Source organism: Polyodon spathula, chromosome 7, assembly GCF_017654505.1.
Source record: "Polyodon spathula isolate WHYD16114869_AA chromosome 7, ASM1765450v1, whole genome shotgun sequence".
NCBI classification, from domain to species: Eukaryota; Metazoa; Chordata; class Actinopteri; order Acipenseriformes; family Polyodontidae; genus Polyodon; species Polyodon spathula.
Window position 1 is genome coordinate 14,423,419 of NC_054540.1, and position 144,179 is coordinate 14,567,597.

The 144,179-nt window shown below is 36.7% G+C and overlaps 4 protein-coding genes across 13 annotated transcripts in view; 2 read left to right on the forward strand and 2 right to left on the reverse strand.

The window, feature by feature from the left end:
* Positions 1–1,646: 1,646 nt before the first annotated feature.
* LOC121318212 (C-Jun-amino-terminal kinase-interacting protein 2-like) lies at positions 1,647–38,447 on the forward strand. 4 transcript variants are annotated; one of them, XM_041254648.1, is made up of 13 exons: positions 1,647–2,033; positions 17,691–17,796; positions 27,206–27,436; positions 28,529–28,607; positions 29,017–29,211; positions 29,338–31,767; positions 32,682–32,757; positions 34,856–35,028; positions 35,185–35,294; positions 35,576–35,695; positions 36,092–36,162; positions 37,110–37,208; positions 37,751–38,447. In XM_041254648.1, exons 1-13 carry the CDS (start codon positions 1,969–1,971, stop codon positions 37,821–37,823), a joined length of 3,828 nt encoding a protein of 1,275 aa, XP_041110582.1. In that variant the 5' UTR covers positions 1,647–1,968; the 3' UTR covers positions 37,824–38,447. The 4 variants fall into 4 exon arrangements, with proteins under 4 accessions (XP_041110582.1, XP_041110583.1, XP_041110581.1 ...); XM_041254649.1 differs by having other exon boundaries at positions 1,648–2,033; positions 29,017–29,109; XM_041254647.1 differs by having other exon boundaries at positions 1,648–2,033; positions 29,017–31,767.
* A 1,381-nt stretch (positions 38,448–39,828) lies between these two features.
* On the reverse strand, positions 39,829–47,303 carry LOC121318214 (acrosin-like). 2 transcript variants are annotated; one of them, XM_041254651.1, is made up of 4 exons: positions 46,731–47,303; positions 45,725–45,990; positions 44,578–44,723; positions 39,829–44,478 (listed from the first exon to the last, which is right to left on the reverse strand). In XM_041254651.1, the coding sequence occupies exons 1-4, from the start codon at positions 46,910–46,912 to the stop codon at positions 44,137–44,139; spliced, it is 936 nt and encodes a 311-aa protein (XP_041110585.1). In that variant the 5' UTR covers positions 46,913–47,303; the 3' UTR covers positions 39,829–44,136. The 2 variants fall into 2 exon arrangements, with proteins under 2 accessions (XP_041110585.1, XP_041110586.1); XM_041254652.1 differs by lacking the exon at positions 46,731–47,303 and adding an exon at positions 46,586–46,721.
* Positions 47,304–48,169: 866 nt separating this feature from the next.
* Positions 48,170–54,741, reverse strand: arsa (arylsulfatase A). Its single transcript, XM_041254653.1, has 8 exons — positions 54,230–54,741; positions 53,230–53,470; positions 52,534–52,752; positions 51,848–52,017; positions 51,245–51,369; positions 50,869–50,996; positions 50,284–50,386; positions 48,170–49,497 (listed from the first exon to the last, which is right to left on the reverse strand). Exons 1-8 carry the CDS (start codon positions 54,457–54,459, stop codon positions 49,193–49,195), a joined length of 1,521 nt encoding a protein of 506 aa, XP_041110587.1. The 5' UTR covers positions 54,460–54,741; the 3' UTR covers positions 48,170–49,192.
* Positions 54,742–121,789: 67,048 nt separating this feature from the next.
* LOC121318216 (SH3 and multiple ankyrin repeat domains protein 3-like) overlaps positions 121,790–144,179 on the forward strand; it is a 281,025-nt gene continuing 258,635 nt past the window's right edge. For 5 of the 6 annotated variants that reach the window (XR_005950583.1, XM_041254654.1, XM_041254657.1 and 2 more), the window contains exon 1: positions 121,790–121,932. The gene's annotated coding sequence lies outside the window, so the exon portion shown is untranslated. Of the gene's footprint in view, positions 121,933–135,121; positions 135,140–144,179 lie in introns of those variants that run through there. The other variant, XM_041254656.1, reaches the window with a different exon arrangement.

Genomic DNA, 144,179 nt, shown 5'->3' on the forward strand with positions numbered 1-144,179 from the left:
TTAAGCAAAATGTGTTTACAGCCCATTAACGAAAACGGAATAATCACCGCGCATGTGACCAGGTAAACGATAGGTGGAACTAGCTGAACAAATTCAGCACTTCTGTTACTGGACAGCTCCTGACTACTCCATACATTTTCAATTTGGTTTGTCAAATTACTAATTTAAACATTTACAAATGCTATATTATTATAAACGAGTGTATCTGAACTCTGATAACAAATGTGCCTACAGAGTCACGATAATATTCGGACAGTAGTCTATACAAGTAAACATAGGTTAAGTACTTTAGTTTTACGAAATATCCAAACACCTATTATAATATATAGGGCTGGCATGAAGTCAGCCAGATAAATGGATGTTTGGTACTAGCAAAGGCGAGCACAATGAAAAAATCCACACACACACACACACACACACACACACACACACACACACACACACACACACATTGCACTTATGGGGCGCTGTAGAAGCCAATAGCACACGCGCTCCCTATATGACTTATTATTTCATCATGCTCCCTATGACTTGTTATGTGACACTACCAGCATTCTGTTCTCACGTCGGAAACGTAAGCCACGGAGTATGGCTAGTCCCCGAGCCAAGCAACCTCATATTCAGTATAAGTATGGCTATAAAAACTTAGGTTAACTGTCTGAATCATTTTTGTGCCACTGTTACTGCGGATAGATAGACACAGTGTCCTCGCTGTCGATGTCATTGCTGTAACAAATTCTGGCGTCATTAAACCAAGTCGCTTATGTTCCTGTTTGTTTCCTATGAGGAGTGGCCGATGCACATTTCATCTTAGAAATGAAGACTTTACGCTAAACTAATTCAAAGCATGTTATCGGTGGTTTGGAAGCTGGTGCAGCTAGAATCCTCTGCTGCTAAGCTTTAATGGAAAAAGCAGTTAAAAGCACAATAAAACATTGTCTTGGCAACTGTTTAGCATGTATGTGAATGTGTTCCTATGGTCGGTATTATTATTATTAGAGCTTTATCCTATAAATACACAATACAATTATTAGTTATATTCAATCATATACCATTATTAAGACTACATACATCTATTTTGAATTAGCTGCAGTCTATACTAAAATCTTGTTACAGTAGATTATGTTTTTTATGAAGACACACATGTTCAGAAATGTATTGGTTGAATTCCCATTTCTCTGGATTTTCTGATTCTGTTTCGACTCCAACTCAGATTAGATCAGTCGGCCATGTTCACTTTAATAGGTGTGACAACGTGTTAGGTCCCTCTAGGTAAGTCACGTGGACTAGCTTGCTGTCCTTGACATTTTGTGTTTGTGGACTAAAGTATTATATTCCAAAATAAAAATACTTGGGATAACTTAGAACTTTCAATGAAAATAAATAAAAATACGTGAGATAACTTAGAACTTTCAATAAAAATTAATAATCGTCAAGGTATAACAATGTCACTACGAGACAGATGACGGGTGTGTAGCCTACTATCTGTAATATGATTTTCCGCAATGCTGTTTACTGAACCCAGTTGCAATGCTTTAGCAGCTCTGTAACGCTACTTGCTGTACGTCTTGCCAGAGGACCTGTGTGTTTCGACTGTGCGTCCTTTTCAGACAAAAAAGGATGCGCTTGCGTTTTTCTGCCAGTGTTGCTATATGCATTCCGAAGCTCTGGTACCATGTAGCTCAAGATCATTGCAGGTGTGTCTATGTGCTGGGCATCGTTCCTTGACACCAGGGGGAGAAAAAAACACATTGTCTTTAAAATTCTTTATCTTGTATTGTAACTGTAGCTTCTCTGGATTGTGATATGTTTTAGTTCATTTTGCTAGTGACATCCGCAGTGTCGCCACAGAAAAAAAAGCAATTGCTGCTCATCATCCCCTGATCCCGTTTGCCTGCACCCTCTAGCTGTGAATGGGCTGTGCTTTGTGATTATCTGCAGTCACTTTAGAGTCATTTCTGGAAGAAGATGGCGGACAGGGCTGAGATGTTTTCTCTCTCCACCTTCCATTCCCTCTCTCCTCCGAGCTGCAGGTAAGAAGAAAGAAACACAGAATGATGTCCAATATACAAAGGGCTTAAGATAATTGAACGCGGTTTCTGCTGAGGCCAGAGTCGCCAGACCTACCAAAGAGGAGTCTAGATAATGTTATTTGCTGGCGATCCCAGGTACCGTTATGACAGGTCTCCTTAGTGTAGTAGTGCATAGAGAGCTTAAAGACTAAAGCATGTATCATGCAAAAAATAACTAACTTTCATAAAAAAATATGCGTATTTAGTTTATACAAGCAGTCAAGAAACGACTGAAAAGTAGCTATATGAACAATAAAGACTGTATTTATGTGGAATGTTAGCGGAGATTGAAAATCATGTTTGTTTTGTGTTTCTACAATTCTGCGATGTTGCATTGCTACTGGAGTTTTAGAGGTGCTTGCTTCATTGAGGCCCACGCCCTGCTGGATACAAACATGAACCCTCCAGTGCGGATGTATTTATTCATTTCGTGAAGGAGAATAATCCGATGCTGGCGAAAACGATTTTTCCATCTCATCAGTATTGCTCTATATATTTATACATTCTTGATTACATTTATTATGGAAATTAATACAGCATTTCGTTATAATTAGGTAAGACTGAATTGACAGTCTTATTAAAGTAAGCAATAGCAACTCCACATATGGAATTAACATTTCCAGTGCTTAAAGATATTACATATTTTATTATACTTTATAAGGAAAGTTAATGCTTTTTTAAAATTAACTAAAGTTTACTATTCAAATATAATATATATATATATATATATATATGTGATCTATATATATATATTATATGTAATATATACATGTATACATGTATGTTGTGTGTGTGTGTGTGTGTGTGTGTGTGTGTGTGTGTGTGTGTGTGTGTGTGTGTGTGTATATATATATATGTTTGTGTTTGTTTCCATGGTCCATGTGTCGTTCTGGATCAAGTAGTGAACTATTAGGTCTTGGGGATTCCTAGACAGGATAAAAGCAGAGGACTTACAGGCATCTCAACCAAGAATCAAATCACTCAGGGTCAACAATATACTGATTTACCTCAGTGTCCTGACAAAAAAAAGACTTCAATCAAGCAAGTCTGACAGCACAGCTCAGAGGGGAAGCTAAAGGGCAGAGAGGCCATGAAGGGCATTAGATAAGTCAACAAGGTCACATTAAATACATTACAGAGTTAGACTGCAAGTCAGAAATAGAGGCATCCTTCGTTACCTTCCCGCTGACTTATTTGTCTATCAGAAGCAGATGTCATCTCTGATTTACCTGACTGTTAGACTGCTTTTACGGTTTCAGAAACCATTAGCTCAAGATCAGAGAGGGCTACCCAGACTAATAGGTTAGATGCAGAATTTCAAGATGATTTAAAGAAATATAATTGTTTTGGGAATTCATGGCACTTATTTTTATATTCAGTTCAGAAATAAGAATATATGTAATTTCATTATATTTTCATAGAGCAGAGCCATTATGTCATAAGCAGTCACCTTGCTAGCTTCTCCCTTGCCAAAGTCCTTCAGCCCTGCCATAGAGTAGCCACTTTGTATGGAGTAATCCATTGTGCAAAATAATATTGTATTATAATTATGGTTGTTGTTTGTGGACACAATTCCACCAGGAAATAGAATGAGGACAACAGACCTAATTTCACAATATTTAGATGGAAATGTTTTTCAGTAACTAACAACCTGTGCTGGTGTAGGTGACCCAAAAGTGAAGGGGCACATATCCAAATTCAATGAGCCACCCAACACGTGTTTTGTAATTACTGTGTGTGTTTGCTCTTCTGGGAACAGGCCTTCGGGGGACCTCCAATATATTGAATGAAAGATTGTGAAGGGAAATAAGCTCACTACTGGATGATGTAATTGTTTAAGGCATTAAATAACGGATTTGCTCTATAAATCAAGGGTTTGAAGTATCCATCTTAGTGCTGTACTTCATATGGAAATGCATTTAAAATATTGTAACTTTGGTGAGATTGTGAGATGATCAAATATGAGGCAGTTTAAATGTGCATCTCTCATATACAATATAATGTGGTATAACGGAGATGAGCTCTATTTTGACATATTTCCTCTGTGCAGTTTTTGGCAGCTGGCTGGTGGTGACAAAATACAGCTTAAATAATATGGTGGACACAGATAATTTTGCATTGAAAAATATAAATAAATAAGTAAATATAATAGATAACTGCCGCTCAGCCCTTCCTCTCACAGGAGTAATCTGTTCTCTCTGTCACCAAGGAACATTTCCATTAGACACAGCTGACATATGGCAACTCTCCACTGCTATCCTTACATGTACATGAGTGTACATCTAACTGATCTAAATACAGAGGCTCTGAAAATAGTTATAAAAAAAGAAATATTTCATTTTAAAATTGTGTTTATTCTAAAAAAAACAAGAAAAACAAACATAAAATCTGTAAATATAAAAAGCCTGCTGAAGAAGGTACATATGCTACTTATCAGAATAATCAATTAATCAAAGTTATAATTGATTGATTATTTAACAGACTTGACAATTGGATTGTGCAGCTGTACAGTAGTTGTATGTGTTTTTCATGACTTTGATATTTTATTTATCTAAGTGAAGCAATCGATTAACTTTTCCATTTCCAATGTGTGTTGGTGAGATGTATACCTCCATGGGAAAGGGTTCCTCTTAGAAACTTAGAAAAGGGCCACAGCAAAGTTATTTTCTGAAGATGACTTGTGATTGTAGATGAGTTATTTTTATATTTACAAAGTTGTTTAAATTAAATATTTTAAAAACACCTTGATCAGTAAATACTAACATAATATATATTTTTTTCAAGTTGCATGCAAGATGTAGTTCAACTTCATGAAATTATTATTTTTTTTGTCCTTGAAATGACTGCTTCTGTGGTACCAGTTGTCCTTCTCTCCCTCCCCCATTTAATTAGATTGAAATCTGTTGGTAAATGGTTAATTTGTATTATTATTAATGGGGAGCTTGGTGTCATATTTCTCAGCAGCTGTTTCAGCTATAACTTAGATGAGTCTATTAGTGTTCAAGAAAACTGACCATCTGTGATCAAATTTGAAATAGAGTATTGCAACTGTAACGCTGAACTGCTGGAGGGTTTTCTTGGGTAAGCGTATTCCTGGCAGCATATTCCATCAGAGCAATTGGCAAAACTTTCACTTTACAGAAGAAGAAGAAAAAAACTGTTATGTACAAACATGTTGGAATGGTGAATGCGTGACATCATCTTTAAAAAAAAAAATCTCTACACATATTGTGGGATGACTTGTAGGATGCAGAATAGGATGCTGCCAGTGTGACCAGGTTCAATAGCAAAGGCAGAAATAAAAAACGGCAGCACTGAAAGCAGTATATGTCAAGGAGAGCTGTGCTGGTAGTGGACATCATATTAATTAAGAAGGGGATCAAAACCACACAAGTGATAGCAACAGACTGCAGTTAAACATTTGTTTAAATTGCATACCCAGTTTATTTAATTAAAAATACAGTATAAAACACGTTTTATTTCACTTTAGATTTATTATGAAGTGATGGCAGATGGTATGTGTTTGCATGTATGAGATTCAAGTCTAAATCGCTTTGAGCCAGTGATTGAGTTTGAACCTGGGTTTCCTTTTTCTTTCCTATACTCATTATATTATAATAGTGTAACTACAATAATAAAACAGTATTTCCTTTGTTAAAAGAATATTCATTTTACAAAAGTAGAACCTAACAGCTAAGCGATTTTATTAAAGAACCCTCAAGTTGTTATTTTGTAACATTAACATTCATTTTTATCTTTTCAAAAACCATGACCAACTTATATATGTGAGGGAGTGCTTTGGAAATATGGCCCTTATATTTCACAGTATTGTATGGTGTAAACCTTTGCATTAAATTGATAATCTAATTAGATTTCTTCTGTTTCTCTTTAGGGTATGAAGTCATTGATTATAGCTGTGCAGACCTGGTTTACACCCTTGCAATAGGATTGTGCATTATTAAACCCTGTCTGTTTACATGACCTTGAGCTCAACACTGAACATGTTTATACTGTAATTCGAATAATTTCTAAATAACTAATTCAATTGTAAAATCTAACTACATGCGGCCATGACTACAATCAAGTTTCTGCACGTGCCATGATGAGAACTTCCCTTGCCACAATGTGAGCTTACCTTTTGTAAATTAATCAAAGCTCTGGTTCAGGCTTTGATCTCACTTAACTTTAGATCAAACCTTAGGTCGTAAACATCAGTCATATTTTAGTAGCTTCCAATACACAAATCATTCAGTCGACAAGCTAGTATCTTATTTTTCTTTTGGTAAACAATACATCCAGTGATCGGCAAGGAAGGGATTTATATCTTCCCTCATCTATTACGCCCGTGCTGTGCGCCAGAGTTTGCCACCTCATCCCCTGTCTCCACCTGCTTTTTGGCTTTGTCTAAGGAGGGAAGCTATCCTGCCCACGGCTTCTCTACGGTCAACCTCTCCACTTATCTGCAAGCTAATTTATGGGCAAGGGTACCTCTAAAAGGTGAAAAATGTCATGTGAAAATATGTATGATGTAGTAAAGCATCTAGTCTACGCTTTAATAAATAATATATTCCTGACAGAACCCAAATGATCCCTGCCATTCTGGGTCTTCCTTAAACAAATGATGGCTAAAACCCACTTGGCCTGACAACCGAACTCGACAAGATTCAAACTCAGGTCCCATTAAGTGACTTGCATGAGAAGCTTCAATGAGCCCCTGCAGCATAAATCTCCTCTTGTTTTTTAATGTTTTTTTTTTTTTTTAAATATAATTACAAAGTTATTAAGAATATAGCTGAAGTACACTGTTTTAATGGTGGCTACTTTAAAAATATAGAGATATTCCTTTTAAAAGTATTGCAATCATTAGTTATATTTGCATGACACATGGAGTGTTTTGAAAGTGGTAGAACTGTGCAACTGTAATGTTTGCATCGATAATTGGCTTTACTTAGATCTAATAATGTGAGACCAATAGCATTTTTTGATCTTTCTAATGTATACCTTAGCAGACACATGATTGCCCTCAATGAGTTCAAAGTGCTGCAAAAATCAATAAGATTGTGTTAGTAATTAAAGATGAAGTGCTGTGGGGATGACAGTTGGACAAAAGTCAATTAAATTATTGTAGAAAAAGATGTGCCCAGTTTTACATGTAAGTGGCGCAGTCCAATCACGTACTGCAGTTAAGCGTAAATGACAGCAATGTCATGACATGACTGGAAAACTAGGGGCCAAGGTAAAAGAAGTTGCTCCCAATCTATGAGTCAACAAAGTACAACAATTAAGTTACAAATAATTATATAGCATAGATACGTGAAACATTACAGATAATAATATAAAAACATATTAACAGCTTTATTTAATAAACATTGAGCCTGTTTAATGTACATTGTTATGCTGCAGTTTACCATATATTCCAGTTTGTAGTTCACAGCACCAGTCTTTAGCAGATGCTTTGTCACTCCTGTATTAACCGATCATAACTGTCTTTTTTTATGTTTTCAGTTTCATTTTTTGAAACCTTGCTATGATGTTACAATGCTGTACTTGTCAGAATTGCTTATAGTTATCTGGATAGTGCCAAATATTTGAATGGAGCAATATTATTGAATTGTCCATGTCTTGGTTTGGTTGTTGAAAGATGCTGAGACTGTGATTGGCTGATTCGGCAGTTACGGGTACAGGACTGGTTCCTTTTGATCTGTGAAAAGTATTGATTGTCTGGTTCTGGTGGATAATGAAATACATTTAGACCAATTGTGTCTTTGTGTGGTATTTGCTGTCAAATAGAAGTGAGTTGTCGTTATGGCAAGTCAAAAGTTGGATTGGTTTTAAGTTTGATTCGTAATGGATGCTGCAACGTTCCAGCATCTACTGTCTGATAGAAGCCCATTTGAGCTGGAAGGTGATTGGCTGATGGTACTGAATTGTCTTCTTATACCAAATATTACACTAATTCTTAAATACAGTAAAACAGAATTTGACCCTGAATGTGGGACAGTCTTCAAAATCTCATGCTTACTGCATACCTTCAAATATGGTTGCCAGCCTGTAACTCAAAATGTTCTTTCTGTCAAAGTTGTGTAGCATCTAATAAATAAAGACATTTGCTGTATTTAAGTGTTAATTAAAATGTTAATTAAAGTGAATTTTATTTGCTCCTGTTTTGCCGTTCACCTCAGATTCATATTAAGGAAATTTTTCTGCAGTAGGAAATCTTTTTGAAAAAAGAATTGGCCTCTGGAATATAAAATACAGGCAGTGAGTACAGAGGCAGAACATGGGTTTATCAGGAATATATCCTGCATCTTGAAAACATAGTATGTGTGAAACAGGGGTTCCAGAATTTAAATGACAGCATTTATCACACATACAGAGACATATACAATAAGGGACTAGGACAAGTGTGTTTTACATTTATTGAGGTATTGCATGGAAAAAGCAAAGCAAAACTGTAGTATGTTAGAGTAGAGCACAGTAAAATCATTGTAAAGCATCTTTAAGCTTACATGCATTATAAAGCACTGTAGAAGATGATCAATACACAGTAAAAACAAGTATAGTAAACTACAAAATGACCATGTGAATTTGCAGTTTTGAAAAGAAAAAAGATTAGAAAAGAAAAACAATGCTATATTTTGTATGATTAATACAGTTCATCCTGAATGATAGTAATGATTTATTTTATTTAAATGATTTATCACTTGTCCCCTTAATGTTATGATCAAGATTTGTATGTTCTCAGTTTGTTTTTTGTGATGTTGTTATTTTTAATTTAATCAGGGATATGCAAGTTTCATTAATATCATGCTAAAGATTTATAAAGATTAAATACTGCTTCCTGGTACATTTACACTTCCATGGGCCATGGGAAAAACTGCTGTTAAACTTTTTAAATCAAGCATCATATCCCTATAGTTAGAGTAAAAAAAAAAACAACGGAAAAACAAAATGAAGATAATGTTTTTGATTCTGATTCTCTGCCTGGTAAAGGCACGACAGTGGGTTGTGCAGGTGAGTCATGCAATCAGGGTAGAGCAGGTTTGCACCTTGGCTGTGCGAAGTTGCTGGTATTTGCTGGGGATTTCACAGGGAGTGTCGCATTGGCACGTCTGTGGGTTAGGGAGACAAAATCGGCAGGGAGTGTTTCTCCTCACCACAATATAGTGGATCCTCCCTGCCAGGAACCCAACGAGGTGAAAGTAGGACACATGCAGGGCTGTTCTCCAAAGACCGGTAGCTCGTCAGGCATCCGCTGTGGAACGTCTGTGTGTAATCAGTCCTTTAAAATGACTGTTAAAATCCAAAAAAGATTTAGGATAGTTGCGACTTTTGACTTACAGTGGGAAAGTGTAGGGAGCAATACCCAACTCTTAACTAGATGACCATCTGTAATGTTTTGGACAGGCATAAGCAATAGTAGACCAGTGATCTACAAGAGCAGTGTGATTTTGAAAATATATGGATGTGATCCTTTATGGATTTTTGACAGCTAGTGCTATTGGCTCTGACTGTATGCCTATAGATATTATGTTCTCACAAGGTTGCATGTTCTCACAATCTGGAGGATGAGCACATGAGATGGCCATCAGGCTCACCAGACCTAAACCCTATCCAACCTGTATGGGATGTACTGGAAAGATGTGTTTCCAGATGAAATCCTCAACCATCATATTTGCACATCTCATGACAAGCTTTACACGACATTGTCGTGGTGTTATTGAAGCATAGAGGATAAACGCATTATGAAGAGTCCTTGAAGCAAGCCATACTCGGCAAACCAAAAACATTCAGTACCAGCATTCACTTTACTTTAAGAGACGACCACCTGTTGACATCATTAAACATAGCAGTGATAGCCTAATAAGCAATGTTAATACAGTTCCTGCCAATAAATGTGCTTACAGTAGTCTGTTTAATAACAACACATGGGGACACTTTTGCTATAAAAAAGCATTTTTTTTTTGTTTTTTAATATGTGTTTGATTGTTTTCTTTTTCTTCTTATCTGTTGTTTTTCTTGGCTACCACTTTAAAAATGCAGCTTTATTTACTGTATATACTGTACAAATAATGCACCCAGCTGGTTTATAACTTACTTTTTACAGTCACTGGGTTCAACTAGAAAATCTATTTCAGTACATCGGTGACAGAATAATTGTGGTCCTGGATACTGTGTAGTGGTGCAGGAGCAATGACAGTTTTAAAAGGTTGACTGTACCAGTTCAGCAATTAGGTATACCTCAAAGCCATTTGTTGGTAAGCTTGAAATTTTCACACAGTTGTAAGAAAAATAAGCATGTGCTGTCCAAATGATGACAATGATGTTTTAACCCATGTCAGTTTTCCTACAGTTAAGTGTCCACAACACAGCTGACCTGAAAATAAATATTAAAATATTGAAATTGGCACATGCCACTTTTCAACACTGAAAAATGTAACGATGCTTAAAGATCTGGAGCCACTGCATCCATGTGTAAGCACAGTAAGATGTTATTTGGGTACCACAGTCTGCCTTAATGCTTTTAGCTGCCATGGAAACAAGGATGCCAGCTGCGGTGATTTTCCATCACATTTACACAAATCCCTCCCCCTCTGTGTTCTTCCTAAAAACGTACATTAAAGGGTAATTAGCCTTCAGGTTAAAACAGGCTGACCCTGTGGGGTGTATTATTTTTTTTTGCACAGAAATCACATAATACAATAATAGGCACTGCTCAGAGTGCGAGCTGTTGGTGAATTAAGTCTTCAAATAAGGGCTGCCACTGTGCAATTGCAAATGTCATTAAGGAGAGTTCAATGGTCAATAGGGCGAGGCTATTGGTTCAGATCAGGTTATGTCTTTCATATCATATTTATCAAGAAACCGTCTCTAATTCTCTGCTTTTAAAGGCTCCAGATCATGGGATTCATGCAACCCTAATATATATTGTAATACTAGGAATGGACAAGCTAGTTATTCTGTGATGACAGAAAATACTGATTAAAATGAGTCCCAGACCAGAAAATAGCTATAATCCTATTTAAGAAATAGAAATGCTAAAATGTCAATCTTAATTTTTTTTTTCCTAAATTCAAGCGTAAAATTTTAAATATATGTAAATATTAAATCAGTGTAAAAGTGTAATGAATGTATTTATTTTATTTCCCGAAGTCAGTTATCTAACTAACACTAAAATTGAAGTCCCAGTCTTAAAAAAGCAAGTCTTATTTTAATAGTTGTGTGTTTTTTAAAGACAAATAACTAAACATACATTTTCTTGAACCCACATACCTGCTGGTTTAAATCAAACACATTTATATGTTCCAACATTAACAGCACACTGTAACTTTAACAACAAATGTTAATGTGTATTATCTTTTTATCAATATGTATTTCATATTTCAAACGAAGCTTCTTTAAAGACCCTCATCATTAAATGTTGTTTTGTATCTGAAATATCAAAGCTCATATTGTTCATTCTGGCTCCCTTACCTCATCACAGTGATTAGACATAAAGTACAAGCTGTCTTTTCACTCTTTAGAAACATATACAGGATGTTTTTCTTTGATGTTTACAGGGCTGACTATCGCTTATTTGGTCTTTTATTTTGTTCTGCCAAATGATCTTAAATAAAAAACCACAACCTATAAGTCAATTTTCTTAATGTTACTGAGTCTGTAATGTTCTGCTCTTTAGTTGGAATATATGATGAAACTGTTATAATTCTGTATATATGGACTGAACAGTGCATGGCTCAGCAGTTTATCATCTTCTCTCGCGCAGATCAGTGCATCCACTCACACCCTCTTCCTAGTCAACCCCAGCATAACTGTAATATTGGCTGTCCTGTAGGAAACATGAAAAACCCAGCAGTTTATTTTATTTTTTAAAACAAGTCATATATCACTTGCTTATTAAATGCTGGTATCCTGAGTAGATAATTGTCCACTCTTCGTCTTTATCAGGAATGATGAACGACTGGAGGTGGAATAGTTATTACCCATTGTTGTCCAAGTCGCTGATGGCTCTAATTTTGTATTTATAGCTGTGTTTGGTACTGTACGTTTCATGTCTTAGTATTCATGTCACTGTATGTTGGATAGTTCCATTGGTGTTGGAAAAGTGGTATTGACTTCCTGTCACAGTAGTTGGCCTTCACACATACAATTTGTCCAAAAGTAATTTAGAATAAGTCTTATTTTGGACCCAAAAGAATTACCTTTCAGGTCCATGTGGGTACATGAGTCTCACTCTAACACCCCCTCATAGTGGTCTATCTTTTCCACCATGTCAATATAGCATTATGAATCATGTATTCATAAGAGTGTGGACAGCTGAGATTTTAGTGGCAGTTCGCTATCAAAAAAAAAAAAAAAAATCAAAGATGATGTACTATGCATCATCAGTTCTTGGACATCCTTGGAAGGTTGAGGGGAATGTGTACATTTTGGTAAATCCAGTCAGTCCGTCAATGATTCAGATCCGTTTAACATATCCATTTTACATTGTACTCACTGAGATGCTTGTCTTCACAGGACAAAGTCTTTTAATTTGGTCACGTTTAATTTCTTATCAACTATACATAACACTACTATTTTTTGTATTTGTTTTTACATACAATTAAGCTTAAAAACATTCACAACTAAATCTTTATTATACAGTACATTGACCACATGGTGACATTTGACCTTACATTTTATATACTGGTTAAAGTGCATAATAGTTTTTTTTTTTAGTTACATCCATTTCATGTTGAGTTTTTATATTCATGGCTTTTGCTGTCTAAAAAATGTGTCCAACTGTGAATGGTCCAAACTCCTCCCGAGGAGAACTTATATTAGGGCATTTAAAGTGGTTGAATACAAGTCAAGATTTGTGCATGTAGGTAACGGGAAACAAATTGCATCACTAATATAGAAATCCATACAGTACCGATACACCTCAATAAGATATGGTAAAATATATAGTATTACTTAACAAGGCAAAATACATTAAAAATTGTCAATATTTTAAATAATTAACATTTTCTGTCAGGTAGACTAAAGCCATAATTGTGTTCTAGCAACCCTTGCAAATGTAGATACCTTGTTAAAACTATAACAGAGAACAGACAGTTCACTTCAGTATTACTTCTAAAAACATTTCTTAGTACATCTATGAAGTACAGTACAATTACTGTTTTACTGGAGCATCAGGCAGTAGAAATACAATAACAACTCCAGAGAAAATGGAGCTGACTGCCTCCCCCTGAGATTTAAGTGTTTTCACTGAATGCAGCCTGCAGCCCAGTAATAATAGCGTGGGGGAGGGGGTCTGGGGCACTGTAATGCACCAGAACGTGTTTGGCTATTTCCAGGTCAAGAGCATACTTTGTGATCAGGGCAAACCACATTTGAAGTTAAATATTAACCAAAATAGCAAGAAACTAGGGATTACAGGTCTATGTGAAATGCTTACAACATGTCTCATGTGTGCCACTTCACCAGCTTTATGATACAAAGTCTTTCCTATCTGAAAAAAACACAGTGACTATTGTCCCTTGTTTACTTCAGTTCTTTTCATCTTGAAATACCCTGCTGCCATCTGGGAAGATGTGTGATTGCTTTGACGAGAGGATTGTTTACAGCTGTGCTTCCACAGAGCACAGTGCTGCTGGATCACGTTAAATGTGTAATTTCAGAAAAACCCTTGCTCTTGTGCAGCTCATGCCTATAATAATTCTGATAATATAGAACATATATTTTTACAATTCAAAATGTCACTGCACTTCCAGCATCAAATTCAAGATGTATATGTAATGAGTAAACATCTGACATTCTACATTTAAGGTGAACAGAGTCAGCCTGCTCAGACTGTCATTATGACTTTCATTTGTAAGATGAAGAAAAGGAAATGCCAGGGATGCAGGCCAGGTTACAGGTAACAGATTAATAACAGACAGCCACCCACATCCAATAGAATATTGTTTTATTATAAAATGTTAAAATGCTCTAATCTGATTGGTGAAAATCACTGGTAGATATCCATACTCCACTAGAATTGGTATTTATCACAATAAACACGAATGACGAGATTTATGTAAATGTTGGCCTTTTTGGAAACCGAAGTGTACATGAGATATTGAGTGATTCTGAATTGGACACCAATGTAAAAGTATTCAAATCTCGCCATTCTGATTGCTCAGCTCCTTCTCCCTGAACTACAGTGTTTCCATATCCTGTTTTGAAAATACATAGTTTAAAAATGTATCTTAAACTTTCTGGTTTTTACTAAAGATTTGAGTCACTCTTAAGAGGCTTTGGAGGTTAAATTGATGTTTTGTTTCTGTTGCTCCCGGTCTGTCTGTTCTTCTCCTCTGGTCAGTCTGCCTCCTTGCCACTGGTCCCAACCCCTGCACAGCTGTGTGATCTGATGCAGAATATTTATAACTGCTTCGCGACAATTCCTGCCATACCTTTCTCTAAACATAAATTTGTCCAGATACGGTGGTATCATCTCTTCTGCTGTGCCCTGCATTGTTTTAAATTGATTCTTAACGCCGGACCAGTAGTTCTCCGTGTTGTCCAGTCGTAAACTGCAAAGTCAGTTTGATAAGTAAACAGGTATTCCATACAACGTCTTTCTCGCCACTGTGAAGCTATAGCTCAAATCTGGTATGGATGCCTCCTGTTACTACCCCGGATAACAAAGGACGATTTAAATAATAATAATAATAATAATAATAATAATAATAATAATAATAATAATAATAATAACAAAACTTTCACCTGATGCTGTTGCAGGTCTTGTGAGGAATGGTCTGCGTGGTTTAAAGGCAGACTAATTTGTGCAGTGTCATGATGAAAATGGACAGTGATAGTTGACTGAGCATCGCCCGGGTGGGGAAGGCGTAGGATAGATCAGCGTGTCCTTGGCTCACTGCGCACTAGTGACCCCTATAGACTGGCCAGGTGCCTGTGGGCTTGCCTGCAAGCTGCCCAGAGCTGCGTTGTCCTTCAATGTTGCACCTCTGAGGTGGCTGCATGGCTGGCCTGCAGAGTGAAAAGAAGCAGTTGGCTGACAGCACACATTTCAAAGGGCAGTGTGTGTTCATCTTCACGACTCCTGGGTCAGTGAGGGGGTGGTAGCAGTGAGCTGAGCTTAAAATAATATAATTGGCTATTTCAAATTTGGAGAAAAATTGGGTAAAAATCAATTGTCGACTACTAAGTTTAAAATATAAATATGTAATGAAGAAACTAAGAATTACAAGAAGTGTAACAAATCAAATATAGAAAAACTTCAATTCATCATCTATAAATCACTTTTTTTTTTAATTAATGCAGTTTTGGTTATTTTTTTGTAGTTACTGTATGTGGAACTATTTTTTCTTAGCTCAGCTTTAAAAAACAAAATTCTTCTTTTTTCAATGTAGTTAGTATACCCATTTTATAAGTGCAATACGGCACTTCAGAGTGTGTGATATACTCTAATATCACAAACCCTATTATGCTGTATTGCTTTCATATAGGCTATTGAAGAGTGCCATGGAATAATGAAAGCCCACCATTCTGGGAGCCTTTGAAATAGAGAATGATAATATAGTACAGTAATGTGAAGTTTTACATGTCTATTGGACATATCATTCAGATAACATTAGAAGTTATAAATCAGGCTTTCAGTGTCACACAGTTCCTATTTTCCTCCAAGGCATATCATTGATTAATTGAATGTGTTTTACAGTTTGATTACTATATTATACAGTTTCATTTTACTTTTTAATGTGGCATTTTGAAAATAAATATTGAGACAAAGTTAAGTAAAAACTAAGGCAAAAGGTTTACATAAAAAATGTACCATTAAGTGTTTGAAGTTGTGGATAAAGTCACAAGCTATAACATTTGTTTCCTTGACTGGATTATGGTGCTATACAGTGAGCAATCAGGTTAACTTTTGGATAACAGTCAGTGACAGTGCATGTAAAGCTGGACAGGAGAATAAAGCACCACAGCTGTAGTGAATGGCGAACACCAATGGAAAGTTGAGCATGAGAAGACTGATTTGCAGATTGAGGCTAGTCCTTGCTGGTGCACCACCAACTGCATTGTAGTTAAACACACTATTCTCTCTCTGCTTCTTTTGCTGATTCTATTCCTGGCTTGTTATAGCTTCTTTCTGTCTTGGCAGGGAATCTGTACGGTACCTTAAAGTACAAACAAGTCAATTGGGTTGCTATTGACATAAGTAGTGACATCTCTTTGAAAATCAGAAACATTACTGTTTTTCTTCCATACTGTTAGATTCTTTTCAGATTGGCAAAGTTTAGGAAGAACATTCTCTGGCAGGCAGGGTTGTTTATATTGTCAGTAATACTTGAAAGACATGTACTACGACTTCCTAAAGGATGTGGCTACGTTATCAGAACTTTGAGCAAATCCAGTCTGTATAAACTCCCACAATTGTATTTGGTCAGTGAAGCTTGCTTGCTAACTGAAATCAGTATTTTGACTTATTGTGCATATTACAGGTAGCTGAAGGTTTGTCGTGATAGACAGTTTGTGGGAAATTCATCTTTAATAAAATATACTACAGGGCTTAAATTTGAATTTAACCTTGTAAACATACAGCCAATGTCGGGGGATTCCTAAAATTTTAAATTCCCCACCCCACCCCCTCCCCCGCCACCGGTTTTTTTCACGTATTGATATAACTATATATTATATATATATATATATATATATATATATATATATATATATATATATATATATATATATTATTATCATTCACACTGGTGTTGCTTTAAAATAAGCTGCTTTCAGGAGACCTAACAGCTGTTCATCACTGTGAGAGCACCCTCCATTGCTTTTGCATTGGCTGGCGTGAAGTTTCTACCATACGTTTGTTTTTTAAAGCTGCATTGTGTGTACTGCCACTAGAATGTCTCTAATGTAGACATTTTGTAACAGTGGCTAGTAAACTTCACAGTTGCATAGAGACTGCAGATTGAACAGCTAATTTCACCGTTATTAAACTCCAGTCATGGGCACATCTTCAGCCAAACTGGCCGTTAAAAGCTGTTTTCATTTAATGGCTCCGGCAAACTTTTTTTGCCTGCAGCAAAATAATAAGCTGCATTTCTTTTTAACCAGTGTTCAATTGCTTTTTTTTTTTTTTTTAAACGTGAAATTCACCTAAAACACACCTAGATAGATTTAATATTGTATTGTTTTTTTCAAAACTGTTTACTTACTGCAGTGTATTGCGTTTTTATAATGCTTAAAGATTGTAAATCTAGGTTTTAAGATATTTTTTTAAAGAAAACAATGGTAACAGTAAACAGTGCCCTCTCGATAATGGCTCTAACCATGTGATAGTTGACCTTGACTTTCGTTAATGCCCTCGCCTTCGACTCCGGATGCTTATCTCCCGTCGCGGTCAACTATCAAATTGTAGAGCCATCATCGACGGTTGCTAAAGTAGCCACACTGTATGCTTAAAAAAGCTGGAAGTAATATTTCAAGTCTTGGATTTCTATGCCACATCAATAGTAACAACAAGAGTAACATAGTCCTTCAGGTAAGCCTTTATAGAAAACCTCTAATAGACTGTGTATTTTATATAATGTGTGTAATTTTCCCTTCTTATTACTATAGGCCAGCTCATGACATCAGCCTGGAGGAATTTGATGATGAGGATTTATCAGAAATTACAGATGACTGCGGAATTGGGCTAAACTATGATTCAGATCCTTATGAGAAGGTAAGAAAAGGTTTTGACCAAATTCTATGTAAGGGGTCAACTACTGTCCAACTTTGCACAGTGGATCTCAGGATTTGAAGTTGCCACAACTGCCTCTAAAACAAGGATGCTATCAGGTGAAACTATGGTCCTCCTACCAGACAAACTGGTAGATAAGGGCGTAGATAAGGTCAAGTCCTCCAATGAAGTGAATTTGACAAATCTCTGGCTGATGAAGCAAAAGCATTGTCACTCAGACTGGGCTCTCAGTGCAAGTATAGACCCTGGAGGTTTTAAAACTATCCAGAGAGAAGATGTTCTTCCATTACTTATAGCATAAAACATATGCAACAATAAAGTCTTGTTTGGGAGCTCACACAGGGACAGTAAATTACTGCTTGATCTTTAAGTTATAGCGTTGTCTATGTATATTGGTTTTAAAATGTTGACAGGGCTGCAGAGAGCTGCTTGAACTTCTTTCTTGTATCTGCCTGTGACAACTTCCTGCTGTTCAAGGATATGAAGTCAATAATAAAGCCAATAATTTTTCCTAACAGGCCAAATGCTTGTATTAAGGGGTTGTGCCCCCCTTCAGTGATTCATTGTTCATTTTTAAGGGTGCCTCATGAGTTACGAGCTACAAATTGAACTTTGGTTTCGTTCTGGTGGTGTCTCTTGGGATGTTAATTTGGTTTCTCCCAGGTTTGATTTGTTCAAACATTTGGGAGGAGAGTGCTATTTCTTTTGTGATATTATTTTGGTGCACCTGGGATGCTTATGTAATGTCAGGACTTTGTACATCATTGCACACTATGTCTAAATTAAAGCTGTCCCTAACATTTTGAGTATGCAGTGGGTAGATGATAATGTATAGCTGTGCCACTCCATAACCTCTATAACACAATTAAAGGCCTAAGGAAATGTTTATAGAGTGTTTCAGGCTCCTGCTTTATGCCTTATGTGCACACTGTTTATACAGTGAAGGAAGCTATCAGCACTTTGCTTTTCTGTCTGAGCAATGTAAATGTTTTATTGCAGTGGCGCAGTGCCACATCTGCGGTGGAGGATTTATGACCCACAGGAGTTGCTGCTATGCAGAGCTTAGCTTAGAAATGAAGCATAGCTATAGTATTTGGCAGGAAGCTAGAAAACAATAGACATAGCTTATTGCAGTGTAAATATAGTTACATTATAGAGAAAATATTATTATTTTTTTATCCTAAAAAGCTCAGAAAGAATTCTCAATATCTGACAAATATTGCAAAATGAAACATTACAAGAATAGAGACTGCATTAGTGGGCTGCAGATATCAGCTATTAACTCCAAGGGTTCCAGAAGGGACTTAATTTGATTTAAAAACATGTATGAAGCTGAAATACTAAGCACATGATTGGAGTCAGGGTCTTTTTTGTAATAGGAGTCAGCCTAAATGCATGCTATTTGGTTTATTGCACAACAATAGTAGGTTTTCGTATAAAAATTAACCTACGTGTAACATATAATAGCCAACAGACTCTTTCTGATTTACATCTTACTAGCACATACAGTTATCTGATCAGTAGGCGCTGTACTCCAACAGGTATGTGCGTTGGTGTATTGATCCATTACATCATGAATCTGGATCTTGAAGTGTATCTAGAGACACACATAATAGGATTAAATATTTTTTGTCGCTTTGATGAAAGTGATAATGGAAAAACAGTGAAGGAATAACCAATCCATCATTGTAGAGATGGAAATGATCTCCATCTGTCACTGGTGTCACACAAGTTACATCACCGGAAATGTCGAATGACATCACATACTAATCTAGTTGCATAAAAATTTCAAAGAAAACTAAGAGAAAACCATATTGCTGGCTTCTGATCAGGCGTGGGCACCTTTAACTGAACCAAGTTACGTTCTCACAACTGACAAACTTAACCGCTAACATTAGGTCACTGCACAAAAAAATAATAGTAACTACAATTGTTATAATGTATTGTTTGTTATGTAATTACCTTCAAAGCTGTGAAACGCTGACAGAGGTTTTCCAGTAGTGTTGTATAAAGCACTTTACTGTTCCTATTTTCAAGCCTGATTCAGATCTTCATCTGATTTGTAACAGCTATGATTTGGAACAATTGTTTTGTGTCTGTATTCAGAACATACTTGTTTTAAATAGCATCCTGATGTCTGTCCTGAAGTTCAGAACTGACCTGCTGCTGTGCAGTCAGCCAAGTTAATTCCAGGAGAAGTGAAGCAGTGTGATGCAGTGATGGGAGAAGGTTTTGCACCTAAGTCTGCACCAGAGGGTTTGCTACCTCATTTAGCCGTTTGGGTAATTACAGGAATGAGAACAAAAAAGGCATGTGAGGATGTATAAAAAATAAAAAATCTTCCAGCTTAAATTAAAATGGATGAGTAAGCTCTTAGTCATACCACACTCCCCCTCAGTGAACTACTGTCATACAAATACATCATTTTATTTTTATTTTTTAAAGTCCACCTACAGGTATCATCTGTAATTTCAATACATTTTCTGTCGCTTGCGTGAGAGTGCTGCACACATCTAATACCTGTACATGCTAATTTTAATCAAAATGTAACACCAGCTCAGGAGATATACTGTAAAAACATACAGCTGAGCAAGTATAGATATTGAAGTTTTCAACCACCCTTCCTTACAGAATGACTTCAAAATTTAATGTTCAAGTTGATTACAAAAACAATCTTTCAAGTTTTATTTTTGTATTCTGATTGGATAAACAAATAAATGAAGCCAAAATTACTGTTACATTGTTACATGCAGATTGTCTTAAATAAATGCTGCATGCATTGATTCAGATTGAAAAAGGATTTTGTGTTATTGAAAAGGAATGCAAAATGAATCTACTTTAGTTACTAAATGAATGCTTCTTGGAATGTTTCACTGACCTTTTTCAACTAGACACAATGAAGGTTGTTTTGTTTGATTGATCTTTGCACTGACTTATACAAATAACGATGACACTTTTCCTTTGATGGAAGAAAGATTTGCAGTTATTTTTCTTCTCAATATTGATTCATCTTAGAGCTCGGGGCTACAGTATTTTTATTCTCTCTTCTGAAATGCAAGGCTTCTTAAAGCTGGAACTGAAAAAGTCCATTCATCATGTTAATCCTTGCGCCTTCCTAAAGATCAGAGACATCTTGTCTTGTATATTGCTGTTGAGCTTTCAGACCACTCAATGAGTATTTAATGTCAGAATCTTAAGCATCCTCATCCATTAAAAGGCATCCATTAATATATTTATGTACAAAAACATGCTTTGTATTGTAAAGTTTTTTACCCACTTGATATATGTGGTCATAGCTGATTTTCACCAGTAAAAATGTATGGAGAATTAGCTTTCGCTATGACAAAATGAGTCTTGAGTTGACTCTTGGCAAGCTGACCCCCGCTTTATTAGTTATATAATGTGCATTCCATGAATCAACCTAATATAAATGAATCTGCATTCCCCTTGGCTGAGGTGTTCCATGTTCCATTCTTCTCCCATTCTTATCTAAAGAGATTTGCAAAACAGCAGTATTTAGTTACTTTAATATTAGGACATCAACTTTCAAATATATACTGATACGGACTATATATTCTGATATACAGTACTATATTATTGAGTGAGGTCTTTGAAATTAAATATGAATTAATTTTGTTACTATAAACCAAATTATGTCATTTATTGCATAATGTCTATCACATTAACATACACTGTTATTTCGGGATTACCAGATTCCAGGGTCAGAACTGGAATGCATTTGCCATGCTGATACAGTACAAACAACAACCACAAGGACTGTACAATGGACTGTTCATGAATCAATGTCATATTCATTTGAACCACTGCCTGATGTGTATTAGCAGACTACAGGGCTTTATTTAACCATTTCCAAAGGTGGTCCTGCAACAAAAAGAGCAAACTTGTTGCTTACGTCTGCAGAATAGCAACGTTCTGAAACAAGTAACTGTTTGCTGTCCACTTTGTAGAACCAGTAAAAATCCCATCTATATTAGCCTTATTTTTTAACAGGATTTGGACCCTTGACAGATACATCTCTTGTAACTGTCACAGTATTGGAAAGTTAGTCCCTCACAACTCACAACTGGGAATGAATTGTCAGGCCATCCAGGGCACTCTGTTCCCTTTACACAGCGATCATGTTCTCCACCCAGTACAGTAAACCAAACTAACTACCCCTCCAGCATGTGATTCTCACAGCAGTGTACTGCAGTCATGAATAATATAACTTGAAGGTAATGCAGAAAAAGAGTGACATGATTTAGAAGCTATAGCTATTACTTTGTGACATAACGATGTAGTGAAAGAAGACATGGATTGATGTTGGTAATGTCAGTACAAAATAAAAACTATGTGGGTGTTTCCCTAATGATTACTGTATATTCAGAGATCCAATAATGGGCGGGGTTTTGGGATGTTTTTGGACAATGGTCTGTTATCTAACTTCGCCAGTTCTTTTCACTTCACAAGCTTTTAGAGAAATAAACATGCAAACATAAAAACAACAATATGAGCATTGCACTCACATGCACGAAATAGATGTTATTCTGCTTTTGAAATACACATGCTCTGAATGTGAGCAAAGAAAATGTTGCTTTTCTGACTGTTTCTAAGACAAAATGTTTTTTTAGCAACAGTGGTCATTTCTAAAACGTATGTTTGGACAAATCAGAATCTCACTGGGGTCAGAAGCTCATTCAAACTGAAAGCTTGCATGATGCTTTTAGAGCCTTTTGTATTATTATTTCAACATACATCTTATTTTTAAGCAGTACAAAGTCTTTTGACATACATCCTATTCTATGGCTGTGAATACAAAATTAGAGCTATCAGTAGATCACCATGGATTTGACAAGCAGGACAGACTCACAGTCAGACAGACAGCCTTCATATAACCCCAGATTCTAAAACACTGAATAACCTGTACTAAAAAATATCCCTAGTAATGATCAATTGGCCAAGTGGATATCTTGATATAAAATCAGTCACAAGGGGTAATTATTTATACAAAAACAGCATCATAACAGTCAGTCAACATTGATCCTGTCTGACTAGCCTCCAAGAGTTACTGCAATGCTAATAAATGTAAAATGTTGCATGCCAGTCATAATGTGGCATTCAAATATAAATAGGTGGTACTGAACTAGAACAGTCCAGAACCAAAACGACTCATCTCTGTCAGCAACCTGGCATTGTGATTGTGGGGAGGCAATTAAAAAAAGCTTGGTTATTTCATTAAAAATATTGATTACAACATCTGGAGAGGTTATTATGAGGTTATAAAGGAGAGACAACACTTAGAATGTGGTTCAAATTGAGTCACAGCATTGGAAATGGATATTGTGGCTTTAGAGATTCCAGAGAATAGGAAGTGCTACTGCTGCTTATTCCTTGTGTCTACTCTGTACGCTGCATGTACAGTATGTGGTTCAAAACAAAAATAAACAGAACTAAAACTGGGATAGATAAACGCATGAAATTTCAGATGCAAAACCTGCCTTCCACCTAAAAAGTAAAAGGAGAAAATCCTACCTAGCTTCAAATATTACAGGATACACAGCAGCTTGTGTGATATAATCTGTAAAAGACCCCAGGGCAAAAGCCCATTCAGACTGTTAAACCAATCACCAGATGCACTTGCAAATGACTCCCTCTCATTTTAGCATTGCAACAGCCTAGCTTATACCAGCAGAAACCTAATCCAAATATCGCTGCGTGTGTCTTCTGGACTCTCCATATATGAGTTGATCAAGTTTCTCTCATTAGACCTGTCTGATTACTAGTATACGTCAAATTATTTTGTGCCAGAAATAGGCTAGTAGTCATATAGTTTGCATGTCATTGTAGATGTACTTTACAGAATGTTTTCTCGGTGAATAGATTAATATAGGAATGCTCTTTTTAAGGATTGGTTGGCCCTTTACTGGCACATGTCCTGTGATCATGTTTTTCATACGTACCTATCGGTTGTGTTTGATATGCTCAGCCCATACACATATATGGAAATTGGGAGCCAAGTCCTCACCAAACAGAGCTCTAGTCAAAATAACTTCTACAGGAGCTCAGGTGGTAGGTCTCATCAGCAGATTAGAATCGTATTCACTTGGGAAATACATCTCCCAAGGAGCTCTATGCTTTCAAGCACGCAGCGTCATCTTTAAAAAATCTTCATATGCACTTAAAATCATATATCTGGCTATAAGAAGTCCCTGTACGAGTCTTTGGTGTGTTTCAAGCACTGCTAAAGACAAAACTAATACAGTTAAAAGAGAAGTGTGAAATAACAGGTTTGTGAGTTTTAGAGCACCATTTTTAAGATCTGCATCTTTTAGAGTCTTAAAAAAAAAATTCAAGACAATTTATTAGGGAAAAAAAACATTGACAGGTGTTTCATGAGAATTACAGTTAGAATCTCACACTAAGTCCTGGGTTTTAGAACTCCTCTTGTTTTGTAATATTATTGAACTGGCCTGTCATGTAAGCAGTCAGGCAGTTATCTCTGGGTGCTCTCAGTAGTGCATACTGTGAGGGCAGAATAACTGGACTCGAAAGTGCAATGCCATATTGAACTATAAGTTGCAGCAATGTGTAACAGTACTCTGATCACTTGAGGGGGGTTCACAACTTTATAAGCGTAAAAATACTCTTTTATAGGTATAAATCTTAATGCACGTCTCTCCAGGGAAACGTTGTTCACCTCAGTCTTTTCATAAAGATTTGAGCTGCCTATATAATGCACAGCATGCAGTTAGTCACCCATAAATTAAGAGTGAATGGCAAGAATTGCAGCATGGAGTTTACTCTGAGATGAAGATGTATGTGGGTTTGGTAGGCGATACTGTTAGGTTATGGTAATGAATGTAGACTCTAAATCAATCACTGTCCTTAAGTGTTAGTTTATGTGCACTGGAAAACGATAAATGTTTAAAACAAACATTCAGTTCCTGTTTCAAACAAAAACTAGACTGCTGGATGTTCTTGAGGACTAGGGCTGTATTAATTCTTGCATCATTTTTTTAAATTTTATTTTGCACAAAGTTATTTGTACATCTATGAGTATATTTTTTGTACATAGTAAGTGTCAGGTGTGTTTTTCATATAGAGTAATGTTTATGTAATAAAGAGGTATTAGAAGAGAAATGGTTGTACCTGCTCGTTTTTTTTATCTGTTTACTGAACATAAGTGTTGCTTTTAAGTACATTTCTTGTGTTTTATAAACTTTCCAAATGCAATACAAATAATTACTAATTTTAAGTCTTGGGATGTAACTGTAAACAAAACAGCGCTGTCAGCATTTTTTTTTTTTTTTTGCTGAACCAAGAGTGTCCCATTATAGTTACAGCTCCTCCTAACTCATGATGTGCCATCCTGCTGTGGGACTCCCAACTGCAGTAGCACTGTGCTGGTCATATTCGATTGTGACCTGTCTTCTCCTTTCCTGTAAACCTGCTGAAACCTGAGATGCGATACTGATTTTTTTGCTCTTGATCTGTAGCTCCTCTGGCTACATTGACTGCCCTCTTTAAGATGGAATGTTTTCCATGAAATATTCATGCACTGGGAGTTAATTTATCAGCTAGGAGACTAGCTTGGCCTATCACTGGAGGTTTATTAGCAAATTAGACTGGGTCTCTGAGACTTAGTGGATGGAAAAAAAACATTTCCTTCCTGTATTTATGCTGACTTACAGTTATGTAGCTGAAAAGGGATACCTTACAATTTGATCACTGTTAGAAAAAGAGGAGCTAGCTGGGCAGAGTGTGTTTTTCATGTGCATGTTTCATATTTTGGTAAAGTTCACCTCAGTGTTTTTGTTATATATCTGGTATATGTTGTACCTGCTATGGATTATTTATAAATGCACTTCAATAAATTGCTTACTTACAGTACCTGTTAAAACCCAAAGGCAGTATTTTATACCTGTAAGATATAACAAAAGATACTAGCAATACTACCAAATAGAAAAGGGGACCTTTATGAAATATATATTGAAAACGTACAATATTTCATTTTGAAAGTGACACCCCTCTACCCAATTGCAAATACATTTTTAGTTAAACAGATAGGCATTTAAGCAGCAGGTAAATGTCTGTGAGTCTTATGTAAGAGACCAGGCGACCTCTAAAGAATCTGCACAGTCACAGAACAATCCAGTCTCCAGCTGTTGTAATAAGGATTGCTGCATTCCTCTGCAGAACACTAAGGTCAGTTCTGACAACTTTGATGTATTTTATTAACCTCTTACCAGATATATATGGAATGTAGGAGCTTGTATCCAAATGGTTTGTGTAACAGCGGATTGATTATATGGCAGAGGAGAACAATTCAAGGTCACTCCACTTGTTAAGAAAGGCTAGACTACCTGTTGGAGCGTAATTAAAGTGCCCAGATAAACTGTGGCATAAAGCTAAAATGCTCTCATAAGCATGCGGAACCTAAAGGTTACCATCACCAATGGCATGGTGTACAGTAACAGGGCTTTGTATAAATCCAGTTTGATGGAGGCAGCAGCTAAATGATCTAAAAGAAGGATTTAAAATGTAAAATATCATTATGTGAGATCAAACGGAAAGCACAATCCTGTTTCATGCTTTGTGGATGCTATGAATTGTGTGAAACGAGAACAAAATGAAAACAAATGGTGTTTTTATACACCAGAGGAGGTTATAATGGAGAGTAAGACCTGTTTTTTCAAATTGCTTCCTGAACGGACACCTGAGCCTCACCGTTGTACTTTGATGGTGGTTAATCCACATCCTGGTGTTCAGTCTTCTGCATGTGTGCACTAATTTACTATATTTACTGTGGAGAGTGATCCACTGCCTTTCATCTGAAAATGATGTCTGTATGGTCCACTGTTTTTATATTGTACTAATTCTAATTTATAATGTTTGTGTCATTTAATTAATAGGATAAAGCTTGCTCAGAATTGGAAAAATTGTTTATATCTGCAGCATTTTATACAATACAGTATGTATAGTATGAGATGCCATTGTAGTTGAAAGCACAGCAGAATGATATCAGTGGGGATTGCACAGGGACTCTGACAGCATGAGATTGGATTAGGTACTGAGAGAATTTGCTCTAGTGTTGGAAGTGATGCAGATGACTCACCGTGACGTAGCTAGACTCAGAGGGTCCAAAATAGAATAAAAACATGATAAGTATAACACTTATCACTTTAAAGTAACTAAAAAATATTTATTGCATTCATTCAAATAAAATGACAGAATTACCAAAGTTTATAACGTTGTTCCAAATTACACCATTACCTTGCTGATCCTCCAAATTCAGCTGACAACCCACTTGACCCCTTTGTAAACATTTATGTGCATATTGAATTGAATGTTATAATTCCTAAACACATTGCTGTTGTTGTTTCTTTTCTAGGACTGTCTTATCCTGGAGAAGAATGACCTCCATCACCCAGTGTGCTCCTTCCAAGATGACTTCCAGGAGTTTGAGATGATTGATGATAATGATGATGAGGAGGAAGAAGAGGAGGAAGAAGTTGACCCTGAGGCCCCGCCTTCCCCCTCTGCCTCTCCTCCTGCCTCACCCTTGGGCACAACGCAGAAGAGTCGACCGACCACACTGAACCTCCAAGCGCCAGTCTCTCAGGTAACTGTCTATCAAAAAACTAAACTTCATTCTCTGGTAGCTTATCCTAAAAACCTGTGTCCTTCAAGTAACTAAACTTATTTGCTACCTGGTTTGTCAGGTAATGCAATTTCTCTCTGGTAAGTGGCACTGTTAATGGGAACAAGGATGGTCAGGTTTATTCTGCCTTTGTGGCATCATATGTGGGGCATGTTGTGGGCTGTTTTATTCTGAAGAGATGCTCTGTTTCTGTAAACTACCTTGATCTTAGTTTTTGTACTCCAGGTAATATCACTATTTTTTTTCTTTAAGTGACACACTTACTAATTTCTGTCAGACTTCTTTAGTATGCTATCTGTCTGTGTTAGTTCTTCCTCTCGCATGTATTAGCTTATTATCCCCTGTGCTTGAGTTAACATGGAAGCTGATTTATTGAATTTGTTATATTGAAAACTCTGGGGCAGTATGTATGTTTTTTTAACCTTTTTAATAGAAGTACAGTAATATCTTGTTAACTTTCCCTCTAAACAAGTATCAGAAGCTAGACTTAGTTATTTTATATTAGGATAATACATATTTTATTTGTTTATCTAAGCATTTTTTATATATTTTATGTGCTGTGCTGTAAAGTTTTTTTAGGTTTATGCCAGGGGAGTGCTATTACAGTAAGTACTTTGCCTGGGTTTTATATGTCCATTTATTTTCAATATCCTGAGTTGTCACTTAATATATAATGAGCTTCCTCCTGGCTTGAGGGATACTTTAATATACGCATTTAAAATGATGTTAAAAAAAAAAAAAAAAAAAAAAGATGGGATCAGATGTCACAAGTTTAATGCACATACAGTTTTTGTATTTTTTTTTTTTAATATAATATTTTATAATATTATTAAAAATAATGGAACATTGCAATTTTTAAATGTGATGCCTAAAACATAAGCATTTTCTGACGGAGTTGTACTGGGCAGCTTCAGGGACTGCATTGTTTTATTTTCAGTAGCAGTTTGCTTGTGTATTTAGTTAAACACATGTGGTTCAGATTGGCTGTCCAGCTTCCATTGGAGCTGCATTCTTGCTATGCTGTGATTCACTCTGGCCCCTTTCTTTTCCCAGGATTCTCTGAATAATAATGGCAGTTTTTCTCCACTGAAAGCCAACTGGCAGGAAGCTCTTTGTCATTCATCTTCATGTGGTAAGCTCAGTTTATAAAGTGCAGAATGTTGGCAGCTTGCCTTATGGAGTTCAAAAGAGTTCACAAAAATATCAGTAATATTCCGGACAAAAGTCTGCACTATGGTTGACCATACCCTTAATGAGGATGAGCGAGCCCTGGAAAAGGTTGACTATGGAGGTGAATAACATCTTTTCACCTTTTAATTTGATTTGAAAATAGCTCGTAGTTACCCACACTAGCTTCTAATTTATTTTCTGAAGCAAATTTATACCTTGAAGCTTGGTTTAAAGGGTGTAATTACTTCTTGCTGACAGTAAATAAAACATTTGAAGACTTAAGTCTAAAGTCTTCACAAAAGGCTTAAGTGTTTTCCTTTATACATTACCTGAGGCCTATTAATACAACACTTAATTTACTTTTTTCTTAGGACATTTGTCTCCTTCCCATTCTTGCTTTGAAGACAGTACCCATCTGAATGGCCATTGTACTGCAGCACCAAGTGCTGGTTCTCAATGCAAAGGTACACCCACAAAACACTCAGGGGACACTGAACAGACACAATCGCCACTCAGGCCCCTCCTGTACGATTTTGAGGGCAACAAACGGGAAACCCTGGAATACGGTAAAAAAATGTCTGACCCTCCCATGGAAGATTATAATATGAACATAACCTCTTCACCGCCATCTCCACTATATTCTCCATTCCATGACAGACAGATGTCTCCTAAACAATATCTCTCTTCAACAGGGTCTTTTGGTCAACACAAAATGTCCACCAGTTCAGACACTGGAGTAGAACCCAACACGGATAGTACCAGCCCAGTTACAACCATACCGGTGATAGATGAAGATTCACAGAGCTCTGATACTGAGGTTGACCATGACCTGACCACTGACTGTGCCAAAAAATGGATGTGCCAATATAGACAGGCCAATGATACTTACACTGTCACCTCAGAGTCAGTGGCAGATCCAGAAGTGGAGTATGACCTTACATTAGATGGCACCAGTACATGTCAGTCTCCTACCAACCCAGTAGTTAATGATGCTGGTACTCCAATATCAGATGATGAACTAGATAAGGTCTTTGACATTGATTATATGGGAATACAAAGCAAGGACTGTGTCTCAAAAGAACCAGAGTGTTCATCGTATGTTGAGTTTCCTCCAATTGAGCCTACTTCATTCTGCATTTACAGTTCCCCTACAAGTCAATCAAATGCAGAATTAGACAGGCCACACAGTACCAGTGATGCTAATGAACATAGTCACCCACCTTCTTCATCCAATGACACAGCCTCTCCTTCTTCCGACCCAGGCATTGAAGCAGATCTCAGGAGTAAAGGAAGGTACATGCCATCCGGTAATCACACTGACGATCTTAGCTCTCCAGGTTCTGATTCTGACATTGAAGGAGAAATAGAGGCTGCCTTTGCCTGTGGAGACCACTTGGTCAGTAACATGATCTCATCTATCTCTGAGACAGAGTTGGACCTCACCAGTGAGAGCAGCAGTGGCCGGTCCTCACACCTCACCAACTCTATTGAAGAAGCAAGCTCTCCCGCCTCTGACCAAGAGCTTGAGACAGAGTTAGAGGCAGACAGTGGTATAATTGGCATCAAGGCCTCCTTGCTTCTTGGGCAGTCCGATCCTTATGAAGTTACTTCACCAACGTTAGAACTGGAAGTCAAACCACAACTTGATGAAGATCAAGCATTAATGGGTCTTCATAATGTTGATGGACTTACATATGAACACATCGCAGACCCAGATGAAACCTTGCCACCAACAGACCGCAGCGAAGACCACCTCATGAGAGAATTAGTTCTTAAGATTGAACCTGACCACAGCTTAGAGAGTTTCAAGAGGTCATTTTACCTGCCGATAGGGCCCAAACTGATGCCTGATATGGACAATGAAGAAGGTAATAGTGAGTATGATTCAGAGTCGGATTCAGAAGCTGACCTGAGTGAAGACGCTGACTCCCCCTGGCTCCTGAGTAACCTTGTAAATAAAATGATTTCAGAAGGCTCTTATCCCATAAGCTGTCCAGAGGAGTGCTTCAAGAGGTCTGGCTCAGTATCTGACACTATTTCACCAATGTCAGATTTGGAAACAGATGCTTTTAATGAACCCCTAGACAGCCAAGCTCACCAGTTGAGTTCAAGTAGTGATGTATGGACAAAAAACTCTAAGGAAGGCCTCTTAGATACAGATACTAACAAACAAAGTTTTTCAAATAAGGAACCAGATGGCAGTGAAGGTTGCAATACGTCAGACTCCAGAAGCAAAGCCAAAGATAAGATGATAAACTCTGAATGTAAACTAAATTCAGCTGGCACCTTTGAAATTTCAGGCCTTTGTTTATACATGAGTAACCCTACCAATGATACAATCACTCCAGTCTTTGTTGATCAATATAATAGTGCAGTCAGTGCACACAATATGAAAAGCCCAGGGATGGATGCATCTGATACAGATAAAGCCTATAGGCATGTCAAGGATTCATCTGTTAGCCCTACAGTTGCCAAGTCAAAGACAAAGAACCTTGAAGAGGACACAGTGGAGCCTAATAATGATCTGTCTATGAATTCACATGGATCAGTATCTCCATCTGCAAGTGAGCAGCTAGACACTGACAAAGATGAAGGGAGAGAAGACACAAGTGTGTTTGATCGTATTAAAGAGGTTAAGAACAGTTTGACTCTTGATATTCCTATTCCTAAAACAAACAGATGCTTCAATTTGACCTACTCCACTGACAAAGAAGAAGAATCATTTCTTGAGAGCATCAAGAAGTCTCCATATCATGATCACTGCTTGGACAACTCCCCTTCTATAGATGATAACTTAGATGAACTCCCTCCTTTAAATGTGTTGGCACCCAAGCAGAGAGATGAATCCCTGGCTTATGACTCCATTAAGTACACTCTGGTGGTGGATGAAAACACAACCCTGGAGCTGGTTAGCTTGAAAAGATGCACCTCTGTCCTGAGCGATGACAGCGAGATCTCCACCATCTGTGATAATTGTGACCTGGAGGGGGATAATGAATTTGATGTTGATGTTGACGGACCAGAGGTCCTCAGCTCATCTGAAGATTCATCCCCTGAAGCCGATGTGCAGTTTTCCAAGAAGTTCTTGAACGTTTTTGTGAACAGCACATCAAGATCCTCAAGTAAGTAACTCATTTAGGTCTGCAAAAAAGCATGTTGCAATATTACAATTTCCCACTTTAAAAACCTAAAATACTGGTAAGACGTCCCTATTAGAGCTATTTTTTTACCAGTTATACAAACAACATAAAACACTTCTGTGGGATATTTTCATTTGTTGGATGTCCAAAGTATCATTGAGAGAGTAATGTCTGAAATATCTTCTGGATTTGTTTTTTCTTATATATAGGTATAGTACAGTGAATGGAGGTCCTACTGTGATTTGTTATTGGAGCTGTTACTATAGTAACATGTCATTTTGCCTATTACTGTTATACAGTAAAGACACTGATGATTTTCTAGGGAGACTTAACAGGAGAGTGACATTTTTCTACCAGTATATTCTACGTAGGCAGTGGTCAGAACCCTATATTGTAGAAAGAAAAATATATTACACCAGTCTGTAATACTGAAGGAGCATTTGTTGATATTGTGCTTAGGATTGAGGAGGTAGTAAATGAGTGGCCTGCTATATGTTTTAAGTTTAAAACAATAGATTAAATGAGTTAGCTCATTTTATTGACTTCCTGTCAACACAGATTCAATACATTTGATATAATGTATTTGCTGTGTATGCAGGGCATATATAATCATGTTACCCATGGAAGTCTGATATGTCTTTTATAACCAAAAGCTTTAATTATATTTAATAATTTTTTATGGTTTGCATGACCAGCTCTTACCCAAATAAGAAACTTTCTGGAGTGCTGGATGCTACAAATTCCTCAGAGATGCCAAGAAACCAAACCACAAATTTCATTGATATTTAGACCAATCAGACCAATATGGCCTGCTGTTGAATTTTATATAGTTTACATATTTATTTCTCCTGTCATTCTTCAGTTTATAGCTACAGACTGGGTTTGTTTTTGTGTAGGTACAGAGTCATTTGGTCTTTTCTCATGCACAATAAATGGAGAAGAAAGAGAACAAACCCACAGAGCTGTCTTCAGGTGAGTATAATCCCAAATTAAACATTTTCACTTTTGACAGTCACAGCTTCTGAGGATATCCTTAGAGTTTCGTCTAGTTCCATAAGTACAACATAGATCACATATGTCTGTTAGTGTAGCTGTCTGTTTAACTCCCTTGGGCTCAATTGTGGATTGCAAGGCTGTAAATTGGTGTTGGAGAAGAGTCACTGTAGATGTCACTCACATGTGTGACACAGATCTTGGTGCCTGATTGTCAGTAAGTTGGCTTAGTGAAAGGGTATGGGGTCAGAGAAAAACAGCAGAAAACTTCATACAAGAGGCTAATGCTTCTGTTGGCCCTGATAGGTACTGGTTAAAGCATTACACACAACATTGAATATGTTTGACTTCAAAGGGTGTTTTGTTCTTGAAGTCACAAAGCATAAACTTAATACAAATGTAAAGTTATGATTGTGGTAAAGGGAGTATATCTTTTATGATGGTGTATGTCTTTGAAATGGTAAAGAGTAGAACATGTATGATATGTGCAAGTTGTTATTAATACATTTGTTTTGTCCACAGAAGAAAAAAACATTTGATTTGCCACCTTTACTTTGTGAAGTCTGGGGGGGCCTACTGGAGGGTAGTGTGTTTAGAGAGAGATTTCTTTTCAGATTTGTGTGTGGTGAGGGGCTGTTTTAAAGGGAGCCTTTTGATTATGTTATGGTAATCAGTTCAATTACAATATTATTTTACTCAAGGGAAATTATAACAAAATATGAATTAAAAAATAATTGAAAGGTACAGTTTAAATGTGTACACTTAATTTGTCTTTATGGTAATTACTAGTGCTATAAATCTCTACTAAAATGTCATGATTGCTCTGCCGTAAACCTCTTTTCTTCAACCCACCACCTTAATGGTTCTTACCATCTTTTCCATGAAGTAAATCAGTAGCCAACAGAACTAGGTCAATCTTTTTTACATGAAAAACCCCTCATTTTTCAGAGTGACTGCAATAAAGATTTCCCATACAAAAAAAGCACGACAGCTGCATTCTATCATCTAACCAAGCAACCATTTTTTATGTGGATTCACACCAGGCTTAAAATCATGTGGGAGCTCACTGGCTTGGTAACCCAGAGGTCCATTCTCATTAAAATTCTTCCTGTGTATAAATGGTTTGAATACGGTAATCATCAGAGATCAGAAGCCATTTTGATGATAGCAATGTTAATTAGTGGCAGTTTGCTAAACTGCCTTGAAGCAAATCAAATTAAAATAGTAACCATTTTTTAACTTGCGAATGAGGATTTGTCCTTTGAAGTTACCCCATCTCTGGTTAATCAGTTTAACTTTCTGTCACTCTGTCTTGAATACGTACAGTATTATAGACAGGGAATGGAATAAACTGAACCTTGTTGATCCCCTCATGAACAGTGTGAGGGGAATCGTGAGAGGAGTAGAAATGGTGAAACTGGGCGGTAGTCTAAGTCTAGGGCTGATGACCCATCACTGATAGTAATCAATAAATCATGTATCCCAATCTTTTGTAACCTGAACCTGTTCTAGACCAGTTAGATGCAGCAGCTTCACAGTTATAACAAAAACTTCACAGGAAGCACAATCCATACATACAGTACAACACTATGCTAACAAACATATTTAATGGTATTATTTCATTATTAGTTCACTGCTTTCTTTAAACTGCTCACAGATTCTCAGCCAGAAATATCTGCATTAGAGGCATGTACACTGTTGACAGCAAGATTCAGTTTGGTTCTGTTTACCTGAAATGCATAGGGCCCTCCTTTGAAACAAGTGCCAAGGCATGTTTTCAAGAAACAACTGCTGGAAGGTGCAGATATATAGTTTCTTCCATGTTTTGTATATTTTTTATATCTTAAAAATAATGCATTGTATATGTTAGTAATGTTAACTGATTACCTGGATGATACTTGTTGCAAACACATGAACATGGTCATTTTAAAATGTGTGTCCCAGCTCTACCTTATAACCCCCTTGTCTTACCTCACTTATGTAAAAACAATATAGGACTGAGAACCAAACGAGCTGGCAATGAATAGCAAAATGTGTAATGGGATGAGAGCTGGCAAATTCTTATCCTGTACCTCAGGTTTATCCCTCGGCACGAGGATGAATTGGAGCTGGATGTGGATGACCCGCTCTTTGTGGAAGTGGAGGAAGATGATTACTGGTACAGGGGTTACAACATGCGCACTGGAGAGAGGGGGATTTTTCCAGCGTACTACGCTCATGCAGTGGTGAGCCAAGCCAAAGAATTTATTGGTAAGTGACCTAGACTTAGAATGCTGGACAAAACAATGGACTAATAAACAATTGCATCACAGAGAACATGATTTACCTACAGTATGGCTATGTTGAGAGCAAAGGTTCCCCATTTTAAGTGTAATACACCGCTTTGCATTTTATGTGATCTTTCAGGAATGAAGAGGAACACTGGCTGGGTGGAGAGGTACAACGTTCAATTCCTGGGCTCAGTGGAAGTCCCATATCATCAGGGCAACGGTATCCTGTGTGCTGCCATGCAGAAAGTAATTAATTCCCTTCTTTAAATTGGAATAGTGCTCAGACTTGGCAGCTGTGATACCAAGTGTTCCCCTTGGATGTGTTGTAAAACAAAGAACTTGTTTGCTTTGCAGAGATTCCTTGTCTAAACCGCCACCTGCAAGGATTGTAAGCTTAGCTCATTGACTGAATTCCCATTTGTTGAGAAGGTTCACTTTCTTTATGTGAACAGGGGGCATTTTACATTACATTTGAATTTGTAAATGAAAAAAGGGCTTTGTTTGACTTTATTCCCCTGCTTCTTCAGATTGCAACTACAAGGAAGCAAACTGTCCACCTGAGGCCTCCATCCACATGTGACCTGGAAATAAGCCTTCAAGGGGTCAAACTGGTCATGAGCTTGGATGAGTATGGAGTGGACGATGAGGTGAGCTGCATGCTGAGAAACATAGCACTTGCTCCCAAAGCTGTTGTTTGCAGGAGATGAAAGATTTGCAAGGTTTAAGTCCCTTTGCATTGGTCATTGTAATTCCTATAGATACTGTATATTAGTAAATTATAACTTTGAGGGGGGCTTAACTGAGTTAAGGAAAAGCCATGGAGGTATAACGTATGCTGTAGATTGTAGTACGTAAAAGGTTAATCTATATCGTATATAAAATGGATTGGTAAACCCAACCAAGTCCACCCTTTAACTGAACACAAGGCAAACATTGTAAAGAAAGTGGAGGGCTGCATGTCTGAGCATTTCACTGTTTTGTTCAGTTACTGTGCGTGTCTGGTGAGTGTAATAAAGTAGAGAATATATCTCTTTTTTATCCAGTTTGACAGGTGCAGTCACTTCTTCCAGATGAAGAATATCTCCTACTGTGGCTGTCATCCTAAAAACAGCTGGCAAGTCTCTCATGGGGGTGGGAGGGACATTCCAAGAATTTTACTCTTGTCCCATTTGTTTCATTTTATTATTTGTTTTTTTATTTTAGAGGATATAAGAGAGAAGTATGGGCTTGCAACGGTAAACCACCAGATGGTGTTATGTTACACATTTCTATCTGCAATATGAATCTAGTATGTAAACTGCTGCGGGGTCCATTAAGTCTACAATCTCGTGCACAAGCAGCATAACATTACAGAATGAGAGATATAGGTCAAAGATACCCTATATGTCTTGTTTATTCTTACCCAATTTGTATGTGTCTGTAGTTCAATGGCAGATGGGAATGTGACAGTAGTATAGTGTATTGACTCTACTTATAGAGCCTGCAAGTCTAGAACATTGAGTTTGCTGCTGTTCTTACTATTACAGTACTGTATGTGCAATACTGTGGTTTCATTTCAGCATCAGGATGTTTTTTTTTCAATAGGGAGACATTTTGTTTTTTTGTTGTGAATTGCAAGAATCAGTATTCATTGAGTGACTCATAAAGGAAACAAACCTCAAGGTGTTGCAAACAACCAAACTAACTCCAATAGCTACTGTAACCTAGCCCCACTCAACTGTATATTTTTCATACTGCTGATTTAGTTTCATTTGATTTCATCTGCTTGGTATTTGAAACACTTTGGAGTGTTCCTGCTTGTTCAACATAGAACCCAATGCAAATCTGTCAGTCCTTTTTATACATCAAAGTATGTCCAGTTAATTATATTGTATTCATAGTTCAACTATGGGAGTAGAATATTCTATTTTAATAAATATGCAGTACTGGGCAGTTTAGTTGAAGAGATGGATGGGTGGATGATAATGCAATATTTTTCTAACTTGAGGGAACCAGCCTGAATTACACACATAACTAAATACATTTTTTTTAAAAAGTAGTTTATTTTTCTTATTTTTTCAGCTACTTTGGGTTTATCTCCAAGCATCCAGTTCTGAACCGCTTTGCCTGTCACGTGTTTGTATCCCAGGAGTCAATGCGCTGTGTAGCTGACAGTGTGGGGTAGGTTCAGTCTCCTTCTTTAATCCTTTTTTTAAAAGTAGGTCAGGTCTCTTTATAACCAGCATCGTGTCGTGGTTAGTGTAAGTGTTATTATGCAGCTGGTGCCACAGTGATGAGACAGAACGGGACTGCATGCTGTTCCTCTAAGGGTGTATGTGCTCTTAAATGTGTATTATTATTAATAATATTAGTAGTAGCAGTAGAAGTAGGAAGTATCAAGTAGGAAGTAGGAAGTGGTACGTATTAGTATTTCAGTTTGAGCTTCTTTTGGGTGTGCCATAGTGGTGTTGTTTTACATCCTAGACATACTTAGGGTAGAGACAGCAAAGCCCCAATTAAGCATAGTATCTCTGCTCTGTACCTTTTCAGTTTTTTATTTGGCTAGGCTCAGTCAAGTCTTACAAGACAAATCCATGAATTGCTGCAGCAGTAAATCTAGTAGTAGTGATCATACACATGAACCAAAAGGGTGCAGATGTGTTAAGCAAATAGGTACGCTTAAATACTTTTGGAAATGCATTTCACATGTTGTTCTTTTCCAGACGAGCATTCCACGAGTATTATCAGGAGCATCTGGAGTATGCCTGCCCCACAGAGGACATTTATCTGGAGTAAGATGATTCATACCAATCCCCGGATCTGTATGTCCTTCAGACACACCACAGCGGGGTTCTCAAGCCTTTTTCTCTTGTAAAATACATTTTCTTTCCAAAGTGGGATCTTTATTTTTCCTTCCTCCACCTTTTGCGACATGCCCAGAATGAATGCCGTGGGTTTATTTTATTTATTTTGGGGATTTTAGGTAAACAGGTTGGCTTAAGAACAGTCTTTTGAACATCAGCCAATATAGGGAAAATACTCTACTACTGTACATGTCTGACTTTCATGCATGTCTTTAACATGATGTACACACACACACAAAAATAGAAGTGTGATTTAAATATATAAAAAATATGTCTCTAGGGGATTGTACAGCCTTTGTAAAAGCAGTAGAAGGAAATTCTTCACAATTTTTTTTCCCATCTGGTTGAACCCTTGAGATGTGGATTTGAATAAGTTTAAAAAGATTAAATGAGTGCAAACCAATGACCATGGACAGAAGCAGGCAGGTGGAGGTCTACTGTGGCAGCACACACATAAGACACATTAACTCCTTAATTGAGAAAGAGACTGGGGAAATGGGGCTATAAAATGCCAGCCGATGTTTGATATGTACTGTATATATGTATAGACAGAAAAGACAATAGAGTCAGCTCATTCATTTGTTCATAATAATGATCAAAAGGTCATTTCAGGTTAACTGGCAGTAGGCTGTGTGAAGAAAACCTCATTCAGTGGTTCTAGATGGCACCACAGTCCTTACTGGCATAGAGAACGATTTATAGTCCCATTAAAAGTAATGAATTGAAAAGAACGGCATGATAAATTAATCTTTCGTTTGTATAATCATGTGCTAATGCATAGCAGTTGTAAATGTTAAAAAAAACAAAACAAAAAACAATAATGCTTTTGAGTTGAGAACGCATTGATGCTAAACCAGTCAGAGCACCACTGAACAGGGGCAGTTTGAGGCAATCCACTCAATCCAACCATGCAAGCTGTCCAATTACTGATATTGTGCACTCCAGCCCCAGGTCGCAGCCAGTTGCACTCAAACTCTGCCAGTTTCACTCTGGTTTGTAACTTGAATAAACCTATATATATATATATATATATATATATATATATATATATATATATATATATATATATATATATATATATATATATATATATATATATATATATATATAAAAGGAATAGAAGAGTGGTTCTTGGTTTGATGATGTCACTGAAAGGCTTAACATCCCAAAAGATCTTCATCCTGTTGTAAATTGTGTTTGTCTGCTTTCTCCCCTTGTGTGTCTGTCTGTGCTAGCTAGACAAGATTTTCTGAGGAGAGGTTATTTTAATCTCTCTTCACAATATTTTTACATTAAACAGTTGTGATGTGAATTATATAGCCAATGGAACATGTTCATACGTATCCCTCTACTGGTCATTATCTGCATTGATGTTTGTTTCAACTTTCACATATCTAAGTGTGCAGTGCATTCACCAGATTTTCTCTATCATTCCCAATAGAGAAGACTTACAGCATCTTCTGTCAGTGAGTTGAAATCCAGTCTTTCTCTTATGTCATGAGGTTTCTCATAAAGAGTGCACCTACTCATTGTTATTCAGGCAATACAGCAAGCAATGGATATAATCTTTCCAATATATTGGGAACAATATATCAAATATGAAAGGCTATTTAGATGAAAATCGTTTGTAGAAAAAGCTTTAGCTATACAGATTTTCAGTGATCAGGATCTGTTTTGTCTGAAGGGAAGCAATCATGTGAGGTTCTCTAAGGTTCTCTGAGGAGACCTGTGGCAGGTTGAGAATGAGACTTTGGTGCACTGACAAGACAAACTATTTTAATAGTAATCTTAACTTAGTGGCATATAAACTGTTAATGTCTTCATGTAGATTTTCCCCAGGGGTATATATATATATATAAGTATATTATATTATATATAGATTATATATATAATATATATTATAATATATATATATATAAGATCTCAGTAACTAATAAATTAAAGTACTGCTGCATATTTCCTGCTCTGCAAACGCTACTATTGCTCTGCTTTTCCAAGGTGAATATAAAGTCAGCATCTCACATTGCCATGCTAATGTGAAAACAAAAAATATATTTGGCAGATGGGGACTCTGATTGAGTGACCAGGGTTTCAAAAGAAACCTGCAAGTGTAATTACACAAATAGATATTTTGTAGAACAGGTTCTATTGTGGCCTAGTGAATTATATCCACCCTGTATGTCTTTCTGCCTCAATAACATTCTCCCCACAAACATACACTGTTTCTAAAACTCATATGTGTCTGTAATTAAAGGGTGTGCAAATGTCAAGAATTAACAGGTCAACACCTGTCTATTTACCTACTGATTTTTTTTTTAACAAATTATTTCTTTAGCAAAATCTTGTATTGTGTTGCAGCTTATTGAAATGGTGCAGGCTAGCTTGTACTGGCTTCAAGTCTAAAGAAAATATGATGTGCTGCAAGCACTGAGTGCAAATGTTCAAAAACCTGAACAGCCAGGTAATATACTACTCAACTAAGACCATTAATGCTATTCTATTTATAAGTAGTTGCAATTACCAGTTGAATTTAACTAAGTAGCATTCAGTAACATTTGGAAGGCCACTACTAGTTTTAAACATGCTCAGGCTGTTTTTATAGTGTTGATACGGTGTTGCAAAACGGTAACAGTGAAAGCATCATGATGTCAGTGCTGGTGTTTTTGTTGACCTGGTTTTCTTTAGGCTTTCACACACACACCTGTCTTGTAAATATGATCTTGCTTCCAGTGTCATTACCACTAGCCTTACATATTTCTGCAGCAGGAGTTTTGGAATTGCACCACAATCACCATGGAAACAGAATGTTTGCTTCTTGAACATACCGTACATTTACAACTTCCTTTCTCCAGCCACAGGTGTTAGAACTTTAAGAAGTGAACTGTTCAAAAGGGTGGAATGTGCAATGGGGTGGGGGGTAGTTCTGTTAGTTTAAAAAAAAAAATCATTGATGTGCACACTGATTATAACATTGTTCATTATCAAATGTGTTGGAGAACTGCTCTGTCATTCAACCTCGAAGTGACTGCAAAGACCATGACATTTCACCTCCCATCAGTAGAGCATGACTGGCCTGCATGGACTACCTGTGTTTAGCTGGGTAGTAATTATTGCTGAATTATGCATCCCAACAACCCCTGTGTGGATTTAAGTACAGCAACCTTCTTCCAGATCAGCGAAACTTTACCAGTCATCCATTGAGACTGTATGGCAGTCAAGCTTCCAATAGGTTGTTTAGTTTTCTGTGCCCTTCATTTGATCTTTCTCTAATGAGTCATGTGAGTTGCCTGTTTTTCCAGTACACGTGGAGCAGAAGAGCCTGCAGTCCTGTGCTCAGGCTCAGCTCATTATTAGAGTACTGCTGTGTCTGCTCATTTAGACCTATTGCATAAAGCACATTTGAATGGAAATAGTAGAATTCCCTTTTATTAATTTATATTAAATTTCTACTGAGCCATATCTGGTAACTTTTGGGAGTTACACTCAAAGGTTTAAATTCAGGATTTGGCAGATATGACGAGTGCTTTATACTATAAATAGACATTTCTTAATTTGTACAAAATTACAATATTGCCAGTGCATTTCTTTTTCTAAATTCAAAATGTCATCCTCCCTTTGCTGTATGTATACAGTATATACAAATGTGAATGAGAACCTACTATTCACTTTTCATTACGACAGCTACTAAATTGTTGACACAAGTTTGTATCCATTTTGTGAATTGTGGCATCCCTCCTGTTTACAAGTTGCAGACTGCAATGAAGCCCCACACACGCACACATGATGTTCAAAGTTACTTTATGTACAAGAAGGTGTTACACAATAATTTGAAACAACAGACAACAACATGGAGGGTCTTCAAAAATGGTAAATGTGAAGTATTTTTGTTTCCTCAAGGGCAGTTGTCTGGCATAAACCCCACACATTGTACCACAACAGTCAGGTGGTCTGGCATGACTATAAAAAGCGTTTGTGACAAGCTTAGCCTTTAGAGCGCCAAATAGTCTTTAATCAAATCTGTTACAAAAATGCTTGCAAATTCATCCTGATGAATTCTAAAACAAAAACGTAGAAAAAAGAAAAATTTTGAATGATTTGTTACTGTAAATTAATGTACCCCCACAGCAGTTTGCACAGAGCTGTTGCTAAATTGCTCATGCAAGTAGAGGCCAACTTATTTTAATGGAATATTTACCAAACAATCATTATTTATTTCCTATTTATAGGGAATTGATATGTGTGTCACAGTGTCTGAGTTCTTGCTCTCTTTATTGGATGGATAATTGTCTGATGGTTGAAATTGTTGACCTTGAGCAAGCTTCTGATGAAATTAGATAACTGTTCAATACTTAAGCTTAGAAGAGAACGACCATTAAAGTAACATCACACCAAGCAATGAAGTCCAATTTTATATAGGAATACAAGGTTCATAATCTGAGAAGATAATAAAAATATGTTACATGGCAACATTTACTGAATAGATTGTGATGTAGATATGTGCTGCACCATCTATAATAATGCAAATAGCTTACATCTTTCCAGACATACTTCATTTTAATAGTATTCCCATGGCAACCAAAAGTGGTAAGTGAAATTGGGTTGTGACTGGAATAACAATAAATAATAATGTAAAATACAATCTGCTTTCTTGATCATTATAATTCTAATGCCGGTATATACAAAAAAAAAAACAACAAACAAAAAAACATTGCTTGTGTAGTTTAGCATCAATGCCATTTAAAAAGTGTACTTTTGTGGAGTAAACGATGATACAGTTACATTAAAACACCTATCAAGAAGTAAACTGCACAGGACACATTTGTTTTCTTTTGAAAGGAATATTATTTGTTTGTTTATTTAATAACCAGAGTTAATTTGTATTTGTTTTGGACCACTATGTGATAAGCAAGATTAATTTTGTACAAACACTGCTGATATTTGTGTAAAAGTTTGTACAAGCATGTCTCTGCCATGCAGCAGTAGTTTTGTATGGCAAATGGCATGCACTGTATGCAGTATAAGACACATTTGTTTATGAACAAATGTTTACTATTCCCTGCTCTGCAGAAGTGCAGATCTTGTATTGCAGTTGCATTCACAAAAAGCATTTCAAATTGCTATGGTATTCTTGATAATCTGTTCCGTTGCTTTTTATTTCTGCAGACACAACCAGTTTTGTTTTGATGAAAGAGAGGCTTATGGCATTTAAAAAACTAACAGCTACTTCTTTCCTGCTCTCCTTCCCCCTCCCTGACTGGCATCATTTCTCAGATGGATTAATCTAGGCTGTATGATCCATAATGATGTAATTTTGAAATTAAACTGATATTCCTCACTGTATAACTATAGCACATCAGTATGTAATAAATAATATTTATCTTGTATCTTTAAAAAAAAAAAGGACTTGTACAAAAAAAAAAACACAAAAACAATCTTTATTCACACTGCCTTGTCATAGATTTGGTCTTATGAATAAAATATATGCTTGGTGTCAGTTAGATTTCTTTGCATTTTTAATGAGTCTATGCATGATTTTATAGTCTCAAGTGTCCCCTTGTTAGTGCATTATTTCCATAATATTTGTACAGAAACAGCCTAGCATAGCAAAGTGTAGCATACTTAAATCATGCCATAGTAAAATCCTAGTGAAATCACAGAACACAGATAAACATGGTTAATACAAGTGTGGTAAATACCATGGTTAATTGCAGTGCAAATGTAACCTTATTTGTGCTTAATTTGTAGTGTACCTCAGTAGGTGCTTTGACACAATAGACCAACATACTACATTACTTAAACTGTCATCATTTTATTACTACACAACTCCTTTTATTGTGCTGTGGATCTTTTGGTTTTTCATCTGCTTTTTATGTTAACTCCAGACATGCACATATTTAAAATACACTGTAAATAAACTGCCATGTCCTGGCAGGTAACACATTCTGACCACTGGATTGAATTTGAACTACAACACATTAAGTTATTAGGTAGCAGGTAGCAAAATCAACAGAAACTTTTCTATAGTGTCTTTGAAACAACTATTGCTAATTGTGATAGGGGAAGAAACCTATAGTCTTCTTATGATAATCCAAATATAGTGGGGACAAGAAAACTGTAGACTAGCCAAATATTGAACATGATGTAAACAAGGTAATACTAGAACATTTCTTAACTTTTCCAATAATAATAATAAAATAATTTGCTGAAATTTTTTTTTTTTAATTTTATTTTAATTGAAGCCCTCTTTAAACCAGGAGGTATGTGTGCAGTACACTTAGAAGTGCAGAACACAGGCAGTAAACCAAGCTTTTGCTAGTGGCGGAGACATTGCCAGAAGCAGATGGTTTTTTTACAGCCATGCTCCTTGAAATATGTTTAGTGTTGGTTTTCATCATGTCCAGAGGAAGCTGTCCACCTGTGTGTGTCCCGCTCATTGTCTTTGTGATCCAATCAAGGAAAGGCTGCGTGGAGGTGTAAATCCCTGGGTGTTTGGCTTCAGCACAGCCCTGTCCCCAGCTTGTGACTCCAATTACAATATACGTTTTACTCACTTCCTCCTTGCACACCAAAGGCCCTCCACTGTCCCCCTGCGGATGGGAGAAATATGTTTAAAATATAAACCCATGTTCAGCCAATGGCTGTGGTTTTGAGACGTTTAAAAAAAAGTGATAGCTGCTGTTTCATACCTGACAGCTGTCAACTCCTCCTTTCTCAAACCCTGCACACAAGTTGAGAGATGTCACTGCTCCATTATACCACTCAGTACTGTTACATTTTGTAAGTGGGATCAGGTTTATTTTTGCCTCCTGAAGAATATCAGCTGGAGTCACGACTGCAGAAACAAAGGGGGTTATTATTTTAAAAACTGGATTTTGAGTAAACTTATTCACCTTTTCAAAATTGCTTTTTCTTTTATATTATTAGTTTATCAGGCTTAAACTAGAATGGGGGGGGGGGGGGCTGTGAGATATGGATGGAGGTTAAAATGTGGACATCAGTAATTATATTGTTGTTGAACAATGACCATTATGAAACTTAAGCAAAGAATCATAAACTACAACTATGTACCAACGGTGAAGATAAAGTGTGCGGTCTGTATTGTTGATAAATTATGCCCAAGTGAGATGATTTTTTTTCATTGGAGAACATCTGCAATGGAACTGAGAAAATCAAAGACCAAAGTTGTGTAACTGATATGAAGACAGCACCTTAATGTATGTTGTCTTAAGGTATCCTACAGAATTCACGTGAGGCTGTGACAGAGCATAGCAATCCTCCCTCATAATACCACCAAGTACAGGACAGGCGCCAAACTACCAAAATAGTAATGAGGATCTAAAAAATCCAAGATTTAATTTATGCATTTTATTTGGTTAGGTGCACTTTGCAGGTGGTAAAGTGAGAAGACAGCTGCATTTTCACCAAATTTCTGAGATGGATTGCTCATTAAAATCCTTAGCATATATATATTTTTAAAGATGAGACAATTTTCTATTCAGGAAAAACAAAATATTTAGTGAGCATGTAGAGAGCAAAGTTATCAGGCAGCAAACGCCCCATCCCCAGTTGTACTGCTTTCCTAGAAAAAGGAGAACATTTCAGAGTACCATTCCTCTTGTGAAATATCTTGTTCATTAAAATATTTCATATATTTTTAAACAGGAGACAATTATCTATTCAGATATTATTTCAGATAGTGTGCAAAGCCCTATGACTCCAGTAGGGAACAATAATTGTAGCAATAAAGTTAATCTATATTTGATTCTAACTTTGACAACTTCTGATACATAGTATATGTAAATGATCTATGCTAGCTTTTAATAAGCCTCTTACAATCTTCATGTGTGATGCCCCAACCCGCTACATAACAGTGAGTCATGCTGAGAATGCTCAGGTCAGGCTTCGGCAAGCAGCCTGGCTGGATGAAACTGTTGAAATGTACTGGACGATCCAACTCTATTAGTGCAATGTCATTATATTCAGTCGTGGGGTTGTAATTCTGGTGTCTATAAGCGCTTTTAATTTTCCTCTCTGCTGTCATTGGGTTTGGTGCTGAGAGCTGAGTAGCACCAATAACAATCTTCCAAGCACTGAGGTTCCTGTAATAGAGACAAGCATATTGATGTATTAATACTGAAAGATAATAACATGAAAGTCTAAAGCATACAAAAAGAAAACTATTTAAAAAAAATAATTAATACAATGATGTAAAAGTCCTTCATCAGCTAAAATGCTCCCGAGGGCAGTGGAGCTTGTTAAAAAATAAATAAAATGGAATCATGCAATGTTCTAGTCATGGAAGACAAGAACACTGTGGTCTTTTTGCTTCTTCTTATGAGTTTGTTCCAAGCACCAATACATTTTGCAAAAAGTTACTTCAAACTGCAAACAAGATAATTCCATCACTATTAACATTAAATATGTATTAAAATGTAGCTGCAGGTGATATTGTGCAATTGATTTTTATGCTTTGTAAATGCTCTCTACACAACGCCAGATGTCCTAGTGGTACTCATTTGCATCTCTTTCATTCTATTGCAGTCCATCGATTTATTCCAAATACCCCTATTATTGAATTTCTGTCAAACAAAAGTCAAGATCATTTACAGCACCAAACGGAGCAGTCTTCATCGAGAGGGCACTATCACTATGAGAAAATGATTTTTCATGGGTTCCTTTTAAACCTGATTTTACCTTCTATAATTCCTATGGGATTCTCCTTCTGTTGCCCTTAGTGTATCCTTCAAGTTGTACATTCCTATGATCAATTTGTTATTCCTTGCCGACGTCATAATCACCCTGTACATCCTCGCATAGCTGAGGCTATAAAAGTACTTACTTCTCTGGTGTCTTGAAGCAGTGTGATGCAGTAAGAATCCACTTATTATCCAGGAGAGTGGCCCCACAGGAATGCCTGTGACCTTTTCTTGTGGGTATTTGGACACTCACTAACCAAGGCCAAGCTCCAGGGAGGGAGTCTATGCCTCCAACAATGCGAGAATGTTTCAGCTCCTTCACCATTGGTCGTGATCCACAATCTGGGGGAGGGGGGAGAACCACATGGCTATAAAACCCAATAAATAATATGGGCACAACACTGCACTAGCACAAATATGTTCAAATAGACAAGTTGTCTTTGTTTGGGATCTTGGCATAGGTATAGTATAATGAACAATGCACCCTCAACTGTTTATAACTGGGATATATAATTAGGGTTTCTAGTTTTCAAGTTTTATTTTTGATCATGTGATGTCCCTTTAAACATATTTTGAGCCAATTTGCTTTCTAAATCAAACACCCTCATATCTTGATTGAGTTAACAAATGACGTGCATTGATCTCATCTGATTCTGATTTGAACCTACATTTCATAGCCAAATTCAGCTTATTAATTTCCACTGCGTTAGTTTCTAGTAGTGTGTTGCTAATTTAAACAATCTGGTATTCAGTTAAGGCTTAACAACTATTAATTAATGTTTAAAAGAGAGGGAGAGAGAAGAAAAATAAAAAACAAAAAAAAACAAGAATATATATATATATATATATATATATATATATATATATATATATATATATATATATATATATATAAAATTAAATTAATATAAACCGCAAGAGCCTTCTGCGCAGTTTTAGTATATTGTACTTGCTATAATACTAGTACATTGTAGCAGATAGTTCCGACTGAGAATTACATTTACTTAATGTCAAGTAGATCTGAAGGAATGTATTTGGGCTCAGTTTCTCTCAAGTGAGAAGTACTAATGCACAAAACAGGGAACAAAATACCGGGATACTAAGGCCAGGTTTGTTGTGCAATGTTCTCAGACCGAAATGCAGTTTGCCCCATTTTTTGTTCAAATAAAATAAATCTTACAAAACATGTTACATTAAGATGCGTTGTCTGTTACAGGTTTTGTAAGATTTAACACTTCATTATTTTGTTTATATTTTTTCTTCCACAAAAAAATTGTGCAAATTGAATGGTGTAAAGACCTTGATAAATCTGGACCTACATTATTATTATTTTTTAGCAGACACCCTTATCCAACACGACTTACAATTGTCACAATTATATCATGTTTAACCATTGTGTGTGTGTGTGTGTGTGTGTGTGTGTGTGTGTGTGTGTGTGTGTGTGTATATATATATATATATATATATATATATATATACACATACACTCACACACACACACACAAATGGTTCTGTACAAATCGAGAAATCACATGTCAAAAACATTCTAATGTGTTGTTAGAAAAAATAGGCAAATGTATCCTGAGATTTAGAATGTTTAATCACAACTGATAATAATGTAAATCTACAGTACTTAGAACATAGGCTACAACAGCATTGTGTTAATTTCTGAAAATAAGAATTTTAAGCTGCACTTACTGTCCAAGTCATAGGCACCATTGGCACAGGACATAGCACAAACAAGAAAGAAAATAAGGGTCTTCATTTTCTAAAAGCTCCAGATAGATTTTGAATGTATACTGTATATTTTTCTTTACTATAATACACTCAAGTTATTTAAACTGATAAAGTAAAGCTGGGTGTTTAGCAGTCACTATGACATCACTGTGACATTATAATTTGTTGTGATCAGATGTTCTGACATCATCTTGTATCAGCAGCAGAAATCCAGCTAACCAGTACCTTGCACGTCAGGATACGAAGGAACTATTTCTTAACTATTTGGGAGGGGTGTTGAAATGGGTGAATTTTCCCTGAATTTATCCCTGTACAGTGGAAAGATTTCTACACAGTACTGGTAGACTGTGCTGCTTAAAATATTTTAAAGGCAATTCAATCTATATAGTTGTGTTAATATACTAAAAAAAAAAAAAAAAAAAAAAAACATTTGAAATGTACTTTAAATGACTATCCATCACTGAGTTGTATTTTTTAAAAATTATCAGCAAAAAAAACAAAACATTGGTTTTAAAATAATTTAAAAGCTTCACTGCGTCATATCACAATTTTGTTTTTTAAAGATATACCACCTGGAGAGGCAGGACACCGCATAAGGATTATTATTATTGATTTACATTACAAACAGGGAATAATAATTACTCTGGGGACTCTTGGAGAATCTCCAAATAGACAACTGATTTGGCTTCAACAATGCCTTCATTCACTATATAGGCCCCAACCAGCTGTTGTGCCCAGCCAGACAAACCTGAAGGTGAAACGGTGTTAAGGTGATCAGTGCATGTTGATCATTCAAGTAAACAAATACTGTTATCAGTTTATTTATTTTTTTAGTTGGACTGTGATAATTCACTTTCAATTTTAGTCTTTAGGGAAGACATGCACAGCAGGCAGGTTTTGGAGAGCATTGTGGGTTACAGCACGGCTCCAGTGAGTGGTCAGATCCCTTTCCAATCTGGCTCTCTCCAAACACCATTGTCGCCTCAAACTGGGTCTTTAGCTGCTGTATCTTCTTTAACACCAGGTCGTACTCAGGCTGGTAGTCGTAGATCATTAGGTTGTAGTTCTCAGAGGGGTCTGTCTCCAGATCAAAGAGCAGGGGTGGGTCATGTGCCTTCAGTCCGGCAATGATGTGGCAGTCGTTGTCTGGAGTTGTTTCACTGTGTGAAGAACCTGGAGAAGCAAGAATAACAAACAGGTGGCTTAAAGTCCATAATCAAAGAAAAATGAAAATGTGAGGTGTCAAACTCAAACTTGCAGATTTGATTTAAGAAGCTGTGTAGAAATGTTCAGATAATTCCAACAGTGTCAGAAGTGATAAGCCTCCCAAGTTTTCATAAACAAACATTCAAACATCCAAGAGAAAATGTAAAAAAACATATATGTGCTTCACAAGCAACTCGTATCCATAATTACATTCATTTTGTTAGTGAATGAAAGAGCTCTAAGGGAAACAACCTTAAAGAGTCAGTATCAAGTTCACGTCTACATAAGTTATAACAATACCTGTAAGATGTAATTATCCTTGTATTCCCTACTGTAGACAAGACCATGGGTGTTGAAAACGCATCTCTTAATAAATAATTTCCAAACGTTTATAACAAACAGGATTTTATAAACATACCAATACTACTCATTTTATTAACAAGCTAACCAAAGTATAGTTCTCCTCCACTGATGAGGAGGCTGTATTTGAATGACCGGTGACTTCTAGTGCAGTGAGCAGTCTTTTGAAAACAGTCGTGTTGTTTTTAAGTAGTATTTTGATTTACAGGATTTAAATTGAAAACGTATGAAAGATTTGCTAAGGTAAACCAACAAGGTGGCTGGTCTCTGCAAAATGGGAAAATGGCAGAACACAAGACACGTTACAAACATTCTAAATAAAAGGAGTGTTAGAAAAAGAGCAACAATAGTGACAGATATTCTCTGCTTTAGTATTGTCTTCCTTTAGCTTACCTCGTGTGTAGTAATGTGCTTTGTACTTTCCATATCGCACTGCAAACACACCCAGTTTTATAGAAGGATCATCAGGATAATAGAACATTGTTTTTCTCATGCTCTGGATTGAGAGAAAAAGATGGAGATAAACCACTCATATAGTTTAACAGAAGATACTTATCACTTGTGACTCTTACATTTAGAAAGACAAAACACAATTGACCAAATTTGACTGGAAGTCTTTTTCGGTGTCTTCATTGAAGATATTGAGAAAGACTTCCAGTTTAAATGTTTGTTTCTTTTAGCATTTCTAGATATATGCCACTGACAACCACTGTAACATCAGATGGCAACTTGAAATCAAATTATGATTTTTCAGCTTTTGTTTAAAAGTTCTATCCTTTCCTGCAGCATTTCTATATTGTTCTCCCTTTAATTATATACGTTATTGATATTTTAAAGAAAACTATTCTATCGGCTTTGTTTACTTCATGTATTAATTTTGTCAATACATTTTCATAAACTTCAGGCTTTGTGCTCAAGTCAACATCAAAATATATTTAATGGGCAGTCATCCTAAGGACTAGTTTTAGAATGTGTTACCGATTGACTTGTGAACAGGATGTTGCTCATGTCGTAGCCATCAAGCTCTGCACTGGGAAGTTTTGCCTGTGCAAGAGCTGCAATGGTTGGCAGAAGGTCCAAGGTGCTTCCCAACTCATGAGTAACCCCTGAAGACATACAGGTACAGAGGGTATAAAGAATAGTGCGAGTGAGATCCAGGGAATAAAATATTCACTCTGTAGCAATGTTGACGAAACTATTCAACTCAACACTTGTTACCGAACTGTATATGCAGAAGAATGCCTTACTGTAACCAAATGGACTATGTAGTCCCATTGCAGTGAGACCTACTTGTACTCCACTTTTCTTATTTAACTGTACAGATTAAGTATGTTACTTGTATTTATTTCTGTACCTGGTTGGATTCTTCCTGGCCAGTATGCAATTGCAGGTTCTCTCATCCCCCCCTCATATGTTGTTCCTTTCCCACATTTCAGAAGTCCAGCGTTCCCCCCACGAGACATTCGCAATAGTTCAGGGCTATTACAAATAAAAGATGAAATCACAAGCCAAACTGTTTGTTTCATATAGTTTTAAAAATATATTGCCCTTTTAGAAATCAATGCCTTTTGGTTAATTTATTTAAATGCAAAGATACAGTAGCACATTTTTTTGTAAAATAAAAATAAAACTACAAATCTAGTAAAAAGCAACTGAGAAAGCTGAAATACTTAAAACTTAGTTAAAGTGTTCTGCTTGCTGCTGCTTAGTACATGTTTTAAAACAAACACCTGGTTTTACTGACCCCTATCAGCACCAATCTTGAACTACTCATTAGTACCTTTAGCAAGAGTCCAAACAAGGGTCCGTGAAACCTGATGTAAACTGTACTTATACAAATAATGGTTCACACTGCACTTCACATCTCCTACTGCCATAAAATTAGTAATGTTATGAGGTCCTGGTCTGAATTTTGTTTTTAAAGTATTATTATTAAATCCTGTCAATACACACCTACCCATTATCACTGGTGAAGAACACAAAGGTGTTATTTTGGATACCACTTGCTTCTAGTGCTTCAAGAATTGCTCCCACTGAAGTGTCAAATTCCATCAGGGCATCTCCAAAGCGTCCACGCAGTGACTTTCCTGCAGTTAAAGCACTTGCAAACTGGGGGTAGTGTGTGTGCTGAGGAGATCATTAAACAAAATTTAACACAACATCCAATACCTGCACTAGCTTCCCCTATATGCAACTGAAATGAGTTGTGTTAATGGGATTATTATAGTCTTACTTTAAATAAAAACTCTACCTTTAAAAAAAAAAAAAAACAGTTTTGACTGTTTTAGGCCACAGGGAGCAATATCATATTTTTCAAAAGAATAAATACTTTATGAAGAAAAGGCATATGAAAAAACACATTTGCTAAAAAACACATGCTTATTTAAATGAATGGTGACTTCACCCACACTAATGATTTTTGTGAAGGACAACTTGCGAGCAACTTACTTTCAGAATCGAAATTATTTCTAAATCTGGGTCACACTGACCTCCCTGAGCCAATGGCAATATCAGAACTTGGATTGCAAGATGTTCAGTTTAAAAATGGTATTGACAACAATTCAAGAGTTTACTCTGACTGTAACAGGAAACAAATGGGCCACAAATGCTAACATATTTACATAAAAATTACATGATACACACATGTGAGGCGTAGTAGAGAAAGAAAGGCTGTTTTTTTCTGGCAGACTCCGTAATGAATTCTGTGGTGAACTTCTTGTAGTGTGGCACCAGATCAGGGAAGCTCACAGGCTGCTGAATTATTGTATCGTTAAAAAACAAGGGCAGCAGGACCACTCCTTGGTCACACATCCCATAACACTTTGTGTCTGGAGGAAAGCAAGTCAGGTTCTGGCAAGGGCCCTGAGGGGGGTGGGGGGTTGGGGGGGGGAGAGACAGAGTTATGTAATTTGTTTGCGACCACATTTCTAAAGCCGATAATGTAAAACTGTATTACAGACATACTGCTTTAACATTTGGCACACCACCCTGGCTAGTGCCAAAGCAAGTCTATCAGCTCATATAGCCTGGCAAAAAAAAAAAAAAAAGTCTCTAACCAGGGGCAACTATGAAAGACATGGCTCTTCTGCCCAATACAATACCCAAGGAAACAAGGTCTGATATATCATTTTAGAGGACTGGACAACTAATGTTAAATATGTCTTACAGGGGTTATGATTCAGACCGCTGAATAACGATTATTCATGTTGGAAAAATTAAAATGTTGTTGGTTATCACATGACCTTCCTTGTTGCTATTTTGCTCCTTTTAAAAAATAAGACTGTAAGTGTCATCGTCTGTTCTGCCTCCACATCATAGGAAGTTGACAATCCTCATTACCTGGTCGTGAGAGTAAGGCACACCTAGGTAATGGTCAAATCCCTGGTAGACAGGTAGGAAGCTTCCACTGGCTCCAATGCCCAGGTGCCACTTGCCAACCATGGCTGTAGCGTAGCCCAAGGGCTTGAGGACCTCTGCGATAGTGGTCTCATTTAGTGGGAGTCCACCTTTTGACCCGGGGTAGAAGACACCAGGGTAAACTCCAGAGCGAGTCTGATAGCGGCCTGTCAACAGTGCTGCCCTGTGGGTAAGAATATAGACACAAACTTTATCAGAGAACACTTTGTCTGCAATTGTTCAAATCTTATACAATGGAAAAGCACTGGTAATTAAAATGTGTGCCTTACTTATAAGACAGAGATTACACAGTGATTTCATGCAAAAAGCAGAAAACAAGTCCTGTTTTTATATAAGTGACCATTTTATGAGTCTTTGGTGCCATCAAGTGGGTGAGATTCTGTATTACATCCAGCAACAATATACTGTATATTCAAAGCATCTGTAGGTACTGCACAGTTTTAAAAATGTTCATTGGGCTGTTTTTTTTTTTTTTTTAAGTACATTTTTAATAATAATCTTTTACATTTAGTGTTGTATAAAATTGTACAGATTTGAAATATCTAATTATCACAAAAACAGTTCCTCAAGGCTAAGGTATATGTAACCTCATTTTGGACTTTTTTGACTCCTGTCCCCAGAGTTTTGCACAGAAAAAAAAAATTTCATAACCAACATCCACTGACTGTACAAATTAAAAGTTTTTCAAACAAGGTGAAAAGGTCAACAGTTTCTGGAGGAAAAGGGCTGTGCTAGTAGGAAACAAAACAGTAAAGGCCGCTGATGGGTATATGTTTGAATAACACACATATTAATAACAGCAAAAATGTTGTTGTATCAAACTTTGTAACAGTATAAGTTACATAGGCTAGTAATTTGAAAACTGCCCAACAGTCAGTAGCCGTGTGCACTCCTCAAGAAAATACATATTGCAGGAACCTACCTAGAAGGGCTACACACTGGGCTGGCGCAGTAGAAATCTGTAAAACGCAGTCCATTGGCTGCCATTGTATCAAGGTTTGGAGTTATTGAAGTCGGATGTCCATAGCACCCCAGATCACCGAACCCCAAATCATCGGCAAAAATGAGAACGATATTGGGGCCAGTACGGCTGGTAAACCCAGTGTACCACAAGTCGGAGAAGAAAACTAGAAATACTATCCAAAAAGGCATTGTAGTAATTTAAAAAAACAACAAAAAGAACAACGAATGAGATTAGATTTCAAACAATACAGTACAGTACTTCATACTTAGTATCTTCAATTACGAAATTATGACTACACACGCTCTCGCTTCCCTTTTCTATATCCTCGTGCAATTTTCAAAAGCTAACATTCTTTCGGGTAGGGTAGTGCATTCAAATAAATATATTAGTAAATTCGTATTTAACTGTTTATCATACTAAACACTGCATGACTTCTTGTTATCGTGCTGTGCACATTAAGTCCACCAGCAGGATTTACGAACGCCACCTACTGAACGGGAGTATCAATTAACGTTTTTTGATAAAACAAATTTAGGACTCATTTTGTGTCTCCTCCCCTCAGTACAGTAGAATACTCTGTGGCTCATTCATAAAGGTGACTGTGGTTAACTAATTTATGTTTCAGGGTGTAGATGTTCAAAGCTGCAGTGTCCCAAAAACATATTGAATTTTGCACTAAAATATGATTGTGAGTGAACTTTAATACTTTAGCCTTCTGTGCGCTTTGCTTAATCAGCATCAGAAATTGTTGGCTTACTAGTTTGCTTACATTATCTAAGATAGCTTTAGCTGCAGGCACACAAGTTTCCTCTTTCTTTTAGCGTAAGTAGCGGTGTTCTGAAAAACATACATCTCCACATGTTGTTACAACTGTTTAAATAACATACCTACATTTTTTTTATTAACATTGTTACCATCCTGACAACTTTTTACACTTATAACTTTAAAGTCTGTTTCAAAGCTCTTTTCAAAATGGGCATTCTAGTGCACTGATAGTGTAAGGATTATTGCCCTGCTACTTACTTTGCAAGCTTTCTGATTGCTCTGTCACTATGTGAACTTTGTTTTTACCAATAACATTTCAGCGGAAAGTGTTTGCTAGCAGTGTGGGCTGTTACTGCTGATTTAGGGCAACACACAGACGAAGTATCAGTCCAGCTCATGATCCTCTTCCTGTTTTTTAGCCTCTCTATTTTAAAAAGGCAGCTTTTGATTTGGCGTTTTTTCTTACCTCTTGGCACCTTTTTGGGAGTCAATTACCTTTCATTTTGTAAAGCGCACAGTTTTTACACTATCTGCAATTGACTGCCAAATTATTTTTCTGATATGAAACACACACCATTTTGTTTACCAACAAAATGCACCTAAACCTATTTATGAATAATTATGAATTTATGAACATTACATTCTTCTACAGAGAACTTTGGCTTCCTAAGTCTCTCCTTTTCCTTTATTTTTTCATTTTTAAACACCATCACCTTATTCTCCAGGTATTATGTGCTAATCTGGGCAGCACACCCCCCCATTTAAGTCTTCAAGTGGTACCAGCTGTAAGATTGTGATTGGCTGGGCCCTCTCCTCTTTGTCCCTTCATCCCACTGTGACTGACATCTCTTATATACCACCCTCTTTCCCGCACTTCATTATAACTACAGAGAACTTACATACTAATAGTACATTTCCACAGTGCTAATTTAGCAGCCTCCTCACATATCTCGTTTCCCTCAGTGCTGGTACATTTCCCTCAGTGCCCACATGTGCTCCACAACAGATCCTGCCGTTGAACAAATTCTGGGAGATGTTTCTACCATTTGTGGTTGATGAAACATGACCGCATTTGAATTAGAAATTTGTGCCAGTGCAGATATTGTTTGCAAGCAAAAGAAGTGTCTGAAGGTTGTAAAAACGGCCATTTTAAAAGCCTTTGACATTTGTTTCCAGACAAATGCAGTAAAATAATTTTAAAGCATGTTTCAACAAAAATAATGAATCAACATGCTTTAAAATGATTTGACGTAAGTCATTGATCTGCAGTACAAGGTTGAGTAACCTCTGCTGGTCTACTTGAGCTAGAACGAGCACAGTACTTTTGAAATAAAATGTAATCATTTTTTGTTTGTTTTCTTATGTATTCTCTTGTATATTATTAAGGTATGATGTATATTTGAAGAATGCCTTTTTGTACCTGTATTATCTTTATGTCATTTAATTTAAACTGGATGCAGATTTTCTAATATCTTAATATTAAACCATCATGTCTGTTTTCTAACAGTCATTTCACAGGGTGGGAGCCAGGGCTGCGAGAAGAAGGGAGTGCTTTTTGCAATTTAGAATTGGAGGCTCGGCCTCTAGACAAGGGAGAGAGAAAAGGACGGGTCGGACTCCAACTGAGAGAGCCTTCTCTATGGAGTTGAGACTAGTCTTTAATGGCCTCCGGACCCCTGAAAAGACCTCTGAGAAGTCCTCTGACTTCTCAGAGAGTCATTACAGGCCTGGCTTCAAGGGTAGATTCCAGTTAGCGACCAGGTTTGACCCTTAGAGGACGAAACGGCTCATACAAAGCCTTGACGTAAGGAAGAAAAGAGAATCTGAAAGAACACAAATAACTGTTAGTTATGGGACTCAAGCACTAAGAGTAAAAGGGCCACGTCCCAGGAGCGTAAAGGAGGAAGTAAGACAGAGCCTTCTTTATTGATGCAAGATATAGCGCATGAGCTGCGAAACAATTGTGTGGCCGATGGTCCCCTCTGACCACACGAAGAACCTGCAGAGTTACTGGAACTCCAGGTCGGGGAAGTGAGACTCACTATCCCCCCAGAAGGGACCGACACAGAGGCACGCGGCATATGAAAGAAGTGAGGAGAAGGAGGTTGATTAGTTGATTAAATGATTAACTTAATTAACGATCAATCAGCGCCCAGCCACCTGACATAAAAGGAGGCCTCTACTTCCTCAGCTCCCTCCTCCTAAATGAGAAGCAGAGGCCTCCTTTTATGTCAGGTGGCTGAATATAATAAACCCAGGCAGGTAGGGGAAATTAACCCCATCCCTGCCAATTTAAAAAGGGCAGAGCTTTGCTCTGCCACAATGACACAGAAAGCAATCACTTTACCTGGAACAGGAACTTTCTTTAACTTGCTGTGTGGTTTGACAGTGGCTGCTCAATCAACACAGCCTTGCCATTACCTATGCCAGCATAAGCCTTGCAATACAGACAGCTCTATTCAAGGAACCTTGGCTATGAGGCATCCAGTTCCCAGCTGGGACAGATTTACAATCACGCAGGCTTCAGGGAGGTTCGTTAACTGCCAGCATTTACCCATTAGCCCCGTAGGAAGCCCTGTGCCTTTAAAGTTGATTCAGGCTGCATAGCTACGCTTGGGCTAGGTAAGCATAAGCTGTTGGCTTTGTTAAAGATTTTTATGATAGAATGCAAAAGAGCAGTCACAGACTAGCTTAAAGACAGATTTGAGATAATAAATTAGCAGATCGTGGGTTGTATTTCTGGAAAAATCAAGTATACTACAGATGCCAAAGCAACCACAGATGGCTCCACCAGCGTTTGTATTAGGGCTTGCATGCGACAAGGTGGTTTTTCTTCTTATTTCATTGCACTTAATTAATTAATGGGTTACTGTAGATAAATCAGATGGAAACTAATCCTAACACATTTCATAAATCCATCTTGGTAGGGTTTGTCAAGACATGCAAATTGCCTTCTGTCCAATCACTGTATCCAGATCAATTCTCCCTCATACAACAACACTGATGCCCTGATTGAATGCTATAGGTAACTATGGGAATACAATTGTTATAAATTGTGTTGGTGTTTCTAAAACTTTTGACTGGTAGTGTACTCAGTACATATATACTCGATTCACAATGCCTTTTTCTCCATATTTGTATGGCTTATACTGTAGCTGTTACATTATGGGGGGATGTTATAATGTTAATCTTGTGTTTACATCAATTTGACATACCGTGTTAGCACATTGTTTTCTGAAAAAAGTTTTAAAAAGAACAAGAAACATTTAAACCTGAATTAAATGTTTTATTTGTTTATTTTTGCTTTGGGAATTTTTTTTTCTTTTCCTTGCTGAAAAAGAATAGCAGCTTTGATAATCTAGCCCTTTGTATATTTCATATTTCATCACAGAAACAGTCAATCACTGGATCCGATAACACATCCGAATTTAACGTGTGTCTAAACAGAAAAAAAAAGATCATGTGGATTTCCTATTGCACCTTTCACACTGAGTCTGGTGATGCGTCAATTTTGGAATCGAAACAAGTTCAATTTGATCCGATTTGACGTGCGCTAAAAATGACATTGACTAATGAAAAATGACTGGGAAGACACGTGGGTTCTTGCAGTTCCCTGCAGTTCAATCTGCATCTCCATCCATTTGCGTTGCTTTCCATCTGATGATGTGGATATCCTTCTGTCTGGTGTTGATTGCTGAAGTGTAATGCTGGCTCCTGGGATCAGCTCATTTTGCCCCCCTGCACATCAGCACACACAACGGCTGCGACGCTGGCTCCGGGGATCAACGCAGTGCGGTCTCCCAAGCGCATCAGCATGACAACCATTTGGATTGCGTTAAGTAGAGTACATCTCTGGGGTCTTCAAGTGGGCACCTTCCATTCTCGGTGTTTTGTTGACTAGCCCATGACACCTCAAGAGGGCTCAACAGTGATTCTGGCATCCCAGCATCACCCCCCTCCATCCCCCACTCAGCTCAGCCCAGCTTACTTACCTGTACATCAGCGTTGTTTTCTTTCTATTGTGCTTGAGATCCCCATCCAGAATCTTTCAGTCTCAACCACAGCCAGTTGCTGCTCCTTTCTGCTGCTTCAGATAAGTTCTTCACTGTGCGACGCAACTCTTGGCCACTGAACCAGACATCACTGAGAAACCGGATTGTAGAGTGTGCCACAAATCTTCAACAACCCACCTCCACTGAGTAAACTCGGACTCTCCATCCTCGCTGTTCCGCTTCAGCAGATAGTTGAGCATACCGAAGTTTCTTCCTCTCATACGCCTCATCCACAGCAATCTCAGGTGGAAAAATAAGCCGTTGACCAACATCTGCCAGCATCTTCAAGTCTCTAGCAGCTTCCACTGGGCGAGGCTTGGTTTTAACACCTTTTCTTGGTGGTTGCTCTCCTGGATGGAGGAATATTGTCTTTTGTGTATAATGCTTTGATGGTATTGGTGGCAACTTATTGGTCAGGTTAAGCTTGTCTTCCAATGCTAAGGCCAAACATCGCAGCACCTGGTCATGGCGCCAAGTAAACCTTGAACAAAATGGATAATCTAATTGTGTGTGCTGCCAAACAAAAATTACTTTATGATAAATCTAACAAAGATTACAAAGACCCCGTTCACACTTGCAGTTTAGGCTGTCCCAGGGCCACCTTATCTCATGTGTGAACGCTCGAAAAATGAAAAGGCGGCCCTGGGCCGGATGAAATTTAGACCAGCTTTTTGATGCGGCCTAAAATAGGCAATGCTGCCTCAGGGCCAGCTTATCTGTATATGTGAACCCAACGCAGGCCCTCAAACACTCCCCTACTAGGTTGAGCATAGTAGATCAAACAATGTCAGCATTAAGAGGTAACAATTGGAACGATGCAGAAATTAACCCTTAGCGGTCCATTTATTCAGCGCATGTCAGGCGTGTCAGGTACAATTTATTTTCACACGCGCTGTTTGTTTTACATGCGCTGTTTTAATTTTTTTTTCCAGACTAAAACAGATTTAAAAGTCACTGAATCACAAAAGGACACTCAGTACTGTACAGTATCTCCAGCCAAGCCCCACCCATCGTTCACTGTATTTTTCACATACCTCTTTATAGACGTGCATACTGATAAATCCTCTCCTTATCACTCGTTTTAATAATGTGATCCAAGTCATTATTTTATTGCTATAACATCTCAAAAACTCTGCAAATGTCTGTGATATTCTTTGTGCTCTGGATGCAGAAGCAGCTATCTCCTTTATGTCCATGTTATCTCTGAATGTTGCCCTGGTGACACAAAATGACTCTATCCACTGCAAATCTGAAAGATGGATGCAGCACAACCTCTTCCCATCAGCAAGATGGATGAGTATGTATCCAAGCTGTCCTTTTGCTAGCCATTGGCATTAGATAACAAGTCATAAGGATTTGCTGGTAGAGGATGTTTGGAGGTTCAAGCTCCTGAAACAAAGGGAAAACATCCACTGTTCCCAATCCAGACAGCCATGGGAGCATACATGGAAGATGTCTGGCACAGAGCTTTAGTTTTCAGCCATGGTGATCTGCAATACCTGTGTTGGTTACTTTAGTTTTATACCTCCCAGTTAATTTTTAATAAAGTCGTAAGAGTTGTAAGATAAATTAGTTGAAACGGATTCAGTACTAAGGACATGCCACCCCGCCAATGACATTTAAAAAACAATTTGGGTAAGAGCAGTAAAACACATTATTAACCAACCCGGCATGAGGTATTTTGCTTTATTACAGCAGCTTAGATTCACTCGTGTACCAGTTCTCTACGCATGGAAACCACATTTTCACAAAATTTCATTAGTGATCTTCTAAAACAGCATGAGTAATTTACGCAAACCAGTAGCTAATTTGCATATCATCCCCCACCTTTCCCATTCATTTGTATGACGTCGGGTGAAAAGCCCAGTTTACTCGAGTAAAATAAACTGAGCGACTGGAAACCCAAAAAAGCATGTTACACAAGACATTTTTTCCAGAAAAAAAAATAAAAAAAGCATGGAAACTCCACCTTTCATACAACCTGGCAGAACTGAGCAAATGTGTAATGTGGTGTGGACAATTCAATCACACTAAACCTTGACAATTATCAGACTGGTTCAATAGATGGTGATTACATCATTCAATAGGTGATCCACATGGGATGAAAAGCTAAAGCTTTTCTAGCATGTTCTGCTCTTCTGCTTTGCTTGCCTTGCTGATAGATTGTTTTAATTTACCATTCAATTGCAAAAAACATTGCAGGCGTGACCTACATTTGTATGATTTGGTAGTTCAGAAAAGAAAAGTGGGATATTGCCAGCCCAAAGGGCTTTTTTTTTCTGGTAGTTTAATCATTTACAGTGGACCAAATATGTATCTAAAAACGTATGGTCATGAAAAACAGCACCTAAAAATTATTTTATCCAGTACTACAAACAACCTTTAAAACATTATACATAATATATGGATGTGTCTCTTATAGTTTAGAGTGATTGAAGCACAAAAAAAGTTGAACACATTTTTAGTACTGTAGATTCAACTGTACAGTATGTAGAACAGTACTGGAGATGAGTGGTTTCTTTAAATGAACCACAGTGGAAGCTGCATCAGGATGAAAAGAAAGTTCTATCAGAACTTAAGTTCTTAAGCAAAACACAAAGGGGACATTTCATTATTAATCTACTATTATGGCAGTGAACTAAAACTATAAACAATATTGCTGGCGGGTGGTGTGTCAGATTTTGAAGTAAGCTATATGTGATGCCTCTGCTTATCATTGCAGTGCAAGTGCTTCTGTTTTTATAAGGCATATGCGTTATTTATAAGGCTGTGAACAAGAATATTAACATCCAATCAACATTTCCCTAAGCCTCATGATACACTTCACAAGACTCAGATGAATAATTTAGCAAAATCGGAGAAAGGAAGAGGGCGAGAACAACCTTCCTATATTCTTGGACAGATAAAAAGGAATGAATAATTTAGTTATATAGTACAGTCAAGTCTACAGCCTAATATATGTATTTTCCAACAGCTTCATGAGTTTAACATTGTGGACTATGTTTTGTTTAACATTCAGCCAACATTCAAAGAGGCTGTGTGGTCCAGTGGGTAAAGAAAAAGGCTGGTAACCAGGAGGTCCCAGGTTTAAATCCCATCTCAGCCACTGACTCATTGTGTGACCCTGAGCAAGTCACTTAACTTCCTTGTGCTCCGTCTTTCAGGTGAGACATTGTTGTAAGTGACTCTGCAACTGATGCTTAGTTCACACACCATAGTCTTGTAAAGACCACTAGTCCACTATGAAAGGCACTATATAAAGATTATTATACAGAGATTGGTATAATATACAAAATGTAAGCTTGAAACAGTAATGGAGATTGATAACTTATGTTTAGAATCTATACAATATTTATGAAAGTAGTTCTCTCCTCCTACACTTCTGTGCTATACTGTAGGCCAACATTACTTTCCTTCAAATTGATCAAATGTTTTTGTACATGCAATATGTCTTTAAAATGACTATTATTCTTTGAAATGTATTGTGTTAAGTAAGGATCCTGTAGATTTAGTCAGTAATTTTCAAAATGTTCATACATTTTGATTCATGAAAGGCATCACTAGGGTTCACATACTGTAGTAACAGAGACTAAAAGAGTAGACCTCAAAGTTTATTGGTCACAGGTACATTTGTGTTTTTCTCATATATTTAAGAGCTCGATCATTTTCTTTTCCTCTTGTCATTAGCACACAGGACGTTTCTGAATGTGAAATAAAATTACATTCAAAATAAAGATGTATGAAATGGTACACAAGCAGAGAGCTTTTAGTTCCTCTTCTACTAAATCGGTAAAGCAGTATTGCACAGTAGGTCAGCTGCCGTTGCAGGTGCAGCAGTCTTGCCCATAGGCACAGCTTTGAGGACAGTTGGTAGAGAAGAAAATGAAAAACAAACAAACAAACAAACCAGACCAAATGAAACAGATCAATTGATACATTTAGCAGAATTGAAATGGAAATAATAATAACCTGTTGTGACTGTTGACTCAGATTCATTCGCTCTCTATCTCCCTCCCAACCTGTGAGGGCGCTGTGTAACAGGAACAGTGTGCACCGGACTGGATGGTTTGACAGTTCATTCCAGGGTCAGTTGGAAGTTGACCATCCATGAAGGGGCTGGAACCACAATACCAGAAGCCATCGCCCTAATGAGGTAGGCGAGGTGTTAATCATGGATTGGAGAATACGTGATTGCACTTGTTACTGTAGGGAGCGGGACTGAAGGTATATCAGGGGATGTGGCCAAGCAATCTGTTCCTCTGTTATGGTTACAGACTGACTGTGAGGAGTAAAAGAAACCATGAGTGTTTAGTGTTGTATTGTCTGTTTATTAACTGTTTGTGTTTGTAGAAGGCTAAATATCCAGGAGCTGTCGCTGATAAGCCAGCTTCAAACCCGGACTGCAGTGCATCACTGTTAAGCACATGTAGCGTAGTCACAACACTCACTGTTGGACTGCTGATCATGTAGGTGTTTTAAAGTGCATGTTTGCTATTATTATTTCGGGGCTGAACCCTATGGTTTTGACTGGCTGTACAGATCATTGTGTATAGTCAGCATTATTATTTGAATGCAAATAATAAAGCTTCGTTATCAACATTGAACTGTTGTTGGACTGTGCACCTGTGCACTACAAACAACTTTGCCACACCTGTGCACACATATACGGAAGGTCCTCACAAGGTTATAAATATTTGCATAAAATAGAGTCTATCGGATTATATCCAAATGTAAACAACTATAAGAGGTAGTGAGGGTTTGATAAAAAGTGTGAATGTGACAGATGGACAGACAGATGTGATTAGCACCTAAGGGTCTAAATTTTGTGATTCACCCTAAAAATACAAAAATAAAAATAAATAAATGGGTGAATAAATTAATTTGTACTAAGGCAACTGACATGATGAATTCAGCTTAATTTAATGTACATTTTACCCCATTTATAGGGCACACATTAATGGGTCATGTTGGAATAATGGAAAATAATTATATGAGAAAGACATCTCACAAGTAGAATGGTACCCTGAAATGTTCTAGGATGACAGTACAACTGAGGATGGGGAGTTTTTTGCTGGATAATATCACTCAGACTACTTGCTCACTAAATAGCTTGGTATCACTGAATACATAAATGTCTCTTTTAAAAGTATGCTAAATATAATAACACTGTCATTTTTCTTTACTGGGGTGATCTTAAATCTTAAAACAGAATAACCTCAGTTCACACTTGATTAGTTTTCAATTGATTTAGTTCATTCTACAAGGTGACTCATGAGGTTTTGAACTGATGTTGCTGCCCTCTTCCATGACTACCCCCCTACCGTGTTACCATTAAGAAACAAAGCAACCTCAGCTTGGTATTTATAAATCACCATTCACCATTGCTGTAAGATTCACAAACGTGCTTCTCCTCGAGGCTCAGTTATTACCAGTTATCTCTTCATAAAAGTACAAAAACACCTTTGAGTGATTGTGAAAATCTAAAATATACAGTAACTGCGTTGATGCACATCACAGTTCAGGAGTTCTGTTAAAGCAATGTTAGGATCTTAAGGGCATTACAGTCTTTCTTATTAAATGTATAATTTGTTAGAAATGGCCCTGTGTACCTAGGGATGTAATACAAAGTAGCATGTACAATTAACTGTACTCTCAATTTCATCTTATGCCTTGCTATCAATGCGCTTTCATTGGTCTTATTTAAAAAAAAAAAAAAAAAACACATTGATGAAAATTGAATACTTATGATTTAACTACTTACAAAATTGTGAAAATGAAAACTAGAATGGGAGATAGTTAGGAGTTGCCTTCTCAAATGTAATGTCCTAGCCCTAACTAAATGGTGTGCTGGTTAGCATGCATTCCTGAATATCTGGAGGATAAAAGGTCCTTCCGCCAATTTGAATGTATAGATCTTTATTGAGAACGTACTGTACTGTAAATGGAGACTTAGAAATAAGGTTTCCTTAATTAAAGTAAGTATACTTTTCTAATTAAATATATGTTTAGGTATCTTCACTTGCCATGCCTCCAGGCATAGTTTAACTAATACTGCATTCTTCCAACATTTAACAATTTAAATTATTTAACCTCTGGTCTAGAATTAATTTACTGTGCTTTTCCTACTCTTAACACGTTATTGAATTAAAGCTAGCTGCAGGCCTTGGGTGTGCTCCTTGACCCTCTAACAACACATATTCAGCCCAGAGGTCTGATCCGCACTGAACAGTTTGAAATCCTCAGTGAAATATCGTAAAACTTAGATTAAACGCCTCTGGCATTTATTTACAATATTTGCCAGCACACCTGCCACGTATTTGAGACTGGCGTTTATATTAGATCACTAGCTTCACATACTTCATGTGGTCATTGAAAAGCCGCTAACACACAGCCTTGTAGCAACATTTAAACATTCCAGAAACTTTGTTAAAAGTTTGTGTGTCAGTAGGAACTAAATAACGGTTTTGTTTTCTAACAAAATGAAATTGTATTGTACACCCTGAAGTATAACGTCAAAGTATACAGTCTTTTTATGTGCACTGGTTAACAAGGATATGGTATGCAAAACATTGGAAAATGAACAAGCAGAAGTACAGACTTGTATTTAAAAATGGAATTAGAGCTACCATTGGTAATAACAACAACAACAACAACAACAACAACAACAACAATAAAATAATAAATAATAATAATAATAATAATAATAATACAAACTTCTAAAATGTTTTTAAAAATGAAAAATAAAAGCCAATGAATAATAAAAAAAATATCAAAAATAATGTATTATTTATTTATTTATTTATTGTTTAATCTCAAACTGGTACATTGTTAATACAACAGAACACGTTAAAATACACCAAGAGGTTTGCATCTGGCCTACCTTCAGCACACTTAATGCATTACTAACTATAACTAACTAACTAATAACTATATGCATTACATGTAGGCCTACCTTAAATTATGTTTTCTATTATTATTATTTAATAACCCTGAGAGTCACTTTCATTGCTGTCACTATGATGCTGATGTCACTAGCAGTTCGTTACGCTCAAGATCCTCCTCATCATCCTCAGCTTCAATGGCAAAGACAGAGACCTGGCATTTAATAAAGACCTGCTGTTTATTTACAATATTTGCCAGCAGGCCCAGCGCGTATTGGAGACAGGTGATTATTTAAGACCCAGCAATTATTTGAAGTATTACGGTATCCTTTTAAGGTATTTACTGTTTTGTTTTGTTTCGATTTTTTTTTGGCTAGAATTTTATTCTTGTCTAGTTTGAGATATCTTAAATTAACTTCCTGTGAAAATGCTTTATGGTTTGAATGGACTTCCGGACAGGGAGTCAATTCGAGATTTCAAATTCAATGCAAGGTATCTCAAACTGGACAGGAATTTGAATTTGAGATATCTCAGAATTTATCTCATTTAATAATATTTAAAGCTCCATTTCAATATGAGTAAAGATAAAAAAATATGAGATATCGTCAATGTATTTTGAGATATCTCAAATTCAATTTGAGATCTCAAATTAACCCAGATTTCAAAATATCTCAAATTCAATTCGAGATATCTCAAACAGGACAGGAAGTCAGTTTAAGATATCTCCAATTGAATTTGAGATATCTCAAAATTAGTTTGAGATAGCTTGAAATCGAGTTAGTTTGAGATAGCTGAAATTCAATTTAAGATATCTTGAAATGCATTTTCTAGATATCTCTAAATGATCATTTGGCTTGCCATACTGTCACCTGTTGTAATGAATCTCTTCCTAGTGGCTGATGGGATAATAGTGACATCAGCATAAGACCCGTACTTACCTCTCGACTGCAGAGCTTGCTCTCTAGTTCAGTGGTAAGTTGCTTGTCTTTGAACTGTATGATTGGTGATTCATATTAAGCCCTTGCCTTTCCATTCAGTTCAATTGGCTAAAATGCCAATTCATTACACTGTGCATTATTACATATTGTTTTACATTTCTTCTAAGAAACAATTTTTAGTAATCAATGGTAAGTACCTGTGTATTCATTTTTGACATGTTGTATTTTCTTGAAATTGGGCCACACACGAAAATTATTTTAAAAAGTTTTAGGCATGGTGTTTCCATGGCTACCTACATTTTTGTTGCTGCAGCAGCATGACAGTGAATGATGGGCTTGAATCAACTCCACAGCTGAGGGAAGCAGATGCAGAAGAGCCACAAAGAGAAGTCGTTAGAAACACTGGATGTGACAGTGAGACTGACAGCAGGGAGTATACAAGCACTTGAAAAAATTAAATAGTACAATTTTGGTATATTGTTTTCTGTAAATAATAACACAAATGCCTTCAACACCTTATATTCAATTATTAGGGTCAATTTTAATATAATAAAATATAAAAAATATAAGAACGGAACAGTTAGAAGTGTATCACTTGCAAATTCTTTGGAGGCTTGTGACAAGCTGGCTTTAGTGGTGATGTCAGACCAGAAAGAAACACACAGCACTGTGAGGTGAAATGGTGAATGAAACGCGCTGTTGCGCGTATTTAATAAACTTAAAGAAAATAAAAGGATGAACAAAACAGAAATACTGTTACAAAATAAACGGCGCGTGGGCCAAAACAAATAGACACACGGACAAACGGTGGATGAACAGAACACAAGAACCGTGCTGGCACTTCCAGCACGCAATAGCAATTGTATTTACACAGTTATTTCTCCTTCTCTCTCACCCGTTCTCCACTCACCGAACACACAACCCCGAGTGAGTGAAAACGTGCCTCTTTTATGCAGCTGTACTGAGACTCAATTGGTAATCATTCATTCAATTGTAATCTCGATACACCTTCATGTGAATTAATGGTGCTGCCTGTGCTTCCACACTAACTACCCACTTTAATATGCACGAGGTGTGATTGTGCAATCCTCGTGCCTAAATACACATATACATTTTAAACACTCATGCTCATAACCCATATTATATCCTGTGCACCAACTACAGTATACCAACATTAACAAACAACACGCATCATGCAACACAGAAATACACAGGGGCGAGGCAATATTGCCACAAGGCTTTATTAATAATAGATTGCTAAACTTGAAATACTTTTGTCATACTGGCCTATAAAGTAATACTGGACTTGAGGTGAGCCCTTCATATCCAACAGAGCATATGTCTCTACTCCTCTGACAGATTAGCTTTGTAATGAGTGAATGTGTTCAGTGGAGTGGTGTGTTTGTGTTCACTGGAGTGGAGTGGTGTGTGTGTTCAGTAGAGTGGTGTTATTGTGTGTTCAGTGGAGTGGTGTGTGTGTTCAGTGGCTGTGAACCAAAGGAACGATGCAAAGATCACGAGTGACCTGCTAATCGTAATGAAAATAATCACTAAAATTACTGCTGCCACCTTGTTATCGGAGGCGAACAACATTTTATCATTATGCAACGAAGTCGTGAACAGCCTTGTCAACGCTATATTCAATAAATAAATCAATTATTTAAACAAACATAACGTACTAAATCTGTGATAAGTGATGTATTATTTTACAATAAAGTTAATGTTAATCAATTACATTAAACTGACTGTTGATAATCCAGATAAATGTAAATATAGCACATTGAAAATGTATGCAACGCTGCAAGTTTGGAGAAGGTGTTTAATGTTAATACCGCAATGTACCTATACCGTGGTAAACAGAAAAACCGGCATACTGACCCATCCTCACTTGCATGAATCCCAAGTAAGTTTAGGATTGTCTAAGACTATGGCCTACTAAGATTCTGTAATCTTGTATAATGTACAATACGGTATATGTATTATTCCAGTTATAGTTTATACAATAAACATAACACTGGTATTAAAAATATTCGACCAGATGTTCCGAACCTTAATCAGTCAGACTGTTTCCTAGTACTGTGCAGACAAGTCAGGGTATTCCCTGTAAACCTGATTATAGCAGGCCGTAAATGGACATTCTTATTTGCTGATTTTTTTTTTGACCAGTAACAAATCATTTCTGTTTAGCTGATAGCTAGGCCACAAGGGGGAGCTCCACGATCAAAACCGGTGCCATTCTTAACACCAGTTTCAACTGAGCTCAGTTTGCAGGACAGCTAGAATGTTGGGTTGTGACAAAGACTGACTCTGCTACTGTAATGAAATCGGTCTGTTTATAAAATAAAAATAAAAAAAACAACTGTGGGTGGGGAGAGATATTTTGACATCTACAGATATAATTCAAGATCAGTTCAGTTATTAGACATGCTGCAATTCTTGCTGAATGTTAATATTCAAATGGAGGATGGCATTTTAACTACCAAATGTCCTATTGTAAGTGAATCTGAGTGGTGCACGGTGATATACATAGTGATGCACAGTTCACAGCCTACCTCTGTAAAGCACTTTGTGATAGTGGTCCACTATGAAAGGTGCTATGTAAAAATAAATATTATTATCACCAGATCTATCATATTACTACATTTGGCTTATGAAGCCTCAATGCCAGCTTTAAGCCAAAGCCAAAGTCCGAGTGGACATAAAGAGCCAGGCTTTGTGCAGAAGGAATAGTAGGAGATAGGGGAAAGGGTCATCCTTGAAAGATGAGAAAATTGGTGGGAAATGCAAGCCTTTTTAGTACATATGATATTGAGAGACTAACCAGCTTATGGTCTCCAAAGACGTGGCTATATAAGAAACCAGTATCATAGTATCATGCTGCTCTTTAATTAAAGTGTTTTCAATCTCTACCCTACAAGTTACAGACAGGAGCTCCAGGGAGTTTGTAAACAGACTTGTCAAGCCAGACAATCTGGAATTCTGACACACGGTTCCAGGGGGCTATAACACTGCCAGTCACGGAACTCTCATTGGATTTTTATTCATTGCAGCACTGGTAAGGACAAAGTCACAGGGTATTTTAATAGGAAGGTCGATAGCCTCCTTGTTATTCCTTTGCAATCTCAAGGTCTCTTTTGTACTTGTGGACTTTGACTTATGAAGAATTCCACACACTTTAAAATTGACATACCATTTTAGCCTAAGTAATGTCCACTTCTCTACAGTTCACAGTGTAATTCCTTAAAGGTTTTTGTCCAACATACAGAGACTCAGGACACATATTGTTAGATTGTCGTAGACTAATGACCTGCAATGACTTTATATTGTTACAAACTGTTACAATGTACTGTAGTACTGAAAACGTCTTGGACAACATCACTTTGTAGAGACAGAGGGGTTTGATTGTTATGGGGTTTGATAAATTGTGTTATTCCCATAGTTTTTGGCTGATTTGAATAGGGACCGGACCGGACACCGTGAGTGGTTTGATCCAGATCTATGGAAGTCCTAGTTTGGGATTTTACAACCACAGTTGGTCCCTATTCAGCACCTGCAGGAACTCAGATTTGTGGCACTTGAGTATGGAGAGTAAATACAAGTCATAGTGATTGCCGGTATTAAAACCAATGTCCTGGTGAGAACTGTGATTTATAAGTTATAGACATCTACTCCATTGCTTACTTTCTATTAATTAGATACAACTCCACTTTCACCACTCCTTTAAAGATTGAGAGAGACAACCAGAACAAAGAAGCACATACATCTGTAAAGGTCACCATGCCTCCTTTTAATTATCCATCTATTTCTTTAAATGCCAAATCCAAGCTGCAAGGCAGCAGGAGGGAAAAAACTGACAGTAAAAGTTCAAATTAAGAATAAAAAAATGGGTTTGAAGAAAAAACTAAATACCTGTTTGTGTGTGTGTGTGTGTGTGTGTGTGTGTGTGTGTGTGTGTGTGTGTGTGTGTATGTATATATATATATATATATATATATACACACACACACACACACACACACACACACACACACACACACACACACACACAGGTTCGTTTGCCCCTTGAAAGTAAACTCAGAAATTTTATTTTTTAGCACTTTCGTGTCATTTTATTGTGTACAGAAAATAAAATCAAAACAAAAACAAAGCCTAACACCCACTATACTTTTTCACTTCAAGTTCTAACTGTAAGCCTTTTACCGATTGCAAAACCCTATGACATACAAAGGTTTATACAGTACCTTGCTCTGACGGACAGCCTCTTCCTGCACACATACTGACCTGAACAAACACTGGCGGGTTTTACCTGCAAGTTTTTATCGTGCTACCATAGTGCATTCATGACGTGTCACGCACAAATGACGCATGATTGTGCTCGTTCCAAAAGTGCATGGCAAAAAAAAAGTGCGCGACTTAAGTGTCATTACACTTTGGTAAAGCACGGTAGAGTGCACGTTAATTGGCCTAATTAGTCCCATAGCAACAAACTCGACAGTCGTGCAAAATACTTCATGATAGACTTTCATGAAATACCATGACACCTCCTCCACTTTCCCTATATAAAAGAATGCTCTTCTCTGGGAACGTTTTGTTGTCCTCCTCTAGACTGTGTAGCGTAAGATTTTTCTTATCCCAATCTTACTAATACAAATCAGTTAAATATCCATCCATCCATTATTATCAATCCACTTCTCCTGGTGAGGGTCGCTGCTAAATTATATATAAATTGTATATAGAGGTGTTGATTTATACCACTGCAATGATATCAGCGGTTAACATTATTTATTAATTTCAGTGTATTATGAAATTAATACACTGATATACAAAAGATATTGCTGCTCTAGAAAGAGTGCAAAGAAGAGCGACCAGAATTATTCCAGGTTTAAAAGGCATGTCCTATGCAGACAGGCTAAAATAATTGAATCTGTTCAGCCTTGAACAAAGAAGACTACGCGGCGACCTAATTCAAACATTCAAAATTCTAAAAGGTATTGATAATGTCGACCCAAGGGATTTTTTCGACCTGAAAAAAAAACAAGGACCAGGGGTGACAAATGGAGATTAGACAAAATCATTCAGAACAGAAAATAGGAGGCACTTTTTTACACAGAGAATCGTGAGGGTCTGGAATCAACTCCCCAGTAATGTTGTTGAAGCTGACACCCTGGGATCCTTCAAAAAGCTGCTTGATGAGATTCTGGGATCAATAAGCTACTAACAACCAAACGAGCAAGATGGGCCAAATGGCCTCCTCTCGTTTGTAGACTTTCTTATGTTCTTATATTCTTATGAATAGGGCTGGGATTTAGTCACGGTGGTTGCGGGTGTCACGGATTCCGTGACTTTTGCTAGTGTCCTCGAATTTTGCCGATGTGTGTAACTTGCTGGGATGTTGGTTTGTCATTAACATGAAATTTCACATTTAAAAACAATGCATTTATTGTTTATTAATACATAATTACATATTTAACTGTCTGCATTTGCTACGGGACATACATTGAACAGTTTCCTCTTTTTAATTGAAAAGATTGTTTAATTGTACGGTTGCGCTTAATTTAATGTTCATGTCTCTTATCAGTCCCACACCCTCTTTGTGTGATCCTCGTGTGTATTTCTCGCCCCCAGTGTGTTACGCTTTTGTCTCTTACCCTTTCCCTTGTTTGCGTCTTTATTCTCTGCTTAGTTCAGCGCTTATAAATGCTATTGTTAGATAGTCACCATTGCAGAGCAAATAAAAAAGCAACACAATGAAATTTAATTTGCTTGTCTCGTGCTTCTTTGCTGAACCTGTGCTCGCCAACGCCACAATATGCTTTTGTTAAAGACAGTTATTTTATTTTATTTTTTTTTATCTCCATGACAATTTTCCCTGTGATTTTGAACGCATTGACCATGGCTGCTCTGGATTTATGTCCAAATTTTCAGAGACAGACTCCTCGCCCTAATTATGAACGATGCATGAGAACTACTAGATCATTATTACCAGCATCATTATCAGAATAATAATACTACGAATAATGTAGTTTTTTTTTCCCCGCAGGATGTTTCAAGCTTCCACCCCTTCTGACAGCACGTAACACCAGGTCCGCTGGACTGATGAGTTAACTCGTTCCCTCCTCCAAATTACGGATGCACTGGATTGACCTCGCCAAAGAAATGCCACCGTTTTCACCAGTATTACCGGTGCCCTGGCTGAACTTGGTATAAACAGAAGGCTCCTGCAGGTATGAGATAAATTCAAGAAACTGAAATATCTGTACCTGTAGGAGAGACAATGCCTGCAGTCCTCCAGTCAAAGCTCGAGGTCCCAATTTGGGTTCTGGGAGGAAATGCACCGGTTAATGGGTGACTGGCCTTCTCTTCATCCCTGCCTAGAGCTTAAAACCTTATGTAAACCCCTATGCATTATTTGAACGATATCCTTCATTGTGCAGCAACTCTTTTCAGCACGTTTGGTCATATTTAAATAAATCCTCCCATAATTTTATTATCAATGAGGTCGTTTCCATTTGGACGACTAAATTCTCTCTCTAAAATAAACTCTCATGTAAACGTGGAAGTATAACTTTCATGACCATAAAAGCACCAGAGCTCTGTTATCACGCTTTTCAGTTTTTGCTTGTAAATTGCCCCACTTTCTCCTTGTTAAATGCCTGCCTTCTAATTACAGCCAGGTGACAATTGTTAAATATTAGAGCCAGGTGAATCTCACCCTGGCTCCTTTCCGAGGCATTCTGGGGAATGTTGTCCTTTAACCCTTCCTGATCGACATTTTTCTCTCCTCCCTAGTCTGCCACAATATATATATATTTATATACATTTTTTTTTTTCTATACTATATATATATATATATATATATATATATATATATATATATATATATATATATATATATATATAGTTTCACACAATGTATTCCCAACGTTTCAGTATCCCTGTGGTATCCTGTCAATTTGTCACGCACTTTACATACCTTTGTCAAGGGAAAGTGTTTTTGAAAACAAACAGTGGAGGTACTTGTACTATATGGGTGTTATGGCAACTACACTCATTAATGTGATTGTGATGTCATTCTCCATTTACTGTAGTTGACTATGCAATGATCTACTATTGCTTTCTATTTAAAACTTCAGGCATCATGGTACTGAGTTTATTTATCCATGTATTTTCTTTTAGTCTTCTATATTGTACATTGTCTTTTTTTTAACTACAAATTTGAGATCATTCATGTTGTGCTTGTTCTTTGTAAAGTGCTGAATGACTGGTTCATTTACTTTTGTATTGCTTATGCTTCATAGGTGATTTCTGTATACATTTGTATAATGTTCTATCTGTCTCTCCTACATATTTATTTTTAATACATTTTCGGCAAAATATACCGTAAGGTTTTGCATGAGGGATTTTTTTTTTTAAGATTGAGTACTTTTTTTCTCTATTTGTGATTTAAATTTGATCTTTACTAATATATTTGCATTGCTTACATGTGCTCTTACAGGCTTTAATGTCCTGTAATGTGTCTCCGATCCGTTTATGTCTAGTATGTACCAAAATGTTAGTTAAATTTGCATCCCTTCTAAAAGCGACTATCGACCCTTGCGGAAATATTTATTTTCATTTTCTCTGAATTATGATGTATATGTCGATGCTCCCAAACTATTTTCGAAATTGGATAATAATTTAGAGTATGCAATTATTAATGGTACTCTTGAACCTTCTTTTTCCTTTTATTATATTCAAGTAGTTAATTTATATTGAGTTTGTCAACTTTTCTCAATTCTTTGTCAATAATCTGCTCTTTATATCCTCTTTTTAAGATTTATTTTTAATTCCTTTCTGTTTTTTATATAGTCATTTTCATCAGAACAGATTCTTTTTATCCTTGTACCCAGTCCTTTAGGAATTGCTCTTTTAGTATAGATAGGATGTGCAGGTGACATATATAGGTATTGATGCATGTCAGAAGGTTTTGAGTAAAGATCTGTTTTAATAAATCCTTGATCAAGTTTAACCAAGGTATCTAAGAATTCAATTTATGATTTTGTCCACCGTAGATCTACCGAAATATTAGGATGAATATTATTTGCTAATTCATAAAACTGGAAAAGAGATTCCTCTCCATGTGTCCAAATTCTGAAAATGTCATCCACATATCATGTATTCGAAAGGTTTCTTGTATACTTTACCCAACAATTCCCATCTACCCATATATGTGCTTGAAATATGCATGCCTAACTTTGAGCCTATTTGCTGTACCATCATTCTGTTTGAAACACATATTACCAAATATAAAATAACAATTTCCTTAAACTATCTTGATCATATTTAATATCTCTTCTATAGGTATTATGGTCTTCTTTTTTCTGCACCTCTTTGCATGCCTAAAAGTTTAATTCCGTGGAACACTGGGGTATAGGGATTTTACATCCATGCAAAATAAAATAGTATTCTCTGGAAGTTTATTTTTTAATCTGTTAATCCTATTGAGAAAATGTGTTGTATCTCTAACATAGCTTGGTAATCTTTCAACATGTGGCCACAACTGGCTCAATTGTGCTAACAATCATTCGCATTGAATGTTTATCTTTGTGCATTTTTGGGTTACCTTTAACCAAACCTATTCTTGGATTTTGAGGGAGCATGTAATTTTTTTTTTTAAATTCTTTTGATATAAATCAATTTTTGCACAATCTATCTGCTACAATTCTCACTTTTTTTATTACGATATTAATGTTATTAGTTTGTACTTCTTCATATTGTGACAAAGTCTTTCTTGGGTAGACAGACCTGAACACAAATCGATAAGGGAGACAACACAACAGTCCCACACAGTAAGTTCTTTTCAAACAGGGCATTAGCTGTTTGTTTATTTTGGCACTGTTTCCAGTGAGCTGTGTTCGATAAATAGAATTCAGTTCAGATTCCACAAATCAGGTTCTCATACACAAACAGGGTTTTACAGCCAGCAAGGTATTCTAAATGGTCTGAAGTCATACAAAAAGCAACATCACTGTTTTCTAGCAATTTCCCACAACACAATTACACAACACCAACCTTTTTTTCCTTCCCTCTATTGCCATTTTGTTGTGAACCAGCCCCTTTTATCTAGGCCATCCACACCCTGTGCAGGTGTGCTGACCACCCTGTTTGCTTATCCTGGATTCTGGTAAGTGTAGTCTTTTTGAGTGGACTTTTTGTCTGTTGTAGTCCTTCTCGCTGCCACCATTTCAAGAGCGGACACAACCCCATTAAAACCTCTGCCGTACCTCCCATTTACCACCCTGCCCTTTGGTTTCTCACAATATGTATTTATATTTTGCAATTCACTCCCTGCTGCTTTCACATAATCAACTTTGTTCATTACTACCACCCCAGAACCTTTATCTGCTGGTCTTATAATGATATCATCATCCGCTATTAGTTCTTTTGGAGCTTCTTCATTTTTAGTTCAAGTATGTTTACCGCTACTTTTGAATCCTGTTATTTCATTTCTAACTATGTCTATGTACTGATCTAACCATTCCATCCAGAGGAGTCCAATACTGCTTTCTTTTGATTTTTATTACATATTCATTTACCTGTTCTGAATCTGTTTCCTCATAAAAGTATTGTGCTAGCCTCATTCGTCTTTTCCATTCTTTTAACTCTATTTATTAACTTATTTATGTATCTTTTTGCTGGAACAAACTTCAGTCCCTTCCCTAGTGAGGCTTTCTATGAGTCTGTTAATATTTTATCAGATAAATTAAATATTGTCTCCACTTCAATTCCTTTTGAACCATTATCTTTATTTACTCTATTTTTTCAATTCGTGTTTTTGTATGGGATATTCTTGCCACGTACGATGATATCTAAAGAATTGTACTTACTCCTAACCTGACGTTGAGACTCAGTTCTGATGATGTTTGTTCAAGCGCCTTCCCTGGCCTACTAATAAAAGCTTCTGACAGACAATTTTGGCCTGCCCTATATACTGTCCTGCTCAATGGTGCGTATTCATGTGATGGGATTGCCTAACAGTTCATTCCATTTCATTGATGTGTTATTTGTACTTTACAGGCTTTGCAATGTAATATGAAGGTCTCAGTTTGTGAATAAAATAGAAACTTTGGTCTCTGTTGTCCGGGATGTTGAGTGCTAATATTTAAGGTGTTTAGAGAGCATTGTGACAGTAATCTCAGTTGTGATTGTTTGGTTATACCTTAGGGATGAATGGCCTTTTATGAGAATTGTGTTCTGTACCGGCAAGAAAAGAACTGTGGTAAAATCAAATAAAAAAAATAATGAACTGATGTTCTGATTTGGATCAGTGGGCCAAAGTAATTCGGTTTTCTACATCCATTCACCTGAAATGTGGCGCCTAGAACCTGTATTCAAAGTTTGAGATAATTGCAAATAAAAGGATTTCAGGGCCATTTAATGGAGAGACAATAAGTAATATATATTTTTACTCCATCCCTTTTGTAACGATTTGGCTTCAGTATTATTGGTTTGCACTATGATTCTAATTCTTTGGAAGCTGAAGCGTAGAACAGAATTATGTAATGTAATTTAACAAACCTTTAGAGAAATAGAGCGAGAGAATTCATAAATGTTTAAACAGGCGATTAGATAAAACATGTGGAGACGTGATTGAACTTATTTCTCTGAAATAGTTGGCTGCATGGTGGAATGCTTTTCATATTCAGGATACAGTATGTTGGTGAACAACCAGGACTTTTCTCCTTTCTTGATAAGCTTAAAGGTAAAGTAACGTGTGACCATACATAACTGATTTATTTGTGTGAAAACCCCTTAAAGACCAATCAATAGTAAGCAGCGTTAGAAAAAAAAAAAAAACGTTTTTTAAACCACTGGGTCAGTCATGTGATACCAGGGTGAAATTCAAATTTTCAGGACCTGTGGAAAGTGTCTGGTGTGAAATGTACACTGATTACCTGTTTGACAAGATAATGAAAAATTCTGGATATTAAACCACTAGACATTAGCCCAGAACATTGCTAGTGGTGAAAAATGTTTTGTTTTTTTTTCCCATTATTTGCCGATTGCCAAACATCTGTTTGCTCTAATCTCGACAAAACAAGTCACACTGGCTGGTTAGCGTGACATATAGTACTAATTGCAGGTGTGTATCCTTTTGCAAGCATTAGACGCTGATTTGTGCAATGTTTTTAATGCCTCTCACTGCCAGACTCCAAATGTAGTTTTAAAAGTAAGACTTCCAATTTCACAGCCTGGAAGGACTATGCACTTGCAATGCTAAGAATACTAAACTTGCATAGTGTACTTATAAAACAACCCACAAAAAAAATTAAAAAATAAAAAATAAAATAATACTGTACAGTATATTTGAACATGCATCTATTCAAATATCATGCCTCAGAACTACAGTCTGGGTGTTGAAGCGATCACAGTATCCATTTTCATGTAAGTATACAATTTTTTTTTTACATTCTTCTGCTACTCCATGCTTAAACTTGATAATATTTTTGGGAACACACATTAGAATCCTTCTTGAACCTATTCTTTACAAGGACAGGTTCAGATTGATATACAGGAAAATATACATGTGATCACTTAGCTCCCTGAAATAATGTATTGCAAAGAAACTACATTTTTAAAATTTATTTTCAAGGGTTTTGGATAAATTAATTTTAGATGTTTACATCAACAGTGGCTATGAGAGAGCAAACCACAGGTTTAATGGTAGAGACCTGAGGGCTCAAATATTTCATGTGAGGATCCGTATTATTCTAGAGAAAGAATCAAACCGTTAGTATCCTGTGATTTCCATACAACAATATTGTAGTTTGTGATACATTGCCCAAGACCCCCACTTCACTTTTAAATGTGTTACCTGAAGGCCTACTGTGCTGCCCAGAAGGTATTCAGAAACCTTATTGAACTGTAACTGATTCTATCATGAACCAAATAAAGGCTTTCAGGTGCTTATCAAAATGTAATGAAACCCATATATCTCATTTCACTGCACATTTTGCAGACAGCTCTAAGAACATTGACAAATAGAAGCATGACTTCAGTGTATTGTGATTTGAAAAGGCATTTATTCTTCTTTTGCACAACTTTATTTTTTGTACACAAGCATAGATCTAAAATACAGAAATGACACCTGTCAAGTTTATATTTTGGCCCTTTCCTACTTTAGCACCCTGGGCACATGTCTTTTAGTAATTGACAGCAAATCCGGACTGAATTATTGTACACAGCTGATAATGCCCCTGTATCTTTCCCTTTAAACAAAACTGTTTAAAATGCATTGAAAAGGCCTTTGCTCACTGATTGCAAAAACAAAGAGCTTTACTTCGATGTAAGAGATCAGAGCACAATCCACAATTTCAGTAAATGCGAAATTTACTTTATTAGCATTTTTGTGCAAAAGACAATTAGATTGCTGTAGAGAAAGGGGCAAATGACTAGAACCTTCAAACAATACCTCTATCAGAAGTTTTCTCTATGAGGAACCTATTGTAAATATTGTATTGGTTAATCAAATCTGATTGTCTGTGGGATAAAAATGCAGAGAGAGGCGTCAGGACCCATCAGATTCCTCTGCCTTACTGCTTGGTCCCCCTGATAAAGTAGCTGCTTCATTCAGTGAAAATGGATTCTAAGGTCGTTGAGGATAGTACTGTGTGCTAACCAGTAATACAAAGCTGGAATGGAATCTTCATTAGTCTATCCTTGACTGGGATAGCGCAGGGTCTGTATTGTAGTCTGCAGACAGTTTTGTAACATATTCAATAACTAAAAAGAACATCACTATTTACTAAAATTGTGTAATTTACCCCAATTTACTTCATAAAGGGTTTCTTCGGTCATCCTTGTGAATTTAATCTAACTGTTATGTAATTCAGAAATTATCCAACATTATTTTAAGACGGTAATATTAAAAACAATAGATAAAAGCAATAAACAATTCCAGAACAATATATAACAGTATATTCAGATAAAATCCTAAAATAAAAAAATAAACAAAACAAAATCAATACATTATACAATATACATATATATATATATATATATATATATATATATATATATATATATATATATATATATATATATAAATATATATATATATATATAAAATTAAGAGACCACTGCAAAATTATCAGTTTCTCTGGTTTTACTATTTATAGGTATGTGTTTGGGTAAAATGAACATTTTAGTTTTATTCTATAAACTACTGACAGCATTTCCTCCAAATTCCAAATAAAAATATTGTCATTTAGAGCATTTATTTGCAGAAAATGACAACTGGTCAAAATAACAAAAAAGATGCAGTGTTGTCAGACCTTGAATAATGCAAAGAAAATAAGTTCATATTCATTTTTAAACAACACAATACTAATGTTTTAACTTAGGAAGAGTTCAGAAATCAATATTTGGTGGAATAACCCTGATTTTCAAGCACAGCTTTCATGCGTCTTGGCATGCTCTCCTCCAGTCTTTCACATTGATGTTGGGTGACTTTATGCCACTCCTGGCGCAAAAATTCAAGTAGCTCGGCTTTGTTTGATGGCTTGTGACCATCCATTCTCCTCTTGATCATATTCCAGAGATTTTCAATGGGGTTCAGGTCTGGAGATTGGGCTGGCCATGACAGGGTCTTGATCTGGTGGTCCTCCATCCACACCTTGATTGACCTGGCTGTGTGGCATGGAGCATTGTCCTGCTGGAAAAACCAATCCTCAGAGTTGGGGAACATTGTCAGAGCAGAAGGAAGCAAGTTTTCTTCCAAAAAAAATATTATCACAGCCTATTAATAAAATCTATTATATTAATATGAAACAACACAAACTATAGAGGCACTTTAGAAGTTTATTATAAACCCATGTCAAAATGAAGAAGGACAGGATCAAGTAGATTTGTTTCCAGAATAATAGTGCTGCTGTCATAGCATGCTACCTCTGCTTTTGTTGTAAACATATAGTGCATGATCCTGATCACCAGTAATAATTGAACATGCATGTAACTTCCAGTGTTCTCTAAGGCATGGGTTTGATGCATTTTAAAATGTTGATATATGAAAATGGTTACAAACAAGTTTAACTGGAACATTGTGAGGGGAATCTTATTAATATGAATGCCATTCCATTTACGACCAAGCTCCATAAGCACAATAACTGTGAAATCCAGCTGCAATTGGCACAACATTTACCACAATTTGTGAAAATATTAATAATAATAATAATAATAATAATAATAATGTTAGATTCATATCTAATTGTTTTTGGTATGCTTTTTGTGATCTATCGGATCTTTAAACTTTCTCCCTGAGAAATGTGTTGATGCTTAATTTGTAGTTGAATTCTTATCTCATTAATTGCACTGAAGCATGCAGCCACTTTCTTTCACCTATCTGACCAGGTTTTACAATTACAATCACTTGTGAGGACCAGAAACCCTGACAGTATTTTAAACCATTTATAATCATTTGGCTTTAAATGGTATCATGTTATACATGTTATATCAACTTGTTCCTCAATCTATATGTTGCTCTTACAATGTGTATATATAGGAATTTTAACCCCCTCCCTGCTATCTTACTATATATATATATATATATATATATATATATATATATATATATATATATATATATATACAGCTCTGGAAAAAATTAAGAGACCACTGTAAATGTATCTTAAATCATCATCTCTACATGTATGGCAGCCATTCCATTCCAATGTCTGTTGAATTCCAACACAGGCACACCTCATTCTACTGAATGAGGTACTGATTAGGGGATCACCTGAACCAAATCTTATTTAACGAGGAAAAGTATAAAAACCACTCCTGTGGTCATCACTATCCTCTTGCAATAGGACCAGCTGGATGGCAAAACAGTGCTAGTAGTACCTCAAAAGTAATTGGAATCAAAAAATAAATATTGACCATGCCCAAAGAGTTGAAAAGGAAAGTTTTGAGTGAGGAAAAGAAGGGTTTATTTCTGGCTTTACTGGCAGAGGGATACAGTGAGCGTTAGGTTGTTTCCATCCTTAAAATTTCAAAGACAGCTGTTCATAAGAACAAGGTCAAGCAGCACACATTGGGGACAACAAAGCTACAGACCGGCAGAGGGCGAAAACAACTCTCCACTGACCGGGATGACCGCCAACTCATTCGAATGTCACTCAGCAACTGTAGGATGACATCAAGTGACCTACAAAAAGAATGGCAAACGGCAGCTGGGGTGAAGTGCACGGCGAGGATGGTTCAAAACAGGCTCCTAGGGGCAGGGCTGAAGTCGTGCAAAGCTAGAAAAAAGTCCTTCATCAATGAGAAGCAAAGAAGAGCCAGGCTGAGGTTTGCAAAAGACCATAAGGATTGGACCGTAGAGGACTGGAGTAAGGTCATCTTCTCTGATGAGTCCAATTTTCAGCTTTGCCCAACACCTGGTCATCTAATGGTTAGACGGAGACCTGGAGAGGCCTACAAGCCACAGTGTCTCGCACCCACTGTGAAATGTGGTGGAGGATCGGTGATGATCTGTAAATACAGTATAATCGTAAATCTCGAAAAACTACTCACTTCTAAATCTTTTGTAGTCATTTTTGTATTACTTTAGTATAAATACTTATTAACTTGGATTCATATGTTGTTTTTTTTTCTGACTTTATGTGAACGAAAAGACACACATTTGCCCGTTTTCCTATTGGAAATAATGATATTTTGTAAAAATCACTGTCCGGGTCACATAAGCAAAGTTTGTGGGGAATAATAGCCATTTTCTATACTTTTGAGGCATAAGCAATTAGAAAATAACACTTACTACCCAGGAACAAAAAAAAATAATAATAATTGTTACATGGTGTAACATACATATTTCAGGTAAAACACATGGTTGTGGAGACAAAGACATTAAGTAAATTGTGTTCAAAAATGAACCCACCAGAACTTCTAGAGCATTATTTGGAAGCAATACAACTGTAACAACATGATGCTTATTCCAAGTGATCTGTTTTTATTGCTCAAAAATGAATGCTGTGCAATATAAATTAGAGCAAATCATTGATCATATGATTAAATTCTATTTAAGGAATCAGGTATGTATCATTTTAATGACACCAGTCTTTTGTGAATACCTCCCTGAGCTGTTGACTTCAAGAATCAATTACTTATCCAAAACCCCAATCCCCTCAAGCTATTTTCCCGTGTCCTATTCAATAAAAGTAATTCTAGCTTCCTCTGTCTTTTAAAACTCCACTTGTCTTTCTCCATTTAGTCAGCCATTACGAATGCCTCTTCCACCTGCAATATCAAGTTCTCAAGCCAATCACTGAATCTGATTTCCACAGGCAAAAGAAGCATTACTGTACCCTCAGCACAGAACCATTTACATGTTAATGTTTATCTAATGGAGGCCAATGCATATCATTTATATTTAGCCCACTTTCTTTGAAAAAATACATCACAATGAGGACGTTTATTGCACAACTATATAACTGACTTTATATGACAGTATTTGTTATTCTATTCACTGTACACTAAACTTTCCTGTACATTTATTATCTTCTAAGGTAAGAAATGTACAGTATACATCCCTTAACTGAGGATGCATGCAGTACTGTGACAATATTAAACATCAAGTCGCATGTCAGTACAAGCAAATAGGCAGCACAAGACTAAAAAACCCAGACCATGGTGTATCTCTATGCAACCAAGTCCAGCTTTAGGGCCATACACACTAAAAGTATGATTTTAAAATGGATTATAAACTTTTGTAGGAGACACAGTAATGTTGCCCTGACCACTGTGATCTGCTGACTCAATTAAAGAAGTAAATTATGGAGAAGATGAGTGAATGGATAAGGATCTCAGTGTCAAAAGGAGCACACAGCATATTGTAACGGGAAGTCCATTAATTTTAAACAGCTCAAGGCTGTATAACAATAATTAAATGGATACAATAATTTTATACCATGGGGCAATGTTTAAAGACCACATAAGTCAAGTTTTGAGTTGAATCAATGATAGCAATAATGGCTGTGTGCACAATGTAATACCCATTTAAAATATATGGAGCACAGTACCTTTACTGTATATTTCATTGGAAATGTAAGTGTTAGATCAGGGCATAGACTATCGAAAGAGATGATTTAGTGAACATATTTGCTGATAAGATCAAGAATGTTCAAGAACTGACCTCTGCGCAGATTCCGAAGGGAGTGTTGCATATGCTCTGGAGCTCCCGTGTGTTAGGGAAGAAAAACTGACAGGGACTGCATCTCCTCATTGTGCAAAAGTGAACCCTACTGGCCAGGCATCCATTGAGCTCAGAGCGGACACCTGCAAGACTGGCTTTTGTCATCCAGAGCCGGTAGCTCCCTAACATCAGCTCTCGAGTTCCTGTGTGAAAAAGGAAGCTCACTTGGTCGTGGGGAATGGAGGACACCCACTAAACCTTTGGATCTCCTTAGCTGTGGGGAGAATTGCTGCGGTGAGGAGAAAATTTGGAGTCAAATAATTGGGCACACTAAAATAAAGAAAATAATGTTTGAGAAACCTCTAGCCAGTTACTATGAAAAAACTGAGTGGTAGAATATAATGAATTTGTTCCAAATCTATATTCTTGCCCCCTACTGATGAATTGAGTCAGTTTATTGACTAGAGATTCAGACAAATGGTTTCTGAGGCTGAGGCTGTTAGAGGTCAAAAGGAGAAGAGCTTAATTCTGGCCTGACAACTTACCGTAGAAGCAATGTAACAAAATAAATCACTGTCATTGTAGAAACAGAAAACTGCTTTGTGTTTGAAGTTGTTTACAATAAGTGATATAGTTTTAAAAATTGCAAAGGTATGGTGCTCTCAGAAAACAGAAGCCTCCAGTTCCAGTATCACTCCTATATAAGTTATAATAGTACCTATAAGAATACTTGAATTATGTCAGCTGATCATCAGTTTTAGTTTAGGGTTCACACAACATTACACTTTTTTTACATTGAATACAGTTGGTAATGTGCACATACACTTACATTTACCCATTTACCTTCTAGAACAGTGGCTCTCAAACTTTTTGGACCCCCCCCTCTTGTCTGTGGTACTTGACCCCCCCCCCCCCCCCCCCCACCTTGAGGTAGTCCCCCAGTTTGAGAACCCCTGATCTAGAATATGAGTTCTGACTGGTTTTTCTTTGTTTTGTTTTTTGTAGTCAATTAATTAAATAAAGTTTCATATTTATGAAACTGGTTTAGAGAAGACTGCTGTTAAAGATGCCAACAACAGCGTAATATAGTTGTTATTAAGAAATGAAACAACAATCACTATTTTTTTTTGGTTAACAGCATCCATGCACTTTCAGAATGCATAACTGGAGATCCTGAAGAGGGGTAAGATCTGTAAGAATACTGAAGCAGTTACACTGTGGGAATATTGTGTTTGTTTGTATTTTAATCATGCTTGCCAACCTTTGAAACAGCTGCAGTTCCAAACTTCAAAGGCACGATGTCCCATAAATACATACAAAATAAGAGGCAAGTGCTAAATATTTCCAGGTAGCAGCATCCTATAAAGCCTATAACATAACAAGAACACACAGACACACATATATTGTGTGTGTGTTTATATATATTACATATAACATGGATATCCTGGGTGATTCGCGAATTGCCCGGGCAAAGTCTGAAATTAATCACAAAAATCTTTCATTTTGTTTTCAGGGGACAGAGACAGAGCTATGATTGAAGAGCTTATTTGACCCGACTATAGTGTCATTCACCCATCCACTTACTCATCTCAGTCATAAACAACTAAACAGGGAGTCCGGGTTCAGAAAATAGGCTTACATTTAAAAATGTGTTTAAAATGTATTTTCATTGACGACATGATTATAAAATATTTAATGAGATATATAAGACTAATTTATTTAAAATAAATGATTCACGTCTAGAGATGAATTGCGTAACTTATGCCCTGTCCACACTACATAACCAATCTCGAGAACTGCACTAGAAACTGTTCTAATTAATCCAGCTCAAAGCGTCCGCACTAAATTACCATTTTATGTTCAGTCAGGCTTAATGCGTACACACATTATTACAATAGTTCGGTTACAGTTCCTAGCAGCGTAATGAACAGTGGAAATTAATATGATAGTATCCCACCATTCACTGTATTTTATTTTAAAATAATGTGTTATGTGCCATATTAACAGAGGTCCATATTGCTAAAAAGAAATATTAACAAGTGTTTTGGAAAAAGTAAATGCAAACACACACACATGCACACACAAGTAGTGCTTGAAGTTTTATTTTGAATCAGGTGAAGTCCCTTTAAACAAATTGAGCTGATTCTGTTTAAGCTCAGAAAAAGCTGTTAATTACAAAACAATCTTTGTTTTGACCTTCTTACCTTGCCTGAGCCTAATTCTGGTTCCCTTAATTTTATTTCAAACAGAGCTGAGAAATTACATGAATTGTTCATCCCCGTCCTATTTTTAACACGCATTTCATTTTTGCAGTCGCCTAATGTAATGTTGTGTTTTTGTTATTTTTCCCACTAGTTTAACAGAGATGTCCTGACAGATTTTTTTAAACATAAAAATGATTATTTAGTGTGGATTGCACACTGATAGCAAGTCCATCATTTCGCCAAACATACCACAAAGCATTTTTGGATAGTGGAGGACACACAAAAATGTAGTTCGGCATTACAGCGGCCACACTTCTGATAAACCGTACTACCTGATGCAATCTAATTTAGAACCGGACTCAACACTACCTCCTGAGGTGGTGTGACAAAGTGCCCTCCCCTGTGTATATTATCTGTTATATGTTGCGTGTGGTGTGTTAAATGTTGGTGTATATTCATTGGTACACGGGATATAAACAGGTCTGTGTAACACAAATGTTTAAAATGTATATTTGTATTTAGGCACAAGGATTGCACAGCACTTCATGTGCAAGTAAAAAGTAATAATAAGTGAGCACGGGGAATTGCACTTTATTAATTCACATGCAGTTGTACCGAGACTCCAACTGAACGATTGATTAGCAATCGAGTCTTGGTACAGCTGCATAAAAGCAGCATGTTTTCACCCACTCGCGATTGGGTGTTCGGTGAGTGGAGAACGGGATTGGAGATGGAGGTAAAGAGACTAATAATAATAATAATAATAATAATAATAATAATAATAATAATAATAATCGTAATAGCTCACTATGTTTTGTTTAGTCCGTTTTGTTTGTCTGTTTATTTTGGTGAATGTGCCGTGTCCTTGTGTTTCTGTTTATTACACCGTTTATTTTCTGTTCTGTTTATTTATTAAAAGCTGAGCAAAAGCATTCGCTCAGCTCAACCAAACTCCACCTCTCTGTTTATTTTCCTGTTTCTGGTCTGACGCCACCCACTCCGGCCGTTTTTGTGACAGGTGGTCTCGAGTCCGGTTCTTGAGTACGGTATTAAACACTTCGTAGTGTTGATGCAAACTGTATTTAGCACTTTTAAACTGGTTTAAAGGCACCTAATACCATGTTTCCATGAACCACATAACTCGTGTATGTGCTTGAGTTGCCGCCCCACACCTTCGTTTCCATGTTTTTACATGAATCGAGTTGGCTCCCAATTCGGGCAGGAGTCAGAATTCTCTGGTTCGATTTTACTCCTCGGGCTGGCCTGAATTCTAAAGTCTGAATTTGGGCAGGGAGGAAATTACATCACTAAATGTCAATTAAAAATGTTGTAGGGGACAGGAACATATTGTATAATGGGACATTTCTGCTGGTATTAAAGCCGGTGGATTTGCTACTTTGGAAGATTTTGACGGTTTTTGAATTGCCGTTTATCACTTAGCATGATCGCAAAAAAAATGCAACACATTTGGTTGTTACTTAATTAATCCCTTAAAAAATAAAAAAGTTTACAGTGTCCCTGGGTTCCTGAGCACATCAATTCCAGATTTTTTAAATCCTTTGACGGAAATGTCTGGTCTACATTTAATCACTGCCATTCTCAAATCCACTTTGACACATCTGACACATTATTTCTCTTGTCCGGCGCTTAATTCCCTTTTCTGCATACCAGTCTAAAGAATATCTAGATGGATTTATCTTTTAAATCATTGACAATTTGATTGCAATACCGTCTGCAGTGAATGCACATCTTGACCTTTAACACAAGTATTTCCTGTCCAATTGATTTCACCTGCCCAGGTGATAACCCGGGTAACTCAGAAAACCATGGAAACGCCTCCTCTTTCACCAACTCGAGTTATCCATCAGCTTGAGTTCTGGGAGAATTCAGACCAATGTAAGCGCAGTCGAGTTGGCTGTCCATGGAAACGAGGTATAATATGGTTTAGAGGCATCATGTGGACAGGGCCCACTATCAGTCTCTCTGCTGAGTATGCTCTCCTGTTTCCGATGGTACTACGCAAGTGTGGGTTTCTCATGTTAGTTTCTCATGTTAATTCCTTATTCTGAACGTCATCCTGTCACTCAAAACAACAATGAAAGAACAGAGAAGCAGTGGGCAGACCGCGGTTTGCCTGGGCAAAGCCCAAAATAAGTTATTTAAATGTTTATTTCGAGCTTTGCCCAAAGTCAGTTTTATGGGCAAACCCCGCATTTCAATTTACCCATTCTATCTGTCTGTCTTGGCTCAAAGAGCCAGCTGCCCAATGTTTTGATATGTTGTACATATTTTTCTCAAGGTAGCATCTGATTGAATCAAAACATTGGAGGTATTTATAGGTGTTTGACAGCATGACAACTACTTGTTATTGTTTATATTCAAATCCATGATTTATTCTTACATGATTTAATGGTGTTCTATATATTGTGACATCATTTTTACTTATATCTTTAAATCTGTATTAATTGTAATTAACATTATTTTATATCAATTTATATTTATATTATCATGCAATGCTGGCTCTGAGGATCAGCCTTGATTTGGCCTCCCCAGCACATCAACATGTACAACTTTTGAATGAATGCTGTTTATTTATTTAAATGTTATATATTTATTGGAGTGAATTAGTTCATTCTTTTCTGTTGAGTCCTGTTGGCTGTTTCAATTTCACATCCATACATTTCACATTATGATTGGTAATGAACCAACTTACACCCTAGAGTCCTGATTAGGGCAATGCATGACCTTGCTTTACAAAGATATTACTCAAATATGAAGTTTCATCCCTTTGATTTACAAACTCTAAATAAGTTGTTAATCAGGATAAATTTAGGAACTATCTATACTTGAAAGACCATATTTTATTAGTTGCTAAGTACTGTCTTGCTAATTACTTGTTTTGTCAGTTGGACAGTAGATTTGACTGTCATTATTTAAATTGATGGTGTTTCTGCTAATCTGTTTGACAATGCTGTAGGCACATTCAAACACATAGCTGAAGTAAAAGGAAATAACTTAGATAATATTAATCATTAAACTCAGGAGCCTGGTATGTGTACGATAAGTCAAGAAAAAATATTTCCCACTTTCCCTCCTGTTACTGTGGATATTTTAATATTGACAGCAGATGGTGCTACTTATTTTTATGTATTTCAATGAAGATAAATTGTGCACCTGTTTACTTTGATAGTGAAGGGTAAACGGCAGGGGGTGGAGAGTGGGGGGCAGTTCTGTGCCCCGAAGGGCAAGCCCGGATTAACCAATGTGCACTAGGTGCACTTGCACAGGGCCCCCGGTTACTGATAATGAAAAAAAAAAAAAAACACAGCACGCTTTCAAGCTCCTTTCCGTTTGTCCCTCTGGGGCTGCCGCCATAGTTTAGTTACGTGTGTGTAAATAACAACAAAGGCACTTATACAGTATATCAGTATTTTATTTTACAATGTGTGCTGCTTGAAAATACGAAAACGTTTCTGCCAAAAGAAAATGAATGAAAGAAAAGCAACAGTGGTGCAAAGAGCTTCTCAGCAAAATGCCTAAACTGAGCGGATTTTTTAGTCAACCGGTAAAAGACACGAACTGGGGAAACGTCAAGTAGGGTGGTCAAACGTAATTTTAGATTTCAACAACAAATAAAAAAATACTTAAGTTTTTACTTAAACATATCTAAAATTAAAATAGAAAAAAATGATTTAAACGTGTAAAAATGCTTTTTTGCGCACCAAAACCTGCTACAGTTTTTTTTTTTTTTTTTTTTCCTGGCTGCCATCTTGGATTTAAGTGTAGCACTCTGCTAACTTTAGCTTTCCCAATTAAAAAAATAAATAAATAAATAAAAAATAAAATATTTAAACTTGAAGACAAAGTTATCTCCAAGCTTGGTGGTGTTTTTAAAAAGGTTGTTCTTTTAACACAACAGCCTGTCCCTAAAAACGCATCTCTCCCTCTATCAGGATTGTTCGTAAGGTGTGGCAGTGTCCATGGACAATAAATGGACAGGGGTCATTTTTATATGCACGGGTTTTGTTTATAATGGATCGAAACATAACATATTATAGCATGTTTAAAATCGTTTTTATTTATCTGTTAAGAAATTATAACTATTTTGCAATATGTGTTACAATATTTGTTTAGAGGTCAAAAGTGACACCATAACAATATTTTACATGTTAAGAATTTGTAAAGAACATGATTGGCTAAGTGCATTTGCCACTGAAAAAAAAGTTAATGTGATTATTTATATATAAATAATACATTTTTTAAAATGTATTAATATTAATTATTAATCTAATTTAAACTTGTGTAAATTGTTACACAATTGCAACTTTGTGAACTTTGTTCATATTAAATATAATATTTATAATTTGGTATTATGCTATTTTTTAAGAGTAGTCTAAAACAACAATGGTTACAAATAAGTATTTAATATGCAATTGACCATTTGCTGAAATTCAGTTACATGTTAAAACTACCAAGTCTAAAAACAAATATTCAACATACACAGAAAATACGAGCTCAAACGGCAGTCTAATGACACACAAACGTGCATGTCATATCTATTGACTGTTTATTAACATGTAACTAAACTTCAGTGGTCAATTGCATTAATTAAATATTTATTTTTGACACTCAAAATAAAGCGCTCCCCATTATCTATTAACCGTTTACCTATTCTACCAACTAGCGTACTTTAAATGACCTAATTCACGTTCATGTCAACACTGCCGGAGAGAAGTCTAGTGCTTCCACTTTCTAAGGATGCACCTCCACTTGAAAGGTGTCTGCCTGCACTGTTTTCCCGCCTTAGTAGAGCGAAAGGCAGTTTGTCTAAGCTTCCTGCTTAATTTTATGCATTTTATTTCTATTTTCAATTCATTTCCTTAAGTTCAGGACAATTCTTTGTTTAAAATTAAGTTATTCTTAATGATTTTTTTTTTTTTTAATTAAGGATGAAGTTATGATTTATAATATCACAAAACACATATTTCAGGAGTCTATCGTTTTGTCTAGCAAAGACAAATACATATTTCGTGCATAACTCAAAATCTGTACATCTAACTTATCATTTGCATTTTTAGTTGAACTAACTATATTACTAATTCCATACAATAACTACTAATCTGCTGTTCCCCCTTACTATTCTCTGTCAGAATGCTGGCGTGGCGTCTGACTTGAACCGTTCACAGCCACTCATCATCGTGTGTGACGAAAACGATAAGCTCGTCACCAAGTGCGTATCACGTTAACACCCTAATGTCTAAAATACCGACCATGATTGGCTCTTGGTTTAAATTACGTTTTATTATAAACACCTTTCTGTATGTCATACGTCTAAGGCCCTACACTGATAGAAAGCTTATTCTGTCTACTTTAAATCTATTATACTAGCATGAATCAGAGTCAACAAGAAATCAACCGTGAGCTTGAAAAAGTGTAAAAAAAATAAAACAAATTCCCGTGGGAAACGCCTATTTTGCACTGTCATCAAAATATGTTTGGCGTGATGTGTTTTTTTGAGATCAATACAGAAAATACTACAAGCAAAAATAAATTACATTTCACATGGCATATCTTCTTCAATTATTATACTCTACTTAAATGTTTTAGATTTTAATTTAATAATTGTATTCCTTTTTTACCAGTTACAATATGCTTGAGGCAATGTTTTTTTTCAGAAATGGCAGTTTTTAAAGGGAAATAAAACAAAAACCGTCAATGTATGAGTATTGTGATTGTTATTTATGTTTACCTGAGTATTTATACTTCTACAAAATACAGAAAGATAGTGCTTCACTGTTTTATATTTAATTATTCAACGAGTTAAAAACTGCAAAGTCCATGAGTACCACAGAGCAGTCTGAACCGAGTTCTCCATAGAGGTAGCCAGACGCCTGCTTCACCCACCGTACGTCAAGCTGTGTCGATGAAGTCCATGGCCCAATACAGCCTGAACCAGAACAAGCTGAAACATGGGTCTCCTCCTAGAGACGTGTGAAACAGGAATAGGTGAGCCTGATGATGATGCACACTGTGTTCTTTTACAAAACTCGTCGTCAGATGCAGCGAAATGGCAAGTAATTAATGAAACTGTCCGAAAGTACTGGATTGATAAGGGCTCTTCTCTTTGCCAGAAACACAATGTGGATTTAAAAGCATCTGAACGGTAGTACACACAGGGCGATCAGTCTTATAGTAGCTATGTGTCAAAAGATATTTTCAGCCGTAAGTTAATACATGGAGAAACAGTTACACGAGAGTGGCTTTTGTACTTTCCTTTAGCTGGTGCTACATTTTGTTTCGTGTGCAAACTTTTTTCAGGCAAGAAGCATGCTTTTTGCGATGGATTCAGTGGTTATCATTAGTATTTATTCAGTTTCTGTCCTGGTCCCGGCAGGATGTAAGATATTTTACACTTTAGGCAGTAAGTAACAAATAAACAAGTAAATGGTATGTTTGTTTCAGCAGGTATATGGCACTTAAAGGGAACATACACTTGTTTTTGTGTGTGTGTGGATGTGCCCTTTAAGTAGACAGTCAGTCTGCCAGCTTACCAGCCAGCCAGCTTCACCAGTCAGCCTGCTTCTCCATTCATCCAGCTTCTCCAGCCAGCCAGCCAGCTTCTCCAGTCAGCCAGCTTCTCCAGCCAGCCAGCTTCTCCAGCCAGCCAGCTTCCAGTCAGCCAGCTTCACCAGCTTCTCCAGCCAGCCAGCTTCTCCAGTCAACCAGCTTCTCCAGCCAGCCAGCTTCTCCAGCCAGCCAGCTTCTCCAGCCAGCCAGCTTCCAGTCAATCAGCTTCTCCAGCCAACCAGCCAGCTTCTTCTCAAATCTCACCAAGAATGTAAAGTAAGCATTGAAGTCTTTTAAAATGTTTTTATTTATATATCTATTTCATGTTATTCTTTATTACTATTCATTTAAAATACTTGTATATGTCCTAAATTAGTACAATTTAAGGGAAATCAGTTAATTTGGGTTAATATTGTGTAAAATTGGGCTATTTTTAATCAGATTTTGGTTGAGCTTTTGGCTACAAACGTCATACAGATCAGGTAACCCTGGGCACAGGGCCCCATTTTCGGTTGTGCACAGGACCTCAGTATAGTTTAATCTGGGCCTGCCGGAGGGCCATTCTACTCCAAGTTACATAGGTAAAAGGTAGTTAATTGTAATTTATCAATTTATGTAGTATTTTTTTTTCATCACTTTAGGATTTCCTCAATTATGTGCGTATCCCCTTAATTATAATGTAGTTAATATCACAATGCACAAATGTAATGTTCCCAAATCACAGTTGGAATTCAAGGAAACACATGTACATGGATTAGGGAGTGGTTAACATGTAGAAAACAGAAAGTACTGATTAGAGGAAAAACCTCAGAATGGAGTGTGGTAACCAGCGGTGTACCACAGGGATCAGTATTAGGTCCTCTGCTATTCCTAATCTACATTAATGATTTAGATTCTGGTATAGTAAGCAAACTTGTTAAATTTGCAGATGACACAAAAGTAGGAGGAGTGGCAAACACTGTTGCAGCAGCAAAGGTCATTCAAAATGATCTAGACAAGATTCAGAACTGGGCAGACACATGGCAAATGACATTTAATAGAGAAAAGTGTAAGGTACTGCACGCAGGAAATAAAAATGTACATTATAAATATCATATCGGAGATATTGAAATTGGAGAAGGAATCTATGAAAAAGACCTAGGAGTTTTTGTTGACTCAGAAATGTCTTCATCTAGGCAATGTGGGGAAGCTATAAAAAAGGCTAACAAGATGCTCGGATACATTGTGAAAAGTGTTGAATTTAAATCAAGGGAAGTAATGTTAAAACTGTACAATGCACTTGTAAGACCTCATCTTGAATATTGTGTGCAGTTCTGGTCACCTCGCTATAAAAAAGATATTGCTGCTCTAGAAAGAGTGCAAAGAAGAGCGACCAGAATTATTCCGGGCTTAAAAGGCATGTCATATGCAGACAGGCTAAAAGAATTGAATCTGTTCAGTCTTGAACAAAGAAGACTACGTGGCGACCTAATTCAAGCATTCAAAATTCTAAAAGGTATTGACAGTGTCGACCCAAGGGACTTTTTCAGCCTGAAAAAAGAAACAAGGACCAGGGGTCACAAATGGAGATTAGACAAAGGGGCATTCAGAACAGAAAATAGGAGACACTTTTTTACACAGAGAATTGTGAGGGTCTGGAATCAACTCCCCAGTAATGTTGTTGAAGCTGACACCCTGGGATCCTTCAAGAAGTTGCTTGATGAGATTTTGGGAGCAATAAGCTACTAACAACCAAACGAGCAAGATGGGCCGAATGGCCTCCTCTCGTTTGTAAACTTTCTTATGTTCTTATGTTCTTAAATCAGTTTATACTCTGGTAAGATGTGGCACTATTTGTTGGGTGTGGATTAAAAACACACAAAAAAGGCTCTGGCTTTAATGATGGCTAACTGGCATCTTTGCCTTGTGATGCACATTGGTGGAGCAGTGAGGGTATAAAAGATATATAACTCTAGTCTTCAGTGCAGTGAAGTCCTTCAGCTTTTATCAGGTCACGCTCTGACAGCCTGAAAACAGGAGCCCCATGACTTGAGCCACAGTGTCAGGTAGATTGCTCCCAGTGATGGACACTGTCTGAAAAAAACTAAACAAAATTCATCCAGCTACAGTACACCACACTCCCCTGAAGGAAGCTCTGTAGGTGATAGTGGTACTACTGTATGCCTCAATAGAGGAGGTGTGCAGACAAATTAATTGCAGAAGTAAATAAAATAAAAACTATTAATTTATAACTTGCTGTGAGCAGTCCATACTTGTAATCTTGGTATCTATACCTTTCTACATTTTTTTTTTTTTTTACCAATTCATTGTCAAAAAGCTTTGTTGATATATTGGAGATTAAATCTAACTTTGAGCAATGGGTAATGGCTGACACACTGAACAGATGCTAAGAAACTAATAGTGAATACATTTCAGTAATATGTATGACATGCTGATTACCTTCATTACAGTCAATTAATAGGGTTTGTGTCATTTAAAATTGAAATTAGAAATCATGGGGTTATGCATGGGACCTCTTAAATCAACACATTGCTTGAAAGGGGCATGACAAACAGTAATTGTATTATTGAATACAGTATGCTGTGGAAAGACACGGCTCCTGGTTCACGTAATCATTTATGATAATCTTAGCTTTTCCCAATGCATGTTCACATAAATGCTTAGTTCACATCAAATCTTTGGTCACTTAACAAGGGCGGGGGTTTGGCCCATTACTACAGAAAAATAACTAAATAAATAACCTTCTTTTGATGTGCTCAGTGGCTCTTGCTATTATTCTTTGTGTACAGTATCTAGTGTTGCCCCTCTAACAAATTTCAGAGAGATAATTAACAGGCTTTGATTTGCCATGATCTTCATTTACAGACACAAGCATATAGCTTTATGTATCTCTTTAACACAGGGTTCCACCTTGCGTCCCTTTTCTCTGAAAGAGATTTGTTTTTCGTAAACACTGTAATATCCCTTTCCAACCAGTTTTGATATTGGAGCTCAATCCCTCCCTTGAGCAACGCACCAGCTCATATACATTCAGTGTGTGGGTGGAGAGTACGGAACTGGAAGCAGTGCCCAGATCTTGAAAGTTTTACTTTGAAGCTGTAAGAAGCAACATTACAAACAAGGCCATAATATGTAAAGCATATGTTTTGCTTTAAAAAAATAGTTTGGTCTGAAATGGAGAGATTTTATTTTTGTTTAGTGTTACAGTATTATTATTATTATTATTATTATTATTATTATTATTATTATTATTATTATTATTCATACAAAAGCTCTTGGTAGAGTCTCCACAAAGTTAAATATAGCATCCAGTTGACTCTCACCAGTGAGGTCTCTAATCTGATCATATTGTAACAAATTATGGATGTGGAGGAAAGAATGAGGAGTCAGAGTGTAAAAACTGAACAGGCATTTTTATCTAAAATGCAAACAGGTCAGGAACCAACACACAGTAAAACCCCAACCAGGACACGACTCTCTTACATTCAGCTCAGTCAGACCTGGCTGGGGACAAGCAGACATAAAATAATGAACAAAGTAATACATTTATGTAATTAGCACAGAAAACACACCAACAGATAGAAGCATAACACAACCAATAAGAACTAGCACACTAAGTCTGCAGTCCAGGGGCTACACCTCCCTGCTCCTGCTGCAGCTGCTGTTTCTCACTGCGCAGCACTGAATATTTATGATTGAAATTTGGATGAATCAGTAGCTGCTGTGTCATCGACATGGAGTTTTCACAGGAAGATAGGATGCATAATCGATATCAACCAAAAATAAACGGTTAACACTGATTTATGGCCAAGGGTACAGTATGTGTATAAAAATCTAAGCAATTATGTTGAAAAATATATTGTATGACTATGAACACCATAGCAGGCAGCAAATGTACAGCGCCTGTTTAGTATCACTTTAAATGAATATCACACATACAGGTAAACACTACTTTCCCAGATACCCAAATCCCCTACAATAATCACAACTGTAAAATATATGTCATTGATATACCGTACTGGGGTTGCTACCCTTTTTACCCTTGTTTTGTCAACATATTCAACAACTGGACTGGGTGGACAGCCTTTAATAACATAGATTTCTTGTAGATATCAATTTAACATTTAATTTTAAAGATTCTATTAAAACCCTGCACCTGCATATGAAACATTGATGGCAGATAATACATAAGGATTCTGAAGACTATGCAAGGATTTGCCACTGTGTACATTTTAGAAAAGGACTTTTATTATCCCTAGAGCATATGCATTTATTACATTTTTTTTAGACCAATACATTTATCAGTCTATTTTATTAACATGGATTAACCTTTGTGTAATGAAATTCTAGGCATAGGCACCTTAATATGAGTTTAAGATATTACCAGTAATTATAGTCATAAAACAGGTTTATATACTAATTAAACCAACAACCCTAAATAAATTTCAACTGGTCACCATACAGTGCTTAAGGAAACAGAGCCCAACTAGGAAGCACATCCTACCCACATATCCACTAACACAACACTGTCATAAACTTGGCAAAGGCTTCAAGTGCACATAATATTCTATATTAAACGGAGAGGGATTATCATAAATTCGCTGTGACATAGAATATGAATGTTCATTTTCCTCCCTATAATATATATCCTGTATTATATTTAATGCTTGAGTTGTGAAATGTTTGCAATTATTCTTGCCTGTCAACAGTATGTAAATATCTGTACATTCTTCACATTCTCTGCCTTAAAAACAAAGGCTTGTTTTTCTAGCTGATCTTACATTATCCAACCTTTTTCATACAGGGAAAGTACTTTAATTGGTGGATTAAAGCTACAGACTACACTGTGAAATGTACCAAATCAATACATCTGGGTGTGGCTGTTGTTTTTGCTGATACTGAAATGCAATTATTCCTGACCCTAATCCTAATTCTAACACAATTGAAGCCCAATCCAAACCAGCAGGAATCCTAACCATACAAGTATCTATCTATCTATCTATCTATCTATCTATCTATCTATCTATCTATCTATCTATCTATCTGTACAGTATAACAGGCTTACAAACTACATTTTTCATGACAGTCAGGTTAGGCATGACTGCTGCATAACCTTGCCTTCAAATCAATTGAGAGTGCCTAATGTCAGAATGCGATACATTTCCTGGGGTTGTATTGTTTGTAAAACAGCTGTGTTCGTTACCCCCACTGAAATGCACTGATCATGACCTCAAGGTGTAGGGTAGGTACTGTAAGTGTGATCTTAAGTTTCTGATCTTGGTGATAAGCTACTGTAGATCTTGTGGTTTGGGTGGATGAGTGGGGTCACTGGGGCAAGGGAGTTTTCAGTCATGGTTAGGTCATTGGAACAGGTGGGTTATATTTCAGGTCAATGGGTCAGATTTACAGAAGGGAAGCCTGGTTATTTTTATATTGAATTTTATATACATACATACAAGGGGCTACAAACATCTTTATAGTAAAACAAAATTCAATTTACACTCCTTTAATTACTTTTATAAATTAATTAAAATATTTTACAGTGCCATTATGATGGTTTGATTTACTTCTCCCTTATATTTGTATGATATTTGCATTCTTTTTGATTGGTTCCAAATGCTGTTACTGTAATATTCCGATTTTTAAAATAAATATTTATAATTATACCCAGCAGTCCAGATAAACTGCATACATGCCATTTTTTTACGCATTAAAAAAATCAGAACTACGCACTATATTTAAATTTAATGCGTAAAAATACGCATAGCAATTTTGCTGCACAGCTTGTCTGCCTCCCCTCCTGCCTCCCCAAAACCCCTACTAACAACTACATCTCCCAGAATACAATGTCTTCAGTTACTAGGAAACCCTACACAACTCAACAAACATTACCAAATCTCTGGCTAGCCCTGTTGTCTTTGCAGCCATTCACAATAAGCATAAGAACAATTTGAAGCTACACAGGTTGATGCGTAAACATCCATCCAGTTGGAAATCAAATTGGAACAATCGTCAGAGGCAACTGCTGAGAAAAAAGTGCCTATAATATTAAACAAACAGTTTTATAACTTATTAATGCATTTACTTATTTGATTTATCTGTATGGCTTTATATTGGAGTTTTAACAGCAGTCATTGTTACGGAAGAGTCTTAGCCCCACGTATCTAGCATATCTGTCAGTCTTCATAATAATTGAGTTCTAACTCTTTTTACATAGTACTGCTCCTATGCCCTACCACGCAGATGTGCTGGCTGCATGTTCTAAAAATCTCTCTGTGCACTCTCTGTAACATGTCGTTCAGACCTACCTTTACCTGTACCTTTTATGATTTACAGGTAAGGAGGGCTGCTCAGCATATGCTTCCCCTCAGGCAAGTTGATCCGCTGTATGCAGAGGAACCGTCACCCTGCTACATGCATCTGCACAGCCCGGGTATGCCCCTGCCACTGGAAGCCCGTGCAAAGGTATCATGAGACAGGATACCACTCTCCTTGTCACACCATGACTGCACACATTTAGAGTATTTATTTATTTATTTATTGTGTAGGAAACAGTCTAAAAAATGACAAGCCTATGGGCCATTCTGGAACACTTAATCTGACTTTTACTGCTGATGAGTATGTCTAGGTACACAGGGCAGACTTAAATACATATAAATACAAAATAATTTGATTTCAAAACATCTTAACCTTCTATAATACTGAGCCAATAACATTTTAAAATCACAAAGAAATAAAAGGATTTTAACCACATATACAGTAAATCACTTCAGGTTTGCTTCAATGGAAAATGTTCAAGTGGAAACCAAGCACCTGTAGATGAAACGTCTAGCAGCAGCTGGGTGGAATATCATAAATAAAGGCAAGTGACTGTGATCCGATTAGATACAGTTGGAGATAGGAAGTGATTAGGTCTAATCTAATGGGACAGCACAGCTCTTTGACCTAGCAATTGGATGTTATTTGCAGTATGTTTACAATGAGACCATGTATAGCTCCCCTCTTGTCTTATTTGTCGCGCTGGTGCAATTAATCTGAGTCTGGGCTGCCCGATGACACAGCTTAGAATTTAACTGACAGCATTGTCTGCTGGTTTTTATCAGGTGAAATCTGATCCTTGTGGATTGTACTCAGGTCATACCACTTAACTGATCAAAGAAAATAGATGGGAGCTTCATTTCATGCAGGGAATTTGGATCAGACAGATGAATATAAATATTTTTTATCAGCGCTTGCCAATTCTACAGCTCAATATATTATCAACAGTCCATGATTTTGCAAATGTGGTCGTGTCGCTCTCCATGTGTTAAATATATAACATAGGTTTAATATTTAATAAGTGTTTTCTGCAAAATATGGAACTGTACTTAAACTGGCAATGCTGCACATGTTCCTTGTATTGCTTGGACATATAGGGAGGGCACTCTACTCAATAATGTCATTTACCTTGGGTGATTGTTCTTAAATGCATATGGTACAAGTTTACAAGTTGCTGACATGTTACAAGTTTAATTTGTAATCTGAAATGTGTATCGTCGAGTGGAGATGTTTTTAACTCAACCCTAGCTATTCTGTTTGTTCATCCAAATGTATGCTGAGATGAGAACACAAACAGGTTGTATGTGGAGAGAATACAGTTTGCAGTTTCCAGTACATTTCTCTCAAAAGAAAAACACATTACACCGATACCATTATTGTAAAAAATTATTATTTTGTCATGAAAAATGAGATGCAAAGATTACTATCAAATCTACCCTTATTTGAAAGCCTATTTGATTAAGAAAAAAAAAAAAAAAAAAAAAAAAAAAACAGAAACAGAATTGACTTTTGCAGATGTTTGAGTCCTTATTTTGGAAAATTGTCATAAAACCAGTATTGTAACCTAAAGTAAAATGGTTAATGCTGTTATGCAAACAGGTATATAGTAACACAATTATACTAGACTGCACACATTTAGTGGAAACCAAGCACCTGTAGATGAAATGTCTAGCAGCAGCTGGGTGGAAGATCATAAATAAAGGCCAAGGACTGTGATCCGATAAGATACAGTTGGAGATAGAAAGTGATTAGGTCTAATCTAATGGGAGCACAGCTCTTTGACCTAGCAATTGGATGCATCTTGCTCCTTTTCTAAACACAGCGTGCATTTTGTGGCAGGACACATACAGCTTGGATCAGTTTTTATACAGGTGTAAACCCTATAATCTCTCAAAGTCAGATACTGTCTCATCAACTGCCTCTATGGTGAGATTGACACCTTCTAGTTTATTGATCATGGTAATTTTTAAAGATTGTATTGTATTCTAGTTTAAGAGTTTTAATTCTGTTCAATAGCATTAGCAAATCCAGTGGTGTCAGAGATTGCCTTGTAAACACCTGAGTCATGGCTGGTTATTGAGAGGGATGGAGGCAGCTTAGAGACACACCCACACTGCTAGAGAGTTTGTTTGTGTCAAAGTCAACTTATTTTTATGATTTAAAACAACAGCAGTATTTAGATTTGCCAGTGTTTAGATAAATTAAGTAGACTCACTTGTCTGTAAATAATTCCTACTTTATGGAAATAGCAAGCACGATTCACTGGTAAAAATAGTCTGGTAAAAGAAAACTGCTCTTTTAAGCAATTGACAGCATTTTCAAACCTAAAAAAAAACAAGCCTACCACAGTAGAAGTGGTCAGGCATTTGCCAAACTACTGAGCAGATGAGATTGACTTATTCACCTTGATGTTGTACTACTGGTGAAATTACCAGTCCAGGGCATCTGGAAGAAATCACAGAAGAATAGGAGAATAGAAGAGAAAACCCAGCATTCATCAACTGAACTGGAGCAGGAACAAAGAAATACATTCATGCCAGTCTGATTGATATCCATGAAATGGAAAATACTCATCTACCCAAAAGGACAAACTCTTTACCTATTAAAAGATCATTTATTATTTTGGAAATCTTTAAATATTTAGATATCATGAAATATACATCATTTCTACAAAGACTTGTCATTCTGTGTGAAGCTTCATTGCTTTATCCATCAGTCTTATGTAATTTCAAGGTTTTGAACTGATGAGTGAAGTGATAATCCCATTATTTATGGAGTACTTTAAATTAGGTTTGCTGGCTCAAAGTAGTATTGTATTAACTCTTACTAAATACAACTTTTGAAGTCAGTTAGCCTGGGGCTTCTAGGACATACCTTTGTCTCCTATGAATTCAGTAAATTAACCGCATGAAAGAAAAGCTAAAGCACTTCAATGTAATGGCAAGTGCACAATGGAATGCACAGCTGATGAAATTCAGTTAAAGACAGGGGCAGGGGGTTGTGCGGTTGAAGTATCCCACAGACAAATTGGCCACCGTATCATTTTCTCCAGGACATTAGAGATTAGTGAGTCTTTGCTGATCTGTTCAACGTACAGTATATTTCCTGAATTAGGTCTAGCCCCTAGTTTGCTCACTGTTAAGTTGTCCCTCATGAATGTCATCCAACAATCTATTCTATATGATAATGTTAATGACAAACACAACATACCAAGAGGAGGTCAGCTGCTTTTTATGGGTCATACTGAAGCACATCCCCACATTGGCATCAACTGCCTGCTAAATCAGCACTCTGCAGGAGGAAATGACACAGTCATTACTTGTTAATCTATGTTTTCTTTGTAGCACATGTGTGGTAAATGTCTTTTATTTTCAGAATGATCTAATTAAAATAGAGGTGACTTAAACTAAAAAATGTATTACTGAATAATGGAAAAGATTTCTTGAATCCCATGTGAAAAATTGACTGCTACGTGCAAATCAGTTATAATTCTGTAACTTAAAAAATCTATAAACATGTAAATGTTAATACAAATTTACTTCAGTTAATAATTCTTTAAATAATTTACAAGTAAAAGCATTGTGAAAAGCACATATGAGACATTGCATTCGGCTCTTTGTGTTATCATTCATAAAAACACATTAAAAACTGAAATGTTAATGCATTGTGTAACCATTATTGTCTGAACAAAAGAAAACACAAAGCATGACTATCTGTGACAGATTTAGTGGTTCACAGTTAATAGAGTAGGTGCCTGTTATGAATCCACTTAGAATGCACGCCCACTGAGCTCAATCACCATATACACAGAGATTAGAAAAGGACAAATATGAAAAGATTGAAAAAAAAATGTGCCAAGCGAAAATACTGACAATCAACATGCAGTCCTCAAAAAGCAGCAGTGGATACCAATTTGGAATAAAGTAGTCAATGAAGAGCAGGCATTGGCTTTACTGAAAGCCTAATACAGCCCAGCTTTCCCAGGCTGCAGATTCAGGTGTTATGCAACCTGGCTGGACAAGGGTGTAGAGTAACTGGATTATTTTCTTCCGGCTCTCTTTGTATGTCTGGGTATTGTTTCAGGTCTCTGAGCTTGGGGATTGTTTTTCACTGCTCAGAGGAGACAGTTTGAAATGCAAGTGAGCCAGACAACAACAGAGACTTCTGCACCAGCAGCAGTGTGTGGGTGTGTGTCTTTCTAACATGAGAAAAGTAGATTAGACTCGGTTAATAAAGACGTCATTTGAAAGATGAAAGAGCCTTTCTGAATAACTTGCCTCTACACAGATTAACAGAATCAGGACAGTTATTTTTCTTTCTTTTTTTTCTTTGCTGGAATCTATCACAATTGCCTGCATGGATCAGCTACAATAAAACCACTGTTTAATGACCTGAAGGTAGGTAAAGTTCATTCATTATTCAACTGGTGGGAGTTCCATTAGGAGAAATTGGAAGCCACCAGAACAGGATGTATTTATCGCACAGACAACTTCCATCACAGCTGCATAAATGTTTGCATGCAAACTTAATTCTTGTTTACTGCTGACTACAAATGGTAATTTTCATTTCAAATTGAATAAGGGAAGCATATACACAAGGCCACACAAACAATCCATGTAGAGTATTTGGGGATCATACAATCATTACTGTGTTTCTTTTTTGGGAATGGGGAATATGCCCAATGGGCAGCCATTCTTTTTATTGCTGAGGCAGATGACTTCAAACACGAATAAGTAGACTTGGGATTTGGACCTGTGATTTATTGAGATTGATAGCTTAGGTTTTTGAATAATTGGTGATCCCTATTTACTGATCGTGTCTTTTCATCTGACTGTCCATCTGACTGTCGGTCTATTGTGTGACCATGATAACAGCCTTGTTTTTATCATACGCTCATCACCTCCTATAGGTGTTTTGGATTGCATATGGTTATAATGTAAAAACTCTCAATTTTCTACATATCTTTTCAGGTACTGTGAGATTATTACGTTGTTATGAGGACCCTTTGTATGTATTTGCACTTTTAAAATTAATCCCAAGTGCAATTGTCAGATATTGTGCTAGAAGTGTTTAGAAAAGGGTGATACAATAAGTTAGGTGTCCTTGTGTATAACACTTGGAATATGTTACTATAACTTACATTTTATGCTTTGTTACATGTTCTTGTAACAAGATTAAAAAAAAAAAAAAAAAAAAAAAAAAAAAACATCCACACAAAATAATTCAAGAAACCACTTTACACCTAGTGGATCAAGCAAGTTTAGTTTCCACCAGGAATTGTGTCATGTTTTTCCAGCCAACAGAAGATTTGGGTTAAAAGGTTTTAAAGAAGAATGATGTGGAGTATTGAATGAGAAGGGCCCTGTCTCAATCTACTCCTTCTTGTCATCCTTTTCAAACACAGTTTAATGCACAGCCAGCCAAGATCTTAACGCAGTTACAGACCTGGTGCGCTACATCCTTTACTTTGAAGGAGTAAGTCTCAAATTCCTTGCTTCTCTTATCCAGGACATTCCCCACTACACGTTAAAGTACTTTATGTGGAAAGTGGCTGACAGAGCTAAATTATAGGTGGGTGATAGAATTATTTCATTTTGTATGCCCTATTTCAGTTGTGATACACAAGGCACCTTAGCTGACATCTACACATTCTTTGTTGTACTCCTTCGGATGAGACGTGAAACTGAGGTCCTGTTGTAAGTGACTCTGCAGCAGCAGTTGTTATGCATAGTTCACCCCCTAGTCTCTGTGAATCACTTTGAATAAAAGCGTCTGCTAAATGACTAATTAATAATAATTGCACATGTATTTTTTAAAGCAATTATTAACTGTTAATAACAAAAAAATATGCTAAATTTATAGCAAGTTCATTTTCTTTAATGGTAATGACACTTTGTCAGTATTATATATCTATGCTGAATGTTTGATAATTAAATGTTTACTTCTGGGTGTGTCTTATATACTGTAATGTCCATTTTTTCCTTCATCTTGCAAAGGTTTGACCAGTTTGCATGTTAACAGATTAAATATAGAGTAGACTTTTAATTTAGAGAAACCTTAGGGTTCGGTTTTAAAGCGCCTCATCTGTTATAATTAGATGGATTACAATTGCACTAAAACAGTTACAGCTAGTTTAAATGGCTTTCTAAAGAAAGACAAGGTTTCTGCCATTGAAGAAAGATTCTCGTTATTGAAGCAAGATTATTAAAGTGAAAAGCAAACATCAGTTTTTAAGCTGCAATAATGCTAAAGCAGGTTTTATGTTTGGCCTCTGTTCTAGCCTAAATGAAATAAAAGCTGAGGAATGTCCTTTGGGTGTTCTTTGTAACTCAAAAGACAAAAGCTTTACTAGGCATATCCATTCTTTGACACTGTGTGTTGAGCATTTGTGTCCTTGTAATGTTTCAATTTACGTGGCCATCATAACTCAAAATAGAAGGGAGTAACTACAGTCTACCTGTCATAGTCCTCCCCAGAGATGCATGGCACAGCACAGATCTTTCTTCATAAGGTCAACTGCTTGCCTCGTGGAAAGTAGCAAATTATTAAATAAGGGCCCATTTACACTGCTATGTGAGACAGAGTGTGCATCAAAAAAAAGAAATGTGTGTGTGTGTGTGTATATATATATATATATATATATATATATATATATATATATATATATATATATATATATATATATATTTGAAAGTTTGTTTTTAAAATTGGGTGACAAAACACTTAAGCAGCAATATGACCATATACACGAGAAGTAACACAGAGGCAATGCAAGAGATTGGAAAACTGCCAGACAACTCTTCAGTCTGCCTGCCTGGCATGGTGATTGCTCTACCCCACAGCTCAGCTGTTGGGTGAGTGTGTCTTTTCTTACTGCATAGTATTCCCTGCGCTCAGGATCCGGCGCCTCAGGCTCGCAGCCACGTTAGGACTCCTGTGAGGAGCACTTAGTGGACATGTTGGCTCAAGTCCTGGAGTTTTTGGCCAGGCAGCAGGCCCAATCCCTTTCTCCGGCCCCGGCTTTGCCGGGGTCACCTACCCCCCGCACTGACCCTGCCTTTGCCGGAGGTCGCCCTGGATGCTTCTGAACCAAACCTGGCTGTGGCTGAGGAAGAGATTCTAATCGAGGTCCAAAAAAAGTGACTTTATATCCAGGCAACAGTATAAAATAGCAGTGGGCCTTTTTTAGTCCAAAGGTTTAGTGCTTTGAGTTACAGGACCTGTCATATTTTCAAGTACAAAAATACAATTTGTTTGGTAACTTAAATCACAGTCATCCAATGCTGGCAAGAACAACAACAACAACAACAAAAAAACTACAAAAATGTTCTTATTTTTAATTAAATAGGCATAATCAAAAATCGGCAGAATTCAGATGTTAGAAAATCTCCACTTAGAGCAGGAGAAAAAAAATGTACTGATAAAAAAAACCTAAAAACAGACACAACACATTCAACAGGAGTTTCTACCCAAACCCACACACTGGTGGGCTGAGCCTGCGAGCTGTGCATCTTTAAGAATTAACCCGCTGTGCTAAATGTGTGGATGTGGAGGAGGATTTCAAATCAGACAGCAGAAAACTGTCTGCCAAGAACAGCACACAGCAAAAACGCAGGCAGCATGTTATTCGTGCCTGTTAAGTGTAGGATGCACATTCTTTACATAGCAGGACCTACATACTGACTAGGAATTAAAATGCTGACATTTCTAATCTGCAAGAGAAGGGAAGGTGGCATGGAATACTTGTACCTGAATTGATAGTTAATGGGGGTAAGTTTTTTTTCTTTTTTTCCTCTTACACCGTCTCTTTTGGGGACTTACAGCAATAGCTGACCTGTTGACATCTGAAAAGCAATTTGCAAAAATGGTTACTTAAGCAACTGTAAACCCTTTGTTAAAGGTCACAGCTGAGGTATTTAAAAAGCTGGCCTCTGAAAAGGTCTTTTAACCAAACTGCTTTAGAAATTGTGTATTATCATACAACCAACTTGATAGAAAGCATTAACGATAAAACAGAGAGATATGCTACTGGAACTGCTACTGTACATTTCTGAAGCTCAGACATATTTTGACTCATTATATTTCAAATTTCTACAGAAGAGCAGACCCACATTGAAATGATAAGATGGAAATAAGTTAATGTAATTGTGGTGAGATGAACAAGCTTGTGAAGTACTGAGCTAAATATCAGAGGAATGATTTGAATGGTTGCAAAAATCCCAGTAGGGAATAAACTGTTAAAAAGATATCTCTCCCATTTACTAATGAGTGATCTTCTAGTTCACTGTCTATTGTTCTCTCCGATTGACTATGGTATATTTATGAAAACCAGACTGTTAGTATAAATGAAAAATATTTTAATAATTATGTTACTCACACAGAAAATTAATTTCACCCAGTTTGTAGTCTTAAGGCCAGCAGAACTACTTTCATATGACTTTGTAGTATACTTTTTATAAATAACAAAAATGATTAACACGGTTGTACAGGTGAAATTTAATAGCGGATTGATACTGAATCATGAGACAATTCCAATTAAAATAACATTTATTTATTTTTTAAAGATTAGATTTTAACAAGATTAGTGTTGCTTATCATGTATATGCCATGTTCAATTATAGGCAATGAGGTATCTGTAGAACTGCCTAGATTTGTACTGGCAACACTTCATAGCACAGGCCAGTTTTCATAGCAGAAGCATATACTACACATTATTAATGGTTCTAGTTCATATACTGTAGTGACACAGGGTCCTAGTCACAAAAGAACTGTTTTGAGGACTGCTTAAACATTCTTGATAGCACTTTAGGTTATAGGCCAATAACAGTAGTGGAATAAAGTTTAATTTTAAAGCTACCACACTCTCATTGGCTAAGTAGTTATTTGTAAAAATCTTCTCTAAAATAGTTGCCAAATTTGATGTAATGAAATGCAAAATTGATTTCCTTAATCATACTGGCTTTAACAATCCTTAGCAAAACATTCCTTAAAACTTGAATTCTATGATTTTTGTTTTGTGAATGGATCCCGTCATCACTATATGCAAGGCCGTAGCCAGCTATCAGGTACCCAAGACATGGGTCTCGGTTAAAATCATAGTTAATTAATTATTTATTTAGGCTCTTTTACACATCACTTTGCCGCAAAACAAAATGTTTTTCACTACTCATTGCACATACAGCAATCCAGATAAATAAAATAAGGAAATAAAACAGTTTATAATATTGTTTAATATTATAAGCACCTTTTTTAGTGGTTGCCTCTGACAATGGTTCCAGTTGGATTTGTAGCCAGACTACTGTGTTTATGCTTCAACCTGTGTAACTTTTTTTTTTTATTATTATTCTTACTGTGATTGGCTGCAAAGACAACAGGGTTAGCCAGAGACTGGATAATGTTTGTTGGGTTGTTTTTTCTTGTGCAGTTTCCTAGTAACTGAAGCCATTGCATTCTGGGAGATGTAGTTATTAGTGGAAGTTTTAGGGGAAGCAGGAGGGGAGACAGACAAGCTGTGCAACAAAATTGCTATGCTAATTTTTAAGCATTAAAGTTTTTTAATGCGTAAAAACAGCAGGTACGCAGTTTATCTGGAGCGCTGTGTACATACATTACTTCCCAAGTTCAGCTGTTATCATAGCCTCCATGCTCTTCAAAATCTTTACTGTCTATTTACTTATGTCGCGTGATTGATGTGTTTAGTAGTCCACTGTCTGTATTTGAATTTACCATAGGTATTTCAAATCCAAAAAAACATAGTTTCAGGTTTTTTTTCTGCTGAATGTACCTGCCTTGAAATATTTTTTATTTAAAATAGCATATGTTTTATGCCGACTCTATTTTTATTAAAAAGTGAAACAACCCTATTAAGCAATACTTCTTTCTACTCCAGCGAATAACATGCAGAATGAAGGTGGCAGAATAAAATGAATTGCTCTGCATCTTAAGTAGTGCTTTTATAATGCAAACACATAAATAATCATTGCAATCATTATTCATTTTATTTGATGAGTTTAGCAAGGGTGAAGTCTTTGTGCCTCAGTAATTTTTCATGGCTGGTTAAGACCATGCTATATGTTCTCAATTTCATACAAACACCACTTTAGGGGAAGTAAAAAAAAACAATAATAAAAAAACCCTGAAATATTTACCCTGAAATATTTCCTACTCACCCTCAGTAATTGCATTCCAGCACTAAGGGGAGAGTAGTTTTACTTGATGGTTTTACATAATTAAAATAAACAAAAGAAGGGTCCCATCCCAGTGAATGACACTGTGGTTACAAATGCCCACACCACTAAAGTATTTTTTCTGAAGATTTCTATGGCAATCTTCCATGTCAGTTTTGTTAAATTCTGCATTTCACACAGAGGAGGGAGATTCAAAAGCATATTTATGTTTCTGGAAAAAGTTTTTTTTTTTTCCCCAGTTATTTTTGTTTCAAATGACTCCAGATGAGTGAGATTGCTGTGTCTTTGAGATGGTTGAACCTATACTGAAAAAAATTATATATATATAAAATTTAGTGCGTAGTTCAATTTTTTTTAATGCTTAGAAACAGTAGGTGCATAGCTTAGCTGGACAGCTGTGTACATACATTAATTCCAAAGTCCGGCCGTTATCTAGAGCCTCTGTGCGCTTCAAAATCTTACTGTCTATTTACTTGTGTCGAGTGATTGATGTATTTAGTAGGCTAGTGTCTGTATTTATATATATATATATTGTAGTGTGCATGGGGGTAGGCAGCAGCAGGGCTGGTAGGTGACGTAATCACATACAGACATATATATGCCTGATGTACTCTCCTTTTTTGTACAGCGGTATCAGCGTTATGCTTCAGTGCGTGACAGCCTGCCCTCTGCCTGTGTGTGGATTGCCTCACCCTGTATGACGCGCCTGTCTGCGGGAACCGAGATTGCTACAGTGTTGTCAGAAGTGGACGTAGGTACCTCGACACGCATTCGTCAGACTGTAGCCTGGTGAGCAAGTCCAGGGTGGACATGAGGCTGGCAGGGGAGAGTGTAGCGGGCATGGGGGAAGGCAGCAGCAGGGCTAGTAGGTGATGTAATACATATGCCTGATATACGCTCCTTGCAAAGAAGCCGGCTCTTTTGTACAGCTGTATCGGCACTATGCTTCAGTGTGAGAGGGCCCAGGTTCGCGCCCGCCCTCCGCCTGTGTGTGGATTGCCTCGCCCTGTGTGATGTGCCTGCCTGCGGGAACCAAGAACGCTACAATATATAATGTTTATTTTAATAAATAAAAAGGTTCCCAATGCGTTCTCTGCGTAATGTATTTGTTTACTTCTTTTCTAAGGTTTCTCTGCATTCACAGACAGCCCCAATCTGTATTCAGTTGTGGGGATTCTAAATCATTACAGTCTTTCCAGATATGCATCATTATTGTATAAAATAGAAACCAAACCTGACTCTCAAACATACTTCAGTCTCTTACAATGAGCGCGGACGTGCTTTGTGTTCCCGTGATGTTCACGTCAAAAACAAAACAAAACAAACACCTAACTCTACAGGAATGCTGACTACACACATACTGGAACACCCTCTCTATCCTATGGGATGGTTTAGCCGTTTACCCATATATAAACAAACCACCCAGCTTGCTTGAGTATATCCATCGTAAACTGAAAAAAACTAAAGAGCAAAACTCACTTCTATTGTGACAAACCCACCTACACACATAACAGATGTTATTTTTTGCTATGACATGCATAACAGATGCTATGTAATGCTACGTTTGGGTTATTGTTATGTTTTCCTTGCTTTTTTATTATATTTTTGTATGCACTTGTGGTTATTCAACACAACATAAAAACTTGTAAGCCCAGTTTAAGAAAGCAGAATGAAATCAGTAGCTATGCATTGTCCAAAACTGACAGACATATCCTCCAGGATTTTAATGTTAACTTGGTCATTTGAATACTGAGGGAGAATTTCACTCTGTGACTGGATGGCTTTGTGACACACTAACATAGGTACTGTGAGTTGAAACCCAAAAATAAAAAAAAGGACAGACAAAAAAAACAAAGCTCAAAAAGGTTTGAGCAAAAAAGAGTCTTGAACACAAAACAATTATAATCCTGGTTTAAAGCCAGCATGAGTAGCAATTCTTTCTTTCTTTCTTTCTTTCTTTCTTTCTTTCTTTCTTTCTTTCTTTCTTTACCCCTCTCTGCTCTTTCTTGTTCTCCACTCTCCACCTCCAGATCAGTAAACGCTGCAGGTTTTTATACTTGTGGTCATCTCCAAATTAACAAACACTTAATTAATCTGGAGATGACTTTTATATCTATGTGGTCGACAGCCAATCTGTTAATTAATTCGCTGCAGACCACACATTCTCACGAGATGTCTGGCAGAGACGATTGCTAATATCACCCCTACCAGACCACATTTAAACTATACAATAAAACACAGATTCCAAATAAACACAAACAGTACATTCAACTAATAAAAATACAATAACATGATCCAATGTGTTTTTACACCCCACACAATACATATAAATAAAACAGTACATCCCCACAAACCATTATTTTAAATACACCCCAAAATGATAAATTCACCAGCAGGGCTCTCGGCCCTGCTACACTCCCCCTAAAAGAAAACTACATGTAAACCCAAATTGCCTGAAAGTTACTACTAATAGAGTTTGAGCACAATTAATTCCTTTTGACTTTTTAATATTAATTTAAAGGATTCATATCCAGGAATTAATTTAGCATGAAAACCTCTTTTTTTGCCAGATAATGAAAATTTCATCTCTCCAAAAAAATAAGTTGAAAAGATTTATCCTTATATCTGTTTAAGGCTCAAGGCTCTTTTCATTACAAGTTAAATACAGCCTGCTTTTTCCTTAGAGATGCCAGGTTAAGTACCTCCTGTCCAGCCTTTGCTATTGCAGTGAGAACATTAAATAAACATCTTCCTTGTCATATAATCAATGTGTCTACATTTCATGCCTTGCTTATGAGTGTCACAGTCACAGATATTATTCTATTTGATGGGTAGCTTACTATAGGCAGTGAGGATCTCCAAGCCTTAGAACAGAATTCTTGTTGACTTAAAAATTCTCCCTCGAGATCCGAGTCAGTCATGAAATGGGGACATAACTTTAACTTTATAGACCTTAACAATTTCAGTAACACAGCACGCTTTCAATATATTGCAGCTCTCATTAAATGAAATATTGGAACGTGCATACAATGTTAAAAATAGTCTTAAAGTAAATCTATTTACTTTTCTAAATCTTTTATACTATACTTGACATTTTAGGTGATGCGTTTATCAAGCAACCTGATCTAATAGACGTGTGATTGCTATTCCAAAACATGTCAATAACTGTAAATTCATTTTGATGTATAACTTCATTTCAATCATGACACCCACCACTAGCTGGTGTTTTAGCTCTCAACTAAGGTACAAATAAACTTCCTATTTGAAAATAGTTATACAGTATGTATTGATTAAACAGACAGAATAAACCCATGTAGAAAACTATGATTAGAATCTATTACACATGACCTTCTGCAGCATGCTAAGACTGCAATATCTTAACAGGTAAGTCTCACTGGAGACTGGGAGTGCATATATATTCATTTGATGTCATATATATATATATGCGGTATATATATATATATATTATATATATATATATATATATATATACATTAAACGCAATAAGTTAGGTAGCTGCATAATTTTATGACTTATCGGGGAAATTATACCACCTTCGCAGTGCATACACCGAACAGGAGATGTACTCCTGGCAGTGCATACACAGAACAGGAGATATACTTTTAAAATATTTATTTTTAAAAAGATAAAAGTACTTCTCATCAAAGTTTAAAAGAAAAAACTCTTAGGTGCTATATTGCATATTTGTTTACTCAAACTAAAAACACAAGAGGAAGCAAAGAAAGGACACACTAAACCAACAAGACTTTTAAGAACATAAGAACATAAGAAAGTTTACAAATGAGAGGAGGCCATTCAGCCCATCTTGCTTGTTTGGTTGTTAGTAGCTTATTGATCCCGAAATCTCATCAAGTAGCTTCTTGAAGGATCCCAGGGTGTCAGCTTCAACAACATTACTGGGGAGTTGATTCCAGACCCTCACAATTCTCTGTGTAAAAAAGTGCCTCCTATTTTCTGTTCTGAATGCCCCTTTGTCTAATCTCCATTTGTGACCCCTGGTCCTTGTTTCTTTTTTCAGGCTGAAAAAGTCCCTTGGGTCGACACTGTCAATACCTTTTAGAATTTTGAATGCTTGAATTAGGTCGCCACGTAGTCTTCTTTGTTCAAGACTGAACAGATTCAATTCTTTAGCCTGTCTGCATATGACATGCCTTTTAAACCTGGAATAATTCTGGTTGCTCTTCTTTGCACTCTTTCTAGAGCAGCAATATCTTTTCTATAGCGAGGTGACCAGAACTGCACACAATATTCAAGATGAGGTCTTACTAGTGCATTGTACAGTTTTAACATTACTTCCCTTGATTTAAATTCGACACTTTTCACAATGTATCCGAGCATCTTGTTAGCCTTTTTTATAGCTTCCCCACATTGTCTAGATGAAGACATTTCTGAGTCAACAAAAACTCCTAGGTCTTTTTCATAGATTCCTTCTCCAATTTCAGTATCTCCCATATGATATTTGTAATGTACATTTTTATTTCCTGCATTCAGTAACTTACACTTTTCTCTATTAAATGTCATTTGCCATGTGTCTGCCCAGTTCTGAATCTTGTCTAGATCATTTTGAATGACCTTTGCTGCTGCAACAGTGTTTGCCACTCCTCCTACTTTTGTGTCATCTGCAAATTTAACAAGTTTGCTTACTATACCAGAATCTAAATCATTAATGTAGATTAGGAATAGCAGAGGACCTAATACTGATCCCTGTGGTACACCACTGGTTACCACACTCCATTCTGAGGTTTTTCCTCTAATAAGTACTTTCTGTTTTCTACATGTTAACCACTCCCTAATCCATGTACATGTGTTTCCTTGAATCCCAATTGCGTTCAGTTTGAGAATTAATCTTTTGTGCGGGACTTTGTCAAAAGCTTTCTGGAAAAAGCTTTGTCAAAAGCTTTTCCAGTCATCAGGAGAAATGTATCAATTTTAATATGAGACTGCTGCCCTTCTCACCCTTCCTTCTTGTACTAGATATGGGATTTTTTGTTTGTCTGCTTCCTTTGCTCAGTATCAATTTTTATTTACTGAGGCATGCAAAATATGCATTCTTAACCATGCTGTCAGTAGTGTCTGTTTTAACATTTAAGACAAATGCATAGTTCAAAGCATCCAACTACATTATTTAATGTAATTCTCTGTTTTCAATTAAAGTGCATTAATGCAAATAATCAGCCATTACAAGCAGTTTAATGGTATGTTTGTTGCATACGCATAAGGGAATTTGTCTGTTGTCTGTTGATCTAATTCTGTAGTCTCTTTTCCCCTAAGTAATCTCTGTTAGAGGCTCTTGGATGGTTTAATTATGTTAAATTGATGAAAAAAAGTACAAATCTCTATGTTGGAAGATGCCACAGGTGGCACTAGACTGTAAGTCATTAACCCTTTGTTTAAAAGTCTGTCTGCTGTTCCACTAAGTAAATCCTATTTTTAAAAGAACATTACTGATACAGGTTACATACTGAGAGTGACGCTGCTTGAGGAATTGTAATTTGCATTTACAGAGGTGTGAAATTCTAATTTAAAAGTTTGAAATATAACCCCTGGGTTCTTTAACAAAACTGTAAGAGAACAAAGACTTATAATGAGTTGGAATTCATTGCTACCTGTGATGCTTGATGGACTAACACTATGGTGTGACTTGTGCACACTAACTGAGAGTCCAGGTGTAACACTGGTTGTTAAATAAGTGTCTGTGGTCAGAATCCGATCATGTACATTTGCTCTTACAACAGCCGTTAACCCTTTATGATAGAGCCATACAAGTTGTAACAGTGTTTGCATAGTTGCCTACTTTTCCAGGACCCTAAATTACAAGCACAGGTTATTGACAGTATCAGAATCTGATTGGACAGTTGTGCTATTTTACATTACTATATGACTCTAGTCACTGTATTTAAGCCAGGACTAATGTGGCCTAGGGAACACAGTTGAAAGCTAGCTCCAGAATCAAGCTGGGTATGTAGTGGTCTTGGAATGAATACCATTACTATGACAGAGATTAAAAAAAAAAAATCTTCATTTCAGTTCTTAATTCTGGTACAAATTCATTTGCAGTCGCCCACCCTAATTTTAAACAGGGTACAATGTCTTTTTTTGTTCAATAAAAACTGTGAATGTGCTTACTGTCAATTTGAGTAGGTTGCCTGCATCTGAGGTCATTCAAAATCTCTTTGTCTACTAGGGTGTAATCATAATGCAGTCTCTGTGGGTTGTATTTTCTCCAGAAAAGTTGAATCACCACTACTGTATTGAACCCATTATTGTGTTTTTTTAAAGTGACGTATATGTCTCTGTGATGGTCCTGAATGTGCAAGAAAATTGCACTTGCATCTTTTAACAATGTATCTGAAAAACAATTGGGAATGTACGAAGCTAAATACATATGGAACTCACGAAACACCACAAAAAGAATACAGTTAACGTAGTTAAAGTAATTCCATGCACTCTTAACATCTGATACTACATGAGGTTAAAAAAATGTTTATGTGCCTTATTGTCAGGAAATCTGTTATGATTCCTGTGTCATATTACTGGCTGAAAGAACGTCAATAGGGGAAGCAGCATGTTGGTTAATGACCTGAAAGAAGTAGTTGAATGGGGTGTACTTTGTAGCATGTTCTTTGAAATGTATGCAATAGAAAAGAACTGTGGGACTAGATAATTCATGATCAATTTTTCTTGCTTGTACTGGCAAGCTATGTCTGGATTCTCTGCTCTGCCTTCTGCATGGATAAACACCATACCAGCTGTCCCATCTATATACTCTATATTTAATATCCAATGTGTTCTTCTATATAAGTATCACAGTATTCACCTGATAATGAAACTATCTGGTACAGCAAACTGTAAAAGCTGTTGGGAGAGGTGTGACACAAATTAGGTTTGACAAAGGGTTGCATCCTATTGCTGTTCAAAGTAATTCAGATTCCAGACAAAGCTTGGTTGTGGTGAGGATTTTCAGTGAATAGCAATAAAATCAGCTTTTCAACAGCAAATTTAGTGATGGTCCTTGGATATGATTGTAAGTTATACCCTGTTTCCATGTACAACCAACTCGAATCGACTCGAGTGTGCTCGAATTGGCCTGAATTCTCCCAGAACTTGAGTTGATGGACAACTTGAGTTGGTGAAAAGAGAGGCGTTTCCATGCTTTTCCGAGTCACCCAAGTTATCACATGAGTTGGGCAGGAAATACTACCAATTTTCCCCAGAAATATTTGCGAGTTAAAGGTCAAGAAGCGCATTTGCTGCAGATGGTATTACAGTCAAATTGTCAATGATTTAAAAGATAAATCCATCTAGCTATTTCACATTTGTTTCACGCAGCACATATACCTTTGGCAGACTGATATGTAGAACAGGGAAGGAAGCACTGGACAAGAGAAATAATGTGCCAGATGTCAAAGTGGATATGAGAATGGCAGTGATGAAGCATATACTTCATAACATAAAAAGTAGACCGGACAATTCCAGCAAAGGATTAAAAAAATCTTTAATAGATCTGATACGATCAGAAACCCAGAGACACTGTAAACTGTGCCTGATGCTGTAGCAGTGTTGTTCTTTTTTTATGTTTAGAATTTTTCAGGTTCTTTTTTTCTTTTACAAGGGTTTAATTAAGTAACAGACAGAATTGTTTATGCTTTCCAGTTCGGGTCTAGATATTCCACTGCTGGCCGTAGACGGGAGTTCCCAGGGGGTGGCGCACAATTGGTCGAGCGCCGCCCGGGGTGGGGAGGTCTTAGGTCGGCTAGGGTGTCCTCAGCTCAGCACCAGCGACCCCTATAGACACTGTAGCTCTGAAGGTAGCTGCAAGGCGGGCCTGTAGATTGAAAAGAAGTGGGTTAAAAAAAATTGGCGATTCCAAATTAAAAAATAATTGTTTATGCTAAACTTGTTAAGTCTGTAACAAAATGGTTGATTGTTATTATCAATACATTGTAGATATCACTAAAGACACCCACTGTGCAGGTAACGCAAAGTCCATAAAGAAAACATTAAAATAAAGCTGAGCACTTACCTGTGTTATGTGGTTCATGGAAACGTGGGATTAGTAAAAAAAAAAAAAAAAAAAAAAAGATAAATAAGGTCTGTCAACAATCTTGGTTTGTCAAACAATTCTTTTTGTAATCGTTAAAGGCTTTTAAATCGACATACTTACCTCCTATTGGACATTAATTGTATGTTTTTTGATTAAATAACACTTATATAGTCAATTCTCATTAATAGGAAGTTCAAGGGGCAAGCAAAAAATGTGTCTTAATTATTTGTATTATCAGGAATCTAAAGCCAAATGCATCCTGTCAGTTTTTATCGACGTTACAGTAACCCTGAAATCAAATTTCAATTACAGTACAAGGAAAAGTATTATACATTTAAAGGTACTATGCACTGTATTGAAAATGAGCCTGTAAGTGAATTTTTTAAAAGTATGCATTGTCAATGAACTGCACTTGACTCTGCATGTCCCATTCTGATCACAGACATTTTTTTAAAACACAAAAGCAAGGTGTCCTCAACATCAGGATATTGAGCAAATTAGAAACATTGAAGACTTGCATTCAAGGCTTACTGTTTATAATCCTTTATTATTGTATCAGGTTTTTTTTTTATGATGGTTGACAAAGTGTTTGTGAGAATGTTGAAATCTGCAGCAACATCTTTCTTTTTCTTGTACGGTGGTGCAACACCTCCACTTTTGTCTGCAAAGATAGCACACTTTTTTTGTGAGTACTACTAATTCAAAATGCATCAAAGGATCTGTAGTCCCCAAACAGTACTAAAATACAGTACAGGGATGTTAATGTGGTTGCAAGTTAATATCCTTTACATGCAAAAGTTTGAATGAGGGCATTTAGTTTTATTCATATTTTTCTTCCCTGGTATTGCTCCAAAATAATGTGCACTAACAGAAATCCCTGTTAAGTGAATTCATATTATAAGAAGGAATTTGCAATATGTGACTACTAAATTTAATCTGACGTTTGTTACAATGAGAATAAACTATATTATTAATGTATATATTCATTCAATTCCTAGTGCTGTTCATTATGTGAGCAAAAAGTAACACATAATAACACACACACACACACACATCCCTGCCACAGTCAACAGCTATAAATACAAAAACAGCTTTCAGTATACAGTAATTAACACGACATTCATTCATACAGGCCTACATTACCAGAATATTCTCATCTTCTGGGTAATGTAGTTCAAGCTATGGAGAATTCATAATTAGTCACCACAGCTATTTCATCTTACTAGTTACTAAAAACACTTGTATTCGCTTTCTATTCGACAAAGTTACAAATAAACGCAAAATAGTCTGCACTGTAAATGTTTATCAACGACCATTTACTTCAGCGAAGTGGCTGCTGATTGTGAACAGGTGCAGAGGTGATGCAGTGCAGGAATAATCACAGATAAACAATTGTAATCTAGTTTGGGAAAATGACATTTTATTTGTAAATCCAGGTCTGGCGACCAAATAATAAACTCTGGCTTTACAAATCAATGTGTAAAACATGAAGAACAGAAACAGGGATTGCAGACCAATTAATAAACACATGTTATCTGCTCCAGAATAATGTTTGCCACGGTTACCAGTCTGGATGCATGCAGTAGTGCTCGTGGTGGGTGATAATTTATTTATAGTGACTGTGTTGATCCGGTTTTGTGCTGACCCAAGGCGACAGCTGCAGATACGTTTTAGCCGTCTGGTGGTTTACAAACACAGACCATTACTAACAGACACAAACAAACAAAACACTCACAAATATACTTTAAACACAGGTTTCTCTGGGTCTCTCACGGTCCTTCCAGTCTCTAACACAAAACCAAATGAAGGAGTAGATTGTGATTCTCCGGCCTCTTTTATGCCGTCACGCATGACACGTTGGTAAACGAGTGCAGCTTTCTTTACAATCTGCAGCTGCTATGTCGTTTTCCTTCCAGGTCAATACGTTTTACAAAAAACTTTTTCTGGACTTTGTCGTACTTCCTCTCTGAGCAAGGCACTTGATTGAGCTAAAAGCCTCAGGATGTTTATCTGGAAATGTGGCTTCTGCAGTTCGCAGATTGTTAATAAGTTGTCCTGCTGCTTTTAACCTTATTAACCCCGCCATCATTTGAATACAGTTCTCTTTCAAAAAGAGCAAGCACTTCAGGATTACATAACTAAAAAATGTTTAAATGACACTGACAGAAATATAATGAATCTTGGTTGTAAATCTCCCTCCCGACATGTGAGGGCTCAAAGCAGCGAAAATAGAGTCGTTTTGACAGGCTGGCAAACAGTTAGTTTCCAGGATCGGGAAGTCGATCAGCCTGGAAGAAGGTGTATTACAACCAAGATTCATTATACTTCTGTCAGTGTCATTTAAACATTTTTTAGTTATGTAATCCTGAAGTGCTTGCTCTTTTTAAAAGAGAACTGTTTTCAAATGATGGCGGGGTTAATAAGGTTAAAAGCAGCAGGACAACTTATTAACAATCTGCGAACTGCAGAAGCCACATTTCCTGATAAACATCCTGAGGCTTTTAGCTCAATCCAGTGCCTCGCTCAGAGAGGAAGTATGACAAAGTCCAGAAAAAGTAGCCTCCAGTATTTAGAAAGGCTCCATGGAATTAGTTTGACATCTTGAAGAAGAAATTCAGATGTGCTTCCTGAGATTACAAGCTTCTGTTCTCTACATTAAAGTACTGGATCTGGAGTTCAGGAATTATGAAGCAATGTACTTTATGAAATTTACCAAATAACCTTTGATACTCTTTTAAAAGGAATGAGACTGACTGTAGATAGGGTGGCCCAAGACTTTCAGACAAGAATGGTTTGATTCATCAGACCATGCCTTTGGATAGTTGTACTGTGAAGTTTTTTTTTTTTTTTTTTACATAACAAAATTCTGGTGTTGTAAGCAATTAAGGAGACTAACTTCACACAAAAATCAGCTGTCACAATTCCATTCCCTCTTCACAATGGAGTTGATACAGTATACTACTCCATATTCCCAAAATATCACTTGCATTTAACGTCATGCATATTATTAAATTATGACTTTGGATGGAACTATGAGATATCTATATCTATAACTAGTTGTATCCTAAAGCTCTGTTTTTACTTGTGATTTACAAAGTACGAAATGAACACCTTTTACTTCTTGAGGTATACTGGAGAATGGTTTAGACCATGTTAATTTGAGTTTCATATCACAGTATTTAATGTATTTTTGTATCAGTTTTCTACAAACAGCTGGCATGGCTGCAAGGTAAACAAGTCTAATTTATGAGAAATGTTGTCAAACGTGAATTCAAATGTCTGAAATAGAGCAACACTCCATCTGGTTATTTAAAATGAGTACATAGTCTTTCAGCTGTTGTTGTAGCAGTTCCTGTACGAAATTCAAATGGAGGATTTAAGCTCTTGTCGCTGATGTCTGTTTAATTGGTTTTATTATGATTTGGTGGAAAAGGAAAAGACAACAAGCCTCACACTTGTACTATGTGAATGAAAAGGGAAGTATTCACAATGGGAGGAATGGAAGTTCTTTTTTTAAGCTGTGTAGCTGATGAAATGCATTTGGGAGTGTATGCCCAGTCTAGTGGTGTGTTGCACAAAACACAAAACAATCACACGACATATTTGGCACGAAAAAGCAGAAAATAGCATCCTGAATTGAATAGGCAGCGGACTTTACCCCTGTTGGCTTTATCCTTATCTTAGGGGCTCCTCCACATCATGCTTTAGACGCATTAGCAGAGTAGCGTGTGAACTGCTTGGTTTGGCTTGTCTCACACAGCTTCACCTTTTAGTATTGTTGGTCTCAATTTAAATGCAGTTTCAGTTTACCATAAGGTATACTTCAACTCAAATACAATAACTTTGTCAGTATGCTGGATTTTAAACCACCATCTTCTTGTACATTAAAAACAGGAACAGTAGAAATACTGAAAGAAACTAGTAGTTTTAGATTCTCAGCGATTCAGTGTGTTTTACTCTAATAAGGCATTTGTTTTTGTTTGACAAACAATGCAATGGTTGATTGATAATATTAGAAATTCAGTAAAATATGAAATGCCCACAAGAAATAAAGCATCTGATTTTGTGAGATAAACACAGCCCTGTTTTTCTAAAAATCAACAACAAATTTTTTCTTACCTACCAGATAGAAGCACAACATTACTTTATTCATAACTTTCAGTTTCCTGGCACCTCCCAAACGGTTTGGTTACAAATAACTGAGCGTGTATCAGTCATGGAATAAGCACACAGACATTAACCTTTTCATCCCAGCCCGTAAAAGACCAGCAAAATGTGTTCAGGGTTGTTATTGGAGGATTGTTTAAGGCTGTGTGAGTGTATTTCCTCTGGTAGTTTCCTCTCTTCTCCAGATCCCTAGTTATTAATATGCTGCTGATGTGTGGCTGTTCCAGGCAGGATTCACAGTTTCCTGGACCTTCTCAAGAGAAGTTTAGAGACTGAGCAACACATAAGAGAACAAATCAGTGAATACCACAGGAACCATCAGAGCTGGGGATGTGTTTCCTGGAAAACTGGTAAGTTAGTGAAAAATCTATGCATTTTATTGTATAAGTCATGCTTTCAAAAACCTTTTTCTGCCTGTCACAGGTGATTTCAGATTTCTGAGAGATTTGTTGTTTTAACTGTTATATTGTAAGTTTGGACTCGGTCAGATAAAACTTTGTCTAGAAGAATTGAGTATATCATGTTATTTTACAGTTGGTTTAATAGAAGCGTCATTTAATAAAAAAGGGACCAGCTCTTCAGGTGAAACTTCTTATTTTGGCAAGAATGTCTTTTGTCTTTCTGGGAGCGATTTTGGAAGGAAGTTTTAGTAAAGGTACAGAATCACAGAGAGAGTAAAACATTGTTGTAAGGCAGTGGTAGTCCTCCTAAGATGTCCAGCAGGTCACATTCTCCCCTCTGCCTCAGAAACTCCTGGTAAACTTTACTCTTGCTAATATCTAGTTTGTAAATACCCTCAGTTTGCCAAAGCAGGAACCACTTTACCCAGCCTACAAATCTGAAGCATTTGTGACACATATGACTGATGAAGGAGTGGTTCAAGTCAAGATTCAGTTACTTCTGTAATAGGAAAGTGTGTATATATATATATATATATATATATATATATATATATATATATATATATATATATATATATATATATCTATAGCCAAAGTAAACGGTATCTAATATTGTTATAACAGCACACCGGGACTGATAAAACATAGTCAATGAATATGGATATACATAATTGTAGTTAACAGACTTTTTTTGAAAAAAAACAATTTTGAGGAAATATGGGGTATCAGAAATTTCCTTTATCACCCAGTAGTTGCTTAAACAGTTATCAATAGTGTTGTATATAACGGACCATTAAACTTCTAATATTTATATATATATATACTATATCTATATATATATATAATATATTTATATATATATATCTAAGTGATATTATATAGATTAGCATGTGTTGGTATAGTGGGTTGCAAAACAAGACATTTTGTGATTTGTGGAAGCTAAGTCACAAATGGAGCAAAGGTTGTCGCCAAATTTCACCAAATTTTGAAAAACAAGTTTATTTTTAAATAAGCATACACATTCAGGCACATGGGCTGGTAAAGGGAATGGGTATAACCATTGATATGGCCACTATTCTAACCAGGTGGCATTTTGCTCAAATCATGAAATGAAAGGAAATCTGTGAAAGCCAACATTCACCCAACAGAATGTGGCAGTGAAATGGTTAACTTTACTGGCCATCAATAGCAATGGAAAATCAACGAACACTGTACCTCTTCATCTAACCAACTATTAACTCAATAACTCAGAAAATTGTAGCCTGAGTAAACATATCGGCGGCAGTAGTTTTGTGCAGCGTCGTGTCACAAAAGGGGGTGGGACGAAGAAAAAAAAAGAACAGAAGTGGTCAGCTGTGTTTTTGGTCTGGCTACATTATTATTATTATTATTATTATTATTATTATTATCAGTGAGAGTAAAGCAGTAACATGGAATGTGCTTGCATACTGGACTCTGGGGTTTATTAAACATCTGTGGTAAATTGGATTATCCAAAATAACATTTCCTGGGGGGAAATATACTGTGAAGAATAATGTTTTCTACCAACCTTTAAAAGAGTCAACTTTATGAATTTAAGGAATGCCAGATCTGTAATACCAGTACTGCAATTTCTCTACATACTATAACTAAGACCCTGTGAAAATCGCACAAATTTTCTTTAAAATTCACGCCATTGTCACGGGTGAAGTATCGTATTTCATGGAATGTGCACGAAAATATAAAATAAATTAAGTGTACAGATTATTATTATTTTTTTTTAAACAGCAAATATACAGATAAATGCACTGACTTCAAAATTAACATCAAAGTTACTCAATTGCTTTACAATAGCTTGTGAAACAGTGTTGTAATTAACAGCCTGTAGGTAAAGTGTATCTGCAAGGACAGTTAGGTCTTTCAAAACACATAAAATGTGTAACCCATACTGATCTTGTGCATCTGTCCACTCGTCAGTGTGACAACTGACAAGCAACCAGACTGTTTTACCAATTCCATAATTTGCTGCTTGTGATACTTGGCAAATTTAGATAAGTATTCATGTCTCAGCTGGGCTGATGAAGGAATCGCTCCACCATTTGCTACACTCTGTCTGAAGAACGTACGTAACTTTTGGTTGTCCAATTTTTCAAAAGGAATATTTTGCACAAACAGGTCAGGTAAAAAATTTAATAAGTGGACTTCTGGAATATGGAAGTCACTGTTTTTTGTTTCTTTGCAAGTAAAGCAGTCGTAGTACTGCTCTGGATTTCCGCCCTTCTCTTTTCAGTGTATCTAAATGCCTGTCAACAGGCGAGTTTCAATCATGATCTATGCTGCTCTCTTCAGTGAATCTAAATGCCTGTCAACAGACAAGTTTCTATAGTAACATTGCTGGACATACAGTACAAGCGCTTTCCTCCATCGCCTTTTTAGAGACATCTATTTTCTTGTTTACAATGTGTAGTATTTTAATTTCCCGCTTAGATTGCATATAGTGACATAACATAATCACTGCATAGCACTGTTTGCATGGTGAATAGTACACGCAGGCACACAGCAGAACTGTACAGTTTTGTTAATGTAATTTTTTTGGTATGAAATACAAATAATTATGAAATTATTTAAATTTCTTAAGAATATTGTAAAAATCGTGATATTGGGTTTATTTTGTGATTTCCGGTACAAGCTATACCCCCCCCCCGCCCCAACTTTACTGAACAATATTTTATTTAACACGTGAAGACAACACAGACTGGTTCAGACTTTTACATTTTTTATTGTGCAGTCTGTTATAAGCATTCATATATAAGGATCGACCTAAAGATGCGTTAAAGATGCATTAGAGCAGTTCTGTCTGAATAGGCAAGTTAGGCAAGACATTGGATGTTTCTTATTTTGTGGTCCCTGCAGAGCCATGTAGTCATAGCAACCAAAAGAACTGCTGGTAAAGAGCTCATTTAAGAAGTAGTCCTCAGTTGTTGATGGGCTGAATAGAGGTCTGTAAAGGGTAGCCTTGGGAAGAGCTTGCTTTTCTATGTGGCAAGGCCCTGGACCTGTTTTGCTATGCAAGCATACAGATTGTGTGGTGTTTTCAAGGGACACTGACAAAATACCAAGAATCTAGATTCTGTGCATGACAGAAGAGTGACTTGAATAATGGTTTAGGTCTTTAATGACTACAATGTACTCCTTATTACGTGTAGACAGTGATTTATTTGATTTGTATTATGATATAAAGTATGCATGTCAGCAGCGTTTGAACCTTTTGTATCCCTTATTGCTAAGAAGCAGGAGGGCAATTCCTATTTTAAACCCCCTTGGTAGAGTTTTTTTTAGCCAACAGTATCATATATTATTGTAGATAGGTGGGAAGATAGATCAAATAAAATAAGTTATGATTTCAGAATGTCTCAGTGTGCATTTAGAAAGGGCTATAAAGCTTTTCCAAACATTATTTAAATGGAATTCAGTACTGTATCTCTTTTGCTGCTGTATCTTTTTCGCTGCTGTATCTATGGGTAATGCTTGTTGTTATATTTAAATTGCAAATAATTGGAATACATTCCATTTTCTCAAAGCTGAAGCAGGTTAAAAGTTATTGGCTTTGCATAAATTCTGCTTTAGGTTTTTAATGTCCTCAAGATTTCCTGACTGTTATCCATCCTTCATGAAGACATGCACAGTATTATACAGCAGGGTTAATATCATAGTGTTATTTCAGAATGCGCCAATGAATTATAAGTGTTGTACATGACCATTATCAGTGGAATAGTTCATGTATATTTAATAGCTGCATTTTCTGCATTCATATTTACCTCCTCAATTCCACTTTGAAAACTATCAGGATGGTGGCAGCATATTGAGAAGCCCTGTCATTTTTTGCCTTTATGCATTTTCTTGCTCTATCTTTTAGATGTCTGTCAATATGATTTTTCTTTTTTAATTGGCAAAAGACATGTCTTGAATAGCTGGCAGTTTAAGTGTTAAAATTAATGAGATGATCCATCTCACTGACAGCCTCTAGTGGGACTGAAAGCATAGCTTCCTTACTACTCTTCTGTAGCTGGTGTAGATCAAAGTGTTATCAGAGCTTAAATTGTATATAACTATGGTAACTGCCTTTCAGTAATACTTGACCTCTACTGGACTGTATTACACTGAGAAGGAATATGCCGTTACAGTTGACTGTAGTAATTTCATTGAATTGACCAGTTACATATAGTGCCAGGTTCCTGTGTGAATGCTGCTCTGTGGTTTCAGGTGGAAGAGATCATTTTATCAGTTAAATATTTTGTGTAGGAGTTCTCTTAATATTATAACAGATGCCCTCTCATGCAGTCTGGCTGCTCAAACTCTGCAAAGTGATTTTTGTTATAATGAGACACCCTACACACAACATATTAAAGTGTTGCAGAACACCCTGAAAAGTTTACAAGAACCTTATTACGTTACCTGTGTAGTCTGTATTGCATCACTGCATTTTTATAAACTTATTTCTGACTTTTAATCACACATGATGGGTCATAAATCAACTGGCCAATATACTGTGGTGGGATTAAAATCCTCTAAATGAGTGTGTACCGTAAACGCACACAGAACCCAGATATACAATACACAATTACAGGAACAAACAAAAGAAGAACCAAGAAACTGGCATTTTAGCCTCTTTTTAAAGGCATGTGGCTAGCGTTAATTGATAATCAATTAACACCTGGCCACATGCTGCACATTCCAATTTAATTAGGCAGGAAGGAAAGTCTAACCTCCCGGCCCTGTCGTACGTAGCCAGCACACACTCTGTACAAAAACTATAAGCCTCTAGTAAGCACTTAATTGGTCCAATTATGTAATTTAGAGTATAGTTGGAACAAAAACCAGGTGGGACACCAGCCCTCCAGGACCAGGATTAAAGACTCCTGCACTACTTGATCATACATGACCTGTTGTTGTCCTCAGCGTCAACTGACATATTACCTGCCCAATAAATAAATCAGTGCCTCGGTGTGTGTGTGTTTTTTGACAGGTATTTTTGTGTAGCTGAAGTTCAAATGATTAACTAGCAATAAATAACAATGGCGTGTATATTACATGCAATTTGAGGACTGTGAAAACTATTGATTGAATCAACCTGCGGCCTAGTCTCACAGTCCTTTTGGCAATCCTCAAAACGTACTGTATGTATACCCCAGTGAACACTGATTCTATCCATGTAACACTTTCAGTTTAGATTTGCATTATATCAGGGCTTCTCAAACTTGGTCCTGGGGACCCTCTGTGGCTGCTGGTTTTCTTTCCAACCAAGCTCTCAATTACTTAACTAGACCCTTAATTGAACTGATAATTTTTTTAATTAAGCAGAGTAATACTGGAGTCTGTCTGCTTATATTCCCTCTCGCCCTCTCCTCTCATTTTCTACTGGCCGACTTGTTATGCCTTCTCTTCACTCTCCTTCCTCCCCTAGTCCTCCTGTGGTGGAACCAGCTACCGGTTATCCTCAGGACTGTTCAGTCTTTTACTGCTTTTCAATGTTTTCTCAAAACCCACTTATTAAATCTTTATTTGTAAATATATACAATATATCTCCTATATATATATTTATCTATATTTGTTTTGCATTGTAATTTGTATAATTTATATATTTTGATTAATGCTCTGCAAGTAGCTTTGGCTAAAAATGATTAAATAATAATTACGTTTTCCAGCAGGGTAATGTTGCAGCTCCATTGTAACACACTGTTTGTAGTCTTAAATAAACACTGTTCTTATCTCAGAGAGCTGGGAGGTGTTCCCTCTCCAATGAACCATAGGTTCCTGAGAGATGCAATGGCCCCAGGTCTGTTTTTTGTAATTAAGGGAAACACATCCTGGCTTCAGCAAGGTGTTTCCTGCATAGTTCTGATAGCACAGACTTCCTTGCATTTTCTGCAGTCCCATTGTTTAAATAATGCAATACAGAAATGTGATAACTGTTTGCTAAATTCCCATAAAGATTGAAGACTGGTATATAAATAGACAGGGAAATGTAAAAAAAAAAAAAAAAATGTAAATTACTTTTGAAGCTACTTGCTATTTAATGATTTAATGAGTGGTGGTATTTAGATCCGCCACTGTTAAAATCAATTGAATAGACTCGGTAATTCCCTAGATATTATTATGCCTGTTAAAGCTTAAGACACAGTTTTTAGCCAATCAGATTTAGATGTGTATTTATATTGAACAACCTCTAAAATAACTGAAGTGATTGATCAATTTCAGTTGTCATTAAATGTAATGCACTTCCTGTCATGGCAGAGCAGATCCAATGGCAATCGTACTGACCACTTTTCTACATGGTCAGTTTGGACCTGCTCCCACAGTCTCCTACTGTCAGAGGCAGTGCCATGCTTTGCAGATTGCGTGGAGGCTTGCTTTGTTGTTGGGGATTGGCTTTTAAACCACTTGGCAAAGATTTGATGGCGTGGGAGTTTCCCTGGCAGCTCCGTAGGTGCTAGGTTCCCTTTTTTTAAAATAAATTCCATTCTTCCCTCGTGGTTCTACAGTATGGTTTCCATAGCAACTCCTCAAACTAACATTCTCCCCCTCAGGTTGCAGTGAGTGCCAGTGTTAGTCACTTAAATGTATCATTCTTTTTGTATTCTACAGAAATGCATACAGATAGCAACATTTCCATGGTTACAGCAAGGCCCTGCAATCCTTTTTATTTTGTATTAAATGCAATGTTTGCATAAGGTAAGTGAAACTGACAGTTGTTTTTTTTTTCTTAAAAAAAAAACGGTGAGACTCTATATATTATGTAAGGTGCTCGGAGCGTACGCAGTACATATTTATTGTTTAATTGCTTCTTGAATCGAGATGTACGTATATGGGTGGTTTATGATTTTATTGCATTTTTCCTTGTAGCACTGTATAGTGTTACCTGCCTATAATGGAAATGTAGTGTCCCTATAGTGAAGCAAAACATATATGTACGTGTCTCCTTTAACAACACATAGCACCCTCTGGTGCATCAGATTCTAATTCTCCCTTTCAGTGTGTCAGGCCTCGGAGCTGAAACCGACTAATGTGTAGGGTCAGTCTTTATTAATAAGGCAGAGGCTACCATTTCATGCTGATTGCTGCCTTCTACTCATCAGTGGTGTTTGCTGGCCATGTGAATGGTATCTTTAAGTCTCGGATGTATCTGGCTGTTGTCTCTTGAAATGACGGGTCATATTAAAATAATTGGAATGTAATGAAAGCTTAGTTTAAAGGGAGGTATTATAGTACAAAGGGTATCAAGGTTAAATGTGTACACACTTCTGATTAGTTTAGTTCAGTAGTTTAGAGTTATGTAAGACTTTTGGATGATTCAGACAGTGAACTGCATCATTATAGCTTGCTATTTTGATAGCACTGCATGTCTTTAATGAAGAGGAAGAGAACAGGACAGATACAATTTGGGTGCAGTGAAGGATTCTATATTTGTTTTATGCTTTTGATACTGTCAGATTACACTGCCTGGACACTTTTTTAGGACCTGAACCTAATACTATGTTGGGCTACTATGTGCCTTGACATGCTGTGGCATAGACTACACAACATGCTTGATGGTATTATTAGGGATGTTAATCCATTCAGTCTTCAATATTTAAAGGAACTGGTGCAGAGATGGACAGAGGATTATGATGACAAATATGTAGATCAAATTCTCAAATATGCTTAATTGGATTGAGATCCAGGGAATGTGCTGGCAAAGGAAAATGCTTGCTATCTCTGTCATGCTCCTCAAACAATTTGGCCACAAATCTGGCATGGTGGATGGGTGCATTATCGTCCTGACAGTAGCCATCGCCATCATGCTTAAGTAAACTTGTCATTTCTTCAGCCTTCCTGAGTAATCAAGGGACTCGGCTTATACCAGGAAAACATGCCCCATACAAGAGATATTTCAAATCCAATTGGGTAGACAGGTCAGTATAAAATTACCGGTGTATGTTTCATCTAAAAATAAATTTTTTAAAAACAGTATAGAGCATAGATAAAAATATCAGTTTTCATGTGTACCAGTCACAACAACACAAAGTACAGTATGTAGATAAACTGTAATGAACAATGGCTTGTATATGATAAACATCAAATAAGTCACTTGCAATTTGGTTTAATTTGTTCACTGCACTCATTTATAGTGACACAGCTATTTACACATTTTGTAACAGTGTTATTTTAGCTGTATACAATGTCAGCTGAGCATATTTCCTTTCCTGGTATTAACAGCATTTACTTGAGTTGTATTAGCTGAGCTGATCTCAACACTGAGCTGAATTATTTACATTTTAACACCATTTGAGTTACATTACAATCAGACTATACTTGTTTTAATAAGTACTATATATATATATATATATATATATATATATATATATATATATATATATATATATATATATATATATATATATATATATAAATAATAATAAATAATAACAATGTTATACATACCCCTGTATGTTTTTTTACATCCTTGGCTGCTGTAATTTTTCAATTGGAAATTCTTCCTTTGCAAGAGCATGTGTTAAATCTATCAAAGGTGACACAAGTTGCCTGTCTTTTCATTTCTCCAGTGTCATACATAGCCTAATGGTGTTGTCTTCAAAATCTCTTTTAATCAGAGTTTGGTTTGCTTTCTAACTCCTGTGCCCAGATACTATGTGCTTCTAATTTATAGTGTTTTCCTTCAGAGCTGTCCTTCTTAACCCCCTTGTAAATGAGTCATTAATTTTTCTCAGAGCACTCGGCTTGTCATTGTATTTTGTGCAAACTTTGCAATATATGGTATCCACATATGTCGCATCAGTGATGCTATAGCAATAGTTGCTATAATAAATGCTTGTCTCACCAGACATTGTGCAAATGATTACAAAGCAGTCTGTCATTCAGCAATTTGGATACATTTGCTGTATACTAATGTTTCTTTACTGTATCTGTAACAGAAATACTGTTTTATAACAACATGCTACTGTATATAACTCTTTTTATCTGCTAGTGGACTTAAACAGAAGGTACTGCTTCATTTCTTGATTATTAGAGGCCATTGTTAGACACTAGAATTTCTAGGTTACATATTCTATTATGTACTTTTTATGAGGCAAAACTAATAGTATTTGTAATCTGCTGAGTGTACCTTGAAAATTAGCTAAATGTTTTTGTTACTTGCTGTAGTATGTAGCTTCAGGTTTCATAAATAATGTTTGCAGATTACATGTGACTGGTGCTTTTTTTTTTTTTAAAGGATTTTGTTTTATTTATGATACAGTAGTATAAAGAATTAAATATTGATTTGTTCTTTAATGGTATGTGACTTTTTCTGGGTCACATCTAGCAGGCTCTTGGTCTGTCATTAAAATGTAACGCTTAATTAGCCTGGTTATGTAAGCCGTTTGCTAAAGTGATGATTGGTTTGACAGCTGTAACCACAAAGCTTTACAGTGAAATTAAGAATGTTGTTAGGTGCTTGGGGTTATTGAGAATGTAGAACTTATTACCCTGACATTAGCTCTTTCAAGAATTTATATTTTTCATCTCCAATTTCGGGGTAACACTTTGCAAGGAAAACACAGTTTCACATCGGTGGATTCATTGTGTCCAGGTTTCCAGTCAAGATAAAGCCATGGGGAACCTGTCCTCTAGGTGTTCTGGTTGCTTTTTGGGGTGTGAGGTAAATAAACAGTATTCAGCTTGTAGAATTAAATGCTTCAGATTTATGATAAACACAGAATTAAAATTTGAAGCTTCATAAAGCAGCCTCCATCAATTACCTGAATGTTTTTCGCTATTATGCACGTTTTTGAGAGGGAAAGGGTTTATTATTTTAATTATCAATAATTACTTCCAATTAGGTGACAAAAAGTGAGAATGCATCAAAACATCAAAAATTGAGCCTCTTTAACATTAATATCGGCTATCAACGTCATAGTTCATTAAAAACCTTCTTTGTCATTTGTTTGCTACAATTCATAATTGATGTACTCTATAAAGCTTCCTGAAAGGCAAACAAAGTAATAAACAATTATATGAGCTTCTGTATAACACATACCATTGCTGTAATTGCTGTTTGTTATATGCTGTAAATAGGAAAACAATCAAGATTTTAAAATTGATTTTCCTACAAAACCATTCATCATCTTGTCAGGTGAATAACACATTGTTCACATCTGTCTTTATTATAGCAATGGTGGAAATTCTAAGAAGGCTACATATGCATGGAGAATAGAGCTCATTAATACACAGAAATCAATATAAAAATATTGCATGTTATGTATTTGCATAATTATATAATCTTCAACTATATACTCTAGTACAGTCAACTCCCCTGTAGTGCATGGTTGCAAAAATAGTCAGTGGTTATACGTAAGTCCTCAACCTTAGATAAGACCTTAGTTTCAATCAGGTGTCTACATCTAAATCAAGCATGACAATGTTTGAAGTAATGGGGTTAAAAGTTGCCCATTGGATTAGAGGAAGTATAAAGCCATTTCAGTAGACGCTGTAGTTTGCTGTGATGTATGTTTCTGGTTTGAAGAATCAGGTTGGCTACAAGTTAATTCTTGTTGAGAGAAGGGCTTTAAACATATTAACAACCTTAAGAGGGGATTTATTTTATTTTATTTACATCTATGCGTAGTATTAGAAATAATATTAAAAAAAAAAGTAAAAGGTCAGTGAAGAAAAAAAAAAAGCAGAGGCCTGCCTGTGGACTGGGACAAAAAACAATGTGAAAGTTTCCCTTGTGTGGTTCTACAGCGATACTCAGCTCAGAGATATTATAGTCTAAATAGATTGTATGTAGAGAAAAACAAAGTTGGGCTCTTTGACCCTTTGACTGTGTAAAACAATCATATTGTCCGACAATGTATGTCCATTTAATTGATTTGTGTAACTATACAGTATCAGAGTTTAATGTTCCTTCTTTAAAATGTTTTATTACAACAGATATATGAAGTTTATTTTCAGCGGATAATAAAAAAAAAAAAAAAAAAAAAAAACTTCTTTATGTTTGCACAGGATTCCACAGCCCTCTTATGTTGTGTTTTGAAGGGAGTTTGCTGCCTGCTGGTGGGAGGCAAAAACTGCTAGCACATCAGGAGCAACTGACATCACCCTTTAAGAAAACGATAGCCCTCATTAGAGTATAACAAGAAAATGCAGCCTATAAACAGACATGTGGTTATGGCACGTTTTACATAGGGATCAGCTATCAGAGAGAAGAGCACTTAACTGTTTAACTGCTGTTCATTTAATACATCGCTCCGAGAATAAAGACAGTTCAAGCAATTCAAACCATAAAGTACCTTGTTTGGTACTGTGTAACTGAGGTGTATGCATTGTGACAGGTCTGACAGGGAGCGACAGTAGTTAATATTAGGATAAACATCCTTGAGCACTGTGAATTGTGGCCAGGATCCAGGAAAAAATTGTCTGTACTAATTGAAAGACATTTCCCTAAAGTTTCTTTAACTTATAAGAGAGTCTTTTGCAAAATCCAGAGTTTCCCCAAACATGTCTGTACCTGCAGATGCTCTTGAACTTAGGTACAGAAACTGATGTTATCAAGACATGGATCCCTTGTCTATTTTGACAAACAGCCTGCATTCATTTCTGTAGTGATTACAGTTCCTCTTGAGATAACTGTAGGCAGTTTTAAATTTGCATATTAAAGAGATTGTCACCTACCTTAAAAATATCATAAAATAATAATGTAAAATGTGTTCTGTAAGCATTATTCTATCCTTCTCTGCAAACAAATGATTTAGTCTTTTATGGCAACCAAGGATTTCATGCTTTTAAGGATGTGTGCTAAGTTTAGTCGAGTAGTATGCTGCAGTTTGTGATTTTGGTTTGTTAAACGTTTTGGTCTGTATCTAAAAAAGCATGTGCTGTAGATCAAGAGACAATCTAGTCCTATAGCACAAGGTACCGTTGTTGTCAATGGTTTTCAGATGTTAAACTATGCTTGGTTATGCAGTGTAGAAGAGATGGTTTTATAAATGGAAGACACTGCTTGTTATGTCCCTTAACCAGTAGAAATGGCTTTCCGTCTTTGGGAATTGATTACCTATAATACAAGTCCCATTTCAAGCACAGAATAAAACATAAGCAAGTAAGTGCTGTAAACCTTTGACTGGATATTCCCTCAAGGCTGAAATTATCGCACAGGTTTTCCAATTTAGATGTTCATTTTGCTATGCATTATGCATTACAGTTAATGTTTAACTTATGTGTAGCCTCAGAAATCTGTTGTTGTGTTGCTGTTAATTTCAACAGTAATCATATGTTTGTCTGAAAATACACAATGTATAGTTTAATGTTTTGTTTAAAATGTTAGTAATACATATATATGAATCTATTATATATATATATATATATATTATATATATATATATATATATATATCTATATGCATATATATATATATGCATTATATACGTATATGCATTAATATATACATATATTAATGGTATATATATATAATATATATATATATATATATATATATATATATATATATATATATATATATATATATATATATATGCAAATATATAATTTTAAATGTATATAAACAGCCCAATTAACAGTAACATTAAAATAAAGGTTAAAGGCTGGGGTGATTCATTGATCCATCGATGGTAAAGCATGTGCATTGCTTTTTTAAAATTGACTCCCAATATATAGGAACTATGACCTTGATTTTTTTTTTTTTTTTTTTTGCTAATGCAATGACGGACACAATTATTGCATTGAAATAATTCAGTATCTTTTTCCTCTTCGCAGCCATATTAGGAAGTACACAGTCTTTTTTTATTACTGCTTGGTTTCAATGCTTATGGGCATGAGTGGAAAATCCAATTCAGTATAGCGGACATGGAACTTAACCAGTGAATGCTCAGTACAAGGAGATATTTAAGTATGCTCCTTGAATAAGAGGTTAACAAGCTTTTTTGATGGCTCTGCACACATAGTATATTCTGATTTTGGTTTTACATTAAAAAATAGTTTGTATTATTTATGCATCTGTTTCATACTTTAGCTATTGTATTAAAAAGCTTTGAACATAAATTAAGGTTTGTTCTTGTATGTTTTTTTTTTTTTTTTTTTTGGTTGAAGAAGAAACAGGAAGTTAAACTGTAAAACATTGGTAAGGTCAATTATGTTAGCTTCTCATCTTCATTCAGTCTCATTTGTCTTAATATCTGAACCTTGTTTAATACCCTGAATTAAATAGCTACCCTGACTATGCATTTCTGTTTCTGTAAAGGGTTTAATCTCATTGATTCATTTGTTGTTCTTGGAGAAGCAAATCTTATACAGGTAATGATTTTTCTTACTGGCTAACTTACCATGTATCTTTCTAGAGCACAACCTGCTGCTCTTTGCTTCTCTTTGACTCCCACTGTTAGGGCTAGGCAAGCACCTTCACTGAATTATGTGTCTCCAGACAAACATGTATTTATTCATTTTATAGGATGTGACCAGGGGTTCATGATAATCAATACATCATTTAATGCCTGGACACATTCCACACATTTCCAATTAAGTAATTAACAGTTAAACAATTAAACTGTGTGGCTGTGCAAAGCTGGCCATCTTGACTGTTAGACTGTTCTTCCACACCTGATCCAAGATGGCTGCCAGCCACCAAACACATTTTTCTAATGGTGCAGCGTGTCTGCCCTGCCACAAAAGGTTAAGGTTGTTTCAGCCAGTTAGAGCACAGATATGCATGTATTTATTGTGCAGCAACAGCACAAATCCAGCTCAACAGTACATAGTACATACGCTCAACCATGCTGTTATAAAGCTAAAGGTGTAATTATAGCCATGGAGCAATACGTATAGCCCTTGGTGAAACTTATATTGTAGCTGAGTTAGATTTAACTGCTGCACTCTGCTCTAGTTCATTTTAAGCACTCAGGTGTTTTTTTTTTTTTTTTTTTTTAAATATGCTGGACTCATGTAGATTTCCCTTAGTACCATGCCCTGCTATTTAATTATACATATATTTTTCTTTTTAAAGGAATTTAGGTTAAACACCTACATTACTTTCTACACTAAAGGGTATCCCTCAATATTAATTGTTTTGCTCGTGATCACCGAGTTCAATGTGTACAGTATAACCAGCAGGCACAACCCAACACTTTTCAGCATTGTTGCCAGCTTCCCAATCATCAAAAGCAGGATAGACTGTATTTAATACCACAGGTTGTGTTTTTCTGGATAGCCTCATGTCAGGAAAATATGGGTTCAGCATCAGTTTATTTATTTTTTATTTACAAACACCTTTTTTTGTTGTGCATATCTTGGACTCCCCAGAGTATATGTACTTTGTTTTGAAAATAATATCTCTTGCAATATATATATTTTTTTTTTGTAACACTGTGCAGGCTATTTTTCCCCATCAAATAATAATACTATACAAAAGCTTATTGCTGTAACTTCTGAATAACTTTCTGATATGTAACAGGAGCTGTTATTTTGGTTATCAACCTAAACCTTACATTGTATGTTGCCTGTTGTGAATTGGTGTTCTTCTGCTGCTCCACCTCTAGCTTTTGTGCTGGCAATAATTAAAGCCAGTGGACCCGATTCCAGCCTAGCTTTACTTAGATGCTGGAGATTTCACTATGAATAATAAATATTTCAGGAGATCCTCATCTCTGGCTTTTAATGTTAGCCTTAGGGAAAAAATGGGGGATGGAGCAGGGCAGCTTGATTAATTAACACCCATCATCATTAACCTCCTGTTTAAACCCCAATCTCATATTCATAATTTTGAATATGCTGTGAGTCGTTCTCTGTTCAAAAATTTAAAACTCTTAATTTTCAACATGAACCAACTCCATCAGGAAATCTCTCTGCTGTATTTTCCTCAACAATGTCTCATTCATTTCTCCAATGGAAACTCAGTACCGTCTACTTCTAAGGCAGACTTCTCTCAGCAACCAGACTTGCTGCCCGGGCATTATGGAGATCAAAACGTCCCCGCCAGTAGGCTCTGCCATCTGAGCAGCTATTTTATAAGGATTGACCACTCTCCTAATTTTTTTAAATCCTGGACAACAACAATATCAGCATCCCAGGTGGAAGTGAAAGTATGGCGTTGTCCAATTTTTATTGTACCTTTTATATTGTACCTGCCTGTATCTCAAGTGCACTGCCACAAACTAGCTCACCCAGAGCTTCAGGACAGGCGACAGCACTGCCCTCCTCTCCAGTCATGGTCACTCTCTCCTCTCAGCACAGTAACCAGGAGACACAGCCGAAACAAATCCCACCCTTCAACTTCATTAACAACATTTTCGAGGACATGAAGTCCCTCATTTACCCGTTCGCCTCAATCTTCAATTACACATCACCCCTCAGGGTAGAACCTTCATTTCATGTCTCCTCGTACCTTTTCTACAGCATCAAGCCAGGAAGCCCAGAAAAGCATATCCACGCATTCCAGGTAGGACATCATTATGCATTATTAATTCAAAACTGGAACGAGCTTTCACTATTCTACGAAGACTACATCTCAGCCCCCCATGACTCAACCCTTTTCACAGGCACCTCATTTCTAGGATTCAGGGGTTTCATGAATCGCCAGATTCCACAAGCTGATTCCAGCAGCAGCTCCAGTCCCATTGCAGGTGTCCCATCCACAAGGTTGCCTTGCACGGCTGTAACTGCTATCAGTCTTCTGTGCAAAAAACTTGATTCCTTCTATCTGTTCTATCCATTCAATCAAGACTTCACAGCCCATTCTACCTCCTTCTGTCAAAATACAATCACAATACAGTATCAGAGCATTTAAGATAAACATTCCAATCGCGAGGGCTGTTAAATCACAATAATCAAATATTCTACCCTGCATCACTTTCTAAAGTCAATGGTTTTATTCTAATCATAACCTCTATATGGCAGTATAACACCACAAGTCCTATACATTTTAGTGGGTCTTCTTTCACTGTGAAAGTCATGTATTTTCAAATCAGGATCAATTTTACTTCAGAAGTTAATATTTAATTTGATGGGATACACATGTCAGATATGGAAACCATGTCCTACTATTATCAACGTTTCAGTCATGGCTCCTTCCTCCCCATGCAATGGACAATACACTCATAGACTGCTCCTGATCAAATCTATAGGTTTCACAGCAGCCTCAGAGCAACACATTCTTCATCTCTACCCGAAGCCAGTCCATCTCTACCCGAAGCCAGTCCATCTCTACCCGAAGCCATCTAAACCGCCTTAACACTCAAAGACAAATATCCACATTCAGCAGATCTCTGTGCAATACAGCAGGCCACTGCACACTACCGAAGGCAGTCCATCGTTTGCTTCCTCAGAGCTCTGTACTGCTCAGCAGAACCCGCCCTCTACTCATAATCACTCCTCACTACAGAAGATCTCTTCTCCCTCTTCAAATCTGCTCACTGTTGCAGCAGGCAAAAGTTGCTTTAATTTACCAGTTAATTCTACACCTGTCCTCCTCCAGAGCCTCCAATACTCAGATCGTGGCAGCCATTTCTGCTTGACCATCTCAGTATGTCCACTGTCCTTTCCAATGCTACAAACATTAATACATGGTGAGAGACGTGGTACGAGACTGGAAATCTGTCTTGATTATGAGTTAAGGAGTTCCACAATTAGGAGAATGACTTGAGTTATGAAACCCAAATCTCTGAATGTGAGTTCATCTTTTCCATTCTAAGCAGACATGAGAGTAGCAAACCGCTGATCGATTCCGTATTAACTATCACATAGGATAATCTCACCACTGTCATCTCCAGAACCGTCTTCCCAATCATTTCGGATCAAGCAGCTACTTCTGCAGCCAGAGCCAACATCGATCTCTGTCTGGTCGAGGAGCATGGGGCTCTGGTCCTCTGCAGCAGTCGATCCATACATCTGTTCATCCCTTACCGACATAGCCATAGCCATCAAATACTAGCTAGAATGCCCAGAGTGGGGGCTACCTGACCACCGGGGCCACCAGAGGTTTTCCCTTTCGAGGAAGGGGTTTTTCCTCTCCACTGTTTCTTTTATGTTATGCACTGGCGCAACCCTATTGTTTGTCTCATGGTGAGGGTCTCTGCGGGGAGCCAGGGGGTTTATCCTTTGGGGGGGGGGGGGGGGGGGTATTTCGGATCCACTCCCCAGATCTCAGGTTAGCCACGCTACCTCACTCTCGAACTAGGTGGGTTCTCTTCTTGCCGAGTGAGTCAGAGGGGACCCTCAGCCACACTATCCTTTCGCAGCTCAAGCGCCTATTCTATCTCACCGTGTGAGGCGCTGTCCTTCCTTCACTCAGAACATGGGCTGCTTCACGCTCTCAGTACCTGAATCCCAGACTAACCCATCTCTCTCTGTTGCAGGTTTTCTGTGGGATGCCTTCCTGCTCCCGGCTTCGGAGGCCTGTGCCTCACCTCTCGTGAGGGCAGCCCCAGACCAGCCAGAGAACCCATTACTATCTCTCCTTTCAGTCCTAAGCTGTTGGACTATTCCTATCTCCCCGAGAGGTGCCTCTGCCCAGCAGTGCCCTTTTATATGTTTTCAGATACTCAGGAATGTGACCTTTCACCAAGCTCTGTCCTCGGCAATAGGAGAGCTCATCAGTCGGGATCTATTTTCTATCCTAATTTCAAGCCCAGGCCTTTCTAAGCCTGCACCTAATTCAGAGCTTTGCGCTCGTCACTCTATCTTTGGCCGAGCGTCCTCCTGTCGATACTGTCGTACTAACAGCTTGTTTCTTCTTCTGTTTTTGTTGTTGTTTTTTTTAGGTTGGTTGATTAAAGGGCTGCTGCTAGTACTAGCAGCCATACGCAAACAATCAGCCTGTGTACCCTTACTTAAACCTTTGTTAATAAAAACAAAAAAAAATTATATATATCATATATATATATATATATATATATATATATATATATATATATATATATATATACACGCACACACACACACAAAAATGGAGTCTAAGAAGTGTTTAGTCGAAAGAAAATAAAATGTTTTATTGAGGTCCAGAACCATTGTGAAACTGGATAAGCAGTAAACTGGGCAAAGCTGGAAAACAAGCAAAAGGGATGCTTGATAGAAATGTGAGGAAGACCATGTTTACTAAGCACCTGGATTCAAAGGGTTGTTGTAGCCTACTGCTTGGAGTGCTTCTGTGAACAGGTCTGTTTATTTTTATTAAGGTAAAGTCATAGGTAAACTTTGTCACATTTAATAAAAAGAGAAAAAAATAATTTAAATTACAACCACATTTTGTATCTTTTTTCAAAAAGCTGTTTTCAGCAAATTCTGTATTAGACTGTTTTTAAGTTAATGGTTTAATTGTTCGTTTGTGTGTGTGTGTGTGTGTGTGTGTGTGTGTGTGTGTGTGTGTGTGTGTGTGTGTGTGTGTGACATGCTTTGGGATTTAATTGTATTGTTCCATTCAGATGACAACAAATTTCTTCTTAAAACTTGGATAGATTAATGCCAACTCATGAGTGCCGTATAAAAGAGGTTGCTTTTGCCTCAGCACAAAATCTAAGCATTTAAAATGCTGCATTTCTGTACCAAATCTAACAAATCTCCCTCTTTCCAGCAGGAAATTTTCATATTGCGTTTTTTGAAGGGTTTGTCATCCCAAATCTAAACAAGGGGTGGATTCAACTGAAAATAGACAGCTCTTCTAGCTCATTAAGAGATTTGGCTGTTGACAGGTGCCATGCAAAGCACTTCAAGAAAAAGAAACCACTCTTAAAAACATCTCCCATAAACTCAACAAGGTCTCAGACATTTATCGACAGGGCTTATATTATGGATACAGAATGTACAATGTCAGAATTCCAGTTGTAGATAGATTAAGCATGTGATTTTCCAGATAATGAATAATGGTGAATACTCCCCAAAACTAGTGTTTATATATATATATATATATATATATAATATATATATATATATATATATATATATATATATATATATACAGTGCCTTGCAAAAGTATTCAGACCCCTGACCAATTCTCTCAAATTACTTTACAAATGGTACATTGAAATTTCATTCTGTTTGATATTTTATTTTTAAACACTGAAACTCTAAATCAATTATTGTAAGGTGACATTAGTTTTATGTTGGGAAATATTTTTAAGAAAAATAAAAAAACTGAAATATAAGTATTCAACCCCTGTGCTGTGGAAGCTCCCAGTTTGCACCGATGAAAGAAATTGCCCTAACGAGGACACAATTACCTTACCATTGGCCTCCACCTGTGAACCATTAAAGTTGCTGTCACATTTTCTGGATAAAAACCCCACTGTTGAAGGATCATTGGTGAGGCTGTGAATCTGAAGGAAAATGAAGACCAGACAGCATTCTACAGAAGTTAGAGATAAAGTAATACAAATGCATAGATTAGGGAAAGGGTACAAAATAATATCCAAGTGTTTGGATATCCCAGTGAGCACAGTTGGATCAATAATCAGGAAGTGGAAGCTGCATCACACCACCCAGGCACTGCCAAGAAAAGGCCATCCCTCAAAACTCAGCGCTCAAACAAGAAGGAGACTTGTGAGAGAAGCCACAGAGAGGCCAACAATCACTTTGAAGGAGCTACAGAGTTCAGTGGCTGGGAGTGGAGTAATGGTGCACCAGTCAACCATATCAAGAGCTCTGCATAACACTGGCCTGTATGGGAGGGTGGCAAGAAAGAAGCCGTTACTCAAAAAGTACCAACTGCAAACACGTCTGGAGTTTGCCAGAAAGCATGAGAGTGACCCAGCTGCGATGTGGGAAAAGGTTTTGTGGTCAGGTGAGACCAAGATAGAGCTTTTTGGCCAAAACTCAAAGCGCTATGTGTGGCGCAAACCTAACACTGCCCATGCCTCGAGATACACCATCCCTACAGTGAAGTATGGTGGTGGCAGCATCATGCTGTGGGGATGCTTCTCATCAGCAGGGACTGGGCATCTTGTTACAACTGAAGGAAGAATGGATGGAGCAAAATACAGGAAAATACTGCAAGAGAATCTGCTTCAGTCTGCTAAAAAACTGAAGCTTGGGAGGAAATTTACCTTTTAGCAGGACAATAATCCCAAGCACAAGGCCAAAGTACATTGGAATGGCTCAAGAACAAAAAGATGAATGTCCTACAGTGGCCCAGTCAAAGTCCTGATCTCAATCCCATTGAGAATCTGTGGCACTATTTGAAAATTGCGGTCCACAAGCGTCGTCCAACCAACCTGAACAACCTGGAGCAAATCTGCCAAGAAGAATGGGTCAAAATCACTCCGACACTGTGTGCAAAGCTGGTACGTACTTACCCCAAAAGACTTAAAGCTGTTATTTCAGCGAAAGGTGGCTCTACCAAATATTAATGTGTGGGGGTTGAATACTTATGCAAGTAAGATATTTCAGTTTTTTATTTTTCTTAAAAATGTTTCCCAACATAGAACCAATGTCACCTTACAAAAATTGATTTTGCGTTTCAGTGTTTTAAAATAAAATATCGAACAGAACGAAATTTCAGTGTACCATTTGTAATTCAGTAATATTAGAGAATTGGTCAGGGATCTGAATACTTTTGCAAGGCATTGTATATATATATTATTATTATTTTCAATTGAGCTGGGCATCCTAAATCATAGAAATCTAACAGATAGAAGCCTCATTCAACACAATCCCATGATAATTCAAGCTAATATTTTTTACTTGCATCTATTTTTAATTAGAAAAGCAAATAAATAAAAAATGTAGCTTCTAGATTTTTTCATATACCTTTATTGTTAATGTATCAAAAACAACTTAACACAATTGTGCAGAGGTATATTAAAAGTGTTAGCCTCTTGTATGAATTTCTGTTTGAAATAAATTAGGTTTCAGAAGGCACTGTCTTAAAGTCTCAGTATGGAAATGACATTGAATTATAAGAGTTAATCATTGTTATAAATGGATTTCATTTATATGCTGATGTATATGTTGATTGCAAGTTAATAGCAAGGGCCTAAATATTCAGTCAGTATTTCATACTTTTAAACTGTTGTGGTATTTTAACTTGGAAAGTGTATGTATCAAAGTTATTGCTTGGTGGCAAGCAAAGTGATTGCCTTGGTGGCAAGCAAACGGTTTTCATATATACAGTATGTGAAGAATATTATTGTACGGTGTGCTATTGTTGGTGTACAATAAAAATATAATGAGAATTAAGAGACAGCCATTTGCTGCATCCTTTCTGTAGAATTCAAAAATTAGTTTGTTATTTGACTTCTCACCTTCGTGCATCCATGAGTAGAAATAATTATGATTACGAACTCCGTTGTAGATTTCAAGAAATATTTTATTACATACAGTAGAGCAGCTGACTACTATATTTTCCTTCAGCACAAGTTATAATAGAATCAACAAGACAATACAATATTTGAATTAATATAGGCTTCCCTTATGAACTCATCACTTCAGAAAAGCCAATTACATACTGATGCAAGTTTTACAAGCCTCCTATCAACCAATACTATTATTGATCACATGGGTCCACTTTCTTTTTATTACCTAAAGCCTCTTGATGTTTTACTCATGAAGTCATAATGGCATAACGTTAAGGGAAGGAAGGAAATTGTAAGTTTTAGCCCCAAAATGTCTCTGAGAAAACACAGGGTTCCCATTAAATTGCCATCTGGTGCATTTCAAAGCTTTCTCGTTGCCATCTGTCTTTCCTGCTCCAGCAATTAATATTAAACCCAAAATTGTCTACTAACTCTAAAACCCAAATACTAGCTCTATCTAAAACTATACTTTCTCAAAAAGCGTATGTTTCTCCAACAATTTCCAGTATTTCCTCTAAGGTGCTATTTTGTGTGTGTAGTCTTGAAAACTTACTCTTTATACTTACATTATAGCAAAAGTTTTTGATACCTTTTATTTGTTCACAATAACTTTTGGCCCGCAGTTCATTTTACTTTTTTCCTTTTTCCTTGGTCCCGTTGCCATTGTGAGTTGAGCAAAAAGAATAACCATAAAAATCCCAGGTGATAGGTATTTACCTTTACGAGAAACAGCTGTGGACACTTTTTTTGTTGTTGATATTTTAGGCGAAATGCGTCAGTGTTAACGATTGGCTCCTGGGGGCAATGTGTGATATATTGGGGTTCATTAAAATCCATTGCTCAGCTCGGAACACAGATTTAATAACCTAATATTCAGTGAGGGA

Excerpts from the sequence above, each read along its gene's own strand:
- LOC121318212 (XM_041254647.1), top strand. The coding sequence starts at position 1,969 with ATGGCGGACAGGGCTGAGATGTTTTCTCTCTCCACCTTCCATTCCCTC. Across the intron at positions 2,034-17,690 it reads CTCTCTCCTCCGAGCTGCAG|GCCAGCTCATGACATCAGCC; the intron begins GTAAGAAGAAAG and ends TTATTACTATAG. Across the intron at positions 17,797-27,205 it reads ATTCAGATCCTTATGAGAAG|GACTGTCTTATCCTGGAGAA; the intron begins GTAAGAAAAGGT and ends TTTCTTTTCTAG.
- LOC121318214 (XM_041254651.1), bottom strand. The coding sequence starts at position 46,912 with ATGGTGAAGGAGCTGAAACATTCTCGCATTGTTGGAGGCATAGACTCC. Across the intron at positions 45,991-46,730 it reads TGCTTCAAGACACCAGAGAA|GAACCTCAGTGCTTGGAAGA; the intron begins GTAAGTACTTTT and ends TCTCTATTACAG. Across the intron at positions 44,724-45,724 it reads GGGCATCACACATGAAGATT|TCGTGACTCCAGCTGATATT; the intron begins GTAAGAGGCTTA and ends TTGTTTCTGCAG.
- arsa (XM_041254653.1), bottom strand. The coding sequence starts at position 54,459 with ATGCCTTTTTGGATAGTATTTCTAGTTTTCTTCTCCGACTTGTGGTAC. Across the intron at positions 53,471-54,229 it reads CCAGTGTGTAGCCCTTCTAG|GGCAGCACTGTTGACAGGCC; the intron begins GTAGGTTCCTGC and ends TCTTACCCACAG. Across the intron at positions 52,018-52,533 it reads TTCTCTACTACGCCTCACAT|CACACACACTACCCCCAGTT; the intron begins GTGTGTATCATG and ends TGATCTCCTCAG.